The sequence below is a fragment of the Aricia agestis genome, chromosome 17 (assembly GCF_905147365.1).
Source record: "Aricia agestis chromosome 17, ilAriAges1.1, whole genome shotgun sequence".
In the NCBI taxonomy this organism is placed as follows: Eukaryota; Metazoa; Arthropoda; class Insecta; order Lepidoptera; family Lycaenidae; genus Aricia; species Aricia agestis.
In genome coordinates this window covers 10,220,291-10,363,643 of record NC_056422.1, presented here as the reverse complement: position 1 = coordinate 10,363,643, position 143,353 = coordinate 10,220,291, and the positions used below count along the sequence as shown (strand labels likewise).

The window sequence follows — 143,353 nt, the reverse complement described above, 5'->3', positions numbered from 1 at the left end:
CTATTTTGATAACGGTTCTGCGTATTAGCTCAACTCAACTTCAACAGTATAAAGATTATTAATTAAAAATCTTATTTTGTTGAAAGTCTTTTTTTTTAAGATTGGGGGAATGTAGGGAACGTGTGCAACAAAGGCGCCGCCGCCAACTAGTGTCGCCATTTTGACACTTTGGTGAATTTACTTAAGATTGAAAGGAGTATGTTTTAATATGTATGGAGTCTGGTCCAAATTTCCACCACTAACGAGGCCAATATGGTAAAATTGTCAACTAAATACTGAATCATTATGACCAGACCGCAATCGAAAATACCCTGTCAGAAAAAAGTTATGGCTGAATGAAAATTCGTGTTTTTTTACCATTTTGTATGAAAAATATTGTAGATGTAATAAAAATGTATTGAGTGCATTGAGTGCAATTATTGTCCACAACCAATATCACTTACGTAATGGTCTGCTAAATACGGAATCATTATAACTGGACCGCCACCAAAAATATCCTGGAAGTAAAAAGTTATGACGGAATGAAAAATAGTATTAAGGTGACGCCGAGTTAAAGTAAAAAAAAACCGCCGGCCTCTCATAGAAAACAAGCAATCTAAAACATATCCAATTACGTCAACAGGATCCAGGGGGCAGACGATCCCCCCCCCAGGGGGCAGACGATCCCCCCCCCAGGGGGCAGACGCCCCCCAGGGGGCAGACGCCCCCCCCCCCCCCCCTCGGTACGCCCATGAACGCAGCGTCAGTAGCCCTAGGCGACGCGTAGATGCATTTCTAAATTTGTATGGATTTGTCAGATTTTTTTGTCAGAACGCGTCGCGTTGCGGTCTGAATCAACCCTTTTTTTATGTTGTTTTGTAGGCCGGCGTGTTTGGGAAGTTCTACTTACGCTATACTTACTTTTTATTTTCTTCTATTTTCTGAACACGGATAATCCTTCTAAACCACGGACTGCAACTGCCAACCAAATATTAAACAATACAACCAATTATTACATCAACAGTGTAGCATGACGTCTGCCAGTTGTTTGCCGTGGAATCTTCCCCATGATAACCTCTTATCTAGACGCCCAGCCCAGCTCGAGACGCCTTCTATTTATAATCAATAAGCGATATCTATTGACACAGGCTATCTTGGGCTGTCAAAACACGTGCTCGCTCTGCAATTATCACTTCGGAATTCTCCATTCAAACCCCGAATAGCAATTAACTATTTCGATAAGCGCCTGCGCGATTCCTATAGCAATATTGACCCGGCTGATGAAATAAAACCTTTGGTCCGTTTTATTTCCTTGATGTTATCGGTGCACTCGTTCTCTTATTGCTTTTTGTAAACAGGCACATAAGCTGTGATGTTAATTATTATGATAATAAAATACGCACTAACACGTCAGCGTCTTACTGTAGGAAAATGTAACAATTTATTTTCTGCAATAAACCGCGGGGTACTGCTCGTATTAAAAAATAAATGTCGAATGATATAAAAGGACAAACTCTTTTGAACTATAATAATCAGTATAAGATTATAACACTATAATTAGTTAAGGTGCCTCTAGTCTTCACATTGGACCATGCTGGCCCACTACATACCTTCGCCACTGTGTACCTATAATGCCACGGCCGCACATGCGTCTATTGCACGAAGCTTCGTGCTAACTGCTATGACCGTGAGACGATACCATTGGACGATACACGCAGATCGTCCAGGTGCGGCCCGGGCATTAGACGAGGTAATTTTTATATATATAAAACTCAAAGGTGACTGACTGACATGGTGATCTATCAACGCACAGCCCAAACCACTGGACCGATTGGGCTGAAATTTGGCATGCAGGTAGATATTATGACGTAGGCATCCGCTAAAAAAGGATTTTGATCAATTCCACCTCCAAGGGGTTAAAATAGGGGATGAAAGTTTGTATACCATAATACTTCTTAACGCGAGCGAAGCCGCGGGCAAAAGCTCGTGGTATAATAATATTGATGGCGGACGATTTCCAGGCGTGGCGACTGGCGCGCAATCATTGACTTATATAGATATGCACTGACAGCGGATAAATCTGTTCAAGCATTAGTAAAACACCATTTCAGAAGTAAAGCTGTCCAAACTAAAATACAAGCAGAAATCACCTTTGAGACCATCACAAATATCTGTCTCCACATCCCCATTCAATCAAAAGAATTCTTTATATGCGCCATCTCCATCTAACACCAGTTCTTCACCTGTGCAATCCTTTAGACCGCGTTCAAATGACACGCGTCGACCACGCGCAGGACCCGCACACGCGTTGTGCCCGCATTACACCCGCGCTCGCCACGCGCTCGCCACGCGCACGCCTCGCGCACGTCCCGCGCACGCTTATACTACTTACTAGTGTCTGGACTATTTCGTTCAGTAGACGTAGTGGCTTCCAGGTTGTCACAATGTGAGAACGTTTGAAATAAAATGGATTTGACTAAGTTAAACAAAGTTCTAATTACATACTATACGAAGGAAGGAAGAAAAAGACAGTAAGATTAATTCCACACGAAGATATTGGGTTCACCCTATATTAACTCGCAGAGAAAAGCATGGCGAATTTCATGTCCTTTTTCCGGAATTACGCAATTATGATGACGAATTTTATGGCTATCTTCGAATGACTAAAAGGACTTTTGATAAATTACTGTCCGTTTTAAATATTAAACTGGAGCATCAGCACACAGTTATGCGAGATAGTATTTCTTCTGCCGAAAGACTGGTTGTAACTTTGAGGTAAGTACTAAGTAGTAAGGGAGCCCTAAAACAATTATTTTTTTTTTGATTAGTAACAAGCTAATTTTTTGTGAGTAGCTTCATTTTGATAAGACGAACAACATTTTTATTTGCGAAAAATCTCGAAAGTGGTAGCTAACAGAGATAGAAAGGATTTCATACTTTGACTATCAAGTCAAAGTATGAAATCCTTTCTTTAAAGTATGAAAGTTCCCCATACAAAAGTGAAAAAAAAATTGGTCTTTCAGCGCTGCTACTTTCACAGTAAACTCTCTACGAGGAACACGTACACACCCTTAAGTATTATCACTTAGTTTAGTTTTTATTATTCGTAGGTTTTGTTACACTCCGTATATATTAATACTATAAAACATATTTTTGTTTGAAATCATCTTTTTTTTGAATTTCAGAAAATTTTAGGTAAAGTAATTACACTAATCAAATACTATAATTATCTTGAATCATAGCGGTAGATGTGTGTAGATGTCGCAGTAGAAAATTAATTATTCAGCGTCGCAAAGTCGAAGTCGTCACCCATACTGGATCGCACACTACGAGTAGGTTGACTTTGTCCAACTCGAGTGTAAGAGCCAAATTCTAGTTCGGAACTACAAGTAAGTCTAGTAAGTCTAGATTGGCTTCTCACGTTAGAAGGTCCAGGTGCAGTAGAATATCCATAAGCTTCAGTATCATAGATTGGCTGAGGTTGGATGGATTCTTGCTGCAGTGTGTACCTATATTTTAAGATTCTGATGTGTGGCCATTTATATTTCTTTGTTTAAAATTCCGTAATATTGAAATAACTTGATATTGAAATTCGACAACTTCGTCGTCACTGAACTTCTCTATTGTTGGAGCAATACTCTTGAAGAATGACATAATTCGGCTGTCAGCGGTTTTCTTTTCTTCTTTTTGCATAGAATCGATAAATTGAATCATTTTTCTATCTACTGCACTCAAATCTATTTCTTTATGAACTTGTTCTTTCTTCCTTTTTTTTATCATTGTATCATGGCTGTCGTCACTTTCAGAGGAGGGTGGTTGCATATTTGACTCAGTATCCCTATGTGGAGCTATTTTTGTCAAAAATTTCATGTTGTCATAGTATGTGTACTTATGAATTATATTAGCTCCCGATCTCGATCTGCTCTCGCTTAATTTTCTATGACATTTCATCCATTCGTCTCTCATCGATTTCCACTTTTGCACAACCAGTTTTCCTGTAAATAAGTAAAACAGATCTTATTTACATAAATATTTTATTTAAATTAAGTTTTCGGACATACTTTGCTTTACACCCTGTATAGCTTGATTATTTTTTTATTTTTCAGGTAAGTATACCTATCAGCGAAAGTGTGTTCTGTTACTAAAACAGAACACACTTTTTGATATAAAAACAATTAGGTATGTGATAATAAATGAAACAATTTTTTTTGACAATATCACTTGGATTTCTAGTTTTTTGTTCAAGTTAAAAAATTCTTATATAAACAAAGTATTACATTTTTTTTAACTTTTATGACGTGATCTTGTTAAGTATGTTTATATCAAGGGCTCCACGAAGTGAAAAATTTTTACGAAAATTATTTAAACATTTTTTTATGTACAATAAGGACGGAAGTTCGAAAAAATTCGTTAGTTATTAACATTTGTCTAATTTGTTGAAAAATTAACTTTAAGTTAAATTTCCAACGGGAGCAAATTCTTTGAAGTGTTCGATTGTTCGTAATACCACAGAATAGACAATAGCACAAGGTAATACTCACATTTCCTCCTCTTTAAGAATCTTTTTTTTTTAATTTCTTAAATGTTAATAGCTTCGTAGTTTTTAACAAAAAACGTAATACCTTTTTTTGCAGCCTAATTTGCTTATAACTCTTAAATTTTTTGTGTGCTAATACACGCTTCCGATACCTTTTTCTAGAAGTCTTCCCGAATCTAATAAGCTATCGCACGTATTTTTAAGACCCTTATCCAATGATATTCTACTTATACAGATCTGTTACGTTCATACTATTTTCCGGTTTAAATCTCTTCCGAACAACATTGACAAATTTGACAGATAAGTGAAACGAAAGATACGCAATGCCATTTACATAAAAGAGGTAGACTAAATAAAAGACGACCCAATTGGTTCGTATTTGAAGCTTCACAACGTGCGCGGTAGTAACATATCTGCTTTGAGTTTTTTATATAATATATCGTTGCCCTTATCTCTATATCTCGCCATTCTCAACTTATCGCTCAGACTATTTATGTCTGAACAGGGAAGAGTACCATGGCAAAATAAATATTGCTAGTTTAACTTAATTTAATTAGTTGAACCTTCTAAAGTGTAATTTGAGGGAGATACAATCGTTTTTTAAATGACACGGCTCACGTGTCATACGCCACACGTTAAAAACATATAAGACACGGCTGCCGTGTCATCCGCACTGAATCGGTTAATAGATACACGTGTAAAAACCAAGAAAAACAATAAACCTTTTTGCAGCCGTGTCATCTACTTCTAGGGCGTATGACACGGCTAACGTGTCACGAGAAAATTGTACGACGCGCCGCCACTACCTACTGAAAGTTTAAAAAAATGTGCGCCGCATTGAATCGGATGATAAAATACAATTTAATAAAAATATGCTAACATTCATACCGTATTTATTTTTTTCCACATCCGACAGCTTTTCAAAATTCTCATTGATGATCTTACATATGTCACGCCATGCCTGTAGAGTTTTTCTTTTATCTTTATAAGTTTCGAGGGTTTTATCCCACAGCACATCCCTTTCCTCCACCAATGAAATGAATATTTCTTTGTCTATAATATTATTCATTTTAAAAAACACGCCACGCGACTGCACTTATTCACAGTCGATTCAACACTAGCCATAGCGCGGGCGCAAGGCATGTGCAGCGCGTATGCGGGGTTAGCACTGATCTCCATTATACAAGTGGAGGTCAGTGGAGGTGAGCGCGAGGAGGGCGCGAGGCGGGCGCGAGGCGGGCGCGTGGCGTGTGCGTGGCGTGTGCGTGGCGTGTGCGTGGCGTGCGCGGCTGGAATTCGATAAATGCAATTTCAGATCTATTGATGTGCCTTTAAGACTCAAATAAAATCAACAAATTTCAAAGCGAGTTTGAAGCGGGTGCAGAAGCGCGTGGCGTGGGCGGGGCGGGCGCGTGTCGTCTGAACACGGCCTGAAAGTTGAATCCTCTTCTGACTGTAGTGAATTTATCAAAGAGGACAAAAAGCTAGAAGCAAAAGAGACCATATTGAATACAATTGTCAATTAAAACAAATTGAGAAGTGTTACTGTTTGATGGATATAATAACGGACAAACTAAGATATATCCCCAAACATCATTTATTATTTTGCTTAAATAAAATAAGATTAACCCTTAATTAGGCGCATCAAGAAAATCACACAAGTAGTCGCATGGGGTCTCAAGTATCAATTATGCAAATTGTTAGAGGGCTTTACTGTAATTAGGTAATAGATATTTATTAATTAACAAAAAAAACCTTTCTTTGTCTCTTTACAACAAAAAAATCAACCACTTTCTTTTCTGTTTCGAATTCTCCAAAATATCACTAAAGCTGAGATCGAGATGAAAAAATATATTTTTCACTCTTATATCCAGATTTTTTTTGCAGCACCGAAGGAATTAGATCTTGAGATAATATTGACAAACATATTTTCCTCACTTTTATGATTTTTACGCACTTTTGGTCATCACCCCCTGATCATCATCATCGTCATCACCATGCAGTGGTCAGAGATAATTTTAATCATTACTGGACATCTTGCTTTCCGATTCATGGCCATCACAAATCTGTGTATAGTATCGAAGTTCGGAGGCTAGCCTCACAAAATATCTTTGATCTTCAGAAACCGTCCAGCCGCTATCGTACTACACTGTCTTGACTCTTATTGACATTCTTACAAAGAAATTATATAAGAAAATGCTGTTAACAGAATGATATACACCTATTTTTATGAAACATCCTAAATTATAACCAAAATAATCAAACAATTAAGGGCGCGTATTATACCTATCAGATTGCTTTACATGATCGTCTGTAATATCATTATTAATGAAAAACTGAATGTTAAATTGCCCCCCACTAACTACAGTGTAAAAATTCACTCATGCAATCGTAATGATCCTGTATGCCCCTGTCCTGAAATCGATAAAGTTAAGACAACCAAGTACTTGGGCATAATGATTGATCAGCCCCTGTCATGGCATGCACAAATAGAACCGCTGGCGGGTAGAGTTAGGAAACTTACCTGGATATTTAAAGGTTTGAGACATTCCGCTACGAAACCTCTACTAAACCAAATTTATACTTCCCTAGCAGAATCAGTTATAAGCTACTGTATAACTGATTGGGGGGGAGCCATAAAAAGTAAATTAATAGAAGTGGAAAGAGCACAAAGGTCTCTCATTAAAGTAATGTACTGTTACGGTACATGGTATACGGACACGTGGTGCGCAAGTACATACTCGAACCTTCTAAAAAGGTCCAATGTTTGTTTACGTGTTTACCCTTTATTTGTTAGCGTGTTTGAATTTAGACCTTATGACTGAGTCCATAAGGTCTAAATTAAGTTCAACTTACTGCACTTATCGCAAGGACGGCAGTTTTATTGTGGCACATGCCCGAGCCTACTAGAAATTTCCCACGGTTGTTTACTTATTTACGTGAAATCGGGAAATTTCTGGAATTCGTCTCGCCATATAAAAAGAGCCGCAGGCAGGCCCGGCAAGTCAGTTCAATCTGAGCGATCATCAAGGCGATTTCGGAGTGATCAATAGTGAGTGAACCAGTGAAACCTGCGACTTGGCTACGACCTAGGACAGTGATAGTGCTTAGTGATTGGACCTAGTGATTTGTGTTTGGACTTAGTGCTAAGTGTTGTGACCTAGTGTTTAGTGCAGTGTTAATAAAGTCTTCAAGAGAGTCACCAGGTCTTTCTCTCCAAATCCTCGAACCCTAGCACGTAACAACTGGTGTCGGAAGTGAGATTTGGAGATGCCATTGACTCCGAGAGAGGACTTCAAGGGGAGTGTCAGGACAAGGGCGCAGCGAGCTGCTGCCATTGACTCCGAGAGAGGAGTTGCGGAGGCCACACCCACTGGGGACCAAGCTCCGCCCACTGAGGGACAGGCCCCACCTACTGGCCCCGCCCACCAGGCTCCGCCCACTGGCTCCGCCCACCAGGCCACGCCCACTCAGACCACGCCCACTGACCCCGCCCACCAGGCTCCACCTACTCAAGTCCTGCCTGCTCAGGCCCCGTCGACCAGCTCCATCCATCCAGCCACACCCGTTTTTTCTACGGCCCCTCAAATGGCTCCCCAATTAGAAAGCATAATTGAGTTAATTCAGGCTTTGCAAGATGCCCAAGACCGCAAACTCAGCGCTTTGCAAGATTCTCAAAGGGCAATGATGGAGTCACAAGACCGCAAGCTCGGCGCTTTGCAAGAATTTCAGAAGGCTGAAATCAGAGCGATTCGAGAATCACAAGAGCAGCAAAAAGACCTCCAAGAAAAAGCACTTGGAGCTATAAAGGATGTTAGTGAAACGGTGACTAAGCTTCGTAAAGATGTCGACGTAATGAAAGAACGAGTTACTGGGTTAGAAACGGTTGTGGAAAATTTGAAAACCGGATTCACAGAACTACAGAAGAGAGTAGTGCGCCTAGAAACTACGGGAGTTGCGGTGTCTAGTGGAGTCACTGGTGTGGCGCAAGGACCAAGAGTTAAGGTGCCACCGTACGACGGCACTACTTCTTGGAATGCTTATCGTCGGCAATTTCAGACTGTTGCTACCGCAAACGGATGGACGGAGGAGCAATGCTTGACCGCTCTCACTGTTGCACTCAGAGGGCAAGCTGTGTCGGTTCTGGAGGCACTGCCACATACGGGAAATGGTTTCCAAGACCTGATGGAGGCACTGGAATCCAGATACGGGGAGCGACACCTGGAGCACGTGTTCCGTGCCCAACTGCGTGACAGAGTCCAACGTTCAGGAGAAGGACTTCAACAATGGGCGTTGGAAATTGAAAAACTCGTCAGGAAGGCATATCCAGGAGCCGAAACCAAGATGGTCGACACAAATATTGTTCAAGGATTTGTCGACGGAATCAAAGACTTGGAGGTCAGGGCTGCAGTAAGACTTGGTCACCATACCTCGCTAAAGGAAGCATTAGCGCATGCTTTGGAAGTCGAGGCTGTGCGCCATGACATACGGCAGACCCATAAGATCCACAAGGTCTCTGAAGAAGTCAAGGAAGTTAAGGCTCCTACGAGGAAAAGATTTGAAGCCATGTGTTATAGGTGTGGTGAGAGGGGACATCTTCAGCTAAACTGCCCGCAAAAGAAGACCCAGATGGCAAGGATGAAAAGGATTGAGGAACAAATGGAGGAGTTAAAGAAGCAAGCAGTTTCGTCACCTACCCGGGATCATGGGAAACAAATAGAATCCAGAACTAAGTGGCGAGTACTGGATGACGCGGAGAAAGCCCCGGTAACTGTTACCTCCCAGGCACGGAGCGGAACAAAGAGAACAAGTAATTTGGGGCCCTTAGAGAATGATGCTATGAGAAAGACTCAAGAAAGAGATGACGACCTTCGGCACATCATCAGATGGAAGAAACGGGGTGACGTAAAACCAATCTGGAGTGAGGTTGCACCCACTGGCGCTGTCACTAAGGCGTACTGGGAGCAATGGGACAGTCTGATACTTCAGGACGGACTACTCTACCGGAAATGGCAGAAGGCTAACGGCAGAGAGTTCTATTTTCAGATAATTGTCCCAAGGGCAAGAGTACCAGATGTTCTCCGCGAGATACATGAGGGCGTATCAGGGAGTCATCTAGGTGTCAAGAGGATGCTAAGGAAAGTGCGAGAACGATTCTTCTGGTTGCATTGGAGAGATGATGTGCAGGATTGGTGCCACAGATGTATTACTTGCGCTGCTGTAAAGGGGACCACAGACCAGGAGTAGTCGTAGAAACAGCGTGGCGCGTTACCATGGCAGTAACAATGATGCTCGGGACGAGCATCTCTAAGAGGGGAGTAGTGTTACGGTACATGGTATACGGACACGTGGTGCGCAAGTACATACTCGAACCTTCTAAAAAGGTCCAATGTTTGTTTACGTGTTTACCCTTTATTTGTTAGCGTGTTTGAATTTAGACCTTATGACTGAGTCCATAAGGTCTAAATTAAATTCAACTTACTGCACTTATCGCAAGGACGGCAGTTTTATTGTGGCACATGCCCGAGCCTACTAGAAATTTCCCACGGTTGTTTACTTGTTTACGTGAAATCGGGAAATTTCTGGAATTCGTCTCGCCATATAAAAAGAGCCGCAGGCAGGCCCGGCAAGTCAGTTCAATCTGAGCGATCATCAAGGCGATTTCGGAGTGATCAATAGTGAGTGAACCAGTGAAACCTGCGACTTGGCTACGACCTAGGACAGTGATAGTGCTTAGTGATTGGACCTAGTGATTTGTGTTTGGACTTAGTGCTAAGTGTTGTGACCTAGTGTTTAGTGCAGTGTTAATAAAGTCTTCAAGAGAGTCACCAGGTCTTTCTCTCCAAATCCTCGAACCCTAGCACGTAACAGTACTCTAAACCATACAGATATCCAACTCACCTGCTTTATACTGAATCAAAATTGCTTACGATCAGAAAATTATATACTTTACACACAGTCTTAAAAGTCCATAAACATTTAAAATATAATAATAGCAAAACAACACAGCAAAGAAATAAAAAAACTATCGATAAAGTCACAGTAAGATCTAACTTTGCTGCAAGACAATATGCATCTCAATCCACCTACATTTACAACCTAATTAATAAAAAACAGAACATTTATGGTTTAAGCAAATATAAATTGAAACAGACACTAAATAAATGGCTACTACACTTAAGCTACGACGAAACGGAAGCACTGTTTGATAGGTTATGTTAGGTTTTCCTTATCCAAAATGAAATTGTTGAAATTACCCAGCATGAATTTGGCTTATTTATTTACATCCACATATTATACCGAACATCGTCACACAGTCAGTCAGACACACGCACAAATTATAGTGTTCTGGAACGGGAGTTCCAAAAAAAACTGATTTAATTTAAAACATTTATTAAAATAAAATTACAATTACATTAAATTTAATCACTTTTTGAAACAGAACTATTCTGTATAAAAAGACTATATCCTAAATAACAAGTACCGACCCCGATCGATGTAAGATCTAAAGTGAGCTAACTAACTACCAAAATCAGGTCCCACGGAGTTGGGACCACCACGATGATGCGGCGGCAGCATTTCCAGTATTCCGTCGTCTTTCGCAATTTTATTAAGAAACTGCTTGAGTGGTCTTATCTGTATAGTCTGAGAGGCGGCACCACTTTATGTATGCTTCAAGTTTATTATAGTCCAAGAGATGTTTTGACTGCAGCTGACTGATGATGATGATGTCCTTATACTGGTGTTCGGCAAATCTGTGCTAAGTCCGGTTTTCATAGAGGGTGCATATGTAACACACATCACCTACACTCACAACATACATACACACAAAACACACACCCATAACACACATACACACAACACTCACACCCACATTTCACCAACAGAAGTACATACGCGCTCGCTTTCCGAATAGCTTTTAAGATATTAGTAATTATAATAAATAAATAAATAAAAAATTAAATAGTAAACTTTTATACATCCATGAGTAAACTCTATATTATTTCTCTTTGTAATAATTACTAGCCTCACTTAATATACGGTACTTACTTCCCAAATTTATTGTTTTCAGCAGAGCGAGATTCCCCTAACACAGATAACTTTTAAAAAGGGGGTCTCAAACACTGTTATTATATTGTATTATATTTATAACTTATTATATATAAGTTATTATATTGTATTATATTTATAATTGTTATAGTTATAACAAAACTATAACAATTATTGTAATTCATATTAAGATAGTAAAGTTCGTGAATAAAGATTTTTGTATTTTTTTTTTTGTATAAATTAAGATGCAGCAAACTTCAGGACTAGATTTAGATGATAAATAGGATACACCTAAGTTTAACCATCGGTGTGTGGCTGCACCTAGTTTTAGCCGCTATAATGAAGGCTAAACCTAGTTGTAACCGAATATAAGTAGAATATACCTAAGTTCAACCGCATGTGGCCGGCTGCACCTAGTTGTAGCCGGGTAAAACTAGGTGTAGCCGCACTTCGGCTATTAGCCGTAACATATAAATTACCTGATTCACAAGAATTGAAACAAAATATTGGGGGTGGTCACAACAAAAATCTTAGAATTGGTGGGTAGGTCGAAAAACTTGAACGCAAACACCTCTTTATACGTTATGCGCCCCTATCTTCAATACTAAATAACAATAACAAATGAAAATTATAAACTTATGTTATATATAAAATTCTCGTGTCACAATGTTAGGCCGCGTACTCCTCCGAAACGGCTTTACTGATTTTAACCTTTTATATGCATATTCAGTGGCTCTGATAATCGGCTTTGTTGCGGTAGGTTCTATCGTACCCGCAACTCTGCCTTAAGGTGACGCCGCATTAAAGTAAAAAACCGTATTGGATTGTTTTAGATTGCTTGTATAGCAATGGAACAGCAAAAAATGGAAAGGGCGTAGCGACAAAATGGTTTTTGTCGCGTAATTTAGAAACCATAAATACATTTCATATAAGCTATGGGCTAATTAAAGTGTATGCTTGAACCAATCTATGTAAGTACAAATTTTGGAAGCTTAAATCACTCTCCTCTGTTGGCAAAATAGGAATCCCTTTTTTTAAAGAGGTCTTTTTGATTGATTATTCTGTGTTATAAAAGTTGACCAATCGTGTTATGCTATGGGTCAAATACAAAGACATGATGAATACTGACAATGAACTTTAATTTCTCAGCTTTAGTCATTGCTGAGAAAAATCGATATCGCTATAGCCAAATTATCAAGGCGTCGCCTTAAGCGAAGAGTCCATGTCCAAGAGACCATGGGGTTTTAGTGGGTAAACAACGCAGGAGTCCCACATACCCTGCCGATATCCTAAATTTGCCGGGGATGCGTAAAGCTTTTCCCCATGTAAAAAAAGGTCTAAGAATCGGCTACAGGCTACTCTTTATATTGATAAGTGCATTTGTTGAATAAATAATAGTAAATTATTACAACTCGAGACTGACGGCGACCATTGTTTGTGCGACGGAATAGCGATGGACGTTGCCATGGTGCCATACTTATTAAGTCACTTCAAAATAATACGGACGAAATACTTTATATGGCAAAACAACGTTTGCCGGGACAGCTAGTAATTAAATAAAATTCTCGTGTCACAGTGTTTGTGCGCTAACTCCTCCAAAACGGCTCAACCGATTTTAATGAAATTTTGTAAGTACTTTTAATATTGATACTAGAAATAATAATTTATATCGCCGCCGGGTCAGCTAACTTTTTTATACTTAAAAAACTCGGTTAAAAATAAAACACCAGCTATGTTCAAACTATATTCCCTTATAGGACCTTATATCTAGCTTTGTTGATCATGTGGTGGGCGGACGACTGTAGTTTCAGCAGTTCCTCCTTGATCAGCCTCGTGATCTCGGACTTGGCCTTCGCCACAGCCAGCTCCTGGGAGCTCTCGATCGCCAGGTAGAGCTTCCTCTCCCCCTCGGGGGGTGTTTTGCCGGGGGGTACGTAGGTTCCTCGCACCGTGATGCCCGCCTCCGAGTACTCACTGATCAAAGCTAGGGCCTCCTGGAATTAAAATGGTGGATGTTAGTAAAAGGCTGATTTTTTTTATCTTTTTTTTTTTGGGCTTTTACACTAATTGCCTTTTCGGGGCAGGGTAGGCATGGCAGGCCGAATGAATACGGAAATAGCCGGTGATCCACGAAGCACTTAGATTTAGTAGTACTAGTAATTAGGTACGTAGTTTACGTAGTAATTTAAACTTCGGCAATTTTCGTATCCATTCAACCCACCCTGCCCCGGGGCAGTTTTAGATGCCGAATACGCTATAAGTGTTAATGTCAGCCTCATGGAAAAGGCTAATTATATATTCTAGTTATTTTGATTAACTTACAAATAAATTTCTATGGTGATAACAACGTTTTGTTATTCTTAGTATAGATGGCGGCGCTTAGGCCTTGTTTTTAGAAAATACATAAATAGATCAACCTTTTTATGAATAAGTGTTATAAATATGTATAAATAAATATTCATTTATACTTTATAGGCTAACGACGCGACCAGGGCCCCCGTAAGGTCTACTGGCGCCTGTGTGCAAAAAAAAGATTTTGGCGCCTCTTTAGGCAAATTTTTTGGGTCCTTGGTTTTGGCGCCCCTAAAGATGACGATTGGGCGCCCTTAGAAGATGGCGCTCGTGTGCATTGCACACATTGCACATAATATGGTAGCGGGTGCCCTGGACACGACTGTTTTGCAAAGTTATCAATGGTTGGTGTGTGAGAAAGTTGTGTTATCCTCATGACAGAGGGCGCTTAACATCTTAACAGGGTAATATTCTAGAAAAAAGAATACTTATTGTAATTCATATTAAAATAGTAAAATTATGATTATTAATAACTTAAATGCCACTTGTTTTTGTCAGTTAAAAATTAAATGTTACAAACCACAAATTACAATTTAGAACTTTTTCTAATTCCATAGAAAGCTAACATAATGCTAAGTAGTACATACGGTTTTGCTATTCAAAACTATACCTTATTCTAGTTACAGTAGAAGCACCTGCGACGCTTGAGCATTTTGACGAAGAGGAATACAAGTCCGCCGAGGATGAGCAGTTTGAGCAACATGTCTACTTCATACGGAGATTGTGCACACACTGGTGCGTGATACCTACAGGGGTTATCGATATGCACCTTAAGGGTGTGATGCATGAGCTAGTGCATTTTCTTTAGAAATGGCCAAGATAAAAACTAATTAAAATTTAATAACAAAGAGAAAGAAATATTTTCCTCTGCTGTATGGTAGTAGCCAACTGTGACATAACAAATTGTTTGGCAAGGAAAGAGATGGATCACGTTATATGCTTGTTGTTCTTAATCAGTGTCAAATGAGATTACAAGGTAGAACAAAACTATAACAATAACTAGCTTAGATAGGTTCTTTACAATCTATTTAATGTCTGGTGGTTAATTAGTCCTTTTGAAATTGACAGCCAGAAAAAGAGAAAGCGAAAAATATCAGGTGTAGGAAACGGTCAAAATTATTGAGCAACTTTAAAATACAAGCTTGATCTTTAATTTTGGTGATAAAAATATCTTATTCATTACCCACACACAAATAAAATAACAATTAAGTATTATGAAAGCAGTGAATCTATAACGAAACTAAGCTTCCTTATTTCAATACTGGTTTATATAAATAAATATCTAATCGTCTATGTATCACAGGCATTACCCAAGGGTATAGGGTAACAAGATCTATCTAGCCAGGTTAGTGCGGTTACTTTCGATAAATATTCCACTGACAAACACTAATAATCTAGTAATTAGATAAAACTGTTTGTTTGGGTGACTGTTTACATTTCACATAAATTATATTATCATATTTTGTAAATATAGAAAGTTTATCTCGATCTAAATTTGCGGACAAAACAAAGATATTGCGCAATTTCTTTATTTTATCTCCATTATTGTTGTTTCTGAGTATCATATTTACCCAAGTGACCCGTGCTCACATCTGGAAAACATGTTTTTTACTTGTAATTTTTATAATAGCGTAAATCAGTCCAGTAGTTTTTGCGCTATGCTGGAAGAAACATAATAAATAATAATCCATATATCCATATTTATATCAGCGAAAGTGTGTCTGTCTGTCACCTCTACACGCCCAAATCGCTGAACCAAATTTGCTAAACTTAGTAAGGTAAACTTTGAGACCCGGGAAAGAACATAGGATACTTTTATCCTGGAAAAATATACGGTTACCGCGCGATAAACGAATTACGAATGTATTTTTGTGTATAGTTCGGCTACTAAATGTTTTGTAATATATTGTAAATAAAAAGAATGTAAGTTCTATTATATTGCATGTCATAAACTTCTTTTTGAAGTCTTGACCTTAGATCAGAACACATTTGACTTTATAATCCGCGCGCGGGATCAGAATGGGCTGCGACCTTTTGGAACTGAAACGCGCGTTGACGGCTAGCCAACCGTAGCTTCGGAAAACGTCAAAAAAAGTACTGCAATCTGCAAACTATCACTTTCTCATTATGTCGACAAGGTTCCATTCCATCCCATTCGGATCGCGCGCGGATTATAATATTATGACTCTGTTTTTGTGTAAGTAACTGTACAATGTACATCTTTAACCCTTAGTTGGTAAACAAGTGTAGTATTGACCCAAATGATCAATGCCCTACGGGTTTGACAATGTAATTGTTTATAAATAAATGGAATTTTTTATGCGTATGACGCATATAGCGACCGAGTTAACTATTAATGTCCAATGATTAATAAACAACATGATACAAATAATAAAGCCTGTCTATCAATTCATCCGTTTATCTGTATACTAGCGATCCGGCGTCGCACGGGTATAAATTAATATATAGCCACTGAAAAAAATTATTAAAATCGATAGCCTATGATCCTTCACGTGGTCTACTTCTCATCTGTGCCAAATAACATAAAAATTGCTCCAGTAGTTCGCGAGATTGGCCCTTTCAAATAATTTCCCCCGTTTTTCCACATTCTCCTATTAGTCTTAGCGTGATAAAATATAGCCCGTAGCCTTCCTCAATAAATAGGCTATCTAACACCGAAATAATTTTTCAAATCGAACCAGTAGTTCCTGAGATTAGGGCGTTCAAGTTAGCCCTTTCAAATAATTTCCCCCGTTTTTTCCACATTTTCCTCTATTTCTTCGCTCCTATTAGTATTATAGCGTGATAAAATATAACCTATAGCCTTCCTCGATAAATGGGCTATCTAACACTGAAAGAATCATCAAAATCCGTTGCGTAGTTTTAAAGATTAAGCCCCAATTTCACCAACGACTGTTAAAGTTAACGCCGGAATTAGTATGACGTTACCTCTTTCGATTTTCATATGAATGAAAGAGAAGACATTTTAACAAGCTGTTAACACTAACAGACGTTGGTGAAATTGGGGCTTAAGGGAACAAAGGGACATGAGGCAAAAAAGCGACTTTGGTTTATAATATTGTATAGATTATATTAGGGCATAATGTACAGAAGTTAAAATTATTTGGGGTATGTGTCACGTGTATAGTTTACTGTAAAAGAAGCAGTGCTAAAGAGTTACTTTTGACATAACAAATGCCGCAACGGCATTTGTACAAAAATTTAAAAAACCTTAGTCATGGCATGGGTCATCTTACTTGTCAGACAATCAGACTGTAGGTGATCAGCCCGCATTGTCCTTACCAAACTTGGAAATAACATGTTTCCAACGCGGGACCCGGATGTCGTGGATTCGATACCCACGAGTGACGGCCTCCGGGTCAAGAGCCACGCTCTAAATCACTGGACCACGGAGGCGTTATATATCAAGGTGTAATATAACTAAGTTATAATACTTTTATAACTTAGTTATATTACAGTAATATAACTAAGTTAAAATTTCAGCAAAATCGGTTCAGCGGTTTGGGCGTGAAGAGGTAACAGACAGACAGACAGCCAAACAGACAGACACACTTTCACATTTATAATATTAGTTTTGGGCGTATTTACGCCCAAACCGCTGAACCGATTTTGCTGAATTTTTGCTATAGAGACACTTTGAGTCCCGGGAAAGGACATAGGATACTTTTTATCCCGGAAAAATACAGTTTTCCGATTTTCGGTTCCAGGTTCCCGCGCTATAAACGAGTTTTGGCGCAACGGAGTTGCGGGCGTCATCTTATTAGCAGATATTCTCACCTTGCTGGTGACCCGCCAGCGCGCCTGCTGCGGGAAGTCGTTGATCTCGAGCTCGGTCTCGTACTTGCGGAAAACCTCCTCCGCCGCCTCCCCGCCCTCCTCGCGCGGCTGGTAGTTGAGCCGCGTGTTCAGTTTAGCGGCTAACTGTTCCGCTACTGTCTTCGCCTGGGGAATAAAATTGAGGGTTTATACTTTACATCTTTGTAGTATATTTGAAGCTTGGGATATTTAACACGGGATGCCTAAGAGGTATTTTACAACCTCTCTAAGGCCTTTGACTGTGTTGATCATGCTACATTAATCAGGAAATTGCACGACCATATCATAAGGGACTCAGCACTCAACCTTTTGAAATCTTATTTGAGGAACAGGACTCAAAGGGTTGATATAATATAAATATTAAATAGTAAAAGGGCCACTGGGACCAAAAGAAGAATTGGGTGTTCCACAGGGATCCATTTTGGCTCTATTTCTTTTTCTCATCTACATAAATGACTTACCTTATTTAGTTAAGGATAAAGGCGCGCCCTTCAGTATCGCCTCGGCGGCCTGCTGCGTGGCGCCCTTGTGCTCGCCCAGCCCCTTCGCCAGGTTAATGCGCGACGCCAGCCGCCGCGCCAGCTCCAGCTTGCCGTCCGCGCTGGCGGCCGCTAGTGTAACAGTATACATACCGTGATGAGCGTGTGTGCGGAGGGCGCGCCCTTCAGTATCGCCTCGGCGGCCTGCTGCGTGGCGCCCTTGTGCTCGCCCAACCCCTTCGCCAGGTTGATGCGCGACGCCAGCCGCCGCGCCAGCTCCAGCTTGCCGTCGGCGCTGGCCGCCGCCGCTGGCGCTCCGACTACGCCCGGCTGTAACATTATTTATTAGCATTTATACTAATTTATATAATTTACTAGTAATGTAGATGCCAGCAACTGCGTTGCGCAGAAATTCGTTTATATTGCGCAAGAACCGTACAACTTTGGAAGACAAAAACTATCTTTTCCCATCATTTATATCACTTGTATCTTGATCTTTCTTCATCTTGATCTTTTTTAACCCCCGACAAAACACCCCTCGTGTTATAAGTTTGACGTGTCTGTCTGTCTGTCTGTCTGTGGCATCGTAGCATCCAAACGGGTGGACCGATTTTGATCTAGTTTTTTTTGTTTGAAAGCTGACTTAATCGAGAGTGTTCTTAGCTATAGGTCATCATTATCAGCCTGCTCCGTGCTGAAAAATCGCGGTTTATCTGGTTCGTGAAGGGCCGATTAGCAACTTGTAGTCGTTTGGTGGGCTTTATATTTTGCATTCTAGTTTGTGACATTTATGAATATTTGCACATTAATGGAAAGTTGACCTGGTGCTGCAGCATCACCTGGTAATCATTAGGATACCCAACTACTCACCAACTTAGAGCAATGGTTTCGTGTTTGGGCTCATTTTAATTGCGACAACTAGTAAAACGTAGATAAACAGTAAATTTTTGCATGCTGCTGCTGCAGCATCACCTGGATTCTATAGGAGCCGAGCTCCATATGAACCCAAAGTGGAGGTTTCATGTTTGGACTCATATATTGACGGACTCATCCAAAAGGACATTCCTAGGTGATATTTATTGGAATATAATAATATGATCCTGTTGATAGGAATTATTCTGCACTATAACGAACACAAGTTTAAAAAGCATGAATATTATATTAAATTAAGAAATTTAAAAAAAACCCCGCCAAACAACTTTAAAAAGTAATGAAATAATATATTTTACTGACTTTAAGTTAAAATAATTCCTAAGTGTAAAGTGATATTTTAGTCCATAATTGTTGTCAAAGTGTGTCGGGGGACCGCTAATGTATATGTTTGATTTCACATAACATTATAGTTTAAGGGTCAGTTCGCAGCGAACCGAATCGAGACAATCAGTGACATGGCGATACAAAATGCAAAAGACACTGTTGGCGGTCCCCCGACACACCGTGACAACAATTATGGACTAAAATATCACTTTACACTTAGGAATTATTTAAACTTAAAGTCAGTAAAATAAATTATTTCATTACTTTTTAAAGTTGTTTGGCGGGGTTTTTTTTAAATTTCTTAATTTAATTTTTCAACTGAGAGTTTTCGATGTTTCGAATAACTGTCATAACTCATCTGTTAGGAATTCGATACTTTCGTGACATATTGTGTTGCAGGCTACGAATAATAAAAACTAAGGAAACGTAACTCCCATACTTCAACCGTTTTTAAGTTTGGCTCCTTCTTCTTCTTTTAAAAATGGCCGCCTCGGTGAGTTGCCAATGTCAGAGTGGCTTAAAGGACTTTGCTCTATGTTTTCGAACACTAAAATATGACAATTCAGATTTTCGTCAAGGTCGTATCCCGGGTAACGTATCATAATATTGCGCGCCGGACGACAGCCTGCGCGGTTATTGTTATTGTCATAGTTATGAAACAAAGCTTTTGATAATAATTGTCAAAAGTGGATAGTATTATGCAGTATACACCAAGCACATCTACTATCATGAAGAAACGAGCACATAATTATTATTTTAAAATCAAACATTTTCCTCTGATACTTAAGACATTGATAATAATTATAACATACAATATGTAATAATTATGAACAAACCTTGTACGACTCGGGCGAATCTAAAACTGTCCGAGCACCTAGAGAAGACGTTTTCAGATTACAAAAATCTATGTGCTAAATTATTACAGAATTGAAATTAAAAACTTACGCAAAATTTGTACTTATAACTCACAATTAATATAATATTTTAATAACAGTTAGCTGTTTTTTATTTTTGTTCATTTACAATATTAAAGGAAATACTTTGTTTTTGTCGATTGAACGTAATTTATTAGTTACATCATGTAGCAAGAAATATGAGAATACCCATATTATCTTATAATGCATTTAGTATAATGTCAGCCAGACCCTAAAATTTTTATGATTAAATTGTTACATCTTGCATAACACTGTCCATGGCGACTTTGTAAAAATTTTGTAATTATATTATTTTTTGATTATTGCACTTTTAGAATAACATGTAAATTTAATAAGACAAACACAAAGAGACCAGCTTAATTTTATGCAAATACCCTAGTATCCAACTTAAATAAACCATCTTTTTTTGGTTGACAAAAATACAAGAAATTTAAGCATAGTTTTAAACAATTCACTTACAGACATGGGCGTACCGAGGGGGGGGCAGTGAGGGGCAGCTGCCCCCCCCTGGATCATGTTGACGTCCCTACTAAGTATATTATCTAGTACTTTTACCTATAAAAATAACGATTGTTTGCCATTTGTTTGCAATACAACTAAAAATTATTAATTTTTTATTCTTTATAAACACCTAGCTTATAAAAAATCTGATTTGCCCCCCCCCCCCTGGCCCAGAATCTGCGTAATTTCCCCCCCCCCTGGCCCAGAACCTGGGTAATTTGCCCTCCCCTGGCCCAGAACCTGGGTACGCCCATGCTTACAGATGAAAGGTTATTCCTGTATTAAAAGTCGTATCTGTATGACTTCTACACCACTTCACAGGGCATTTAGGCATTTTAACAACAAAAATATTGTAAAAAGCTACGTAAAAAGTAAGTAAACAAACCTATGTAACCAAATTGTAAAATGAGTTTGACAAAATTGTCATGTCAACCTGGTTGAATGTCACTCGAGTGTACATACACGAAAAATGTGTACCGAACACATGCATAAATATGCATGTATTCGGGTCACATTTTGTAGCCTTTTGGTGCACTTTTTTTGACGGAGTTACTCTTCCTTAGTTTTTATTATTCGTAGGTTGCAGGTGTTTGCCACGATAATTCACAAGAAACATCTTACGGCTACACTGCTCCAACAGGTGAAAAATGAAAAATCTAAAACCCTCAGCGAGACAGCCGATCAAAAGAACATTCAAAGTATGAGCATCGGGCTCTTTTTCACCTTAATCTCCTTAACGATCTTCTTGGCAGCGAGCATGGTCTCAATCTGCTGGTCGAGGTCTCCCTCCACGTCCTCGTCGTCGGAGTCCTGCAGCCCTAAAGCCGCCTTTTGATACTTCTTCCGCTCTGATGCCGCCTGCGCTTCGGATTCATCAAACTTGAAGCCTGTGGGTAAATGCGGGGTATGATTGGATGAAGGAATTTGAGGTTAGGTTTGACGTAAGCTACGTAGCTCCATGGCGTTACGTCGTTGAAACGTAATAACATATGCCATGTTGCTATATATGACAATAGACAAATGGCGTTAGGCCTTGTCCAAAGCTTCTGTCAGTCAACAGGAAGAAAAAAAACATGCTTAATACTTCAATAATCCTCTTAAGACATCCGTCGGTAATTTTCTAAAAAGATGATTTGAAATCAAATTAGAATTATTACTTTCAGCTTATAATCGAAAAAGGCTCAAATAAGGAAGAAATCTAGTCCCTCCGGTTTTCGTACGATAACAATATATTATGCGGGTACAATCGTTACAATTAATCTGAGATTCTTAAAAGAAACTCAAACTCGAGCCCCTAGCTCTATTATACCCGTCTCACTCACCCTTGCCTCCTTCCCAGTCCTTGTAGGAGTCGCACAGGGCTCTCAATTCCGGCGGCGCCACCGCCTAATTCCATAACCCGTAACCCAGCTCCGCGACATATATCTATCTCACTCTTGCCGCTTACTTAATATATCTATTTCACTCACCCTTGCCACTAAACCCGCCGCCAGTATGCACCTTCTTGCCGTCCTTCTCTTGCGCGTCCTTATAGGAGTCCCACAGGGCTCTCAACTCGGGCGGCGCCACCGCCCCAGCTAACTCCATAGCTCGGAGTACGTCACCCGCGTACCGACCCTGCTCGGGCGTGAGGAACGTCCAAGCGTAGCCCTTGTTGCCCGCTCGACCGGTGCGACCGCATCTAAAAATATTACCAATATAAAAATTTGTAATTTACGTAGTGCAAAATTTATACAACGCTCAGCGTCATGTTGTATGCATATCACTTAGTATGTGAATTAGCGATGCCGTAAGCATGCCCTAAATCTAACAGCAGATTGTCCATTAATCCAAGATCGAATCGTGGAAAAACGAGACACAATAGAATTTCTATTGTGTCTCGGTCACCGGTGACCGTATGGGGCTTGATGAATTAATCCATACTAATATTATAAATGCAAAAGTGGGTGTCTGTCTGTCTGTCTCTTACCTCTTCACGCCCAAACTGCTAAAGCAATTTTATTTAAATTTGGTACGGATATACTTTGAATCCCAGGAAAGGACATAGGATACTTTTTATTCCGGAAAAATGTACTGTTCCGCGCAAATGTACTGTAAGGCGCAACGGAGTTACGGTCTCCATCTAGTAAATAAAATATAAATTAAACAAATACCACTAACCTATGCACATAATCCTCATAATGATTGGGACAGTCGTAATTAACCACCAACACCAGCTGTTTAACGTCCAGCCCTCGCGCAGCCACGCTAGTAGCAACCAGCAGCTTCACTTTCCCCGACTTGAAGTCCACGATAGTTGAGTCCCTGTCGAATTGATCAATGCCTGTAACAAAACTAATCAATATAACGAGCACTTTATACTGGAAAAGTTACGATGGAAATATTCAACAGTTGTGGGGTTTATACGTGGGAGATCCATGCTTCGGCACGAATGGGCCGGCTCGACCCATTCGTACCGAAAGTTCTCACAGAAAACCGGCGTGAAACAGCGCTTGCGCTGTGTTTCGCCGAGTGAGTGAGTTTACCGGAGGCCCAATCCCCTACCCTATTCCCTTCCCTACCCTCCCCTATTCCCTTCTCTTCCCTTATCCATCCCTACCCTCCCCTATTACCCTATTCCCTCTTAAAAGGCCGGCAACGCACCTGCAGCTCTTCTGATGCTGCGAGTGTCCATGGGCGACGGAAGTTGCTTTCCATCAGGTGACCCGTTTGCTCGTTTGCCCCCTTATTTCATAAAAAAAATATATACGCGACAGCTGAAATCAAACACTTGGCCGAAGCCCACGTGTTTGATTTCAGCTGTCGCGTATAGAAAACTTCGATAGCGCGATGCAGGAATGTGGCGCAGTAATCAGTATGCTAAGATTTTGAGTGGCATTAAAATATTGTTCAATATTTTTACTGTGTTCGGTATTGTTATAATAAAAACAAAATACAATGTACCATCGAGGAAGTTGATTCCTATGCAATTGACAGACCAACGTTATTTGGTCGAATATGTCAATTCAATGTTAATTGTGATCTGTCAGCTGGGTTTGACGTAACGCAACCAAACTACTTAGGTCCCCGATTTGTATAAGAATCAACTTCTCTGATAGTACTTAATAATATGAAAATTGAAAGGCATGAACAATTTATTGCATGGGTTTTGTATGTAAGTTTGTATGAGCTTTTTGTGTGTGATTTTGGTCGACTCTTAAATGTTATTTCCACAATGAAACAAACAATAAAGCTATTAAACACATAAGAAACATTTGTACGATACGCGGGCTTTGAGCGCGGCGACCGAATCATGAAATTCCGTAGCGAAAAACACCTAACACCTAATAGTCGTTTCAGTTCGGCTGACTTCGGCTCAGGGTGTGGTGCGCCGCACCAGCCGAAAAAACGGTGCGGCTTTGCGGGTCGGTGCGACGTTGCCAGACTTCGGCACGGTGTTTGTGCGCGAGCGACTAGACGTGTGCACATTATAATTGCATAAGTTAATAAAAATGCTATGCAATAACTTTACCGCGTCCGTAGTCACAGTGCCACACGTATTTTTTATTTTAATTGTTTGGGGTTATAAGAATCAAATAGTAATAAATAATACAAGGTATATCACTAATTAAATAATTACTAAGTTTAAGTACTATATTAATAATAAAATAAAATAAAATAAAATAAATATATACGCGACAGCTGATATCAAACACTTGGCCGAAGTCCACGTGTTTGATTTCAGCTATCGCGTATGGAAAACTTCGATAGCGCGATAATAATATTATTTGTAAAACATTTAAAATTAATAAAAAATCTCACCTCCGTGCAAGCTCATGCAGGAATATGACGCCTTCATCAAGTCTTTAAGCAGGCTATCAGCATTCTCCTGCTTGTCCACGAAGACTATTATGCTGCCCATCTGACTGTATAGCCCGAGGAGTTCTAATAGCTTAAAGAACTTGGCGTCTTCTTCCAACACGGCTACATGCTGCTCCACGTCTTTACACACTATGCTGCGACCACCGACCTGGTAATTTCGTTTCAAATTTAGTGTTTCCATTTTTTTTTTATATGAAATAAGGGGGCAAACGAGCAAACGGGTCACCTGATGGAAAGCAACTTCCGTCGCCCATGGACACTCGCAGCATCAGAAGAGCTGCAGGTGCGTTGCCGGCCTTTTAAGAGGGAATAAAATAGGGGAGGGGAGTAGGGGATTGGGTCTCCGGTAAACTCACTCACTCGGCGAAACACAGCGCAAGCGCTGTTTCACGCCGGTTTTCTGTGAGAACGTGGTATTTCTCCGGTCGAGCCGGCCCATTCGTGCCGAAGCATGGCTCTCCCACGTATCAAGTTAATACAGTTTCGATTTTATTCCTTGGTTAGCATCAGTTAAATTGGTACATCGAAAAGAATACCATAATAAAAAACATTTTCTCTATGATCATGTTACTTTTTCCAATGGATCAGACAAAAACAGCGACATGGATAAACATAATATTATTGTAGAGCAAATATTTTTTATTATTACTGGTAAATCAGTTATGTGAACATTGGTAAATTGCTAGCCAAAACATAACCATGTATTTACTACATACATAATTCCATAAAGACAGGTAAGTCATTTTACTGAATATCTACTAAAGTCAGCCCGAAATAAAATATGTTACAATTCGGCATTTACCTGCACTTCAATAGGTTTCTGTAATATCCGTCGAGCGAGCGCCTCCATCTGTCGCGGAAAAGTCGCACTGAACATCACCGTCTGACGGTCAGGACGCACATTGTCTATTATTTTCATCACCTGGAAATAAGGAAACTATGTATGTACTATGTACTATGTATAATTATTAATTAGTAAAATGAAAACGAATGTGAAGTATAAGTGTTGGATGAGATATATAAAAAAGGAGAGATATATAAAAAATATCAGTCCGGTGACTTATCAGGATGACCATTTCTATAAGCCGCGATATGTTATTTATACCGAGTCTCGAAGCTGCGTCCAGTTTGACCCACGTATACACTATCGCATTCAGGACAATCGATCTTATAGACACCGGACTGATATTTTTTATCAATCCGGTCTTTATTATGACACATATGATGTTTTAAAGTAGGTATTATTTGTCCGGATGCTCCGGTGTTGGGGCGAAACGCGCGTCGAGGTTTTCAACCTGCATGGTGGTGAGGGGCCTTGCACGGATTTGCCAACATTATTGCTTGTGTGGTGGTGGTGTTTGCAGGTTCTTGCATGCGAGTGTACGCATAGGCAGTGTGGGAGGAGGGAGGTGCTGTACGCATGCCTATGCGTACACTTACTCATTTACTTAAAGGTGGAAGTTTATTTCGCGGAATATTGCTAAAAATAATAACAAATTAAATTTTAAGCTATGGATTTCCGCAAAGTAACGCCTGATTCCATTAACTATATTGACGGGCGCCAGCTAGCAACGTTGCGTGCTGCACTACAACTTTGCCGAAAAATAGCGCGGAGTCTCTACTGTTGTACATAGTTAATTTAGTATTGTTGTTCCTCTCATACAGTCACATAGTCGACCAATATACAGTCTATCAAGTAAGAGGAGGCTCTGAAATAAATTTTCCAAACATAATCACGATCCAATGATAGTTTTTGAGCCTTGTATTTATTACACAGAACTACTGTAATTATCACAGAGAATGTTTGTTCACTTTAAATATTAACATTTTTATTTGCAATAACAAGGTTTTTGTACTTTATTGTGATTTAAAAATAATGTTCGGCGTCTACTCTTTTATGACCGTATACCTGCGGCTCGAAGCCCATGTCGAACATGCGGTCGGCCTCGTCGAGCACGATGTAGGTGACGCGGCGCAGGTTGGTGACGCGGCCGGAGTTGGCGGCCAGCATGTCGATCATGCGCCCCGGCGTGCACACTATCATCTCCGCGCCGCGTTTCAGCTCCGCTATCTGTAATTCAATACATATTCTTTATTCATCAGTAATCACACAATCTATTTATTTATATAAATAAAATCGAATTTCAATTTTGTTGATCTAGAACAGGGGTCACCAAATGGCGAACCGCGGTCCGCATTTGGACCGCCGACCCGTTGTTTGCGGACCAGCGGTCATTCCATTCCCTAAAATGGACCCCGAGCGAAACTAATTATAGGTGACCACTGATTTAGAACTTGAGAACAGCTAAACCAGTGTGCCATTTTTTCAATTTTAGAGTAAATTGATTCGAAGGGTCATCTGGTCAATCAACGCGACTCATCAAGAAAATTAAAGTTTAAAAGTATTTCTTATATAAATTTCTATGAAAAATGTTTTTGAACATAATATTTTGTACTTAACAAAATATTATGTTAAAAAATTATAACATTTTTCATGTCAAGTTTTGATGCTTTTTATTCTTAGAATTTAGTGAATTTTACACGTATATACACATAGATACCTGTTCAGATATACCAGTTCCACCATACACACAGACCACCCTCAATCCCAGAGACTTGGCGAATTTCTTTATATCCTTTCCGATCTGCATGCATAGTTCTCTTGTCGGAGTCATGATGAGTGAAATTGGACCATCCGTGTCTTCTAAAGGTGGCTGGTCCAAAACGTGTCTAAACATAGGCAGTATGAATGCAAGAGTCTTTCCAGAACCAGTTTTTGCTATACCAATGAGATCCCTGAAAAAAAGTATTGTACTTTGGTATTGTAATATCTTATTTTAACTGATTTTAAACAAATTTTATATGCATATTCAGTGGGTTTGAGAATCGGCTACTGGGTACTTTTATATTGATAAGTGCATTTGTCGAATAAATAATAGTAAATTATTACAACTCGAGACTGACTGCGACCATTGTTTGTGCGACGGGATAGCGATGGACGTTGCCATGGTGCCATACTTATTTAGTCACTTCAATAAAATAATATGGGCGAAATACTTTATATGGCAAAGAAACGTTTGCCGGGACAGCTAGTAATATTATAAGTGACATTTTTAAAAATACGTGTGGCACTCGGGGACTGCTGGCAAAGCTATTGCATAGCATTTTTTATCAACTTATGTAATTATAATTCGCATAAGTCTAGTCGCACGCAAACAAACACCGTGCCGAATCCTGCCAAACTGAAACGCCGTTAGACAATGCACAGCAAGCAGTCATAATATAAATTTTCATATGTTCTACTTTTTAACCTGCTTATTAAGAAAAAGATTATGTTGTAATTTGTAGAACATTATAAAATTTACCTTCCAGACATAATAGCAGGTATAGCTTGTGCTTGAATGGGCGTCGGTTTTTCGAATCCAAGCTTCTTCAGTATATCCATCTCCTTTTTACTAATACCACAGTGGGCCCAAGATCTGATGGGTTTTGGACACCCTTTGCCTTTCACTCTGATACCCTCTAACTCAGTACGGTAAGCCTCTACCTCTTCGGGAGTCATTCTTGCTAGTTCAGTGACCTAAAACAATTTAAGGATGGAAATGAGCACATTCTCATTTGGAATTACTTATCTGTGTTAAAACATCAAGCTTTCTCTTTCATAAATATGAAGAAAAAGAGAGATAACAAACAATATGTAACTCCAACTAACTTTAAGTCAGAATGTTGCAAGAATAATAAGCCTAAGAATGAGATTAAATCTACATGAATATACTGGCAAGTTTTTCCTTTTTTTTTGGTATTTGTTTTGAATAATTCAAGGATCATACCTCAGTATAAAAAGCTTTTCTGAAGGGCATATAGTCCAAACTTGCATGGTCAACTTTGGCCAATTCCTTCCTCTGTTTTGAAGCCAAATTGGCCGCTTGGTCTTGTATATTCTCTGTCTCCTCTTCTGATGAGTATTCGAGGCCATCTTGATTCTGCTCAATAAGCTCACCTAAAAGAATTTTATATAATTTGGCTTATCACAAAAGTAATACTGTATTTATCCAGATAAATATTGATTCTTACTAATTAAAACGCCCAAATAATAGTGTACACAGGTGTTATCTTATATATAAAATTCTAGTGTCATAATGTTAGTCACCATATTCCTCCAAAACGGCTTTACTCATTTTTACCTAATTTTATATGCATATTCAGTAGGTCTGAGAATCGGCTACTGGGTACTTTTTATATTGATAAGTGCATTTGTTCAATAAATAATAGCAAAATATTATTACAACTCGTGACTGACGGCGACCATTGTTTGTGCGACGGAATAGCCGCGATGGTCGTTGCCATGGTGACATACTTATTTAGTCACTTCAATAAAATATTATGGGCGAAATACTTTATACAAAACTTTGTATAGCAAAACAACTTTTGCCGGGACAGCTAGTATTTTATACAATGTTTCGTCCTTATTAGTAAAGGCACCTTTCTAACAGACAAACAAAAAGACAAGAACAAAAATATTGTCTAAGTATAATGTATGTGCACCTGTACATCTCTTATTAGCAAGGAATAAACCAGATGTATTGTACACTTAAAGTGTTTATCTCAATATATCACCTCTTCAAGCTCCAAACATTGACCAGATTTTGATGAAAATTTTGGTGCAATAAAAAAATTCCGAGTAAATGAAGTTACAGAAAATAGCTTATTAATATGTATTACATTGTATACATTAAAAATTTTGATTTTCTCAATTACCTTTATTTTTCTCTTCAGTGACCTTCTTCTTAGCAGTTCCTGTTAGTATCACCACACCTGTACCACCAGCAGACGGCACACTTATTATGCCCCTGGACTGGTCCAACTCGTTGACTTTACGTACCTCCTGTTGAAATTAAGAAGATTAACACCTCCATCGTGGGTATCGCAGACACAATAGCTGATTTTAAATTGTTATTTGTTATGCGGCCGCCAGCTGCCGTTTAGGGGTTGATGGGTTAAGGGTGCAAATAAAGCGAAAAATAAAACATTGTCTTTACCTGCTGTACTTCTTGCATGTAAGCATCTAAAGGATCAATTTCATCTTCTTCCTCTTTTTTCTCTTCTGCTGCTTGTTTCTCTTTGGATTCACCATCTTCACCTGTAAATATTTAATGCATTCATCATTTCATGCTTTTCATTTCACTTTCTGTTGTAAGGTAAAAAAAGTTATGTGTCTATGTTCTTAATACCTTGATTGTGGGAATCGCAGACACAATAGATATTCAATTGTTATGCGACACCTGGGTTCCACTTGGGAGTTGATGGGTTAAAATCATGGTTATTTTTTAAATTGCAATGAAAAAAGATATTAGTCACTTTATAGACTTAAGAATATAATTTAAGTATTTTAAGAACAATATTTTTTATTCTATTAACTTACCTTCATCCCCAGAGTCATCTTCCAATGACCATTTCTTAGAAGTGGGTGTTTGGATGTTTGTTACTATGCTTCCCTTCTGCACCTCCTTTTTAGCCGACTCCAGTTCCTTGCGTTTCCTCTCGGCTCTCCATCTTTCAATTCGGTCCCTACGTTTCTGCATCTCAGCTTCCAAACGACTTTGCTCTTCTTCCTAAAAAAAATAATTAGGAATATAATTAGAACTAGATTTGCTAAATATTGTGTAGGAGTTTTAAAGAACACATAACCCTCCTGGCAGTCGGGTAAAAATAGAACTAGCTTGGTTGCAGCTATGAGGATGCGATCAGGACATGTTCCACTCAACAAGTTTATTTATATGATAGGCAAATTAATGTTATTTTGGCGTCGATTCTTTTGCAAGAGGCCAGTACTTTAATCAGGTCTATCTATTGTCAATGAAGGGTCGCATTACAGTTTAATTTATTAATTTTTAAACAATTTTGAATAATACTATAATGAGGCTGGCATAGATGCCAAGTACATTTTAAGCCTCGTCAAAAATTTTTAATAAAAAATAAATAAAAATAGACATTCACTCATTCAAACACAATCACAAAACACTGAACCAATTTATGTATGGTATGATAAGTCACCGAAAAAACATAATAATTATAGTTTTTATTTAGGAACACTACATGTTTCAAGATTTCTGTACAAATATAAGTGCAGACAACATCTTAAAAGTTCTAAATATTTCAAGTGCCTGTCTATTACAGTTTATGGATTAGCCGAATATACTGGAAAGTTGGTCTTGGAAATCAATACAAAACTCATAAAAGGTTACCTTGTCAGCAGAACCAATATTGTAGTCCCCAGCTTCTGCCTTTGTTGATTTCTCTTTAGACTTTGATCTATCCCTCTCCTTATCAGGAGATTTCTTCCTGGATTTACTACTACTGGATCCATTCCTTTTGTCATCTCGTTTGTCACTGCAGCATTTGCAATCGTATAGAAAACAAATATAAGATTAGCAATTTATGTTCACTAAATAATAGAGCCCTATCCCAGAAAGCAAACTTTGGTAGTCACATCCCTCAGGCATGAGGATATGACGAGGAAGAAGAAGAAATTATAGAGTACCTTTTTCTGTCCCTCTCTCTATCTCTGCTACGATCTCGTTTTGACTCTCTCTCCCTGCTACGGCTTCGCTTCCTTTTCGAAGTTTTAGAAGTTCTGTCTCTACTCCTTGAACGCGAGCGTCTTCTCTTTCGATCTGGACTTACGGATCGACTGTGTGACCGTCTGCGATCTCGATCCCTATCCCGGTCACGACTAGAATAAACAATGATTTTATTGTAATTTGTAAGCAGTGATTTGCTTGCAGGTAATGACAGTAAAACATTGAACATAACCATTTAGTAACATAGAATATCATTGATAACCATTGTAAACTTACCCACTCCTAACCATTGCAAAAACTTATTCAAAATTTAGCACAAGTAAAGTTTATAAAATATGATTGGCTCAATTGATCATCTCATCATTTTAAATTTAATTAAAGCCTTTTTATCAGCATTTTACTAAACTCTAAACTGGTATAAACACGACACAAATTCACAATTTTATTGACATTTTTGACATTAGCAAAAATGGCAGCCAGTAACACGAGTTGTCCTTCTTCTCTGTCTTTTTGTTTATTTATTTACAAAAAAAAACTGCCACTTCTACTGTTTCAAACATTGAGGTACTAATAATTACTGCTCTCTATAGACTGGAGAGAGCCAGAAGCGCTTATTCCACTTGTCCTATTTAGGAAGTCCTAGCTAGGATCCTAAAATATTTAGTCAAGTGGAATAACATTTAGAAAGCTAGGATCCTAGCTAGGATCCTAAATCGGAAAAAATGTGGCTCCCATAGACATAATATATACTGTCGTAAAGACCACCTGACAACTCGAAAATGCGTGACCATTTTTGATCTGTCAATGTGTGCGTGTGCTAGTGATGTATATTTTACTATCGATAGTATAGTATTTTGCTATCGATAGTTTAGTCCGTTCGAGTTATTTTACCTGAGTTTCTATAAGAAATAAATAATATGCAACTTTGATAGATTTGTATTTCAAATTAGGTATCATAAATTTTAATTGGCAAAAAAAGGTGACGATTGAAAAGTAGATACACATTTTCTTTTGGAATGATTTTTCAATCGTCGGATATGTTATAGGGGTAAATAATTTACTTATTATAGGGGTAAATAATTTACACTTAACACATTATAAAGTTACTTATTTATTACTCAGGTAAAATCTATCTGGTAAATCAGTCCTTACATTGAAAGTAAACGTTGAAAGTAAACAACACACATAGTATATTATATTTTATTCTTAAATTAAATACATATTATAAAATATCATAATATTTTATTACAATTATTTTGAACCGACTTCCAAACAGGAGGAGTCTAGACGTTCGCCTGTAAATATATTTTTATGTATGTTCAACGATTACTCCGCCGTTTATGAACCGATTTTCAAATTTTTTCTTTTGCTGTACATTGTATTGTTCCAAGTAGGTATCATGTTCACAAAAGTGGTGGTCTGGTGATGGAAACAATGAGAAATCGAAGTGACTCCTTGATATTCAAATGGGAACATATGGTCCCAGAAAACGTTCAAAATCTTTCGATTAATAAATTTAAAAAAGTAGTCAAAGAACGTTTTGTGCCAAAGCCAAAATGATTTCATAATTGATGGCACATCTTGGGAGTAGAATGCTGAATGACTGCTTGCAAGGCTACTTCTACATGACTTACAATTATTAATATGTATCTATCTATGTTTACATTGTATAATTTTTAGTTACAGCATTGTAAATTTTGTTTTAAAAGATAATTTTTTTCTCACTTTTTTGGTAAAAAGTGGTCGTGCGAGTTTCTTACGCCGGTTCTTCTCGTCGGCTTAGTTACCGAACCGGTGGTAGGCACCATGTATTCTGAAAATATATTTTATTTTAGATTTGTTCAGAAATAAAGCAATTTTGATTTTTTAAAACACCAACTGTAAGTATAGAAAACGTTAAGGACAGCTAAAATGAGTAAAATTATTATTTTTAAACAAAAAATTAAAACCGACTTCCAAGGCAATGACAATAGTAATATTATACTTAAATGAACTAAAAAGTATTAAATAATTCTTATTCTGTACTCAGTATAATTCTGTTCTCAATCTTCATTATTTTGCAATCGGTACCAGCTAACCTAATCACCAGTTCTCTGACAGAATAGGTATAACAGCAACTTATATACTTAGGACTGGTACCGACTTCAAAATTATGAAGATTGAGTACAGAATAAGGATTATTTAATACTTTTTAGTTCATATAAGTATAATCTTAAATGAACTAAAAAGCATTAATTGCTTATAATTGCTTATTTTTAACAATTGCTTCAGTAACAAGTGCAACAGTATGTCAAACTTACTGGCACAAATAAAGTTGGGATAGCTCCTTTAACCAAAATAGTATTTATTCTAATTTTTCTTTAAAAATTTTCAATGAAATGTTTGCTACATATTGTTGAATTTTTCTTGGGATTCCAACCAACACGCCCAATTAATTTCAGCCATTTTCCTCTTATTAGAGGATCTTGAGGGAATCTGTAAAACAAATGATTATGATATATAAATATAAACCTTCCTCTAGTTTTAGAGTCACTCTATATTATAGTAGTTATATTATATTAGCTATATTATAATATACTATTAGTTAGAATAAGATAATATGTCCTTTTAGTCCGGCCGCACATTATCCGAATTTGTGATCACTAAAATTCGGACGCCCCGACCCGCTCATACATTTTGACACGTCAGAAATTCTTTTAGTATGATGGGTCTACAACAAAATGTATGAACAGAGTGCGTTCCGCCGGGCGTCCGAATTTTTCTGATCAGAAATTTCGGATAATGTGCGGCCGGGCTTAAGGTGATAAATATAAAGGTAAATGATTAATATTTTAGATTTATGTTATTGTAAAATATCGATAAGCATATCGATAAATTTGATTCAAGCACTAGCGTATATGTAAGAAATTTTGATGAAAAATTTTTCTTCAAAATTTGTGTAATATAGGAACAATAGTACCTTTAGTTACGCAAAATATGAAAGTAAAAGGGAGGATTCACAATATTTTATTTGAAATAGAGAACTAAAGACCAGAATATAGCAAAAATAAACACATCGTAGCAATTAGGACATGAAGATTAATTACGGGTGAAATGTATATTTTTCAGGATTATTCCTATGATTTACACTGCAATCACTCACACCACAAGTTATTATTGTTATATATAATAGTATTTGTTGAAAATTACATACGATTTAAATAATAAATTGCAAATACCGAAAGGGCATAAAAACGATTGACGACTTTTGACGACCTGTCAAATAAAAGTTGTTACAATTTTCATTAGACTGCCTCTCTCTTTTCATCTTGTTATAATTCCATAAAGGATTTTCTTCTCTTTCGCACTCTTTGTTGGTCTTTAGGTATATATTATGTCTATGGTGGCTCCTGAATGACTAAATCAGTGTTGCCAGATGGTTTCGACCATAGACTTAAATAGGACAAGTGGAATAACCGCTTTATATCGGTGTATAAGCGTCAAAAGCGTGTAATTTTATGTCCTACTTAGTAGGACATAACAAAGGAGTCGGTCTGCATATTTCATGTAATAAAAGTGTTAATAAAGGTTTTTAGTGAACATTTAATGCTAGATATTGTTGAGGTCTGTGGTTCCGCTAAATAATAAACCATAAGAATGGTCAAAGAATGCCTCAAACACGAGGATTTAACATTAAATACGTAAGTTTTTAACAACGTTTGTAAGCTAAAAAGATAACTTATAAGTTTATTAATCCCTTATTCGTGCTATATAAGGCATTAGTGCTAAAAATGTCAAATCAATTAATAATTTGGCTATAAAAATTGCATAGCTTTTTACGTGTGTTTCCGGATTGTCATCATTTGAACTATAGTTAATCGATATCATGAACTAATTGACTTTCTTTCCTGTATCTTAATATGCTTCGAAATAATCGACAAATAGAAATATTCAAGAAAATAAACGCACACTACTTGTATGAAAAAAAGGCCAAAATGGCCACGCGATAACGGGCTAAGACTACATCTATACTATAATACTTTATCTATGGTTTCAAAGATTGCGCACGTTTCTTTCAACAAATTACATTTTTAATTTGTTGTTAATTATGTTTTTAACGCCCTACGTCTACGGTGACTGTTAAAAGTCAAAAGATAAGATTAAATAAGATTTTTAAGAACTGTTCACAGAGTTTTTAGAGCATACGTCTTGTTAAAAGGAAGTAAAAAAAAGTAAATGTCAAATAAAAAAATTGCGGCGGCATCGTACATGTCAAAATATAACCTAAAATTATATTAGATTTAAAATCGTAATTTATTTATGATAATTAATCTCGTATATATAAGAAATTTTGGTGTCCTCAAAATTGTTTGTATTCTTTGATTTGAAACGATGGCAGATGATGGTGAAAACGTATGTATTTCGCAAGAATTCTATGAATACCGATGATCAAAATATAGTAAATTGCTTAGATGAATGATTGGTCTCGCGCTCGCGCTACGACTAGATACCGTCGGAATACTTGAAAAATGCGGCAACAAATCATACGCCTGATAAGGCGTAAGCGCGCCAGTCGCGCCGCAAGCTTCGGGTAAGGTAGATGTGTCGATAATTTGCGAAATTTTAAGTTACGTCCGTAGCAAAATGCCAGTTTGCGTAGTGAGACTATGCAATAATAACACTACAAGAAACAAGAAAGGTACTGGCATCACATACCATCAGTAAATATTATATAAATCGTCATAAACACAGAAAATAATATAAACCTGAAAATTCGGATCGGAGTACCGCTTGATGTTCAGTGTTGCCAATTACCATAAACTAAAAATTCCCAAATTTTTCTGAGATTGTGATTTTTATTTATTTATTATATCTTATTTTTTTATATATACATAGTGGCTGAGTGGATGAGTGCATTAAAATCTCTAGCTAGGGTAGCTGGTTCGAATCCCGCCAACGGAACAAAAAGTTTTCAAAGTTCCTGGATCATGAATGTGTATTAATAAAAATGAATTATGAGTATCATATTATAATAAAAATCTTAAATACTGCCACAAGTTTATATTTTATGTAAGTACACAATACAGTAACAAATGAGAAAACAAATTTAACATTTGCTTTTTTATGACTCATTCTTTAAACTTCCTACCATTGTTTTTGTATTGTTTTCTCATCAATATTGTACCCATTATATTTCGTTGACCTAAACAACGTTGTTATTTTATCGCATTCTTTTCGAATGGACTTTATTCCAATGGTAAAGTTTATCAGGTGATTGAAAAATCAGCACTTACTATACAATAATAATAAATTACAAGACCACAGCAACTAATTTTTCCCCATTGATTGGGCACCAGTCACGTATCTGGCAACCCGATTATCTACGCACACACAACAATATTTGTGCATTGTTTTACACACACTACGATATGGAGGTGCCGCATTCGGGAATCTGTGTTTTCTAAACAGCGCGGTATGTAGTTGAGCGCGCGCACGAGACCAATCATTTATCTAAGGTAAATTGTTTACACTTTTCTTTAACAGATTTTTTTATTTTAGGTAGCTGGAATGACTGTAAAAGAGCCACTTGACCTAATACGCCTAAGTTTGGATGAAAGAATCTATGTAAAAATGAGAAATGAGCGTGAACTACGCGGCAAACTACATGTAAGTATTTACATACCCACTTTGCAGCCTTTCCAGACACTTTACCGACTTGTCGTTAAAGAAGGCGTTTGCATATTTTGTTTATTTTACTTCTATACTTAGTAGTAACTTTAAATATAGGCTCATCTATGGACAACCTCGCCCAGCGCCCTGAAGGTGGGTAGGGTGAATATTTATTCCATTTCGAGATTTCTGAAAATAAATACACTTATAGTATAATATGTTTAATCGTTCTGTTACAGCAACATCGCTATCTAAGGAAGTTGCTTAAATTAAGTAGCGTCTGTTCTGTAAATTCTCAAAATGGAATAAATAATCACTGTGTATAAAATGTATAATCTCCATAGTTACTACAGAAGTAATTTTTTGTATCATAGATTTAATAAAATAAATTAAAATCTGATATTGTTATTACCTAACCAATTACATTATCATATAATTTTGTATTCAGGCTTATGACCAGCATTTGAACATGGTTCTTGGTGATGCAGAGGAAACTATTACAACAGTAGAAATTGACGAAGAAACATATGAAGAAGTGTACAGGACAACCAAAAGAACAATTCCCATGTTATTTGTCAGAGGTGATGGTGTGATACTTGTGTCTCCACCAGTACGTGTTGGAGTGTAAGTTTAAATTTAAGCTAATTAAAATCTAAATTAAGTAAGAGAATCTTTTATTTCTTTCCCAACATTTTCATAACGCGGTCATTGTTATATGTTTTTTTACTGTGTACAAGAAGTTCCTCTTCATCCATCGGTTCAATAACAGTACCTGCCTTTGTTATTAAGCTAGGTCTGATGAGTTTTCTGTGTGCTTGTTCTGGTATAAATGTGTTTCCTATTGGTGCTCTAATAGAAGCTTCGTAATCTTTCACACTAGTGAATGGGAAAGGCAGATCGGCCACTCTATGTGCAGCTAATTTAGGATCTTTATACTCATGTATTATAACATCGCCCTTGTTTTCATCACGCCTTGGGAATTTGGGAGCAGGCTTGGCAATAAATCTGTTCTTTTTCCTTTTAGGAGCCTTGACACCTGCACCACCCCATGATCCCCAACCAGGCATAGTGAGATCAATATCTTCAGGTTTATCTTTATTTTTCTCTTCTTCTTTCTCTTGTCGAAAACTTGCAACCACATCATCTTCTTCAAATACCTCTTCAATATCTACTTTTGGTACAACTTGTTCATCATCATCTAAATCATCGAGCTCATTTTCACCACTTGGTATACTCGTATTTAAATATTTTGGTTTAACTTCAATAAATTTAGTAGGATCTATGTCAACTTTAGCCTTTTCTGCAGCTGGCTCAGTTTCTTCAAGTATTCTAGATAGTTTAGATGTTGATGTGTTTTCTACAGTATCATCAATTTCTTTAGTATTAGTCTCTATTAAGCTCTCATCTATTATCGCTTTTGCCTTTTGATTTAATTTTAAATACTCTAAATCATCTTCTTTTTTCATATTTTTTTGTTTCTTTGTTTTGGTTGGTTTTTCTAATTTACTTAATTCTTTTTTAATTTTCTTCATGTTGCTCTGTATTTTGTTAGCTATCTTGGTTTCGAATGTTTCAAAAGCTGAAGATATTTCTTCAGAGGTGATTTGTTTGGTATTCGTATTAAAAGATACAGAATCAACGGGCTCTACTATCCATGATGATGTAGATGTAACTTTCATATTTTTCTTTGTCTTTTTTTCTTTCACTGTCTTCTGGGTTACTTTTGTATTTTCTTCCTGAAATTCCTGTGTTTCAGCGTCAGATTTATTATCACTCAATTTTTTAATGCTCTCCTTAAGAGATGTTATTGATTTGTTAATATCTTGATTCTCACTATTAATTTGTTCTTCTTCAGAGTCTGAGTCACTTTCTGCCTTTTGTTTGTACATTTTATCTTTTAGATACTTTTTGTACCCAAAGTCAAATTCTGCATCAACATTAGGTTTGTTGGATTTTTTTAACATCCATGGATTCATAGGATCCTGATCAAGAGACATATCTGGAATATTCTCATCATTATCAGCATCATCATCTGAACTCTCAGCTTTTTGAGTTTTATGAGTTAAGCCTCTACTCACAGATAATTGTTCTGCCAGCTGCTGTCTCACCTGCAAAATAAATTATAATAATCTGCTAAATGACAGTTTCAAAAAGAACCAAGGCTAAAATTATATCAGCATAGTATCTGTGTAATAAGTTAACCCTTTGATTGTGGAAAAACAAGACTCATTAGAATTTCTATTGTCTTGGTCACCGGTGACCGTATGGGGCTTGATGAATTAATCTTTAGATTGAAACCAAAATATTGTTAATTTTTTATGTTTGATAAAAAAATATATAAATTCAAAGTAATAAACTATGCTCATAATTGAATCATACCTCTTTATCATATTTTGCTCTGACAAGTTTACTTTTTGCCCATTTGCCAGTATTTTTGTGACGTAAAGTGTGACGTTCCAAAGCTCTAGCTTTTTCTAATTCTTCAAGTTTTTTCAAAGCTTCCTCTGGGTTTTTAGTTTGCAAATCTTCAAATTCTTTAAGTTGCTGCTTTAGTTTTTCTTTTTTCAATATCCTGAGGAAATAATGTTACAATATAAATTTTTCATAATAATATTATGTGAGTTCAGAGTAAGTACAGTATGTGAAGCATGCAACACTGCCCAAATACAGTATCCCATTGGCACAAAAAATATATCTTTGTTTGTTATAAATCTGTTAATTTTAGTATGATTGAGTAATAAATAACAGTTTAATAATATGCTTATAAAAACATGAGCAGCACACACAAACTAGTTTATAAAAATAGTAATAACTAGCTGTTGCCCGCGACTTCGTCCGCGTGGACTTTAGTTTATAGCGCGGGGTGTCAACAAAATTTGTGTCAAATTTAAAAACTTTTAAAAACCCTGGTAAGTGGTACCCCTCTTAGGGCCGCGCTACACCGGAATGGCAGCGCTGAAAGTGCTCGCCTCGCCGCTTCCATTCCAGTGTAGCGCGGCCCTTTATTAATCAAAATACCCAAAAACAACTGTGCAGTGTGCACATAATCTATACTAATATTATAAATGCGAAAGTATCTCTGTCTGTCTGTCGCTTTCACGCCAAACGCCAAAACTACCGAACCGATTGTAATGAAATTTTGTATACAGATAGTCTAAAGCCTGAGAAAGGACATAGGCTACTTTTTTACTGGAAAAAAGGGTTGTCAGGGGGTGAAAATGCGTAAATTTGTTCAAATTAAGTTAGTTCCAAAAATTCATAAAAGATGGCGCCGTGTGTCTTCTACATCGCTGACGCTTGCTCAAAAGTCTTTCTATAACAGGTGGTATCATCTTACATTTAATTCTATGGTATTAAATAACTCAGTACTTTATCTGTGCAGTGACGTAACCTTAAACCTATCAATGATAAATAGTTTATGGGTAAAGTTGTGTAATTAGGGGGCTAAATAACTTTAAAATTTGGCATAAAATATAAAGTTTAATATAAAAAAATGAAATACTTATTGTGGGCACACTGCACAGCTGTATTGATTTAACTGTATTGATTTAATTTAGCTGTATTGATTTTTTATAAAAAAAACCCTGGTACCCCACCAGGGTTTTTTTTATAAAAGCTTTTGACACCAATTTTGTTGACATCGCGCCATAAACTGAAGTCCACGCGGACGAAGTCGCGGGCAACAGCTAGTAACTAATAAGTATGATTAGTTCTATGTTACAATGAAGTAAAAAATAAAACGCCATCTGTTGAATGATTCAACAGATGGCGTTTTATTTTTTACTATATTAGAACTAAAATGTTCATTGCATCGATATATTTCTGGATTTTTTATAATATTATACATAAAATATATTTAAGTAAAACATAAAACGCCATCTGTTTTCATATATTAGAATTAAAATGTTGATTGCATTGATATATTTTCTGGATGGAATGTAGGCCAACACGGTACACTTGAACTCCTTTATTTTAGAGCGCCTTCTGTTGTCAACTTGTCATATATATTAGAAATGCAGTAGGAGTTCTCTAAGATAAGATAGATTGATTATTATTATACCAAGTGATAATATTATTAAACATAATATTCTAACGTATTAAAAACTATAAACAAAAACATAACAACTAATAAGTATGATTAGTTCTAATTTACAATGAAGTAAAAAATAAAACACCATCTGTTGAATCGTATTAGAACTAAAATGTTCATTGCATTGATACATTTCTGGATTTTTTATAATAATATACATAAAATATATTTAAGATTTTTGAAATTTTATTTTAATACACATTCAAGACCCAGGAACATTGAAAACTTTTTGTTCCACCTGCGGGACTCGAACCCAGGACCCCCGGGATGAGCGCTGGCCACGCGCAATGCGAATTAATTTTCATCGATATTTTCATGGAAATAAGATATTTTCCCACATCAAAATGTAGCCAATGTCCTTTCTCAGACTCTAGATATAACTGTGTACAAAATTTCATTGCAATCGGTTCAGTAGTTTTGGCGTGAAACAGACAGACAGACAGAGATACTTTCGCATTTACAAATATTAGTATGGATTTGTACAAACCTGTGATATTTTTTACTTTTAATTTTACTTTGTCTTTTTGCTTTTGCTGCATGATATGATTGTTGTGCTCTCAGCTTGGCCATATTTTGTCTCTGTTCGAGCATTTCTTCATAAGACATTGGATATTTCTCTTCTTCCTCCTCTTGCTCCATGGGTGGAGGTGGATCAACCTCCTCCAGTTCTAGTTCTAATGGCGATTTAAGTTTCATTTTTGACAGAAAGTCTTTAGTTGGCTCAAGTTTTGATGGAAATTTCTTCAATGGGAATGAAACGAAGTCCACAGTTCGATTTCTAGCTACAACTGGATCCCACCTTCCCAATTTAGTCTTTGCTTGCTGGTAACCAGTAGCTCTCTTAACTCGCTCAGCTTGAGGCTTTTCCAGCGGCTTGGATAGGATTTTTGATGTCTTTTGAATGCTCTTTAACCGCTTTCCAATTTTAACATGGTGGGCAGTGTCTTCTAAAACTCTCGCAACCTGACTCAACCTTAATTTGTTGGAGTTCTTCACCAAATTAAACTCGGAGTTTACATTTGTGGGTTCGTTTCGCGTTGGCTTTGTTATATGTTGTGTTTTGTCTAGTTTTGTTATAGCATTCACTAAGCGGTCATGTTCTGACGCAACAAAATCAGTGTCGTCGTTTTCCTCCATTTTAAATAAACTTTAGTAATGTATTACTTTTATTCACAATATTATTAGATTTTTATACAAGTTCTAACCTATTTGCACCACAATTTGCACACATGAAAGCCCAAAAGTGACAAAATATGTGAAGTGACATTTGACAAACAGATGTATTTGACATTGACAGTGGCAGATACGCACCAAAGAGTAATTTTATTTTTTAAGATAGATTAATGTAGCACTTAGCGAGTTTTTAGCGAGTTGAGAGTTATGCGATACGATTATTGATATCGCTACGATAAAATGCCAATTAATGCCAAAACACATGACTGTCGATTGTGCAATCGACAGTTATGTGTTTTGGCATTAGAAAAGAAATGTATATTGCACCTAGAAATACCCTATACATCTATGTATAGATATTTGTTGCTCGCACTTAAATGGGTCGGGACTTGGGACTCGGGTCAAATGAAATTATTGTGCACGGTCTTGTTGAGCTTTAAAATACTTTATTTTAATCAACTACATAGTCAGAATCGTCATCGTTGCTAGTAACATCCACGGGATCTGAAACCTGTAAAATAATATTTCCACATTTATAACAAATGTTAAATATACGTAATATTTAGTTAAAGGCGTTATAGCACGGTTAAAGCTTATTTTAATTTTTTTATCAAAAATTGTTTCATCATCCACTTACCATTTCGTCACTGCTTACGTATTTTTCTTTTTTCTCTTTATATAAATTTGCTACAGGGTATGATTCTAATTCACTGAATATATTTAGCACCTTTAAAATGTTTTGTCGCACTCTTTCAGCATTTTCTACTATGACTTTTTTATGTGCGCTCGAATTATCGGAAGAATCTGGTGAGTTCTTTTTAGAATTTGTAATTCTTTTTCGCATTTGACGTATTTCTGGGCTGGAATTCGGGCTCTGTTGAAAAAAAGGCATACTTGAAACATCTTATATTTCTGTCTTACAATCATTTACAGCAAAAATAATTACTGAAACATCAAACACGAACAAACGTACCCCAGGAAAATTCTTATGCTCTTCAAACATTTTTAAAACTGCTATCATCTCTTCTTGAACTTGCTGTCCATTGGTCACTATTTCTTCTAGCATCTTGGTCATTCGATCTGGTCTTGTTTGGACCTCTCGGTCAGTGCATTCTACTTGGGAGACAGTAGAAGTACTTGTATTTATACCTGGGTAGGGAGTACTAGTAGATTTGATACTAGGGCTTCCAGAAAACTCCATACAGCTGTCTGAGCCGGACTGAGCCTCGTGTATTGGTGAACAATTAATTGAATTTGTTATTTCGTTCTGAAAATGAATACCCATAAAATATAGATTGTACGCGTCAAAGACGTTTTTAGATTTTGAAACACAATTTTCGTACACAATTTGATTTTGTACACCTCGCGTAAAAATACAAATATGTAATTCTTAAGATTAAATATAAAATATACCTTCACTTCTATACTGTTTGTTTTTCTGCCTTTGCTGGATACTACAATCTCACTATCCGTATCGCTGTCTGTGCTACTGTAACACACACGACTGCTACTTATTTTGGTAATCTGTAAAAAATATGTTTTTGTATAATGTAGCTGACCCGGTAAAAGTTGTTTTTCCGCATAAATTATTTTAGTACCAATATAAAGTAGATAAAAACCTATTCTCAGGCCTTACAAATGTACGTAAGTATACATATATACAAAATTTCATTCAAATCGGTTGAGCCGTTTTGGCGGAGTACGCGCACAGACATTATGACACGCGAATTTTATACAGGGTGTAACAAAAATAAGTGATAATACTTTAGGGTGTGTACGTGTTCCTTGTAGAGAGTTCACTGTGAAAGTAGCAGCGCTGAAAGACCAAAAAATTTTTTCACTTTTGTATGGGCAAGGGTCCGAGCCTCACGAGTTTCCCCATACAAAAGTGAAAACATTTTTTGGTCTTTCAGCGCTGCTACTTTCACAGTGAACTGTCTACAAGGAACACGTACACACCCTAAAGTATTATCACTTATTTTTGTTACACCCTGTATACATTTTAGAAAGATAATATATTTCTGTTAATTATAACGTAACTTGCTCAACTCAAATAGGTTAATATAAAGGCGAAATTAAATATAAGTAGGTAATATTGACAACGATTCGCGTGTCGTAGATGAAGTCAAGCTAAAAGTAAAAGAAAAGGTACAAACCGCAGCTCCTTCGGCTTTCTTCCTCCATTCCATTTTCGGCACACGTTTAGCTCTGTGTTGTTTTAAAAGCATATCCTTAACAACTTTTAGTCGAAATTCATGTTCTGAAAAAAAAAATAGTTTAAAATAAATAATTAACTCTCAAATAGTTTACTGAATATCTTGTAATATTCATTAAATATCACACGGGAACATTGACCTTTTTCAGGCTAAAGAGAGTAAATATTCTACTATTTTTATACAAAAGTATCTACCTAGGTATATAACTTACTAAAGGTCAAATCCGTTCAGTTATTTTTTGCGAAAAGATAATCATTTAAGTGTGATTTTTTTTATTTAAATTGTCATTATAATTATTGTTTATAACATAATTAATAACAAACCAGATTCTTGTATAACAATCGCACGGTGAACACTTTGATCACTTTCGGAACGCACCAATTTAATATTTTTCTTATCATGTTTAATTTTTAATAAACGTGACTTATTAACGATATCATAGTCGGGAAATTCACTATCAATGTATTGCACTAGTAGCAACATATTGCTCCTCCGAAGTCTTAACTTAGAATGTTGCAGTGCAACGGTACCCCAAGCAAACGTGATTTTTTGCCAAATGCTATTCAGTGCATTGTGCGTTTTTCTATTGAAGTCCCTAATTGTTTCCAAGTGCAAGACCAACGAATACTCTGCTCACAGGGAGTGTACGTTTAAAATACGTTTGTCCCTTTCTAAAAGTAATAGCTGGAATTGAGATTTTATAAAAATAAATTCTTATTCAATTTTTATTTCACATTAACTAAATTAATTTTGCAAGAAATGCTAATAGTTTCATTTTTACATAAAATAAACCTTTTCGTACGAATTTTTGGTTGCTCATAATAATATTATCTAGGTATGTCGTAAGTATTAAAAACAACTTCTTCATAATTTTACAAACTAGCATCATAAAGACAAAGCTCAGGTAAAATTAGAGAGGTTTTCTATTTTCATTGGGCTTATTTGAAACAATTGCCTTTAGATACTTGCAACTTTACGCTTCTAAAATATTTACAGCACTATTGTTTATTGTTCAACTTTAATCTTTAGCAATGCATAATTATCTAGCTGTAACAATTAACAGCTGTTATAAGTTTTCCGCCACGTTGAGAAGGAATTAAATTAATCATCAGTGTAAAGTACGGTACACTGTGATTTGTGAATCTTATGACTAGCTCCGAGATCTTGACCTGAGAGGTAGAAGTTTCTTGCCTCAGAGCAATTAAAAAAGTTGACATAATAATTTGACAACTATGTACAGTAAATTTAAAAACTACCTTCATTTATGTGAATTTGAAAGTGAATTTGTAAATTAATTTGCTGTAAAGTAGTAAACTTTAAGTATTTCGGAAGAATAATTACATTTTTCAACATAAAGGTACTAATAATTTTAGACCTGTTCTTTCTTTACGTGGTATCGGGCATTTTAATTTCTAGTTAGGCTTATAGCAATTGTTAATTGTTTTGAGGTAGAATAAAGAAAAGTTGTCAGATTAGATTCTTGGCATTTTTTGTATGGCCATTGTTAAGGCTTTAGGGGGTGGTCTGCAAATGGTGGTAGTTATTTTCATATTGTGTCAAAAGTAGATTCTATTCATTTTAGTATACGTCAGACTATCTTAGGTAACGGGCTTGCTTTCGGTTAATCAGTTAAAGGTTCTAATTAGTTAATTTCAAATAAAATGGAAACATTTAGCGAGCTAGAAAAGATAGCAATAAGTGTTTTAGGAAGGTGGTACGAGGAAACACAAATGAGAAAAGGTATTTCTTATATGAATATAATCATTTAGTTTAACGTGACATAATCTACATCGATCCTATATAATCCCACACTGTTTTGTATTCTTCCGTATTATATATAATTGATTGTACTGCCGGTTCTTGGTGGAAATTCATGTTGAATACTAATAAAACACAATTTTTCGTGCACTTTTTCCACGATATTAAGATATTATTATAACTTTTAACAAATTACCTACACGACTGATTTCGAAATAAATTATCATCTTACGTATTAGGTACATTAAAATATGAAATTGAATAAGTACTTACCTATTTTATATTTTTTAGCCCAAGAGTCGAAATTGAAGTTTGTTCAGGATTTAATAATAAAGGAGCATCGAGATAGATGTGCTATAGAAGATGAGTGGAGGAAAAGAGCTCAACGCGTATCGGTATGTAACTTCTTTTTTAATAAGTATGAATAATTTTATTAATTGGAGTGCCTATATAATGACTTTTTATCAATTTTATTAGAGTTTATCTGTTAAATCAGGTTTACTAATGTTTTATTATTATTATACTGTAATATGCTTGTATGCGTCAATTGTCAACCCTATTAGTACCGTACTAGAACGTACTAAATCTACAACTTTTCCAAAATTAAGGCGATGGGACGCAGCAGTACAGATAGTGAAACAGAAATTGAAAGAAGTGGAAATAACTTCAATCAGGTATACCGTTTAGCCTTTTTTATCCTCTTATCTTTGTCTCTCAAGTGGTATTTCCAACATATCAGACAAGGACAGCAATCATAAAATAAATATGCAATTGCGCACTAAAATTTAAATATTTTTCCATAGAATATTGTCTGTTCTCCGAAGATATGCACACCTCAGTCAAGCTCTGAGAGTAACAAATTCCACTGGACCCACGATGTGAAACCTGATGACGCGAGATTCCACGAGAAACTTCGTATTTCAGACTTCGAAGTACACGCAGGAAACGTACGATCTCCAGCAGTAAGTAAATACTAAATTGCTACTAACATTTTAGACATTTTAGTTTCCTTTTTTTTTTTACAAAAAAAGGGATAAAAATTGGTTGGGCATGTTTAGTTATAAAATAATAAGCAATATTATATTTTATTTATTCTAACAAAAATATTCATTTCCAATAATATTTTTATAGTCTATTGAAATTCTCAAATCACCACCATACAAGCGGACACCACAAAAATCAAGAAAAGTGCTTACGCCTGTAAACAAGATCATAAAGACGGTAAGTTTAAGAGCCCCCACAGACTGCAGACTTTTAGTCAACTGATAGTTTGATCAAACGCTTAAGAGGCCGGGTGCCATCGAAATTCTCATACCTACATACGTAATACCAAAATCTTTTTCTCATACGAAAATATTTAACATGTTTGGGTTATTTTTCAGCTTAAAATAGATATTTTTTAGCATTTAAATATTTTGTAGTAAATTTTTGTGCAGGAATCTAGGTAATTACTATTTTAAGCTGAAAAATAACTCAAACATGTTTAATATTTTCGTATGAGAAAATTATTTTGGTATTACGTATGTATGAGAATTTCGATGGCACCCGGCCCCTTCATCAGAACGAATATGTTATATGTATGAAGGTGCGCACAATAAACGATAATAATGTACATACTGAAACCCCAATTTAGTCAAACTATCGGCCGACTAAAAGTCTGTTGTCTCATGTCTGCGGGGGCTCTTACGCAGACAAAAACTTTTTATATAGACCTATTTTTTATTAATTAGGGTAAAAAAATTATATGATTTAAATTTGCAGGAAGTTACAAGTTGTTACAAAACCAGTAAAGTTACGCCTGTTACTCCCGCCAAAAATAAAGAAAACATGGTAAGAACGACTGAAAGTAGATATTTATCGCAAATAATATCTTGTATACTTTTCGTAACCACTAGGTAGCTTAATAATTTTTTAAAATTAAATTTTTTTTTTGTATACAGGTTGCCATTGGGAGCGGCAGAACCCTGATTCCTAAACATGTGTATGATAGTCTGGACTGGAATTCATACACCAGTGTTACTCGCAAGCTATTGCAAGCGACTTTTACAAGAGAGTGAGTATTCTACATCTAAATTATAAATTACAGCCAAGCTTTGAGTTTTTTATTATTTTAATATTTTTTTTTATTACAGAACTTTGTCTACGCACAGTCTCAGTGGCAGACCTTCGCCGGCATTTGCTCATAAGCCAGTAAAAAAGCAGTTGAACAGAGTTATAATAGAAGATATTGTGGCGACTGTATCCAAAAATTGTCGGATTCAAGAAAAATTTGTACGGTGAGATTTAAAATTAATTTTGTATTTTTTTAGTACATTGGTGTATAGTAGCACCTGACTAACTATCTTCCTAAACGTTCTAGTTTTAGTTTCTTTTTAAGGCTCAAAAATATAAAGAAACAGACCATAAATATTTTAGTTACTAAAAAAAATATTTATTTAGGACATGCATCACCGTCAAATGTGCCGATGAAGCCAAAATGCTCCGACTCCGAAGAGGTCATCGTGGTGCTGACTGCTAGGAGGAAAACATTTGTCAAAAATGAGATAGATTACCTATACATTCCTGGCATCAAATTCTATCAAAACCGTTTATGATCTCCATTCTGCAAGATCGATTTCATAGAAATAAAAAATATAAATAAAAAACAAATACGATAGAGATCATTAACTTTGTTGATAGAATATTGTGTGAAGTTAAATAGGAAATCTGTAAAGTAGTTTTTAATATTTTCATAAAGTGGTTATACAACACAGTAGATTTATAGAAGGCTTCAGGGCGAAAGTGTAATATTAATCACTGTATGGATATGATGGGTTGCTAGTAGGTATGCGATGAGGTCCGTATATAATGAAAATCTAGACTTACTGATACAGCAGGTTATATTGTCCAAGCACAAACACTAGGTTCATATCTATAGTTCGAAAGAAGGTGCAGAACAGGGAATGAAAAAGCACAGTATGATATAGCACGAAATGATATTATAAAGAGTTCAAGCACAGGATAGTGATTTAGCGAAATATTTAAGCTGCGGCGAACAAGCGAGTGACATGCGCTCCGCGTCAGTATCGGGGAGTGACTGGGGAGGTTCTAGAAAACATGCGCGCGCGCCGCTCCGGCGGGACCGGTTATATCGATAGTGCGAGGCACTGCTCGATAAACCGCTATCGATAATTTGTCGTATCGATATCGACCATCTGGTATACATTTAGTTTAATTAATAAATAAAATATATAGTTGTAAATATGTAAAATATGTATACGTAAAATTGTAAATATAGATAAGAAAGTGTATATTATGTGCTTGTAAATATTGTAAATATAAAATCTAAAAATGTAAATAAAGAAATATAAAATGAATAAAAGTAGGCCACACCACCCCCCACCAGAGTCCCTCAGGGACGATAATAGTCAGGGAACTTAATGACTCGCCCTGAACGAGTTGTTTTAGGCAGTGGAGGACTTTCAGGTGCGAGAGTGTCTTTGACGTTGTCCAGTGTGAAAGCTGGTTTAAGCCGGTCAATAGACACTGACACCTCCTTATTGTTGAGGAGAATTTTAAAAACTTTGTCCCCTCTGGAAAGCACTTTGTGTGGACCGGAGTAAGCAGGAGTAAGTGAACCACGAGTAGTGTCATCGCGAAGGAAGACTTGACTACAGGTGTCCAATTCCTTATAAATAAATACTCTCGGGCTACAATGGCGTGAAGCAGGGATGGGCCGTAGCTTATTAATGACGCCCTTAAGTCTTGCGGAGAAATCTGAGATATCAGACGTTGTGGTTGTACTGGACTCCCAAAACTCACCAGGAAGTCTCAGTGGCTCTCCGTAGACAAGCTCGGCTGACGAGCTTTCTAAGTCCTCTTTAAATGAGCTGCGTATTGCCAACAGGACCAACGGCAACGACTCAGTCCATCTGTCATTTGCATGACAGACGATAGCCGCTTTTAGTTGACGATGAAACCGTTCAACTAATCCGTTGCAGGCCGGATGGTATGCTGTCGTCCTCTTATGCTCAAATCCTGCTATCCTAGATAAGCACTGAAATAGGGCCGACTCAAACTGACGGCCCCGGTCAGTAGTAATGCTTGTAGGACAGCCGAACCGAGCAATCCAGGTAGACAGCAGGGCTTTTGCAACGGTTTCTGCCGTGATGTCTTCTATCGGTACTGCTTCTGGCCAGCGAGTAAAGCGATCTACTGCGGTGAGGCAATACCGATAGCTGTTGGAAACAGGCAGAGGACCAATCAGATCTATATGGATCTGTTTAAATCTTGCTCGCGGTAAGCTAAATGTGCCCAACGATGAAGTCACGTGTCGGTTGACTTTAGATCGTTGGCACGACAAACATGTACGAGCCCACGCCATGCAATCTTTTTTAATGCCCGGCCAGACGAACCGGTCTGAAACAAGTTTTGCAGAGGCTTTGCAACCTGGGTGGCTTAAAGAATGCAAACTATCAAAAATCTGCTTACGCAGAAGCTTGGGTACGAAAGGCCTGGCAGCCAGTGTACTGACATCGCAGTACAAAAGGTCTTGGCTTCTAGGGACATGTAGTTTCTGCAGTTTTAAGGAGGTACTGCCATTTAACAGCTGTTGAAGCTCCTGGTCGGAGGCTTGATGCTGAGCTATAGTCTCGAGGCTGACTGGTGCTTCTAGTTCCTCAATTCGCGACAATGTATCCGCCACAACATTGTCCTTGCCACTAATATGCCGGATATCTGTCGTGAATTGAGAAATAAAGTCCAGGTGCCTATACTGACGGGGCGAACAGTTAGTCTTCCTTTCATGAAAGGCAAAACTTATCGGTTTGTGGTCAGTATAGACAGTAAAGTGACGGGCCTCGAGCATATGACGGAAGTACTTAATAGCCTCGTATATGGCCAACAACTCCCTATCATAAGGAGAGTACTTGGCTTGAGAGGGGTTAAGCTTCCGAGAAAAGAAAGCCAGGGGCTCCCAGTTATCATTACAAAACTGCTGGAGCACTGCCCCGATTGCTTTGTCTGACGCATCCGTGACGACTGCCAGTTTTGCAGAGCAATCCGGATGAGCCAGCATGGTTGCGTTAGACAAGCTCTCCTTACAAGCCTGGAAGGCAATTAAAGCGTCACCAGTAAGGTGAATTGTCTGCGATCCTTTCACAGCTCCTGTCAATAAAGCATGCAGAGGCGCTTGAATTTGGGCTGCTCGGGGAATAAACCTCCTATAGAAATTGAGCATGCCCAAAAATCCTCGCAGTTGCTTGACAGTTGTCGGTGGCGGGAAGTCGATGATTGCCTGCACCTTAGATTCCAGGGGTCTGCATCCATCAGCTGAAATTTGGTGCCCTAGAAACGTTACCTTTGAAGCGCCCAAGACACACTTGGCCGTGTTGACAAGCATGCCGTACTGCTTAAGCCTGGTGAAGACTGCTCGTAGGTGCTCCTCGTGCTCTGCTTCACTCTTGGAGTAGATAATGAAGTCATCTAAGTATGCGTAAACAAAGTCGAGTCCTCTGGTGAGTTCGTCTACAAACCTTTGAAACGTTTGGCCTGCATTACGTAGACCAAACGTCATGTAGGGAAACTCAAAAAGACCGAAAGGGGTAGTGATGGCGGTCTTGGGAATGTCGTCGGGACTGACAGGTATCTGATTATAAGCTTTTTCAAGGTCAAGAGTGCTAAACACCTTACATCCGGCAATATCATAAGCAAAATCTTGAATATGCTTAATCGGATACCTGTCAGGCACTGTACGGGCATTCAGGCTGCGATAGTCCCCGCAGGGACGCCATCCATTGCCCTTTTTCGGTGCCAAATGAAGTGGTGAAGACCACGGACTCTCCGACGGTCTAGCTGTACCATTTGCTACCATGATCCGGAACTCTTCCTGGGCTATTTTTAATTTATCCGGCGCTAAACGACGGGGCGGTAGAGATACTGGAGGGCCTGGTGTCGTTCTAATATGGTGGACAGTGTTATGTTGTGTAATATTGTGCCTACCAGCTGGTCGAGTAATTTCGGGAAATTCATTGAGGATCCTATGATACCGAGACTCACCAGTTACTACCTTTACGGAGTGCACGTCATTACAAACAGCTACAGCAGCTAATGAAGCAATAGAAGTTAAATTATCAATTAAGCGTCTATTACGACAATCAACAACAAGGTTATAAAAATTTAAAAAATCTACACCAATAATTGGTTTAGTTACATCGGCAACTACAAAACGCCATACAAAAGATCTACGTAAACCAAAATCTAAATTTAAATTTACAAAACCATATGTAGCTATATTGGTACCGTTTGCAGCACATAAACTATATCTAGTCCGAGAACGACGATCGCAAAGCTTCGACCGTGGGTAAACGCAGAGGTCGCTTCCAGTATCGACCAGAAACTGCGTCTTCGTAGCGCGGTCGGTTACGAACAGGCGACCAGTGGACGTTGATGGGCAATCGTCAGTCGCCATTATCGACTGCCCATCGCGTTTTCCGCCGACTTGTAGTCACATGGCCGGATACACCTACTGGCCTTGTCTCCAAACTTGCCATGGTACCAGCAGAGGGGGTATTTCCGGTAGTTCGACTGGGATCGTTGCCTCGAAGAGCTTCTCTGCCTGCCTTGACGTCCACGCGTTCTGGATCTGCTCCTACCAGAAGACGCCTGGAACTGCTGGAACTGCTTCCGGAGTTCTGCGATTTCCCTCGCAAGATCGCTGAGGACTGAACCCGGGGCTTCTCGACTCACTGCAGCTACACTTGGCGAAGAACAGGCCAAGTCGTTGACGCGGTCAGCTAAGTCGCAGAGGTCTTCGAGTGAAGTCGATGCTGGCTGACCAGCGAGCACCATCTGCACGCCGCGAGGAAGGCGGCTGGTCCAAATGGACTTGATGAACTTATCTGGTACTCCGTGGCCTGCCAAATCCTTGAGGTGCCGAAAGAAATGAGACGGCTTGCGGTCACCGAGCTCTTCATGCATCAGCAGCTTCTTAATTTTCGTCTCGTTGGAAATGCCCAATCTACTAATAAGTTCCGATTTTAGCTTTTCGTACTTCTTAGTTGCAGGTGGGTTAATTATGATGTCCTTAACCTCTCGCGAATATTGGTTGTCGAGCTGGGCGATGACATAATGGAATTTCGTGGAGTCGTTCGTAATTCCAGAAATATTAAATTGTCCCTCGACTTGAGCGAACCAAATTTCCGGTTCGTCAGCCCAGAATGGTGGCACTCTTACGCCGACCTTAAAAACATTTGTCGATAATGTTGGTTCTATCGACACTGTCCCCGCACTATTCTCTAATGACGCGCCTGCGCTAGGCTCGAGTGCATCTTCAAACTCCGATGTCTTGCTCATGTTTAGAGGTCACCAGTATGGATATGATGGGTTGCTAGTAGGTATGCGATGAGGTCCGTATATAATGAAAATCTAGACTTACTGATACAGCAGGTTATATTGTCCAAGCACAAACACTAGGTTCATATCTATAGTTCGAAAGAAGGTGCAGAACAGGGAATGAAAAAGCACAGTATGATATAGCACGAAATGATATTATAAAGAGTTCAAGCACAGGATAGTGATTTAGCGAAATATTTAAGCTGCGGCGAACAAGCGAGTGACATGCGCTCCGCGTCAGTATCGGGGAGTGACTGGGGAGGTTCTAGAAAACATGCGCGCGCGCCGCTCCGGCGGGACCGGTTATATCGATAGTGCGAGGCACTGCTCGATAAACCGCTATCGATAATTTGTCGTATCGATATCGACCATCTGGTATACATTTAGTTTAATTAATAAATAAAATATATAGTTGTAAATATGTAAAATATGTATACGTAAAATTGTAAATATAGATAAGAAAGTGTATATTATGTGCTTGTAAATATTGTAAATATAAAATCTAAAAATGTAAATAAAGAAATATAAAATGAATAAAAGTAGGCCACAACTGTAATATTTTAGTACATAAGTAAAAGTTTTTATACCAGTGACTTTAATTATAAATATTGTAATTATGATAATGCAATAAAATTTGAATCAATTCATGATTTTTAAATTATTATTTAAGTACTTAAAAATTAAACCAATTTAACACTTATAACTATCCTATTAAATTTTGGTAATTAATATCAAATGCTAATATGCGGCTCTGTTTGAAATAAAACTTGGATGGTTTTATTACGAGACAGCGGGTGCAGGGGTCTCAAAATAGAATAAAAATAGACAACGATTGAAATAATCACCCTAGCTTTATCACATTGGTGCCCTTATGAATTTGGGGATTGGTGAATCTTATAAGACACAAAGGGTGAATACCGTTATGACTTGAGCATCTGCTTGGTTTAATGTTTGTTAGTTTCTATTGAATGAAACAGGAGACATGTGTGTACTCCCACGTATTCTTTCTGTATGTAGTCGACAGAGACGAGAAATTGAAAAAATAAAATTAAAATAGCGTAATAAACTAAGAAAAAGAGTTTATATGCCCCTTTCAATATTTTAGTATGTTGTTGATTTAAAAATGTAAATAATAATAATTAGTGGCATCTCAAGAGTGATATAGCGTTAAGAGCACTGGTGAGCAATTACTGCTAAATATGGTTTACGAAAGAATGATAAAAATAAGTTTAAAACTTATGCCCTTGGAAAAAATCTGATGGTAACGCTTCCAATAATGGGGATTGTCCATTTTTTTTAATTTTGCTCATTACAAAAACATTTCGAGGAATAAGGTCAGTGATCGTTTTTCTGTATATAAACGAAAAAAATACCTATTGGTTACTTATATTTTTGAACAAATATGTTTAACCTTTGTTTGACCTAAATTAGCAATAAAATCGACCAACATTACGTTTCGAACTTTTGGTAAGCTTCTCGTATCAGCTTTCACATATGAGAACTTGCATTTGACGAACCAGCCATCATAAATAAGATTGAAAGGAAATTTAAAACATACTACAGAGGTCAGTTGGCCGCCGATGATGACGTCAGAGCGAAACTTTAAAAATTTATTGAGAAAAAACTAGCCAATCAATTTCAAAATTATTTTATTTATGTTCTTAAAATACCCTATTTTAACGAAAAAAAATTATAAAAAGTACATGTGATTTTTTTTTGGGCAATGCCCATTGTTTTAGCAAAGTCAAAATATATTAGTTCGCAGAATTTTTGCAGAGCTAACAATAGCAATTAGCAATACATGGATAAGTACATTAATATTGATGTTCCCCGCTTTATCAGCTAGTCTACATCTATAATATAAAAATGAGTCGCTGAATGTGTTGCTAAGCGCAAAACTCGAGAACGGCTGAACGGAATGGGCTAATTTTAGTCTTAAAATATTCATAGAAGTCCAGGGAAGGTTTTTAAGTGACACGAAGTTCACCGGGACAGCTAGTTATAAATAAAGTTGAATTTCAAATTTTGTTAGTCTCACTAAAACACGAGAAGCGATTTTTGAAGTGCTGAAAACATTTTGGTAAAGTAATTATACATATTTTCGAGAAACAGCAAGATTAAAATAACATCGACAAAAGTGCAATTTCGAGAATTGTGAATGAAAACAATGCAACTTTTTGTTAGAAACAATAAAAGGTGCAATAAAATGTTGGCGATTTACTTGCATTTGGTAATCAACTAATCAGAGACAATACAGGAGGGTAACATCTTACAAAGCGGAACTACAAACCCCAGTAGGTAACTATCCCTACAATGGTATGGTTGCAAAAAATATTACCTGCAAAAGTGATCGTTGCAACTTCGTCTAGTTATTTTAGTTTGGAACGCCTTTCTGTGAATACGTGCCATGGAGAAGTCTTGGTTACTAGTGGAGTGGATTCAAAAAGACATTTTGAGTGCCAGTTTTGATGTTGTAAATGCTAAGTGTTTGGAGGGAAACAAGCAAGATGTGTGTGTTGGAAAACTGTCGATTTTGCGCGAAAAGTACAGCAACAACACAAGACCGGGAAAGGTGCTCTACATTTCAGGTATGGATATTATAATTATATATACTTAATCGTTTTTTAATTTTTATTTCGTATTTAAATTGAAAATCTCCTAATTATTTTATGCTAGCTGTTGCCCGCGACTTCGTCCGCGTGGACTTTAGTTTATAGTTGTTCCCGTACATCGCTTGAATCGTTTAGCGCAAATCAGAAAAGTATATTGTGTGGGAACCGCACATTTTTCCGGGACAAAGACATTCCTTGTCCCAGATTCAAATTAGTATCTCTAATCTCCACCACATACCCCGGTAGCCCTCCCCAGACTGCCGGGGATGCGTAAACGCATTTCCCCAAAGAAAAAAAAAAAAAAAGGCCAGGGCTTCCCTAACTGTTCAACATTGTCCCAAGGGCGTCGCATGTCAACACAACCAAATCGAATAAACGCCTCGCCCATTATGTCTTTCATACATCCCGGGCAGTCTATATCCCCGGTTTCAGAAGCTATGCTCAGAAAAGCAAGCGCATCCTTCACTTTAGCCAGCCTTGCTGGCTTATGCTTGTGTTTTGATTTGGTCATTATTTCCTAATAAAAATATAAATATCCAAATAGTGTTTTATGATTACCTATGTTGGGTAGGCTAGTTCTAAAATTATAAAGTATTCTTGGGGTCTGGGTTGAGAGGCGTCGTAAAGAAATGGCAAAGTCCCAAGGGCGTCACAGTACAAATCAGTTTGGGAAGCCCTGGTTTGGGTGATTTATGCTAGCTGTTGCCCGCGACTTCGTCCGCGTGGACTTTAGTTTATAGTTGTTCCCGTACATCGCTTGAATCGTTTAGCGCAAATCATAAAAGTTTATTGTACGGGAACCGTACATTTTCCGGGACAAAATTAGTATTCCTTGTCCTTTCCCGAGACTCAAAGTATCTTCATACCAAATTCCATCATAATAGATTCAATAATTTACGCGCAAGTATATTGTGCAGTAACCGTACATTTTTCCGGGACAAAATGTATCCTTATACCAAATTTCAGCAAAATGGGTCCAGCCGTTTACGCGTGATGTCGTGACCACGCGAAATATAACGTTCCGCGCGGCTCCACCCGCGTAAATGAGATATTTCACAGACAAAATAGTCCACAAAAAATAGCCTATGATTCTTCACGTGGTCTACTTCTTATCTGTGCCAAATAACAGAAACATTGCTCTAGTAGTTCGTGAGATAAGCCCTTTCAAATAATTTCCCCGTTTTTTCCACACTTTTCTCTATTTCTTCGCTCTTATTAGTTTTGGCCTTCCTCAATAAATGGGCTATCTAACAATGAAATAATTTTTTAAATTAGGCCAGTAGTTCCTGAGATTAGCGCGTTCAAATAAGCACTTTCAAATAAATTCCCCCCGTTTTTTCCATACTTTCCTCTATTTCTTCGCTCTTATTAGTCTTAGCGTGATAAAATATAGCCTATAACCTTCCTCGATAAATTGACTATCTAACACTTAAAGAATTTTTCAAATCGGACCAGTAGTTCCTGAGATACTAACAAACTCTTCCGCTTTATAATATTAGTATAGATTGCTTATTGTTTTAATACCATATAACTTTTTAGAGTTGTATTAGTTATTCTAGTTTAAGTATTGGTAATCTCTATTTGTTTTTAATTGTTATAGACGATAAGCAGTTCCTCAAGGGAATAAAAAGTATGCTTATGAGAATGACGGAACAGATGAAGACAACGGTTGAAATGTTTAACAACACTATCAACCAAATGAAAACTGAATTAATGGTAAGTACCTACTACCTAAAAATTAATCACAAACTAATGCATGCATTTTTAGATAACCTAATATTTCTGCACTTATCAAATTTTAAAATCGATAGGAACGATATTTTCGCGCCTAAAATAATATCTTAACTCTACTTGTGCCTTAAGTACTTTTCCCTTTACTAATTTAAAAATCCAAACTGCCTTAATATATTAATTATGATACGATAGAAAAAGTTTACAGACAAGGACAAAATTTTTCGTAACAGCTGTAAGATCTGTTAAATATTTTTATTTGTAAGAGGGTAAGTCGTTAAGTTAGTAAAATCATAAATAATTAATGGTTTGATTTTTAGAGTGACTGTGATAGAGTCAGAGCAAAAGGAAAAGTTAATATCACAAATAGAGACTATGATTTGAATTCAAAGAAAAGAAAAGTTAAATCAACTATCGATAACGACACGCAAACTGAACAACGATATTCACCTGAATTTATAAATGATCTACGAACTTCATTAAAAACTGGATACGAAGAACTGACGACTATAGTATTTTCTATGAAAGAAGGCAATTTGAATGAAACAAATGAAAACCTTATAACAAATAAATCTGAATTAATGAAGAAAAGTAAACGGGTAAGAACAAAGACCAGTAAACATGAATAAAGACACCAAATGGATAAAATATTTAAATGAGTTTTTTGCATTCATTATCCAAATTATTTTAGGTTTCAGACGATGATGTGTCTGCCAACGCTGGGCCGATAAAGAAAAAACTCAGAGCTTGGAATGAGTTGCATATAGATACAAAAAAAGAAAAAATGGTAAGTATTTCCTCATTATAAATAGGAATTAGGAAATATTTTACGTACCTACAATCTACATATTTTTTTTTTCTTCTTTTTGTAGAAGACATTAAAATCACCTTATACTTGCACCTCCATGCGTCAGTACGTCAACAGGAAGGTTCTTTCTCCAATACAACATAATGAAATGGTAAGATTTTGCTAAAATTAGTTTCATAAAATATGATTTTTTAAACTTTAAATGTACTTATGTATTACCAATATTTGTTTAGGTGATGAAAGACAACGATACGAATATAAACGATAACAACATTAAGAATATGCCAGTGCCGGAAAATAAAGAGAACGAAGAAATAATGGTAAGGAATTTGAAAATGATAGTTGATCTGCTTTTATTTTTTGTACTAACAGCACAAATCTAGAAGATATGAACTTGCTACTGTCTTTTTTACAGCAACCTGAAAATAACAACATATATAATTTTACGGACAGCCACGAATCAAATCTAGGATCGACAGCATCTCAATCTAAAGGAGACATGGTAAGATATTACCTACTTACTTACTAATATAATATTATACTTGTTAATACAAGTTAGTAAATAATGCTGTTTACTAATTAATTTGTCTTTTTAAGGTTCCAATTGGAAGTGGTAACACGCTTATACCTAAAACTTTATACGAAAGTTTAAACTGGAACTCGTACACGAATGTTACAAGGAAATTGTTGCAGATACTGTTTTCGCGAGAGTAAGTGTCACAGATAAATCCAGACTTGGCGAAATAACTACCATCTATGGTTTTTTTTTTATGAAATAAGGGAGCAAACGAGCTAACGGGTCACCTGATGGAAAGCAACTTCCGTCACCCATGGACACTCGCAGCATCAGAAGCGCTGCAAGTGCGTTGCCGGCCTTTTAAGACGGAACAGGGTAATAGGGGAGGGTAAGGATGGGAAGGGAAGGGAATAGGGTAGGGGATTGGGCCTCCGGTAAACTCACTCACTCGGCGAAACACAGCGTAAGCGCTGTTTCACGCCGGTTTTCTGTGAGAACGTGGTATTTATCCGGTCGAGCCGGCCCATTCGTGCCGAAGCATGGCTCTCCCACGTATAGGTACCAGCCATTATAGCCTAATATCATGTACCTAGTGCAACAAAATTATACGGGAAATATATTTAATCCCTCGATCGTGGAAAAACCAGACACAATAGCTTATCTTTTATTATCGCGGCCGCATGTGGCCGCTTGGGATTTAAAACATACGACCGATTCGATATGGCGATTTTATAAAATTTTCCTCTTTTGTTTATTTTCCAGAGTGTTATCGACTCATAGCCTAAGTGGAAAACGATCCCCGGCGTTTTCGAACAAACCTGCCAAAAAACAACTAAACCCGATTACAGTCGACGATATCGTTGCTACAGTCGCAAAGAAATGTGATATCAAAGAAAGTTTCGTAAGGTACCTAAACTAATAGTTATTTTAATTTCATTTCATTAAGACCTTATAAATAATTGCCACTTACTAATAGAAATACTAACGCAGCGAATAACTATTTAAGGTTTATCTACTAATTAATGATAAGGTACTTGTGAAAACATTTTATTAGAAAGCAATTAAAAATATTATGTTATTTTATATTTAATGATTGTTTAATATTTAATCTTTCGATCGTGGATTCTTGGAAATCAATTATTATTCTATTGTGTCTCGCTCAGCAAGCAACTCAAAGTGGATCTTGCCCTCCGACACCAGTTTGCGCCACTTGTAAGCTGTTGTCGCGGTCTTTTTTTGCCACTTTATGAGATCTGTGTCGATCCAAAGCCTTTAACTCCGGCGTTCGTTTGGATTGTAATTTGTAGTATATTCTTTCTATGTAATATATAATATTTTTTTTATTACCTTAATATATTTTGAAAAAGAGTTAATATTTAAATTTATAATAACTACTTATTTGTGCTTTCAGAACTTGCATTACGGTGAAATGTGCAGATGAAGCCAAAATGTTACGACAGCGAAATAGTCGAACTAGTATTAAAAGTGAGCAAAATGATTCCTCTGTAAAGGAATCATCTATCCAAATAGACGAGAGCTTGCAGTGTTGAAAAAAATATAGCAGTGTTGTTTTTTCGAAATTTGAATTACGCGTCACAACTCACAAACCTACTAAATTTTTAATTTGTGTGTGTATTGTAATTTGTAAAAGTATAGTATGTACAATTTTACACTGATAAATCCATTGACATAAGAAACTTTAAATTATTACAATTAATTATTATATAGTTTTATACAAATGCTTTTGTTTTTATTCACACATTGACACACAATTAATGTTATTGATATTCCACGTTGTATGCGATAGGAGTTCGAGTAAAATAGCAATTGTGATTTGTGAATGAATGGATCTCTGTGTGTTTGTTAATGAAGCAATTTTAATATCTAATTTTTTTTTGGAAAATCTTGGGAAAATTCCTCGCCCCTCGATATCGTAAGCTAAAAAGATTTTAAACCATAGACTCCATTTCGTCATGACTCGAATCTCGATAGCTCTATTGTCATAATTTATCTGTGCATATTTTGTTGTTCTGACCATAGACTTAATATTATATACCTACTGTTGGTATTTTGATTTAGTATAAACCTTAGAGTATACATTAGCAAGCGCGCATCGCTCGTTCCCCGTTGTGCCGATCGTAAGCAGAAGTTCTATAGATACTTGTCAAACGTATAACGCAAGTCTAGTGATGTTCCATGCGCCATCGTTTGACGCTTATAGGAAAATATGTTCACACTCGTGCTTACAGTTCATACCTTGTTAGAAGCACTCTATAGCTTGCTATAATGTATACTCTATGGTATAAACCATTATGCCGAGTCCACTCTATAATGTCGGCTGTACACTCTCGCCGAGAGCTCTCGGGCGAGAGTCTCGTGCGAGAGCCCCTTGCCCGAGTGCGATCATGTACATTCTCGCTTAGTTCAATGTTCAATTGCAGTTATGAACTCAGAGAAGATGGACCATTATTTTTCTCTATGCATCGAAAGATATCAATGTAATCCAAAGATCTATAATCATATTTAATTTTATTTCTCACAGATAATGACTGATAATGACGTTTATTATTGTTATTTTTCTGTTCTGCACTGTCTAGCGGCGCGACTAGTAGTGAAAAAACGCGAGAGTGTACAGTAATGCGCTCACTTTCCTCGCGAGACCCTTTGTCTCGGGCGCAAAATACCGACACCGGACCGAGAGGGTCCGAGACAGGCGAGACGAGGAGAGCGCACCCATTTACACTCTCGCACTCGGGCCGCCTCGCTGTGTCTCGGCGAGAGTGTACAGCCGACATAAAAGTCAATGGTTCTGACTTCTGTCGAAGTGACAATGACATTCATCGAGTTTGATGGCTGAAGTGATGTCGTGATAAAAGTGAGAATTTTAGATTAAAAAGTTTTCAATGAGAAGTAATTAGTGGACGTCACCAACACGAACCGATTAAGTACTGTGTGAAAATTGAGATTGTTAATTTATCTTTACGATGTTTTGAAACAAATTATGCTATATATGTGCCAAAACAGTGTGCTGTTTCCGTGTAAGGAATTTCCTAAATAATGTCAAACGATACGGATTTGTTGATATCTATTCCACGCTCCTGTTTGAATGAGTTTTATGCGAAATATCTTAACTTGGTTGAGACGTTTTACTATGTCACACTCTCGGAAAATAAGACAATACGATTCAAAGATGATAATGTGTACTTCAATGTTACGTTGAATTTGAACACTGCTGATGCTTCCAATCCACGGGATACCGTTGAGAGAATTCAGGTAAGAAAAAGACATTTATGTTGCATTCTTTTCATCATTAATATACAAACAGGTTCTTACTTATTTTGCTAGTAATAGTAATATGAAGATGTTTTTAAGGAAGGTATAACTTATTTAGAAGTTCATGATGACTGATCTTTATTATTATATCTGTGATGAAGTTTAATCCTTCAATATTCTTTTGTACACCTTCTCAGTTTTATAAACTTTTCAAAAGTTTAAATTATCCAGCTGTATATTATCATACTGGTCAAATTAAGAAATTAAAGATAAATTCAGTGATTAATCTTTACTTAATAACTACAGTGTAAACTCTATATAACGACACTGAAGGGACTGTGCATTTTATGACGTTATATAGAGTTGTCGTTAAATGGAGAGAAGAAAAATCGAAACTTTTTCGTCAATATATTATAGTGATTTTCTTTTACTAACCATAATTTACAGTTTGAAAGTTTATGTTCAACTGAGAATATGATAATGGATAGATAATAAGCCATGACTCCTTCTCCTAATAGTTATGGTCAAAAACAGCCTACACGTGCAAGAAATCCCAATTTGTAAACAAAAGAATGAATTTCTTAGAAAGTTCAGAATGCATGATGCCGAAAGTCGAGTTTATTGCGGGCTAGGATAACAATGCGACAAAAAAAACGTGCATAGCTGCGCATTTTTAACTAATTTTAGTAACTTTAAAGGTACTTTTTATTAATCAATCGTTGTGATTTTGTCGCTATTGAGAGTGGGTGTGATGTTATGTAGAGTGTATCATTGTATGGTAGAACAGCTAAACCAACCAAAGTCAATTGATTTCGACGTTTTAGACAGTTTGTCGTTAAATAGAGTGACGTTACATGGAGTTTACACTGTATTGTTTAAATCATGGGACAAATGCATTTTTATAGAGATTTTGACATAAACTCTATACTACATTTTCTGTCCAACCTAAAAAAAAGTTAAGCAATCAATAATTAATTTTTGTCTAATCAACTGTTCAACGGGTGTTTAAATATTTTGAAGTAAGGCCGTAAATGTCTCGGACTGCCGCACCCAGAGAAATAAAATAATGATTAAAATTCAATTTAATGAAGAGTTTGACAGATTACGTATGGGGGCATTTTCAAAAAAATGTGTACCCCTGGTTTTTACCTTGTCCCTTGACTTCGCTACAGATTATTTGTAAAAAATTACATACTAACATTTTGTAATTTTAATGTAGGGGCATAAACAAGTTTTCTTTTATTAAAATACATTCACGTTTGTATAAAATTTTATTTAGTATGAGATTTATAAGGGTTTTTAAGTACCGAAACCTATTAAATTCACCTGTCCCCTTCCCAGAAGTTGTAACAAAATCTTTAATAACTATTTTTTTTCTTAAAGTAAGTTACTTAAAAAACATATGTTAGATTCCTAAATACTTAATGTATCAATTGAATGTCTTGTTATTGAAGAATCTAACATAATTTAACTACAAATTAATTAAAATTATAATCATGAAAAAGCAACCCGACCTGAATGTTCGGTTTAGTGACCGTTTTTTTTAGTTTTATAAACATACTACAAAAATATTTTCGGCACTAAATGATAGCACTATATTTCATTGTACATCGAGAAACTTCAATTTAAATTTAGTAGTTAAAAATCTGCTACAAGACGCGGACGCAGGTTGGATGGTTCTTCAGGAACGGTTTATTTGTTCAGATAAGTGACCATATTTTGTAAGCATTATTATACTTTCTCCAACTGTTTCTACTGTTGACACGTTGCAAATTTAGCTTAGTATTTAGTATAAAAAATGAAATTGTGATAACTATTATCGGTTATTTACAAACACTTTAAAAGTAAAAGAAAGTAATATTACGTGACTTCCGACTTGTGACTTTTCGTGTGGTCACATATAATGGAACGGACAAGTCACAACAGGCGGAAAGCATAAGGCTTAGTTCACATTTTAAATAAATTATTTTTTTATTCACAGATTTTATTAAGAAAATTGGAGATTTTTAAACTGGTACGATTAACGTACAAATATATATTTTTATTACTTATGTGTTAAGGTGACGCCGCGTTAAAGTAAAAAACCGTTTTGGATATGTTTTAGATTGCTAGTTTTCTATGAAAGCCCGGCCCGGCCTTTCACAGAAAACAAGCAATGGAACAGCAAAAAATGGAAAGGGCGTAAGCGACAAAATAGTTTTGTCGCGTAATTTAAAAACCATAAATACATTTCATATAAGCTATGGGCAAATTAAAGTGTATGCTTGAACCAAGCCATGTACAAATTTGGAAGCTTAAATCACTCTCCTCTGTTGGAAAAATAGGAATCCTTTTTTTTTTTTTACACAGGTCTATTTGATTGATTATTCTGTGTTATAAAAGTTGACCAATCGTGTTATGCTATGGGTAAATCAAAGACAAAGACATGATAAATACTGACAATGAACTTTAATTTCTTAGCTTTAGTCATTGAAAAATTGATATCGCTACAGACAAATTATCAAGGCGTCGCCTTTACTTAACAATAACAAATATTTAAAATTTAAGTACCTAAAAGTTTTTTTTTTTTAATTTTGATTTTATTTCCACTACTTTTCTATCAGTAAAGTTGAAAATCATTTTGTGTCGTTGATATTTGCAGATTTATAATAACTAGACATCAGATTATATGCATTTGCATACTTGCATATGCAAATGCATATAATGTCACTTTTTAGGCGATAGTGCATATTTTGGCAATTTTTCGTTGATAGTGCATATTTCGGTAGTTTAACTTCCATGGGCATTAAGATTGCAATCGGAAAATGTTGGTAGAAAATTATTATTGGCGTTACATAATAAATAAATAAAAAGTATTTATTTCAAGAAATTAAAAATCCTGGATTTTATGAAATTATAAAAATTGGCGCTTTTATTAATGTCACTACCGGAAAAGTCTTCAAAAAAATAATAAATTTTAATATTAAGTGACTTTTGACTGTGCATATTTTGTGCATATTTCTACCATTTTTCATGCATATTTGCATGGATATTTCGGCACTTTGATCGTGCATATAATCCGATGTCATTAATAACTTAGGAATTCGTAGACATGTGAACACATCTTTATGATTATGAGATGTTCGTCCCTCTAATTATTGAAGTTAAATCTATGAAATCAAAGAATTTTTTACTTTTATAAGTAGTGCAACAATAAAAATGTTTAAATAAAAGGTTTTTGTGTTATAAAAACTCCTTTAAATATGTTAAATATTACTTACTCATGTAAAAAAATGAAAAATAACCTAGTGGTTGGGTCACATAGTCACACTATGGATTAAAAATAATTGCTACTCTTGTTGATCCTTGAAATTATCTAAATTTTTTTTAATAAATAATTAAATATGCATTTCACTAGATTAAATTAACGAAGAAATCCATTTATTGCTGTATTTTTTTGTATTAAATTATATTTTACATTTAGTCGCACAACGGAATCTGTTTCGTCGAAAATTCGATTTTGTTTCAATAATATCAGAATAATATAACGTTTTCAGCGTTCTTTTTAACTTATTCCATTAGTTCAATATTTTTCCTTGTATATGACATTAAAAAAAAGGTAAATAAATGACCTTAAAAAATATAGACATATTTTTGCAAGGGTACACGTTTTTTTGAAAATGCCCATGGGGCTTATGTCCAAATCTTTATTTAATTACAGATAAGTAATTAATTAATACTTGTCTCTGGATGCGGCAGTGAGTGTGGAAATTTGAGTTGGATTAACTTAAATTTCCACACTCACTGCCGCTGTATTAACAATCGGCCAAGTGCGAGTCGGACTCGCGCACAAAGGGTTCCATACCATAATAGGCCATAAATTGTGTTTTTTCTTCATTTTTTATTTTATTTTAATATTATTATTAGTTATTAATGTATATGTATAATTAAGACCTTTGTGAAAATATCAAGTGCCTACCAGTTGCCATTATTGATATCGAGCAACAGGCCAAAAAAATCATGTTTGTTGTATGGGAGCCCCTCTTAAAAATTAGTTTTATTATGTTTTTAGTATTTGTTCTTATAGCGGCAACAGATACACACAATCTGTGAAAATTTCAGAAGTCTAGCTATAGCGGTTCTTGAGATACAGCCTAGTCTTTCTCTGACAGACAGACAATGAAGTCTTAGTAATAAGGTCCCTTTTTACCCTTTGGGTACGGAACCCTAAAAACAAAAACCTTTTACTGGCTGTCATTCTCATTTAAACTAGGGTGGACATCATGAACTCTTCAGCCCAATGTGACTTAAGCTGTTTAGAGTCTAGACTCAACTTGAGTCGTACAGAATAAATTGAAAGACTACTGTCTTTATTAAGAGTAAGAAAAAAAATTCAAATAGGTGGGAGACCACACAGAACATCCAATGAAGGCTATTTCTCTCACCCATAGACAACCAGAGTAATTATTATTGATATTAAGTTTAAAAAATAAATGTTGTGTCTGAAAGCTTTATCTGAATTAAGATTCAGATTAAGCTTAATTAAGATTAGTTTGTTTGCGTCACAGCTGTATTTAATATTTAAAATTATAATTAATCAGCATATTATACTTATAACCTGTTAATCAATGGTTACATAATACATTATGTTTCATATAAGGAAGACTAGACAGACTCATAATATCAAATCAAGGTTACATAGGTTATTAAAATAATTTGACAGATAACGTCTTAGCTCCTAGAAAACAAATTTGAATGTCTAAAGTTACCAATAAAAATAAAGATTTAAAAAGTGTTCATAATATGTGATAGACTAAATTATGTAAAGCTTGCTGAAAATAAGACAAAAGTGTTAAAATATTATAATACAAAAGTAATGTTATATAATTCAAGTTTATTTTTAGAACATCTTTATTATTTTAATGCCTCACTTTAAATACAAAAATAGTTATTTCTATGTTATGAAACTATCTAATGAAACAGTCATATTATCTCAGTCAATTGTTAGCATCGAGAAGCATAAAATAAGTAAGGGTGACAATGTTTCAGAGTACTTTTAGGGAATTTCCATTTTTTTTTTTCAAAAAATCTTTTATGGAAACGTGCTTAATTCATGACTTATTGGAACGAAGTTCCTTATCGCGCGTGGCGAAAGGGGACTAGACGGAAAAAGTTGTAACAACACTTTTTGACCGACACATATTTTAGTACCTGCGAAGTAGGTGCAGAGGGCGTTGATGTGGTGATGACGTCAACTGGCGGGAAATTTAAAATTCTACCATTCATCTATGGCGGGAAATTTGAACTTTTTTAGCTGGGTGGGGTGGCGGACTGGCGGTACTCTTAATTTTTTTTTTATTATTTTATTTTATAATTTCGTTCCATCCAGGGTGTCCCTTGACACCTCTCAAGTTTTTTTTATAAGTATTTTTTGTTTCTTTTGAACTTAAATGGAAAAAAGCAAACCAAAACATTTAAGTCATGAAGAATAATGCTAAAGCAACTGCTGTTTTCGATCAGTCTATGTAAAGATTCCCTAGTATTTAAAATAGTGTTGTCTATCGCCTTTTGGGTCGAAGAGGACTTTTCAGTTGAATGCGATCCTCTCGGCCCCTGTTGTGATAAGATCTGTAAGAGGATGACAACCGACAAATCATACTTCTGTTATAAGCTAGGGCTGACTATGGTAAACCAAGTTAGGGCTGAGCATTTGGTCCAAAGAAAAGTGTGTTCCAAGCTTAAACCGTGGTCGTTGGGGGCCGGCGGCTGCAGTGGGTGCGCAACCCGGATCTCGCTGCCCCGCTCCCCTTCACTCGGGCCCGTGCGTGTGCGTACGCGCACGCCTCCGCGACTAGTCTCCTCGCGTACCACGCCGCACGCGCGCGTCATGTCCGTCCCGCGCACACTAGCACGCATTTATTATGTTCGCGATTGACAACCAGGTGAGCGCGTTATCCCATAACACGGATGTGAGTTTCACCGCCGCTATGTCTCGCGGCTCGTCCCGGAAGTAGCTTATCTAATATAGGTATGCTGGTATCGAAATTGAACCTTGAGTGCCCAATATAATTAAGTTAGGTAAGATTTTAGTGATGTTTACGATGTCGATTCAGTGAAGTGACATAATACTGTAGATTAATAAATCGAGAAAATGTTCCAAAGGTAATGAATTAAGTATTATTTTTTCCGGATGCCGTACTATTAATATGTATATTTACAGTACCACAATAAAATAACACGGCGGTGTAAATAGAAGGCCCTATTTCGAAGTATGCAGATTTTTTTAATTTATGTCTTAGATAATATATACAGAATTGTATAATATAGTTAACAAGTAAGGCGTTCACAAAAAGGGGATTGAGTTAAATCTCTTCTAATCTTACGTTGTAACTTGTAGAGTGGGGGGTCTCGGCAAATCTCATGTAATTTTTTTCTCATTGTTACCACAGAATAGATAATAGTTGTTACTAAAAAAATCATGAAGCTAAAACAAAGAAAAAATATACTATTTTGTTCCATTTCATCCAGATTGTACGTATATGCTTAAGATTTAATTGTAATCGTAATACGATTAAGATCATTTACTAATTCGTTCTAAAGAAAATAATTTCATTCATACTTTAACGTTGTACATATATACATCTACTGACTGTCGAACAATCCAACGCTTTTTCGTAAGAAACCCACATTATGAAAAATCTCACGTGAGATTTGGGGGTGGGGAGGGGGTTGAATAAAATCTCACGAAATCTCACTAGGAGGGAAGTGAGGGTCAGAAAATAAAAACACCTCACGTAATTTGTGGACGCCCCTAATGACTAATAAGTAATAATGAAACTACAGAAGTGAGAAGACTAAGGTTGCTAATTGAAAATTAAAAACATGGGAATATTATGATGCAGAAACTCTGCAGATTTGGTTGTTATGACTTATGACCACAAAGTTTACTTTTCAAGGACATTTTTGTTAGTGGCTGCTAATTACGTCTACACTTGCCTATTACGAATCTAAGATTCTAGAATTTCTTGTTATCTTTAAATAAAAAAGATATTGCAATAAAAATCACTACTTAAAACGTGTAATAATTTTAATTGTATGGTCTATGTAAATCTGCAATGTTCTAATTTCGAAACCGGCAAAAGTTTTCAAATCTTTATTGTAGGTAATTAATTACATACCTATTAGAATATTATCAAAAATAGCAGTAATTAAGTGTCTTATCAGTTTTAAATAACATCATTGATATGATATCTCAAAAAAAGAGCAAATCTCTTTTGTCTATACGATTGTATTTGTTATCAAATCGAATAGACAATAGAGCAAATCATACAAAATCATTATACAAAATATTCTTCAAACGAAATAATTAAAAAGTCCACACGAGTCAAATAAAAAATATAATTATGACGTCTACGGCGGCGCGTGCTCGCTTTGTCAAAAATTGCACGTGTGCGGCAAATTTGCTGGGCACATGACCAGGAAACCAAATAGGCAAAATGATTTCGGACAGCGAATTATGTGCCGACTGCCGAGCCGGAGTTTATGATGGAAAAATTGTTATTTATTACATATTGTATTATACCTATATATTTCCTTAGTTTTATTAACCCTAACAAAATGTAGAGGTAAATAATGCTATATTTACAGCTTAATACTTGAACTAAATAAAAGCCATACAGAAGCTCTACCAAGTCGCCATATTATATGCTGTTAGCATTCTGCAAAGTACAGATAGTGACATAATATTATGATTTAGGAGGCCCACAAGTATAAATATTAGATATAAATAGGTTGGGGAAAAAGTCTTTTCGCATTATAGTATGTATGAACTTGTCATAAAAACTCTTGGGCTATACCAATTGTTTCTGGCTGATTTGAGTATCATTAAAAAGTTTTTATTTTACAGAAGACAATTCCAAACTCTTTTATTTGTTTTTCTTATTTTTAAAATGAGTGTTTCTAACGAAGAAATTCGATACATTTTAAAATTTTACTAAAAAAAAAGGTAAAAATGCAACACAAGCCGCGAAAAAAATTTGTGGTATGTTTGTGGAATGTGGACCTAATGCAGTATCTGTAAGAGTAGCGCAAAGCGTTTTCAATCCGGAAATTTTGATATCAAAGATGTACGCCGCTCTGGTCGCCCTGTTACGGACAAAACTGATGCCATTTTTGAAAAAGGTGAGCAAGATCGGCATATTAGTAGTTACGATATAGCTGAAGAACTGGGTATTGACCACAAAACGGTTTTGGCGCATTAGAAAAAAGCTGGGTACACAAAAAAGCTCGATATTTGGGTGTGCCTTATGCGCTCACTGAAAGAAACCTAATGAACCGTGTACTCATTTGTGATTCTTTAGTAATAAACCGAACCATTTTTTAAGAAGCTGATAACTGGTGATGAAAAGTGGATCACATACGCCAAGAACGTGCGAAAAAGATAATGGTCAAAGGCCGGTCAGGCTTCACAGACTGTGGCGAAACCCGGTTTAACTCGCAACACGGTGATGCTGTGTGTGTGGTGGGATTGGAAGGGCATTATTCATACAGACCGCCAGACAGGACCATCGATTCTGAACTGTACTACGAACAACTGATTAAATTAAAGCAAGAAGATGAGAGAAGAAAATTAATAAACAGAAGGGGTCTGGTTTTTCACCATGATAACGCTAGACCTCACGTCTTTAGCCACTCAGCAAAAATTACGGGAGTTTGGCTAGGAGGTGTTTTATTCATCCGCCGTATAGTCCTGACCTTGCAACTTCAGATATCCACCTATTTCGGTCGCTGCAGAATTCCTTAGGCAGTGTCAGGTTGACATCACAAGAGGACTGCCAAAACCACTTGTCGCAGTTTTTTCATCAGGAGCCCCAAAATTTTTATAGCAATGGGATCATGTCCTTACCAACAAGATGGCAAAAAGTTATCGAACAAAATGGCACCTATATACTTTAGTCAATTGTAACTAAATAAACTTTATAAAAAAACCTTTTGAATTTTTATACAAAATGCGAAGAAACTTTTCCCCAACCTAATATAATATTAACCAATGTACCTATCATAGAATATTATGGTATCATACCATTTACCAATATTTAGACTTGCGGGCCCCCTAAATCACATGCTGCCACCTGCTGCCACCTGCTGCCACTATTACTTTTCAGAATGCTATGATGCAAATATTTTCTACGTGGATGATATTTAAATTTTAAGCACAAAGGTTTCACATTGTGATTTATGCGAATAAGTGACGACTAGTCGTCGGAAAAATGTAGTAATTTTTTAATCACGGCATATTATTATTATTGTTTAGTGTGAAAGTAATAAGAATGCACTGCTCTGTTGCACTGTCGCAGACTGACTATCGGACTTTCACTCGCCTATTTGTATTCAACCGTTATACATCCGATCGCGGATATAAATCTACAACGGGATAGAGACAGAATAAGACCTGATAATCTGAAACAGCAAGAGGTTATCTTATATCTTTAAACGAGCAATTCTTGTATATATATATAATTATATATCAAACTCGGTCAAACAGCTAGTGAGAAATAAAACGCAGTTCCGAATAAGAAACAGTTTTGATTATATGTAGTACGTAAAATCGTAGGGTTAAGTTGTTTATTTCGTAGTAATTATTAACTTTGGTAAAATCAATTCTGTCAATAATGATATTATAATCTACTAAGACGATCGGCCAAAAAATTAAATATTATACTCAAAAAAGTTATATGGATAAAAATCAAGTCCGCTTAAATGCCTCCCTACATAAGCATCCAAACGTTCTTAATTTTAGAAAACCTTAACGGTAACAATTATTTAAAATTTGGATTTGCTAAGAGTTCTAGAATGTAAAATAATATTGTTTCGATAGAACCAAATAAGCCATCCGTACAACTGACAAGCGTTAGGATCCCCTAACGCTTGTAATATTATGATTAAACGTATTTTTCTTGTAAGAGTTATCTTCTTACAAACGAATAATGAATTCAAAACAATATATTTTTATCTTCATAATATTTCGACAGTTTGAAGAACTTGCAACATAACTTAAAAATAATTATTAGACGTCATCAAGCAGCTAGTAGCTTTTAATTAAATTAGGTTACCATTAGGAAAATCGTTAAAACTGTGTTAATGTCGAGATTAGTAAGTTATTTGAAATATCTTATTGATCTTGTAGTGAAATAAGTTGTCTGCGGACTGCGGTTAGCCCATTCGTTATGTATGTCGATGTACGATGACCATGAGGTCTCATTTTGGTGGATATTATAAGATTTGAGGTAAAGGTTTTTTAAAGAAAAAAAAAAAAAACAAAGATTTATAACGACTAATTGAAATAATAATTGTATCTTTAAATAACTGGAATAATTTTAAATGCTTGAGTCGGATTCACGTTAAATTCCAAAGGGCAATTAGGATTAAATTTTTTTATAAGTTAGCAAAGAAGTCCAACACTTACCAGTCACTTTAAAATTCAAGCGATTTTAGTTCACAGATTTGTACAAAAATAGTACAAATCTAAATACAAGAGCCTTTAAAATAAATAAAGATACAAATTGTATATAAATATTCATTACTGAATTTATTGTAATGAAATCGTGTATTATAATGTCTAGCAACTTAAGATAAGATTGTATCGGTAATTAAATTATTCCTAAATTTGAACAACGATTCAGATGATCTAAATAAATATATTAATTCGCTATTTCAAACATTATATTTCCTAGAATTCTATTTGGAGCAACATAAAACAATGTTTTTGCCAATGATTCGAATTTTAAATAATCTTTCTGTTTCGAAAATGTTCCTGTTGTCCTTAAATAGCCAAAATTTTTGGAGTACGACTAAAACAAAAAGGCGTTTGTACTTTGTTTGGTCACCTTTGAGCTCGCATCCTGTTGCGTGCTGACGAAACATCGCACGAGCCGACGTCGCGACTATACTCCACCACTATTGGACGCTCTTATCACCCGGCAGACGCGCGATAAAATTTCTCCAGTAGTAGTAGTATCTAGTACCATTGCGGCCTACCTTTGTAACGAACGTTAGCGGGTCAAGTGCACATCCCTTTGGCGAAGTTGGGACAAACGAAGACCTTTTTCTCCTTCGAATCAACCAAAAATGTCCTCGTCATCAAATGGATGTGGTTGGTTACTGCTGTTCTGTGATTTACAGGACACGCAAGAAAAAATTGTGGGTCCACAAAGCTCGTTTAAAACAGACGCCTAGAAGCATCAAGTTCTACTGAATGCACTCAATAATTAGTTACAAAAAAAATCACCACAGCCGAACATATAACCTCCTCCTTTTTGGAAGTCGGTTAAAAAGACATGTTATCTAATAAGACTTTATTACTATATGTTTCTCTGAGAGTAATCCTTATGTTACATATCGTTGGAAGGAAGACCCTGTTAGAGAGTAAATTCAATGTTGAACGTCACCAGGTCAAGTGCACATCCTGCTGGCGAAGTGAGGACAAAATATGAGGACATTTTTTCCTCGCACTAATAACCTTGTATCCGATTAAGCCGCAGTATTACTTTTTTATTAGAAATGCTACTGATAATGTAATTGTTATTACTTATAAGTAACGAGGTAAATTATTTCAATCTACATTTATTAATAGACTAGCTGTTGCCCGCGACTTCGTCCGCGTGGTCTTTAGTTTATAGTTGTTCCCGTACATCGATTGAGTCGTTTACGCGCAAATCAGAAAAGTATATTGTGTGGGAACCGCACAATTTTCCGGGACAAAAGCATTCCTTGTCCCAGATTCAAATTATCTCCAATCTCCATGCCAAATTTCATCAAAATAGATTAAATAGTTTAGGCGAGAATCATAAAAGTTTATTGTGCGGGAACCGTATATTTTCCGGGATAAAAAGTATCCCTTGTCCTTTCCCGAGTCACTCGACTCGAATCGACTCAAAGTATCTCCATACCAAATTCCATCAAAATAGATTAGTCCACAAAAAATAGCCTATGATCCTTCACGTGGTCTACTTCTTATCTGTGCCAAATAACAAAAAAATTGCTCCAGTAGTTCGTGAAATAAGCCCTTTCAAATAATTTCCCCCGTTTTTTCCCACATTTACCTCTATTCCTTCGCTCCCATTAATCTTAGCCTGATAAAATATAGCCTACTAGCTGTTGCCCGCGACTTCGTCCGCGTGGACTTCAGTTTATAGCGCGCGATGTCAACAAAATTGGTGTCAAAAGCTTTAATAAAAAAAACCTGGTACCCCTTAAATCAAAACAACTGTGCAGTGTCAGTAGGGTTGCTGTGGATTACTCTCAGAGAAACATATAGTAATAAGACTTTATTACTATATGTTTCTCTGAGAGTAATCCTTATGTTACATATCGTTGGAAGGAAGACCCTGTTAGAGAGTAAATTCAATGTTGAACGTCACCAGGTCAAGTGCACATCCTGCTGGCGAAGTGAGGACAAAATATGAGGACATTTTTTCCTCGCACTAATAACCTTGTATCCGATTAAGCCGCAGTATTACTTTTTTATTAGAAATGCTACTGATAATGTAATTGTTATTACTTATAAGTAACGAGGTAAATTATTTCAATCTACATTTATTAATAGACTAGCTGTTGCCCGCGACTTCGTCCGCGTGGTCTTTAGTTTATAGTTGTTCCCGTACATCGATTGAGTCGTTTACGCGCAAATCAGAAAAGTATATTGTGTGGGAACCGCACAATTTTCCGGGACAAAAGCATTCCTTGTCCCAGATTCAAATTATCTCCAATCTCCATGCCAAATTTCATCAAAATAGATTAAATAGTTTAGGCGAGAATCATAAAAGTTTATTGTGCGGGAACCGTATATTTTCCGGGATAAAAAGTATCCCTTGTCCTTTCCCGAGTCACTCGACTCGAATCGACTCAAAGTATCTCCATACCAAATTCCATCAAAATAGATTAGTCCACAAAAAATAGCCTATGATCCTTCACGTGGTCTACTTCTTATCTGTGCCAAATAACAAAAAAATTGCTCCAGTAGTTCGTGAAATAAGCCCTTTCAAATAATTTCCCCCGTTTTTTCCCACATTTACCTCTATTCCTTCGCTCCCATTAATCTTAGCCTGATGAAATATAGCCTACTAGCTGTTGCCCGCGACTTCGTCCGCGTGGACTTCAGTTTATAGCGCGCGATGTCAACAAAATTGGTGTCAAAAGCTTTAATAAAAAAAAACCTGGTACCCCTTAAATCAAAACAACTGTGCAGTGTCAGTAGGGTTGCTGTGGATTCCTCTTCCGCTTCCTCATAATGAGGAAGTTCCGCAATATTTTGGGTTCCTCAACCGTTACCACATCTTCATAAATAAAAAAATCCTCTTCCGCTATCGCTTCCTCAAAATTTAAGAGCAATTTATGAGGAATTTCACTGCGCATGCGCGTCGCGTATCCATCTTTTTTGTGTGTTGTGTGTTGTGTATGTTACTGAACTCCTCCTTAATTGCTGGACCGATTTTGATGATTCTTTATTGTGTGTGTTTTGAGAATGGTTTAGATTCATAGTTTGATCCACTGGAAAATGCCCTTTTAATTATTTTTTGTATGTACCTACTTATGGATAGACAGGACAAAGACTTTTGGGTTGAGTCCGCTAGTATTTATAATTTCCTATCATCCTCTTCCTCATCTGCTTCCTCATCCGCATCCTCTTCCTCAAAAAATATCCTCTTCCTCATCCGCATCCTCTAAATTTACGCGTGAAAATTCCTCTTCCTCCTCTTCCTCATAATCACTTCCTCAACAACCCTATTAGTGTGCAATGTGCATATAATATTTCAATTCTTTAAATTAATCTTTATATTTTATGCCAAATTTTTAAGCTTATTTAGCCCCCCAATTACACAACTTTACCCATAAACTATTTATCATTGATAGGTTTAAGGTTACGTCACTGCATAGATAAAGTACTGATTTAATAAGTAACGTAAAAAATAAGTAACGTATAAAAGAAATAACATCAAGAAAAATCAACTAAACGATAATACCACCACTTATAGAACGACTTCTGGGCAAGCGTTAGCGCGATGTAGGAGACGCACTATTTTGAATTTTTGGAACTAACTTAATTTGAACAAATTTACGCAATTTCACCCCCTTACAACGCTTTTTTTCCAGTAAAAAAGTAGCCTATGTCCTTTCTCAGGCTTTAGACTATCTGTATACAAAATTTCATTACAATCGCTTCGGTAGTTTTGGCGTGAAAGCGAGACAGACAGACAGACAGACAGACAGAGATACTTTCGCATTTATAATATTAGTATACTAGCTGTTGCCCGCGACTTCGTCCGCGTGGACTTCAGTTTATAGCGCGCGATGTCAACAAAATTGGTGTCAAAAGCTTTTATAAAAAAACCCTGGTACCCCTTAAATCAATAGAGCTGTGCAGTGTGCACACAATAAGTATTTCATTTTTTTATATTAAACTTTATATTTTATGCCAAATTTTAAAGCTTATTTAGCCCTCCAATTACACAACTTTACCCATAAACTATTTATCATTGATAGATTTAAGGTTACGTCACACACAGATAAAGTACTGAGTTATTTAATACCGTAGAATAGATATAACAATCGAAAAAAATCGAAACTTAAATGTAAGATGATACCACGTCTTATAGAAAGACTTTTGAGCAAGCGTCAGCGCGATGTAGAAGACTCACGGCGCCATCTATTATGAATTGTTGGAACTAACTTAATTTGAACAAATTTACGCATTTTCACCCCCTTACAACCCTTTTTTCTTAATCTCTCTTCTTCTCTCTCTCTTCTTGGCTATTTTGATTAATTAAGGGCCGCGCTACACCGGAATAGCAGCGGCGAGGCGAGCACTTTCAGCGCTGCCATTCCGGTGTAGCGCGGCCCTAAGAGGGGTACCACTTGCCAGGGTTTTAAAAAGTTTTTAAATTTGACAAATTTTGTTGACACCGCGCGCTATAAACTAAAGTCCACGCAGACGAAGTCGCGGGCAACAGCTAGTGTTACAATAAAGTAAAAAATAAAACGCCATCTGTTGAATAGTATTAGAACTAAAATGTTCATTGCGTCGATATATTTCTAGATTTTTTATAATATTATACATAAAATATGTTTAAGATTTTTGAAATTTTATTTTAATACACATCCAAGACCCAGGAACATTGAAAACTTTTTGTTCCGCCTGCGGGACTCGAACCCAGGACCCCCGGGATGAGCGCTGGCCACGCGCAATGCGAATTCATTTTCATCGATATTTTCATGGAAATAAGATATTTTCCCACATCAAAATGTAGCCTATGTCCTTTCTCAGACTCTAGAATAACTGTGTACAAAATTTCATTGCAATCGGTTCAGTAGTTTTGGCGTGAAAGCAAGACAGACAGACAGACAGAGATACTTTCGCATTTATAATATTAGTATGGATAGTATTGATTAGAAATGCAGTAGGAGTTCTATAAGATAAGATAGATTGATTATTATTATACCAAGTGATTATATTATTAAACATAATATTCTAACGTATTAAAAACTATAAACAAAAACATACTAACTAATAAGTATGATTAGTTCTATGTTACAATAAAGTAAAAAATAAAACGCCATCTGTTGAATAGTATTAGAACTAAAATGTTCATTGCGTCGATATATTTCTAGATTTTTTATAATATTAATTATTATACATAAAATATGTTTAAGATTTTTGAAATTTTATTTTAATACACATCCAAGACCCAGGAACATTGAAAACTTTTTGTTCCGCCTGCGGGACTCGAACCCAGGACCCCCGGGATGAGCGCTGGCCACGCGCAATGCGAATTCATTTTTATCGATATTTTCATGGAAATAAGATATTTTCCCACATCAAAATGTAGCCTATGTCCTTTCTCAGACTCTAGAATAACTGTGTACAAAATTTCATTGCAATCGGTTCAGTAGTTTTGGCGTGAAAGCAAGACAGACAGACAGACAGACAGACAGAGATACTTTCGCATTTATAATATTAGTATGGATTATAAATGCGAAAGTATCAACGCCTCCGTGGTCTAGTGGTTAGAGCGTCGCTCTCGACTCCGGAGGTCGTGGGTTCGAATCCCGCGTTGGAAACATGTTATTTCCAAGTTTGGTTAGGACAATGCAGGCTGATCACCTGATTGTCTGACAAGTAAGATGATCCATGCGTCGGATGGGCATGTAAAAAGTCGGTCCTGCGCCTGATCTCTCGCCAGTCGTGTCGGTCTTCCGTCCCACTGGGTTATGAGAGTAAAGGAATAGAAAGTGCTCTGGTGTACTGCGCACACACTTGGGCACTATAAAATTACTCCTGCGTACCTGGTCTGGTTTCAATGAAACCGGCCACCGTCACCGAAACCGGTGTGGGGAGTATTATTATTATTAGTATAGATAGCCTTTCTCGATAAATGGGCTATCTAACACTGAAATAATTTTTCAAATCGGACCAGTAGTTCCTGAGATTTGCGCGTTCAAATAAGCCATTTCAAACAATTTCTCCCGTTTTTTTCCATATTTTCCTCTATTTCTTCGCTCCTATTAGTCTTAGCTTAATAAAATATAACCTATAGCCTTCCTCGATAAATAGGCTATATAACACTGAAAGAATTTTTTAAATCGGACCAGTAGTTCCTGAGATTAGCGCGTTCAAATAAGCCCTTTTAAATAATTTCCCGCCGTTTTTTCCACACTTTCCACTATTTCTTCGCTCCTGTTAGTATAAGCGTGATAAAATATAGCCTGTAGCCTTCCTCGATAAATGGGCTTCTGCTATACGAATTGAGGTCAAATATAATCATCGTAAAACACAAAACATTAACCAAGTGGGAGCCGGATGTGAATTTTTTAAACCGTACATTTTAAATTTGTGAATTTTTTGTGCCATATTTAAAATACATCGCCACCAAGTGTGGCCAAATTGTTTCCTTAAAATATTTGCAGAATACATTTGATGATGTGTTGCTAAGTGACGTTTAGTGTACAGTTACTAGGATGATGTCTACGATTGGGCCCTCTGGGCATATAACCTGTTAATCTTAGAATTAAGAAGGATCAAAAACTTTCTTCTATTGGTAGGAAATTAGTATCACTTTTAGCTAGCATTGGTGAACTTATCATATTATCTGTGTCTTTTTAAAACATTTGTTAGTAAATTATTGATAGCTCTGATTACAAAAATATTTATATCTCACCTATAAAATCATTTACAAAGTAATAACTAATTATTTATCTTTCATACTAGGTCATAGTACATTTCTATTTACAACTGCAGTAGTTTGCAGAACAAACTCAAATACGTGTAACAATTAAATAATAATGTTCGTCAGTTGTCTATCGTATGCGAATGACGCATATGATAACCTTACTTTTACTAAATATCATGTAAGCATTATATAATAATATGTAAACAACACTGCTGTTTACATGATGGGAGTTGTTATGATCTCAAATCTATATAATCAATATAATATTATGAGTTATGCTGATTTTATAACCAATTTACCATCATTGACTGATACAGTTCACTTACCTAGCAGTGATAGTAGTAAAGCCTGTATCTTATTCTTTATTTAATTTCCTTCTTCAAGCCAATCACAATTTGTGTTACAAGAACAGAGCACAATATAATATCTTCCGAGAGTAAAAAAAAACAAAATCAGTGTTGCTTTAAGACGCCTTTAAGAATCCTCTGGCAAAAGTAATGAAGGGCCTTAAATAATAATTATAATTGTCATTACCGATTAAACTACGGTAAAGCCTAACTTGAAGATTTAGGTCTATGTTATATGGAAAAAGTACAATGCACATTGCACAATGCAGAGAGCATTGTAGCATCCCGAGTAACTTGTAAGTTTTCCAATTTGCGAAATTGAGCTATAGTTAAGTATTAACATTTAATTATGAAAACTAGAGATCGCCCAATGGTCGAAATTCGACCTTAGTTTCAACGACATTAGGACTACTACCTATATTTTGTAAAAAATATTGACTTTATCATTTTTTTTCAACTCTTGTCTCTGGGACTTAGCTGATCTCAGACTGGCCGTGTAAGCATTGTCTAATAGTGTCTTAGATTCAATAAAAAAACTATAATCAATTTTCAATTTGTCAACTTGTTGTCAAAAGACTGCAACCATAAATAAAAGAGTATAATTCGTATGTATAGGCTTGTCACTCAAAAACCTGTCATTTCTCTTGTGTGTGTGTTGTAGTGTGTGTAATGTTTTATTTGTTAAAAAAATGTATGATAAAAGCATAATTTCAAAATAATATTAGTTCGATGCACTCCTTCACCATATAAACTATAACTGTGCAAAATTTCATGCACCTACGTTTCCTCATTTTTTGTAAAAAGGGTTACAAAGTTTTTCGTTCGCGTATTAATATTATGATGATAGTAAACGAGTGGTGCCTAGTGCATGAGTAGGTCGTCCATGTTACCACGTTTATTTTATTAACCGAAGTAAGAAGTTAATAAAGAAAACAAACATAATGTAGCGAAACTTCACACCATCCCACGTTCACAGCTGATGCATCATGCAATGTTTAACCTTCTAAATTGTTACGATTGTAGTAGGGTTGACGAGTTTTTTTTTGTATATAAAATATCATGATCGCGATTTCGCGATAAGAATGAGCGTTGTCGACGGTTGTGACTTTATAATATTATATTCTTTCTGGTTTCAAAGTTCAATATCTAGGTTTATTGATTTACTAGTCTAGTTTTGCACCTGCTTTTTGACGTGTGTGACGTCAGCGGAACATAACATTATAGGTACAGGAAAATTTTGTCATTTTCAATTTTGGAGGATCTTCGCTGGCACTTTTCTTATTTCCCTATTCTTTTCACATTTACGAGATTCTAGTTATACCGCATCTAAGAGAACTTATGTTACTCTTAGTCAATGTAGCCGAATTAGTTATATCCCATCTGGAGATTAATTCACCAGTGGGTGCAATGACAAGATTTCCATCAATGCAATTATGTATGCAGTTTACGAGACACAACTATGTCACAATTGTTATGGTCTATTATTTTCCACTAACCGTTGAACTTGGCCTTGCCGATTCTCAGATCTATGCACTGCTCCCATTAGTTACGTTCAGACAAGCAGGAAAAAACGTAAACAAAGTCGTACGTATTCTAGCGTGGCAGAAGTGGGAGAATCCGGTGGGTTTTTGTTTCACTCTAAACATGGAGGTTAGACGAGGAAAACGCTACGTTATCATTGTTTCGATGGGAATCTTTAAGCAGTTGATTGATGTCACAATCAGTTCCTAATTAAAACGACGAATTTCCAACGTGAGCTTTGCGGAAATTTTTTTTAAGACTTTAGATCATTTAAAAAGATCTCGTTTATCCTTGTTTGTTAATTTTTTTATTGATAAGTCCATAAATCATAGCCTGAAGGTTGCTGTAAATTGAAAGTGTACAGATTAACACGCCAATTGATTCTGGGTTTTTCATACAATAGAATGTCGTTTAGAACACAAGATACATGGTCATTTGATCAAGAAACACTTAATAACTTACTGGAGGCCTACTACAACCTCTTATAGCAGTATTATTTTAATCTTACTTTATGATTTCGTACCATCACCTCTTAAAAGTAAGATTACTTTATGATTGTTCCGTCAAGACGTTTTGTGACGTCATGTCCCAATATCATTCGCTCTCAGCGTACCATGAGCTCCATTTTAACACCGTTTGACAGATGAGCAAGATTACTTTAACGTCAAACTAGCGATCTTAAATCCGCTGTGAAATATCAACTTTTTTAAGATTGTTTTGCATTTTTTACTGTTTTTTAGTAAAATTATATTTGAAAATTGAGTACGGTACGACTTTAAATTACGCATATTATGTATTAACAAGAAAAGTCTTAACTTTATTTGTATTTAAAGTTAACCATGTACATAAAAAACGGCTTTTGTTTTGAGATAACCAATGAATTAAATATTTACGTACCTTCTATTTACCTTATAATAGAAAATATCGAAACAGTCTTCAAAGTCACGCAACTCACACACCACTTAAAACTTTTTTGTTTTAGCGTACCACACCAACACTTCAAGTCTTAATTGGGTTTCAGCATTGGTTTTTCAACAATTTCACTGTTTGATTTAATTCCTATTGTTAACAATTTAGCGCTGAATCGGTTTAATTTATTGAAATATTTATGTTTAGTACCATTCAAATTCTCTACAGTCACTAATAAGTTTTTCTACATTTGTTTAGACTAATTAGACACTTCATTTGTTTACACAATCGTGTGAGAGTGACAAAACGCTTTATAGCTGCTATTTCGCTTCCACCTATGACAATTCATTTGTTTACACAATCGTGTGAGAGGAACAAAGCGCTTCATAGTTGCTTATCTCGCTTCCACCCATTGATAAATGTAAACAAATAATTTGATATCGTTCGTTCTTTCCCATCACTTAGCAGGAATAAAACAAGATTGTTTTCATACACCTTAAAAAGTTCATGGTACGAATCAAAGTAAGGTTATTGTAATCTTACAACAAAGTGTTCTGGAAACATGATAGTTTTAGGAAAGGTTGTGGTAGGCCGCCTGTTCTCTTTTATTTGAGAATGTAAACAATCGTAAATCGCTGTATCGGAAGAGGAGACATAATCTTATCTTATATATTTAAACGAGCAATTCTTGTATATATATATATATATATATATATATATATATATATATATATATATATATATATATATATATTTACAATCTTATTAATGGAATCTCGGAATCGGCTCCAACGATTTTCATGAAATTTAGTATATAGGGGGTTTCAGGGGCGATAAATCGATCTAGCTAGGAATTATTTTTAGAAAATGTCATTTTTTCCGAATACCGAGCAAAGCTCGGTCAAATAGCTAGTATTATCTAAAATGTTACATATGTAATTGATTGTACTGTCGGTTCTTGGTGGAAATTCATGTTGTACACTAATAAAACACACTTTTCTTGCACTTTTTCCACTATATTAAGATATTATTATAACTTTTAACAAATAACACGACCGGTTTCGAAATTATTCATCATCAGGTGTAAGTTTAACGTCGGTACTTTTAAAAATTAAATATTATCAAAACAAACATTAGGGTTGTCAGCATCGTGGTACTTTTTACAATTTGGTAGAATTTTTATTCCAAATAAGACTATTTTCTACTAATGTTAAATTAATATTTAGTTGGATTTACCCATTTTTTATATTGATAAATTAATAATGTTGTGCTGGTAATGTCACATATACAGATTTCAGAGCCTAAAATTAAGTAATAATTGTTACATTTCTAAAATTATTATAATTAAAATAATTATGTCACAAAATTTCTCTAAAAATTATTAAATGTCAAATAAATTAATATAAACAATGTCAAACTAACAATAATAAAACTTAATAAGACGATACAATTGTCTAATTACATCACCAATAATTTAATTGAATTGTCCATAATATTAAAATTATAAAAATTAATATCTATATGAATGTCAAATAAATTAAACTAAATTAAATCATGTCAATAAATAAAATATAATGTCCATAAAATTATATAAAAATAAATATCATGTCAATAAATTAAATTAGCGGTGAAATGTAAATTGAAATTAATGTATAAGTAATAATAGTTTAAATATCCTGTAATAAAATTGAATTTGAAAGGCATGTTTGGTCGTTTAACAAGTTCCCATATTTTTTGTGTCTGTTGACTTCGAGTGCTTCCAGTGCGTCCATTTTCTTGCTTTTGGGTAAAACATGTAGGTATTTAATGTTCTTGTCAGGTTCAAAATTATGGTCATTATTATTTAAATGCTCAGCAAATGTAGATCTTTCTGTTTTCCTTTTCCAAGCTGTGATATGTTCTTTTATCCTGGTTTTAAATTTCCGCCCTGTCTGACCTATATATATACCTCCACATGTTTCACAAGAAAGGCTGTATATTCCGCTATTGTCCGTGACGTTAAACTTGTCCTTGTTATTACACAACAGACTTTTTAGGGAACCCGTAGTGTAGAATGCTACCCTGGTCTCCCCGTTTTGTAAGATCCTTTGAAACCTATACGATAGAGGGCCAATATAAGGTATTTTAACCCAAGTTCTATTTACTTTCTCCTTAAGTCCTGAATGATCGTATAGGAGTCTTTCCGCCATCCTTCTCCTAGCTTTTTTAAGGATTGTGTCAATAAGTTCACTTTTGTACCCATTACTTACAGCGATATGTCTTATCGTGTCTAGTTCTGTCCTAAAATCATTTCTTTCTAGGGGTACATTTAACAAACGGTGAACAAAAGCGTGAAAAGCGGCGTGTTTGTGTTGGCGCGGATGAGAGGAGTTAGCATGAAGGACATTTTCACTATATGTAGGTTTTCTAAATATTTTAAACATATGATGACCTCGATTAATATCTATAGATAAGTCCAGGAAGTTTAATACTTTATTGCCTATTTCTAATGTCATTTGTATATTATTATTAATTGTATTCAAATAATTAAAAAATTCATTTAAAATTTCAACTTTACCATTCCATAAACATATTATATCATCTACGTATCTGTACCAATAAATAATATATTCTTTATATGAGGTTTCCAATATCCTTGATTCAAAATTATCCATGAAAATGTCTGCACAGAGAGGAGACAAGGGGCTACCCATCGCCAATCCATCCTTCTGTTTATAAGTTTTACCATTATAAATAAAATAATTTTGATCTAGGCAAACCTTCAATATGGCCTTTAAGTCTATTACTTCTTGTGCGTCTAAATTTGAAGTGCATAAAATTTCGTCGATAATATTTAAACATTCTTTGATGGGTATGTTAGAAAATAGGTTTTTTACATCAAAGGAAACCAGGATCGCATTTTTTGGAACAGGAGAATCTTGAATTTTATTTATTAATTCCAGACTATTACTTATTGTATATTTGGGCTTAAATTTTGTTAAATTTTTAAAAATAGTATTTGCCTTCTTAGCGAGTTTGTAAGCTGGTGCTGTTGTGTATGAAACCACTGGTCTTATAGGTTCCCCTTGCTTGTGTAGTTTGTAAAATCCGTACAATCGCGGTGGCAAGGGGTTCATGGATAAAATCGATGCTAGGTTAATATTTTTAAGTACACTGTCCGTAGAGCGAATTATGTCTTTGACCTCGTTATTATATGTTTCAGTTGGATCTTTTTTTAAAATTTCAAAATCATTGTTTTGTAGGAAATCCATTATTTTATTGTCATAATCTGTTTTTGTAACAATTACTACTGTGTTGCCTTTGTCTGCTTTTGTGATTACTAAGTCATTTTTGTTAATCTTCTCCTTAAGACCTTTTATCAAACCAGACTCATCAGGGATGGTTGTGAATGCTCGATCATTTTTGATTTTATGTAAGGTAAGAGCGCAGGACTGTTTTACAATTTTATTATCCTTTGATGCTATTTCAAGATCAGCTGCGAGATTGGCTATTTGTTTGTTCGTGATTTCGGTATTGGGGCAATGCTTGAGGCCTTTTTCTAATAAATTTATTTCTCTTTTGGAAAAAGTTATAGAAGTTTTATTTACTAGTTTTGGGTAGAATGTTGTTTTCGTATTTATATGTTTTGAGTTTTTTAATTTTTGATAATCCACTAGGTTATTAAGTTTTTTACATTGTACCATGAATTGCTCTTGAATTTTTTCTTTTATGTACTCATGTGTTTCTTTCTGGAGCCAGTCTAGTTCAATAGGGTGTAGTCTTAAAGCTAGTTCCATGTGCAATACTTTTAAATGGCATCCGATATTATCTCTTTGCTTGTATAAGTGATGAATTTCTGCTTCCAGACATTCATACTTCATTCGTGTCATTAATTTATCAATATATGGTTTTGACATCCGGCATCTAATCTGAATGTAGTTTGGAATCAATCTCAGTTTCTTACATTGTGAATTAAACCATATATGTTGTGATTTTTTCTTCAACTTAAATTTTAAACTTTTGTACAGTACCAGTAATTCAGCCGTGCTTGCCGATTTAACATATGTAATTGATTGTACTGTCGGTTCTTGGTGGAAATTCATGTTGTACACTAATAAAACACACTTTTCTTGCACTTTTTCCACTATATTAAGATATTATTATAACTTTTAACAAATAACACGACCGGTTTCGAAATTATTCATCATCAGGTGTAAGTTTAACGTCGGTACTTTTAAAAATTAAATATTATCAAAACAAACATTAGGGTTGTCAGCATCGTGGTACTTTTTACAATTTGGTAGAATTTTTATTCCAAATAAGACTATTTTCTACTAATGTTAAATTAATATTTAGTTGGATTTACCCATTTTTTATATTGATAAATTAATAATGTTGTGCTGGTAATGTCACATATACAGATTTCAGAGCCTAAAATTAAGTAATAATTGTTACATTTCTAAAATTATTATAATTAAAATAATTATGTCACAAAATTTCTCTAAAAATTATTAAATGTCAAATAAATTAATATAAACAATGTCAAACTAACAATAATAAAACTTAATAAGACGATACAATTGTCTAATTACATCACCAATAATTTAATTGAATTGTCCATAATATTAAAATTATAAAAATTAATATCTATATGAATGTCAAATAAATTAAACTAAATTAAATCATGTCAATAAATAAAATATAATGTCCATAAAATTATATAAAAATAAATATCATGTCAATAAATTAAATTAGCGGTGAAATGTAAATTGAAATTAATGTATAAGTAATAATAGTTTAAATATCCTGTAATAAAATTGAATTTGAAAGGCATGTTTGGTCGTTTAACAAGTTCCCATATTTTTTGTGTCTGTTGACTTCGAGTGCTTCCAGTGCGTCCATTTTCTTGCTTTTGGGTAAAACATGTAGGTATTTAATGTTCTTGTCAGGTTCAAAATTATGGTCATTATTATTTAAATGCTCAGCAAATGTAGATCTTTCTGTTTTCCTTTTCCAAGCTGTGATATGTTCTTTTATCCTGGTTTTAAATTTCCGCCCTGTCTGACCTATATATATACCTCCACATGTTTCACAAGAAAGGCTGTATATTCCGCTATTGTCCGTGACGTTAAACTTGTCCTTGTTATTACACAACAGACTTTTTAGGGAACCCGTAGTGTAGAATGCTACCCTGGTCTCCCCGTTTTGTAAGATCCTTTGAAACCTATACGATAGAGGGCCAATATAAGGTATTTTAACCCAAGTTCTATTTACTTTCTCCTTAAGTCCTGAATGATCGTATAGGAGTCTTTCCGCCATCCTTCTCCTAGCTTTTTTAAGGATTGTGTCAATAAGTTCACTTTTGTACCCATTACTTACAGCGATATGTCTTATCGTGTCTAGTTCTGTCCTAAAATCATTTCTTTCTAGGGGTACATTTAACAAACGGTGAACAAAAGCGTGAAAAGCGGCGTGTTTGTGTTGGCGCGGATGAGAGGAGTTAGCATGAAGGACATTTTCACTATATGTAGGTTTTCTAAATATTTTAAACATATGATGACCTCGATTAATATCTATAGATAAGTCCAGGAAGTTTAATACTTTATTGCCTATTTCTAATGTCATTTGTATATTATTATTAATTGTATTCAAATAATTAAAAAATTCATTTAAAATTTCAACTTTACCATTCCATAAACATATTATATCATCTACGTATCTGTACCAATAAATAATATATTCTTTATATGAGGTTTCCAATATCCTTGATTCAAAATTATCCATGAAAATGTCTGCACAGAGAGGAGACAAGGGGCTACCCATCGCCAATCCATCCTTCTGTTTATAAGTTTTACCATTATAAATAAAATAATTTTGATCTAGGCAAACCTTCAATATGGCCTTTAAGTCTATTACTTCTTGTGCGTCTAAATTTGAAGTGCATAAAATTTCGTCGATAATATTTAAACATTCTTTGATGGGTATGTTAGAAAATAGGTTTTTTACATCAAAGGAAACCAGGATCGCATTTTTTGGAACAGGAGAATCTTGAATTTTATTTATTAATTCCAGACTATTACTTATTGTATATTTGGGCTTAAATTTTGTTAAATTTTTAAAAATAGTATTTGCCTTCTTAGCGAGTTTGTAAGCTGGTGCTGTTGTGTATGAAACCACTGGTCTTATAGGTTCCCCTTGCTTGTGTAGTTTGTAAAATCCGTACAATCGCGGTGGCAAGGGGTTCATGGATAAAATCGATGCTAGGTTAATATTTTTAAGTACACTGTCCGTAGAGCGAATTATGTCTTTGACCTCGTTATTATATGTTTCAGTTGGATCTTTTTTTAAAATTTCAAAATCATTGTTTTGTAGGAAATCCATTATTTTATTGTCATAATCTGTTTTTGTAACAATTACTACTGTGTTGCCTTTGTCTGCTTTTGTGATTACTAAGTCATTTTTGTTAATCTTCTCCTTAAGACCTTTTATCAAACCAGACTCATCAGGGATGGTTGTGAATGCTCGATCATTTTTGATTTTATGTAAGGTAAGAGCGCAGGACTGTTTTACAATTTTATTATCCTTTGATGCTATTTCAAGATCAGCTGCGAGATTGGCTATTTGTTTGTTCGTGATTTCGGTATTGGGGCAATGCTTGAGGCCTTTTTCTAATAAATTTATTTCTCTTTTGGAAAAAGTTATAGAAGTTTTATTTACTAGTTTTGGGTAGAATGTTGTTTTCGTATTTATATGTTTTGAGTTTTTTAATTTTTGATAATCCACTAGGTTATTAAGTTTTTTACATTGTACCATGAATTGCTCTTGAATTTTTTCTTTTATGTACTCATGTGTTTCTTTCTGGAGCCAGTCTAGTTCAATAGGGTGTAGTCTTAAAGCTAGTTCCATGTGCAATACTTTTAAATGGCATCCGATATTATCTCTTTGCTTGTATAAGTGATGAATTTCTGCTTCCAGACATTCATACTTCATTCGTGTCATTAATTTATCAATATATGGTTTTGACATCCGGCATCTAATCTGAATGTAGTTTGGAATCAATCTCAGTTTCTTACATTGTGAATTAAACCATATATGTTGTGATTTTTTCTTCAACTTAAATTTTAAACTTTTGTACAGTACCAGTAATTCAGCCGTGCTTGCCGATTTAACATATGTAATTGATTGTACTGTCGGTTCTTGGTGGAAATTCATGTTGTACACTAATAAAACACACTTTTCTTGCACTTTTTCCACTATATTAAGATATTATTATAACTTTTAACAAATAACACGACCGGTTTCGAAATTATTCATCATCAGGTGTAAGTTTAACGTCGGTACTTTTAAAAATTAAATATTATCAAAACAAACATTAGGGTTGTCAGCATCGTGGTACTTTTTACAATTTGGTAGAATTTTTATTCCAAATAAGACTATTTTCTACTAATGTTAAATTAATATTTAGTTGGATTTACCCATTTTTTATATTGATAAATTAATAATGTTGTGCTGGTAATGTCACATATACAGATTTCAGAGCCTAAAATTAAGTAATAATTGTTACATTTCTAAAATTATTATAATTAAAATAATTATGTCACAAAATTTCTCTAAAAATTATTAAATGTCAAATAAATTAATATAAACAATGTCAAACTAACAATAATAAAACTTAATAAGACGATACAATTGTCTAATTACATCACCAATAATTTAATTGAATTGTCCATAATATTAAAATTATAAAAATTAATATCTATATGAATGTCAAATAAATTAAACTAAATTAAATCATGTCAATAAATAAAATATAATGTCCATAAAATTATATAAAAATAAATATCATGTCAATAAATTAAATTAGCGGTGAAATGTAAATTGAAATTAATGTATAAGTAATAATAGTTTAAATATCCTGTAATAAAATTGAATTTGAAAGGCATGTTTGGTCGTTTAACAAGTTCCCATATTTTTTGTGTCTGTTGACTTCGAGTGCTTCCAGTGCGTCCATTTTCTTGCTTTTGGGTAAAACATGTAGGTATTTAATGTTCTTGTCAGGTTCAAAATTATGGTCATTATTATTTAAATGCTCAGCAAATGTAGATCTTTCTGTTTTCCTTTTCCAAGCTGTGATATGTTCTTTTATCCTGGTTTTAAATTTCCGCCCTGTCTGACCTATATATATACCTCCACATGTTTCACAAGAAAGGCTGTATATTCCGCTATTGTCCGTGACGTTAAACTTGTCCTTGTTATTACACAACAGACTTTTTAGGGAACCCGTAGTGTAGAATGCTACCCTGGTCTCCCCGTTTTGTAAGATCCTTTGAAACCTATACGATAGATACATTTGCTGAGCATTTAAATAATAATGACCATAATTTTGAACCTGACAAGAACATTAAATACCTACATGTTTTACCCAAAAGCAAGAAAATGGACGCACTGGAAGCACTCGAAGTCAACAGACACAAAAAATATGGGAACTTGTTAAACGACCAAACATGCCTTTCAAATTCAATTTTATTACAGGATATTTAAACTATTATTACTTATACATTAATTTCAATTTACATTTCACCGCTAATTTAATTTATTGACATGATATTTATTTTTATATAATTTTATGGACATTATATTTTATTTATTGACATGATTTAATTTAGTTTAATTTATTTGACATTCATATAGATATTAATTTTTATAATTTTAATATTATGGACAATTCAATTAAATTATTGGTGATGTAATTAGACAATTGTATCGTCTTATTAAGTTTTATTATTGTTAGTTTGACATTGTTTATATTAATTTATTTGACATTTAATAATTTTTAGAGAAATTTTGTGACATAATTATTTTAATTATAATAATTTTAGAAATGTAACAATTATTACTTAATTTTAGGCTCTGAAATCTGTATATGTGACATTACCAGCACAACATTATTAATTTATCAATATAAAAAATGGGTAAATCCAACTAAATATTAATTTAACATTAGTAGAAAATAGTCTTATTTGGAATAAAAATTCTACCAAATTGTAAAAAGTACCACGATGCTGACAACCCTAATGTTTGTTTTGATAATATTTAATTTTTAAAAGTACCGACGTTAAACTTACACCTGATGATGAATAATTTCGAAACCGGTCGTGTTATTTGTTAAAAGTTATAATAATATCTTAATATAGTGGAAAAAGTGCAAGAAAAGTGTGTTTTATTAGTGTACAACATGAATTTCCACCAAGAACCGACAGTACAATCAATTACATATGTTAAATCGGCAAGCACGGCTGAATTACTGGTACTGTACAAAAGTTTAAAATTTAAGTTGAAGAAAAAATCACAACATATATGGTTTAATTCACAATGTAAGAAACTGAGATTGATTCCAAACTACATTCAGATTAGATGCCGGATGTCAAAACCATATATTGATAAATTAATGACACGAATGAAGTATGAATGTCTGGAAGCAGAAATTCATCACTTATACAAGCAAAGAGATAATATCGGATGCCATTTAAAAGTATTGCACATGGAACTAGCTTTAAGACTACACCCTATTGAACTAGACTGGCTCCAGAAAGAAACACATGAGTACATAAAAGAAAAAATTCAAGAGCAATTCATGGTACAATGTAAAAAACTTAATAACCTAGTGGATTATCAAAAATTAAAAAACTCAAAACATATAAATACGAAAACAACATTCTACCCAAAACTAGTAAATAAAACTTCTATAACTTTTTCCAAAAGAGAAATAAATTTATTAGAAAAAGGCCTCAAGCATTGCCCCAATACCGAAATCACGAACAAACAAATAGCCAATCTCGCAGCTGATCTTGAAATAGCATCAAAGGATAATAAAATTGTAAAACAGTCCTGCGCTCTTACCTTACATAAAATCAAAAATGATCGAGCATTCACAACCATCCCTGATGAGTCTGGTTTGATAAAAGGTCTTAAGGAGAAGATTAACAAAAATGACTTAGTAATCACAAAAGCAGACAAAGGCAACACAGTAGTAATTGTTACAAAAACAGATTATGACAATAAAATAATGGATTTCCTACAAAACAATGATTTTGAAATTTTAAAAAAAGATCCAACTGAAACATATAATAACGAGGTCAAAGACATAATTCGCTCTACGGACAGTGTACTTAAAAATATTAACCTAGCATCGATTTTATCCATGAACCCCTTGCCACCGCGATTGTACGGATTTTACAAACTACACAAGCAAGGGGAACCTATAAGACCAGTGGTTTCATACACAACAGCACCAGCTTACAAACTCGCTAAGAAGGCAAATACTATTTTTAAAAATTTAACAAAATTTAAGCCCAAATATACAATAAGTAATAGTCTGGAATTAATAAATAAAATTCAAGATTCTCCTGTTCCAAAAAATGCGATCCTGGTTTCCTTTGATGTAAAAAACCTATTTTCTAACATACCCATCAAAGAATGTTTAAATATTATCGACGAAATTTTATGCACTTCAAATTTAGACGCACAAGAAGTAATAGACTTAAAGGCCATATTGAAGGTTTGCCTAGATCAAAATTATTTTATTTATAATGGTAAAACTTATAAACAGAAGGATGGATTGGCGATGGGTAGCCCCTTGTCTCCTCTCTGTGCAGACATTTTCATGGATAATTTTGAATCAAGGATATTGGAAACCTCATATAAAGAATATATTATTTATTGGTACAGATACGTAGATGATATAATATGTTTATGGAATGGTAAAGTTGAAATTTTAAATGAATTTTTTAATTATTTGAATACAATTAATAATAATATACAAATGACATTAGAAATAGGCAATAAAGTATTAAACTTCCTGGACTTATCTATAGATATTAATCGAGGTCATCATATGTTTAAAATATTTAGAAAACCTACATATAGTGAAAATGTCCTTCATGCTAACTCCTCTCATCCGCGCCAACACAAACACGCCGCTTTTCACGCTTTTGTTCACCGTTTGTTAAATGTACCCCTAGAAAGAAATGATTTTAGGACAGAACTAGACACGATAAGACATATCGCTGTAAGTAATGGGTACAAAAGTGAACTTATTGACACAATCCTTAAAAAAGCTAGGAGAAGGATGGCGGAAAGACTCCTATACGATCATTCAGGACTTAAGGAGAAAGTAAATAGAACTTGGGTTAAAATACCTTATATTGGCCCTCTATCGTATAGGTTTCAAAGGATCTTACAAAACGGGGAGACCAGGGTAGCATTCTACACTACGGGTTCCCTAAAAAGTCTGTTGTGTAATAACAAGGACAAGTTTAACGTCACGGACAATAGCGGAATATACAGCCTTTCTTGTGAAACATGTGGAGGTATATATATAGGTCAGACAGGGCGGAAATTTAAAACCAGGATAAAAGAACATATCACAGCTTGGAAAAGGAAAACAGAAAGATCTACATTTGCTGAGCATTTAAATAATAATGACCATAATTTTGAACCTGACAAGAACATTAAATACCTACATGTTTTACCCAAAAGCAAGAAAATGGACGCACTGGAAGCACTCGAAGTCAACAGACACAAAAAATATGGGAACTTGTTAAACGACCAAACATGCCTTTCAAATTCAATTTTATTACAGGATATTTAAACTATTATTACTTATACATTAATTTCAATTTACATTTCACCGCTAATTTAATTTATTGACATGATATTTATTTTTATATAATTTTATGGACATTATATTTTATTTATTGACATGATTTAATTTAGTTTAATTTATTTGACATTCATATAGATATTAATTTTTATAATTTTAATATTATGGACAATTCAATTAAATTATTGGTGATGTAATTAGACAATTGTATCGTCTTATTAAGTTTTATTATTGTTAGTTTGACATTGTTTATATTAATTTATTTGACATTTAATAATTTTTAGAGAAATTTTGTGACATAATTATTTTAATTATAATAATTTTAGAAATGTAACAATTATTACTTAATTTTAGGCTCTGAAATCTGTATATGTGACATTACCAGCACAACATTATTAATTTATCAATATAAAAAATGGGTAAATCCAACTAAATATTAATTTAACATTAGTAGAAAATAGTCTTATTTGGAATAAAAATTCTACCAAATTGTAAAAAGTACCACGATGCTGACAACCCTAATGTTTGTTTTGATAATATTTAATTTTTAAAAGTACCGACGTTAAACTTACACCTGATGATGAATAATTTCGAAACCGGTCGTGTTATTTGTTAAAAGTTATAATAATATCTTAATATAGTGGAAAAAGTGCAAGAAAAGTGTGTTTTATTAGTGTACTAAAATGTTACGATTTGCCTGTTGTAATATTAATTAAGGGATTTTGGCAACAGGCGGCCTACCACAACCTTTCCTAAAACTATCATGTTTCCAGAACACTTTGTTGTAAGATTACAATAACCTTACTTTGATTCGTACCATGAACTTTTTAAGGTGTATGAAAACAATATTGTTTTATTCCTGCTAAGTGATGGGAAAGAACGAACGATATCAAATTATTTGTTTACATTTATCAATGGGTGGAAGCGAGATAAGCAACTATGAAGCGCTTTGTTCCTCTCACACGATTGTGTAAACAAATGAATTGTCATAGGTGGAAGCGAAATAGCAGCTATAAAGCGTTTTGTCACTCTCACACGATTGTGTAAACAAATGAAGTGTCTAATTAGTCTAAACAAATGTAGAAAAACTTATTAGTGACTGTAGAGAATTTGAATGGTACTAAACATAAATATTTCAATAAATTAAACCGATTCAGCGCTAAATTGTTAACAATAGGAATTAAATCAAACAGTGAAATTGTTGAAAAACCAATGCTGAAACCCAATTAAGACTTGAAGTGTTGGTGTGGTACGCTAAAACAAAAAAGTTTTAAGTGGTGTGTGAGTTGCGTGACTTTGAAGACTGTTTCGATATTTTCTATTATAAGGTAAATAGAAGGTACGTAAATATTTAATTCATTGGTTATCTCAAAACAAAAGCCGTTTTTTATGTACATGGTTAACTTTAAATACAAATAAAGTTAAGACTTTTCTTGTTAATACATAATATGCGTAATTTAAAGTCGTACCGTACTCAATTTTCAAATATAATTTTACTAAAAAACAGTAAAAAATGCAAAACAATCTTAAAAAAGTTGATATTTCACAGCGGATTTAAGATCGCTAGTTTGACGTTAAAGTAATCTTGCTCATCTGTAAAACGGTGTTAAAATGGAGCTCATGGTACGCTGAGAGCGAATGATATTGGGACATGACGTCACAAAACGTCTTGACGGAACAATCATAAAGTAATCTTACTTTTAAGAGGTGATGGTACGAAATCATAAAGTAAGATTAAAATAATACTGCTATAAGAGGTTGTAGTAGGCCTCCAGTTCTTAGTCACATATTATAATATATCCACCTTCCTGCAACTTCAAATAACAATTTCATTACGTGTACTTCATATTTTGTTTTGTAAGTTTTCGAAGTGACAACAAAGGTGGACGCGCCGCTTCGCGCACTATATTTTTTAGAAAGTGGCATCCGGCACCGCTTCCGCGTTGGATGTAGGCTCGAGCACACAGTGCTGTTTTCGGATGAGCTCAAACGGGTTATGTAAAGCTAAGTCAGGTTGGAACCTTATCTTGGCCGTAAATGTGGCGCTAAAGCCGTTAAAAGGTAGTGATTTAGAGCACTCATATCTTATTCAGTTTGAATGATGTTAGCTATAAAACATTTACTTAAGTGCTACTTAAAATAATTGAAATTAACTATTTAAACGTCAATGTCTTAATTCGAATCTTGTCTAGTTTATACCATGTGTATTTTAATGCCGGGTTGCTTTTTGTACCTACTTGTAGTTTTACCTTCACTAGCATTTATTATCTATGTCATCTTAGCCAGTTTCTAAGCTAAACAACTGTTTTTTTTTTATGAAATAAGGGGGCAAACGAGCAAACGGGTCACCTGATGGAAAGCAACTACCGTCGCCCATGGACACTCGCAACATCAGAAGAGCTGCAGGTGCGTTGCCAGCCTTTTAAGAGGGTATACGCTCTCTTCTTAAAGGTTTGCAGGTCGTATAGGTCCGGAAATACTGCTGGTGACAGTTCGTTCCAGAGTTTTACAGTGCGCGGCAGAAATTTACGCGAGAAACGCACGGTGGAAGACTGCCACTCATCAAGGTGATGAGGATGGTATATTTTTCGCTTGGGACGATGGCGAAAAGTTGCAGGTGGTATGATTCCGAACAATTCCTCAGAGCACTCCCCGTGATACAACCGATAGAGGATGCAGAGTGAAGCTACATCTCGGCGTAATTCCAGGGGGTCCAAGCTGTTATATGAAACACTATGGCAGTCAACAATTCGAGCAGCCCTTCGTTGGATACGATCCAGAGGGAGCAGTTGGTATTTTGGCGCCCCTGCCCAGAGATGAGAACAATATTCCATATATGTGGCCGAACCTGCGCCTTGTAGAGTTGTAGGCGTTGGTACGGACTGAAGTACTGTCTCGCTCTGTTCAGAACACCAAGCTTCTTCGAGGCTAACTTGGCCTTACCCTCTAGATGATATCGAAACTGGACTTCGCTTGATATGTTTACGCCAAGTATTTCAATGTTATGGGAGATGGATATGTTTAGTGCAGGGGTTCCCAAATTGTGCGCCGCAGTGCCCTGGTGCGCCGTGGTAAGGCAAGAGGGGCGCCGTGATCCTCAATCATTATCCGAAACCACAAATGTTATAAGATAAAATTATAAAATGAATTAGACAAAGCAGGCAGATGATTAAATATTTGTATATTATGATTTACCTGCTTATTTTTATTTATTTAGGAAAACTTACAGCTAGAATAACAAGTAGTTTTAAAATAACACAGGAAGGCCAATTACAAGTTTTCACACACAACCTTAACCTAACTATAATCATTAAAGTTGTTTATTTATGTATCTTTTTCTAATATCTACATAGCTACTTCACTTTAGTAGGGCGCCGCGCCGTGACAAAATATTGAGACGAGCTGAAAAAGATTGGGAACCCCTGGTTGTTTAGCTTAGGCCTTAAAAGGTAGCTAAGATGACATCAAAGTTCACCTTTATTATGTTAAAACCATTAATAAGGACAATGATTAAGATTAAACGATTAAAAATTAAAATCTGTGAAACCCCAACTTCAATCTAACACTGATGTAGTAAACAATTTGTAAAACGAAGTATCAATGCCCACCTTAAGGAACAAAAAGCATGACCAATAGTATAAACTTATGAATTGCGAATCAGCGAATCGAAAGATCTCATAATAGTTTGTAAGATAATACCACAATGTCATTAGTGGAGGCCGGTTGTGAAAAAATATAGGTATTGCATTTAGAAAGCAGGTTCTTGCGACTGGTTGGATTTACATAAGTTGAACGAGTCGGCGCTACCGTGTACAGATTATACGTTTACCGTTTTATTTATATATAAATTCATCTTTTACATACTTCAACATAATATAAAGTCTGAATATTATGTCATTGATGCAGAACTACGCTATCCTTTACCTAGCTGCCCAAAACGAAGTGACAGATGTGTGCCCAACTCATCTTAAAGAAATTGAGCACTGTCTCCTTAAACCTTCTTGATTATAGAAAGAGAAATCGCTAGAAAAATATAGAAGATTCTACCATCCTCCATCCATTCTACCATCAGCAATCTTGTATGTTAGAAATTAGAATGTACACACATGCAAAAAACAATATGTATTTGGATCAGTCCATACAATACGGAAATAAAAATTTTCTTCCTTATTACTTCGTCAATAAAAATATGGGGCGAAGAGGTAATTAAAAACTTGCTCTACATTAATCAATTGTTAATATTAAATATCGATATTAACATTTGTATGTTTCATTCATGCAATATTCATACTATTAAGTAGGTATACAGGTTTTTGTATAACGAAGAATAGGCAATAAGACTTTATTGTCAATCAGTATCGGAAGTTGGAACACGTGTTCTGGCTTGTAAGAACTTAAAATCATCATTTTTTTTTATGAGACCTATTGACTCTATAAAATTTTATTTAACTCTTATAGTATAATTTATTGGTTTCGACTTTGTTGCAAAGTCGTTATTAATTAATAATTATGATCATAATACTATATTATGCTTATTACTTTTGAACAATTGGGTCTAAAGGCATTTTATTTTAACGGTGTAAAGCCCAATCTCCGGATTATTGACAGTACTTTATCTATTTAACAGCCTTGTTGATTGGTTAATGTTTTGACGTTGGCCAATCAAAAGCGTGAATATAAAGACCTGTCAAAAAACTTCTAAAACCTGACATAATATGACGGCAGTTTGCAAGGCGCCAATAGATTTAACACTTTTACCCCTAAAGGCCCAAATAACTATTCTACGAAGCCTTGAACGGCAGCTTAATAAGCAGACCTTCCTCTCCTACCATTCATTTGCGAAAAAGATCCAAATTCGCAAATGACTTTTTCAGGTCATCTAACGTTGTATTTTGTTCGTGACAAATATCTTTGGATAAGTTTTACTGATTAGCCAAGTAAACATCGAGTGTTTGCAGAAGCAAAATATTATGTTAAAGTTTACCCGGATCTTTCGGTTGATTTAAACTCTAAAATCCGTGATATACGTGTTAGTTAGGACTTGCAGCGCCATAGCTTGCTTGCCATAGCTCATGGCACTATATAAAACCTAGACAGTTCTTGATTTTATGTTGAGGTTCCCTGAATAAAAAAAATCTGCAAGTTTAGCAGGAACATAAAATGTTCCAGCTAAAATTATGATGCTTAATTATTTTGCTGTTCATTATTGCACCTTTTCTGGAAGTTACTTAATTTTTTTATTTTACTACAAGTCTTCGGCATCGCAGCTTTTACTTGGCAAGCTCTACCTTAAGACTAGTTTAACTGTACAAGTGTACACTGCAGAAAATTTGCGCTGCGTCCACAGATTATGAGTTCATTTACATAATCACAGAACTAGGTGTTAAGATTTAACATAAACAGTTCAATTCGGTATTCAAACTATGTCCCACACACTGGTTCCCAGGCATGTCGTTAAAATTATTCGCAAATGATTTAAAAGGTCGATATGCCGAATCAGATAAGCGACATTAACGGACTGATCAATTATAGCTCATATCGCGAAATCTCGGCCAACCTCCGCTCCAACACGGATGCTGCTAGCGACTGTGACTAAGTAAATTTAGCTTAGTTCAAATAAAATAACTGGTTTAGCATTAAGATTGGAAAAGTGAAACGGGCATGCCCTCTGTCAGTTAGATCCGTGTTTTGGTATTTGAAAGTCTATTTTAAAATTCCGCGCGAATTCTAACGGAATATCCGCTAGAGTTATCCGTTTTAGATTTGAAGATTTGTTGAAGGTTCTGAAACGCTTGTGGTCTCCATGATTTTAAATGAATGGGAACTTTCTTGTTACTTCATAATTTTGAATTCGTATTATCAATATCAGATACCATTTGCATTATACACATTTTCAGGTATCTAGTATTCAGGACTAACCTTCGACGATAATAATAGTGTTATTTCATAGTGGTCTTTTTGGAGCTTTCCGTTTTTGGCTGTAAATAAGGTGCCTCGTCACATCAGTACCTGCTAACATGTAAATTACGTTTTTTTGTTACCGATATTAAAATTGATTTGAATAAATTATTGACACATAAAGTCAATTAACTTTGCACTAATTTCTCGAACATAATCGTATTATAAATTGATATTTTATTATTGTTCAGGTTTTCAGTATAAATTCGACTTAATATTTTGATTCCAAAAGTCTCAGTGCACGGACACACCTTGCGATTGTTCAATAGAAATCATTATGACCTCAAATTCCTTATTTCTTCCAAACAGTTAGGAATGCATTTTTAGGTAAGTAATAGTTTTATCACGTTATTTTCATTAGCACTAGTAAAACTATCAAGTTATCGCCCAATCGGAACAGTTTAACAGTATGATCGAAGTCACCGGGTCCGCAAGCGTTAATATCACGATAATGATTAATAGATATTATAGCAATAATGTCGTCGGAATGTTATTTTACCAATTTTTATATGCAATGAGATATAACCGGTATTGCGCGTAAAGGTCAATGATCATCCGTAGATCCGCTTCGATGACCTCATGACCCTGTCCTGGCGGCGCCCGCGCTACAGCGGTTATTGATTGCTGAACAAATATTAGGCCCTCGACGGAGGAGCTACTTTCATTGAGAATTGAGTGGTATCCTGGGCTATATTCGTTTTGTTGTCGTCTTTGTTTGTGGAGGGAAGGCAAGAGAGCCTGGCTCTGATTTGGAGGGAAACTCCCTGATAATTGATGCATAAAAAGCAAAAATAGAAATTGGCTAGTTCCAAAAATGAAAAAGGAATGGAAAACGTAGATAGGAAATAGGAATAAAGTATTAAAACAAACAACTACGTGGGAGAGCCATGCTTCGGCACGAATGGGCCGGCTCGACCGGAGAAATACCACGTTCTCACAGAAAACCGGCGTGAAACAGCGCTTGCGCTGTGTTTCGCCGAGTGAGTGAGTTTACCGGAGGCCCAATCCCCTACCCTATTCCCTTCCCTACTATCCCCTATTCCCTTCCCTACCCTCCCCTATTACCCTATTCCCTCTTAAAAGGCCGGCAACGCACTTGTGGCTCTACTGATGCTGCGAGTGTCCATGGGCGACGGAAGTTGCTTTCCATCAGGTGACCTTATTTCATAAAAAAAAAAAAACTACTGGAGAAGAGTGGCTCGAGAAGTCAGAGAAGTAGCCTTTTCAAAAAGGCTCACTGAAATTCAGGTATTTTTTATAAAACTCCCAAATACTTACACAGATAGTATCTTAGTAAGCAATAAAATTTAAAAAATAAATGTCTTATAATTTTTACGCTTTAGTTTGACATCGCGTGAAGGAGGTCGAGGTCTGAATTCTGAGTGGGTTAGGTTTGGGAAAGGCCTCTCTAAACGGATAGGTCCGGGTAGAAACCATCGCCCCAATTTCCTCTCGCTCATAAACTAGCTCTATTGGGTTGGCGATTTCGTTCACAGATGAACTCTCTTGTGGGTCGATATTTATTGACTTGTTATCATACAATTTTACTTTATAAATGCAATATTTTTTTAATTAAATTAAATACGTTAATTTTTTTAATTTAATTTGATAGGTATGTAATTGTATGTTAATTTGTTTTAAATACCACATCCGCGTACTCGTAAAAGTCAACATTAGCTTCAGCTAATTGATCCAATAAATCAATCGGATTAGTCAACCAAAGCGCAATTCTTCTTTAGCCCGGCCGCACATTGTCCGAAATTTCTGATCAGAAACAGTTGAACGTCCGTGCTGTCTCTTACATTTTGTACTGAGCCGAGTGAGCTCGAACTCGCCGGAAGGATATTTCGGATAGTGTGCGGGGTGGCGGTCCGGCGAAATTCAACTCTTTCTGATCAGAATTCGGACAATGTGCGGCCGGCCTTATTAATGGCGGCCTCAATGCGTTGCCAATGTCAGAGCCTCTAAAGAGCAAAGAGGATTTTTGATATTTTATTTGCAGCTAGGAGGCGGATTCGACACCCACAAAACTTCTCCTTGTGGACTCGTGTTTCCACTGTCAATTAGAATTTTGATAAACTTTCTTACCTGTCACCAGGCGGAGCTATGTAGCAATAGAGTACTTCTTCTTCTTTAATTATGGCCGCTGCCTCAGTTAGTTGCCAATGTCAGAGTGGCTATGAAAATAAAGTATTTTGTCTTAGAATAGATACAGCCCGACAAGGCTTTTTATGAACGTGGGTGACATTGACGGGAGCTCTGCTGGTAAAGGAGAACTGTCAAACAGATGTCAAAAAATGACGTTAAGTTCCTTTTGTCGCCACGTTCATAAAGCCTTGTCGAACAGTATCATATTATGTTATGAACAAAAAAAAAACTCAAATTTACCGCCAACCGAACCAAATTCAAATGATTGTTCTAATTGACAGGTTTTTTTTTCAGAAATATGTGGAGTCATCGCTTGGCTGGGCCGGGGAGCGGGGTGAGGACTCGAGCTACGACTCGGAGTGCGACGAGGAGGGCAGCCACCGCACCGCCTCCCGCACCCCCTCTGACACCCTCGCCGCGGAGTTCGCGGAGTACGTCACACTCACACCACAGCTCAATCAGGTAGGACTTAACTTTTTCTGTTAGCCATAACTTCCAAGAAAACTTTCCTAATAAAAAAATACTCGGGGACTGCTGCGGTTAAGCTAGTGCATTTTTTATCAACATATAGTAATTATAATTCGCATACGTCTAGGCGCACGCACACAAACACTGTGCCGATTGCTGAAGTCTGCTGAACTGAAACGACTTAGCACCGCTGTGCTGGTCCGAGTGGGGGTTGTTAGGTTTGTAATTTGTTGCATACGAATTACAATTATACGAAATTTCTTGATTCAGTCGCCGCGCTCAAAGCCCGCGAATCGCGAAACTATGCAATACCTTTTTTTAAGTCAGTGCTATCAGCTATGGCCTATGACTTTTAAGGCCCCACTCACCTCTGTGAGTGCGGCCTAATAATGATTGTACCTACTTTGATTTCATGGGGATTCGGGAAGAGACTCATGAATCCAATGATATTCTATGTTACTAACGTAACTAGATTGGAAGTTTACGGTAGCAACGCGTTGCCACTTCGAAGATGCCTGCAGGCATATCTCACATACATAATGACATAACGAATATATGACTTGACATTGTCTTTTGAACAAAAAAGTGGTTACGCATTTCTGAGAATCTTTTGTAAGACATTGCTACTCTAGTATTTTAGAAACTCATTGCATGAATCAGAGAAGTTCATACATTTTCTGTCGAATAAAAATTATTCATAAAACGTCTTCGAGTTCTGCCATAGTACTGTGATTTGAGGAAATCACACGTCTCATTGAAAAACCGCTTTAATAATAAAAGTTATAAAACGAAATTATTATTAGGTACCTACATCAAATAGCGTAACAACTTCTATACATGACAATTTGAAAGAAATCGTAATTTCAAAGTAGGAAAAGACATGATTGATGTATCTAGCCTTTGCTGCTTCTCGAGTAGCGAAATCTACTCGGTTTCTAAAAGATTTAGCGACAAAACACTCACAAAGTGGGTGTGAATTGAGGAAAAAGATCCGATATATAAACAACTGAGTTAAATATAGTCAATGAAAAATTTTGGTTATAAATTATAAGTTATATTAATATAACCAAAATTTTGCATTGACTAATAATAATATATTCTATATAGACTAATACTAATAATATATTACAAACAATATTTACTGTATGAAATATATAATCGCAGTTAGAAATAGTAATGTCAGAGGTCGTTACTTGCGTCAAAGAGTAGAAATCGCGCGATTATTTATGATACAATTATTAATTATTATCAAAATGGTTATATTCGCTACTGTGGCAACTTGTAGAACATCTAAACTTCTTGTGGTCCAGCGTATTAAGAGAACTTTCATAAAAAATAGAAAGTTATGTAAAAATCTAACCTAGATAAACTGTAAGCTAGCATGAGATAGTAATAAGTCTAATAACTAATAGATTTTATTTTTAGACGAACGTTGATGAATAATGTATAATTTTCGACATTGGCTACGATCCCAGCCCAGCTCGAAGGACCAAAGAACGGAAATGACGCTCGAAGGACCAAAGGAAATTTATTTATTTACAGTTAATAAGGGTGACCTCAATTGCATTAATTAACCAAAATAACATAAACGCTTTGTTCTGCCTGCTCTCTTTAAGCTTAAACAGTACTAAATTGATCTGTTGACGTTTAGAATGGATTATTTGGTGCCGGGAAAGTACATAGGATAGTTTTCATTTTTTAAATTTGCTTCACAACGAAGTCGCGAGCAAATAAAATAATATTATCATATTTTATGCTAATTATGAGTATAGCCTAGATGACTTGGGAATTGGGCTTCGTAAACGTATTCTACGTATAAATGTCAAGTGTGACTTGACATTTATACGTAGAATACGTAGAGGAAAGTGTCGAAATTGTCACGGGCCACGGTAACATTAATGAAGCATGCATGTCAAGTTTACAATTACGTAAATGTATTCGGTAATACGTCTACACCTCGGAATTTTTGTAAAGTAAACCTTTGGTCGTTGGCTTAACGGTTCTCTCAGAGGTAAATTAACTCTGAATGGTTGGAGGAGTGAGGCCTCAGGAGTTCAGAACGCTGATTAGTCAAAAATTAGGGGTTAACAGATAGACAATAGATTTATTAAAATGTGTTGTCGCTAAAGGCGTCATTAATGTATATGTAGTTTCAAATGTAAGTATAGCTATTGAAACACCAAAAATATAAATTATTTAAAACTGGAATAATAGGATCTTTTAATGATTAAGAGAAATTCATAATTCGGACACTTCTGATTGCTGTTAATTAAGAATTCAAATTGGTGTTAAAATTTTGATTTGAGCTCACTTGACACAGATAATAAACTGAAAGATATTTTATTGAATGAGAGGCATAAATCATTATGAAAATTATATTCAGAAAACAACAAATACGTAGAATTTTATTTTTGTAAGACATACCTACCCATATTAAGTATATATATATATATATATATATATATATATATATATATATATATATATATATATATATATATATATATATATATATATATATATATATATTTATAAGCATGGGCGTACCCAGGTTCTGGGCCAGGGGGGGGGGCAAATTACCCAGGTTCTGGTGCCAGGGGGGGGCAAATCACCCAGGTTCTGGGCCAGGGGGGGGCAAATCAGATTTTTCATAAGCTAGGTGTTTATAAAGAATAAAAAATTAATAATTTTTAGTTGTAAAAATATTGTATTGCAAACAAATGACAAAAATTCGTTCTTCATTTTTTATTTTTATAGATAAAAGTACTAGATAATATACTTAGTAGGGACGTCAACATGATCCAGGGGGGGGGCAGCCCCCCCCCTGCCCCCTCGGTACGCCCATGTATATAAGCACAAAACAATTGAAACAATCGAAAATATGATCCACAGCCACGAAAACACTTTAAATGTGACGTCGTATTTATGAATAATTTATAAAAATTTAGATCCGGATTCGTAATGAGTGGTTCGTTGGCGTCAGCGGGTCTATATTATATAATTGTACACTAGCTATTTGACCGAGCTTTGCTCGGTATTCGATAAAACACGAATTAAATGACATTTTCTAAAAATGATTCCTAGCTAGATCGATTTTTCGCCCCCGAAACCCCCTATATACTAAATTTCATGAAAATCGTTGGAGCCGATTCCGAGATTAAAGATATAAGATAATGACCAGACACCCAGTCTCACTATAACTATTAACTATATACGTATACTTTCGTCATGCGCATGCGCATACGTCACTTTAGAAATTCTATAACGCGCTAATTTCATTCCTACAATGCCATGTATTTCATGTATCTGTTGAAGTACGATTGCAATCCATGCTATTTTCCATTTATTATAATATTAATTGTATAAGCGAAAGTTTGTCGGTCTGTCTTTAGTCTTTACTTATTCACTCGTAACTGTAACGCAGGTTTGATGTTTGGATCAAGTTGTGGGTAACAACTAGTGTAAATCTTTTTATACGTGGGAGAGCCATGCTTCGGCACGAATGGGCCGGCTCGACCGGATAAATACCACGTTCTCACAGAAAAGCGGCGTGAAACAGCCCTTGCGCTGTGTTTCGCCGAGTGAGTGAGTTTACCGGAGGCCCAATCCCCTAACCCCTACCCTATTCCCTTCCCTACCCTCCCCTATTACCCTATTCCCTCTTAAAAGGCCGGCGACGCACCTGCAGCTCTTCTGATGCTGCGAGTGTCCATGGGCGACGGAAGTTGCTTTCCATCAGGTGACCCGTTTGCTCGTTTGCCCGCTTATTTCATTAAAAAAAAAAAAAAAAACGTAAAATCTAGCCTGCTTTTTTTCTTTATTGTTATTATATTATGTTATTTTTCTGTAAGTATAATATTTTATAATGGTAGTGTTTTCTGTCACTTAAAATGAATAAAATGATTCTTATTCTTGTATTTAGACTGTTATACTAAATCAGCCTTTCCCAAAGTGGGCGTTGAAGGCTAAGTGTGATTTGTATTTTGAAATTTCATTTCATCTGCATTGCATGATGCATTTTAAATTAAATGCGTCTATTCACTCACATTATTTTTAATTTTTGGCTTGCAACTTTTGGAGGCGACTTCTTACTTAGAATATAATTAGATATTTGTTTAAACAAAAATCCCGGATTTCCGGTATTGGACAAAAAAAAATAAAGTAAAAATATGGTTTGAAACGACTATAATATACTAAGTAACATTTTGAATTTATTTTTATGAAATTTGCAAAAGGGGTTAAGTACCTAATTTAAATAAGGATAAGAAAGTAGGTGAAAGAAAAGGGGGCGCTTAAACTAATTTGTTCTCAAAGGGGGCATTAAACAGTAAACTAAATCGACAGCATTCAGCAGTTAAAGAGCTTTAAGTTATAAAATCTTATGTTATGGCGCCCATAACACGCTACAGTTATTATTTGTTAAAGGTTGAATTGAATCTTACTTTAAAACTCCATAATTAACTCAACCACTTTGTATTTGCAGGCCAAGATAGAGTTTGCAGTCAAACTGGGGTATTCAGAGAGACTAGCGCGGACCGCCTTACAGAGACTGGGTCCGGACCCGCCACAGAATGAACTGCTGGCCGAGCTGATCAAGTTGGCTGCGAAGAGACCCCCTAGAGCACCTTCCCCGCAGCAGCATGTGGAGCCCGAGCTGCCCACAGACCGAGCACCGTTACGGCATATAGTCATTGATGGCAGCAATGTTGCTATGAGGTTGGTTTTAACTTTTTTTCCGTTTGAAACAGTCATGTTCTGGAGATTGATGGATTGATTCCAAAGACACTTTCTGTACATTACACCAAAAATAAAACGTTAAAGGCAGTATTGTTAGGAAAAGTTTGTAGAAACTTTGCAGTTTTTCTGGAAAACTGCAAAGTTTCTACAAAGATCCCGTTAAACTAAAGTAAAATCTTAATATCAATTTGCGATTACAGCTGATTAGAAAGCAAATTATAAAATTTTAACTTTCATTTATTTTCAGTCATGGCAACAAGCAAACGTTCTCGTGCAGAGGTATCGAGATATGCGTCGACTGGTTCCGCGCTCGAGGACACAAGGACATCATAGTGTTTATTCCAAAATGGCGGAAGGAAGCCACGAGGCCGGATAACCCAGTAGCTGACCGAGACGTATTAGAACGGCTGGAGCGAGACAGAATACTCGTGTACACACCGAGTAGATTGTTTGGCGGGAAAAGACTAATATGCTACGACGACAGATACATACTCCGCCTAGCGGCAGACACAGATGGCATCGTCGTGTCTAACGACAACTACAGAGACCTCGTCACGGAGAATCCCGAGTTCCGGAAAGTCGTCGAAGAACGCCTCCTCATGTACTCCTTCGTAAACGACAGGTTCATGCCCCCCGATGACCCACTTGGACGATCCGGGCCTACTTTGGACGCGTTTCTTCGAGCTCCTCCCTCAAAAACCGACCCTCCGCCCGCCTGCCCGTACGGCCGCAAGTGCACGTACGGCAACAAGTGTAAATTCCACCACCCGGAGCGCGCGGGCAGACCGCACAAGTCCGTAGCCGAGAAGCTGTCTGAGCGCGCAGCGAGAAAGGCCCATCTGCACACCCTCAGCTTACCGCCCGGGGGACGACCGACAGATAACAAGAAGCCGCTAGCCCGAGCGCACTCAGCCACACCCCGACTCGCCGATCCGACGCTAACCACGCACTTCGACCGAGCGCAGGTCCACCCTAATCCAGGGCCGTCCCAAATCCCCCCGGATCCGAACCCGCATCGGAAACTCGCTCGGCAACTGACTTTGAACCCGGCGTGCGATCCGCGCCTGCACGCGGCGGCCGCTCGGGTGTCGTCGGCCCCGGTCGGCGCTGCGGCCGCTTTGAACCCGAATCCAGGGATGCCCATCTCCCCGTGCGCGTCCGACAGTGCTCTCCAGCACTGGGAAGCGAGACACCGCATGCACTTCCATTTAACCGGCATCTTCCCCGAGGCTCAAGTCACCGAGGCCATGATGAAATACCCGGACGAAACAGACGCTCAAAAGATGTGTGCGATCATACTGGACCGCTACAGACCTAGCGAGGCGCCGCTGAATCGTCCGCCGCATTGATTCCAGCAGTTATTTAGTCAGAACTTGACTTGATCTGTAAAGTGATGGCGTGATCTGCGAATTATGCTCGGTTTCTCGCAGAAATCGAGGTATTATATTCCCATGGTCAAGGAGGGGAAAACGCACACGGGCTGGTCTTTGTGATCCAATGTTCATCAAACATTTTCTGATGCAAACTACGAGTATATTGGACGCTGAGATGAACTTAACACTATTATAGTAATGCTAATAATTTTGTTGTTTCTCAGGATACTGGTAGTTTTGACGCAACTTGGCTAAGTCATTGATGACGTGGTAACAGATTAGAAAAATAGTTTCGACGACTCTTCTAGGCCGTAATTTATTATTAGAGGAAATCATGAATATTCCTAACCACTAGAGTTCTTTACATTCTCTAGAGCTAGACTACTTAAAAAAAAATTAGTTCCTCGAGTTTTAAATATCAGGCTGGTCATTCATACATGTTCCAATGTCCACTTCTAAGAAGTGCGACATTGATAATTTTGTAATTATAACGACTTAGATTTAAGGATGTACAAAATGTAATCATTATTGTAAGTTGATTATTATTTAACACTCATATTTTTTGTTCCTTTATCAACTTATATTTTTTATATTGTCTTATGCTGGCACTTCACATGGCTATTTGTATTTGCTATTGGCTATTTGTTTGACGTATACACAAACATGAAAATAAAGGCAAATACGGCCTTTCACATGTGGTCGTCAAATACCAAACTTTTACTTGATTTTGTTTACTTGCCTATTTGACTCTTTTGATGTGCGTCAAAAACCGACAAAGGTTACATGTATTTGGTATTGGTCATATTTGTCAAATAGGCAAAAAAGGCCAATACTTTGTCAAACATACATTGTTTGGCGAATACATCAAATACGCAAATACAAATAGCCATGTGAAGTGCCAGCTTAAGATATTGTATGAAACCCTTAAAAAACGTAACAGATTGTAAAAACACAAGTTGTAAAATTTGGTATTTTTATTTGTAACAGTTTTAGACTTAGTGGAAAATAATTACCATCAATTGAACATAATGTTAAATCTAGTTTAGTGTTTCAAATAGTTGAATCTCTTTCACATAACATCATCAAAAAGTCATCATTCAAAAGGAATTGATTTTCCAAACTTAGTTTATTTACATTTTGGATACAATATATTTTTGACATAGTGCCAATTTTGGGACCATAAAAGTAATATGGTCAAAATTATCTTATTTACTTTAGGCTTCCTAAAAATATTTGAACAGACAGAATTTTGTATCTCCTTCACACTTTCGGTATTTATTATGTATCTAGTTAATTTTTTGCTAAGATTAGTATTATATTTGGTGCGGATATTAATTGAGTTAACATCGAACATGTTAGTTATAAGTTATGCTCGTTCAGATTATTATATAATCTGAAGTAGAATTAGTTGCAGTTCGTATATCAGCTAGAAGAATGCCTTTTGTATACTACGAATTTTAGTCTTAATCTATTAGCAATAACATCATTGTGATGGTTTCTTCTTGGTACTATGTACCAAGTAAAATGTTGTTTATATTGTAATAGTTTATTTTTAATTTTTTAACATCAATGTTATATGGCTAAGACATCAATTCGAACAAGTATTTATTTAGAATTATTTACGAATAATTAATTACAACATCACTTAAAATTTGGCATTGTGTTCTTTGCCGTATGACAGTTCATAAAAATATAATTTAATGTATTGAATATAAGAATTGTAATGACAAATATTGTTTTGTATTGTAAAAGTTAAAGAATCCATCAGCATAAATTACAAATCTTGTTTTACGAAAGCCTATGTGACAAATACTTTATTCTGAAGTTTTGTTGGCTGCTTAGTCGGTAAAACTTGCCCTCAATCAATGATTGTCATGCAATTTAGTGTGTTTATGATGATAGGCCAGAGGTTACGACATAGTCATTAAATTAGTCATAAAATATAATATTCTTGTTTGATTTTTATTAAATTGAACTATTAAAAACTTTAAATGCAATGCATCCAATGAAATTGTAAGATAAATTTTATCTACATTAATACTGTACTTTATTTAATATTTTTGTAAATAGAGTACAGCATTTTAAGTTAATTTTAAAAGTTTAATTTTGCCGTTTCACTGATGTGGATGGTAAAGTTTGTATTATACAATAAACCGTCTTGCTAATGACTTTTGGCAATTTCAGTTTTTCTATACGAGTCTATGTAGAAAATCAATGAAATTGCCAAAAGTCATTAAGATCATGGTTGTACGCTGCAATTGCATCTAACCCCTTAGCTTATAATTTACTAACAAACTGAATTTTATGAGCTATAAAAATTCCAATAATGTATTAGCAATAGATTATAATAATATAATAAAGATATTATTCAGAAAATTATTGTTTGTTTTCTTTCTCTGTAAATGGGTAATTATTTATTTCAGTTAATTAATGCATTTTTTAAATATATCTATCTAATAATAGTAATAAATTATACTACTTAATTTAATAATAATACATGAAATTAAAATACCTGTTTTTTAGTCATTATTTAATTTTCTCTTATTTGGATTATTTGATATCCTTTTTAATAACATTCCCATATATTTCTTCCTATCCAACTTTTCATTTCCATCATCTTTGTTTGAGAACTGAATATATTGCTGTCCGGCAAACTCTGCAACACTAACTTTATTACTCGGTATAAACATTCTGGATTTCTTACTTGTCCTATATAAGTAGGAAAATGTTGGAACAGTTTCTAATGTCTCAACCTCCATTTCGTCATTATTATTTTCTTTTTCCTCTTTTATTTCTTTCTTTACATCTGGTACACTTTTGGGTTGCTTTTTTGAGAATAATTCCATGGTTTTGTTTATGATTTCATCCAAAGGTGTCTGAACACCAAGGCAAGTTGTAGGTATACCAAAGTTTTGAGCACATGCTGTTCTCAGACCTTGAAGACAGAGGACTGGAATGTTCAACTGTAAGCAATGACTAATGACAGGCTGAACTATTGTTCTAGGATTAACAGATGCTTCAATTAACAATGCGGAGCATTCCTTTTTTTCTATTAATTGTCTACATTCCGAAATTCCGAAAGTAAGTCCTGATACTCTCCTAAAATAAAAATAAAAACATGGGAAGGTTTCAATTAAAACAAGAAAAATAATTGAAAAAGTAATTAGACAGAGACTTACTCAATGGGCGGTTGTTTCGGCCTTTTATCTTTAGGTATTAGTTTCAACTCTTTCCATGGCAATTTCTTGAATTCTGGTATGTGCACAGAGTGTTTTTTCAACAGGGAAGTTATTTGAGTAGTTTCTTCTTCATCTGCTAGTGGCCTATATCCAAAGAAGTACTTGTTAACATTAAGGTACCATGTTAATTATAGTAATGACTATAATCTAATTTTATTTAAATACATACTAACCAAAATACTGGGTCCGGACGACATATAACATTTTTGATCGTTTTCTTAATTTTTCCTTTGCTTATACTAGGTTTCTTTTGTTTTAATTTTTGCGCTTCCATTCTGTAATCTGTGATGATATTCAATATTACACTTTTAAAATGTAATTCAATTAAATGTAATAAAACTCAAATATGCTTTAAAAGTTTTAGGTTATGTTTTTATTTAGAATTCAGATTTCAGATCGTTCTCCTCCTTTTTTATGCACAGAATATGTCAAAATGTCAAAAGATTAGACTAGGTTTTTTGCCATATTTTTTTTTGTAAATATAAGTAGGCAAAAGTATCAACAAATACAAATTACAATGCGCCTTTAGGGGGATATTAGATTATCATATATATTGGATCCGAGATCATTGAGTCAATGATATTGGATAATGTAATATAGACATAATATGATTCATTTCATTTGCTGAGAGATTGGATCCGAAATAGGTGTTGCCAGTTATTTAATATAAAAAAGAGTTTTTAATTTCTTGTTCGTTAACACTAGAAAAACCAAGAGCGGTCAAATGACCCACCGTATGTTTTTACATTTTTTTGTGTCTTACTATCTTGCTTTTGCATTTTATTGATCATGTAATTATTTATAAATGAAACTAAATTAAACTATAGAAAAAATATTCAATAAAATTATTTAAAAAAGCATTTTATAGACCTGCTACTGATATAATGACATTATAATGACTCCACAAGATTTATTCGTTTTGTTCCTGTATTTGAGCAAAAAACACCGTTTTTTTCAGATTTTATATTTTCTAATTTTAGCAATAGAATGGTAAAGTTACTCTTATGTATTCAAGTAAGTTGTAGAAGCCAAGAACATCTTGATGAAAATACCCTATTGGATGACAAAACTATTATTTTTTCGTGTCGTATTTTTGGTCACAATATAAAAATCTTTTCTCACTAAAGCTAAAAAAGTACAAAAAATATGCTTTAGAAATGAAATACATACATTAGCATAAATATAACAATTTTTATCATATTATCATAGAACTACAATTCGCAACCTTTAGTTTGTTATTTTCTTCGTTTGTGTAGGTAAAACAAAAAATAAAATTAACTCAGCATAAATATTTTATTGAAATTCTAACTACTTATAAACCCTGGCTGTGTTAGGTCAACTCAGGCAACAATACTATGAAAATTGACAGAGATATTTGTGGTAACGTTGATAATTTTCAAAAAACAGGGTTTCATTAGGCAAAAAACTTGAATTAAGTTACAATATCAAAACAGGCAAGGCAAAAAAAATTATTTGTGCACATACTATATTTGTAAATATATTACCATTATTTTTACATATAAAAATGTAAAATTTTAGACCATTTATGTAAATAAAAGTATTTATCCCACTTTTTCCTACGAGTCATTGACAAATCTATTTCAGTCGAGTTTTTTTATAAATTTTAAATCAAATTTCAAATACAATACACAAACAAAACATAATAATAATAAAAAATTTGAAAGAAAAATAAAACTTGCGAGAAAAACCCAATTTCTCGCAACGGTAACAAAAATATGGCAAATTAAAAACGAAAATGCGGTCATTTGACCGCTCCGGTCTTTCTAGTGTTAATATGTTTCAAATAATGTAATGTAATTATTTTTCTAAATAAATACTTGGATAATCTTGCTGAAATAACAAAAAACAAGCCATATTAAAAATGACGATGTCTTTTGACAAATCGAATTCTCTGAGATCTAGTAACCCTGACGTCAGCGTTAGCGTTGTCTTACTCATAGACTTAACTTAATATATACGTCTTACTCATAGACTTAATATATACTGTCGTAGGTTTATGGTCTTACTTGTTGGTAGCATTTGCATATATACTAGTAATTTGTGGCATATGCTTAGAATACTTCTCACGAAACCGAAGTCACCACATGTTTCCATATAAATTTTGAGGAGTTCCCTCGATTACTTATGCATCCTTCATCAGATCACCACTTTTGTGAATATAATACCAAATTGAGATGATACCCTATATACCAAAAGAAAAATTTTGAAAATCGGTAACAAACGGCGGAGTAATCGTTGAACATAAGAAAACGAACATAACACCTCCCCCATTTTGAAAGTCGGTTAAAAATTCTGATGTATAAGCTATATTATTGTAAAGTTTAATTAAAATCCGTTCAGTAGTTTTTGCGTGAAAGAGTAACAAACATCCATACATCCACACATCCATACATCCAAACAAACTTTCGCCTTTATAATATTAGTAAGATATTAGTAGGATAACTTGTTGACCTTGAACTTAGACAAGACTAATATATAGCCTATAGGTACACTTCTCATTACTCTCTAATGCCCGGCTACCCCAGGACTTCAGTATCATAGCTCATTCCTGTGATAGAGACAACTGTAATTTAAATACTATAATGAAATTGATTTTTAAATGTACTTGATAAAGTTGTATAGTTTTACAAAACTATACAACTTTATCATTTATGTTATGTAGAATTTGATGGATTCTACTTGAAACCTTAAAATCTTATGGTACAGCTAATTTAATGCATGATAACAACTTTAATGGAATCGTATTATTTAAAGATAAATATTGTACTTATTTACTGCATGAAATATTTGACTACTGTCTTTAGTTATTTTAATATTTATTTTGTTACTATTTGCAAGCGGTTATACTGTACTTACTCTTTGTGTGGTTACTACAAATTGAGATACCTTGAGCTGTAAACAAAGGCAGCTGTGAGTTGTGACACAGTTCATAGTTCATACTAGTACTTACCACAGTGTAAATAGACTGTGCTAGTACGCCTGCCAATGTTTTCCTTATCAGTGTACTTTGTATAAATCTATACTAATATTATAAATGCGAAAGTATCTCTGTCTGTCTGTCTGTCTGTCTGTCTGTCTGTCTGTCTGTCTGTCTGTCTGTCTGTCTGTCTGTCTCGCTTTCACGCCAAAACTACTGAACCGATTGCAATGAAATTTTGTACACAGTTATTCTAGAGTCTGAGAAAGGACATAGGCTACATTTTGATGTGGGAAAATATCTTATTTCCATGAAAATATCGATGAAAATTTATTCGCATTGCGCAGGCCAGCGCTCATCCCGGGGGTCCTGGGTTCGAGTCCCGCAGGCGGAACAAGTTTTCAATGTTCCTGGGTCTTGGATGTGTATTAAAATAATATTTCAAAAATCTTAAATATATTTTATGTATAATATTATAAAAAATCCAGAAATATATCGATGCAATTTAGTTCTAATACGATTCAACAGATGGCGTTTTATTTTATTTTAGTTCTAATACGATTCAACAGATGGCGTTTTATTTTTTACTTAAATATATTTTATGTATCTTTACTTCTATACTAATCCATACTAATATTATAAATGCGAAAGTATCTCTGTCTGTCTGTCTGTCTCACTTTCACGCCAAAAACTAATATTATAAATGCGAAAGTATCTCTGTCTGTCTGTCTGTCTGTCTGTCTCGCTTTCACGCCAAAACTACTGAACCGATTGCAATGAAATTTTGTACACAGTTATTCTAGAGTCTGAGAAAGGACATAGGCTACATTTTGATGTGGGAAAATATCTTATTTCCATGAAAATATCGATGAAAATTACTTCGCATTGCGCGTGGCCAGCGCTCATCCCGGGGGTCCTGGGTTCGAGTCCCGCAGGCGGAACAAAAAGTTTTCAATGTTCCTGGGTCTTGGATGTGTATTAAAATAATATTTCAAAAATCTTAAATATATTTTATGTATAATATTATAAAAAATCCAGAAATATATCGACGCGATGCAATGAACATTTTAGTTCTAATACGATACGATTCAAAAGATGGCGCTTTTTTTTTTACTTCGTTGGAACATAGAACTAATCATACTTATTAGTTATTATGTTTTTGTTTATAGTTTTTAATACGTTAGAATATTATGTTTAATAATATTATCACTTGCTATAATAATAATCAATCTATCTTATCTTATAGAACTCCTACTGCATTTCTAAGGAGTTCGAGTGTGTTGTGTTGGCCTATATTCCATCCAGAAAAAATATCAATGCAATCAACATTTTAATTCTAATATATGAAAACAGATGGCGCTTTATTTTTTACTTCATTATTATAACAGAACTAATCATACCTACTTTATTATATATTATTGTTTTTATTCATAACTAGCTGTTGCCCGCGACTTCGTCCGCGTGGACTTTAGTTTATAGCGCGCGGTGTCAACAAAATGTGTGTCAAATTTAAAAACTTTTTAAAACCCTGGTAAGTGGTACCCCTCTTAGGGCCGCGCTACACCGGAATGGCAGCGCTGAAAGTGCTCGCCTCGCCGCTGCCATTCCGGTGTAGCGCGGCCCTTAATTAATCAAAATACCCAAAAACAGCTGTGCAGTGTGCACATAATCTGTACTAATATTATGAATGCGAAAGTATCTCTGTCTGTCTGTCTGTCTGTCAGTCTCGCTTTCACGCCAAACGCCAAAACTACCGAACCGATTGTAATGAAATTTTGTATACTGATAGTCTAAAGCCTGAGAAAGGACATAGGCTACTTTTTTACTGGAAAAAAGGGTTGTAAGGGTCGTAAATTTGTTCAAAAAATTCATAATAGATGGCGCCGTGCGTCTTCTACATCGCGCTGACGCTTGCTCAAAAGTCTTTCTATAAGAGGTGGTATCATCTTACATTTAAGTCTCGATTTTTTTCGATTGTTATATCTATTCTACGGTATTAAATAACTCAGTACTTTATCTGTGCAGGCAGTGACGTAACCTTAAGACCAAATTTCACCAACGACTGTTAAAGTTAATGCTCGAATTAGTATCACGTTAGCTGTTTTGTTTTTCATATGAATGAAAGAGAAGACAGGATATTTTAACAAGCTGTTAACACTAACAGACGTTGGTGAAATTGGGGCTAAACCTATCAATGATAAATAGTTTATGGGTAAAGTTGTGTAATTGGGGGGCTAAATAAGCTTTAAAATTTGGCATAATATATAAAGTTTAACATACAAAAATGAAGTACTTATTGTTTGCACACTGCACAGCTGTATTGATTTAAGGGGTACCAGGGTTTTTTTATAAAAGCTTTTGACACCAATTTTGTTGACATCGCGCGCTATAAACTGAAGTCCACGCGGACGAAGTCGCGGGCAACAGCTAGTACATAATAAATGTCCCTCTCATTATGAAAAATTGTAACGAAATTGTATAATAAAAATTGATTTAGGTATTTATTTATTATAGTACTCGGCAATTGTCGCAAATACTGGATTATAGTATATTTTGCAACAATCCCTACTTCAATATTCGTTTCAATTATTAACTTTAATAACATTTCTTTAATTTACAGAAAGTACCTGAGTAACCTAAATTACAAAAATTAAGTAGGTACTTACTTACCTACTCGCAAATTGGAGAACAATTGCCGAAGGTAACAATGAAATTAGAGAGAGATAGAGCATTTTTTGTTTAGAGCTTCTCGCTCTTTCTGTTTAGTATCCAGGACTATGGTGGGGTAAAGATTGCGCCCAGGTAAAGCGATAATATTTTTGCTAAGGTCACCAGTTACAATCAGAACGTCATTTGAGTTAAACGTGAGTTATCTTATATCTAAGCCTTAGTTAGCTAAACGAGTCGTGTTAACGCTAAGTATATCTATAAGAATATAAGTGTATTTTTATATAAAGTGTTATATTGGGTGTTATATTTTGAGTTAAATAGTTTATAGTAATATCTTAATTTATTTTCAAAGAAAATGGCTGATTTCAGGGTAAATAATATTTTAATTTTATTATCTTTTAAATATAAAAAAAATATATATATATTGTACCACAAACAAATTATAACACAAGTATTGTGCAAAGGTGACTTTTTTGGCAAGTACCGTAACTAATCTTTATCCTCTTCCTAGGAGCTACACCATCACGAAATTAGCGCCATTCGCAGAAAGCGTGGTAGACCATCAGGCCATAACAGACTGCCGTTGGGTTTGGTAAGCATTTTTTTTAATTAGGTACCAATCATTATAATTATTATATTTTTTTATATTTTTAAAGGAAAGTGTGGTTTAATCAAATAATGTTTAGGAGCAGCGCCGAGCCCAAAACGCTCAATACGAACGGGAAAGAAGAGAAGAAGAAAGAGCTGGTTTTGCTGAACTAGCTGAAGCTCTTTCTGGTGATCCTTCTGTGAGTAAATCATTATCAGATTAGCCTAACAACCATTGGTTCTAATGTTAGACTATTTTATAGTCTTGAGCTATTGCTATAGTCGTTAATAGCAAAAGGGGCCAAGGTGGCGCCGCCAACATCTTACGCACCTTACAAACTCCACTATATTCATTAAGATGGGAAAAGAGAGAGAGGGTTTACTTATATTGTTTTTTTTTTATTGGCAGTGGTCAAAAATTCAAATACTTGGTGAGGCGATAGACTACATTCAACATGCAGTCAATGTTAAAGCAAGAAGACGGACAGTCAAAGACTTAAGGCGCCAAAATGAAATTTTAGAAGAGCAGAGTAAGCAATCCGATTATATCATTAAGAATATTACATTCCTAAATAATTTGGCTAGGTAAGTAATTGAAAAAACATTGCGATATTTTTTTCCTAAAGGACTAAACTGATTTGCGAAATGGCTCACAATATTGATTTACCTAATATTTAGAAAAAATATTTTTTTATTAATTTTAACCTTTTATTTTCCAGTTAAAATGTTAGAAGAACAGTTGGAAAAAAGCTGATGACGTGAGTCGGTAACTTTGTTGCCAATAAAGGGGATTAGCGACATTTCTCCATCGTAAGTATCTATTGTTCTCACTTCTCAGTAAGGATAATTAATATTTGAAACATTTTTAAGATTTTTTTCATAAGTTTGGGGCATTCCATTTATGAATAATTTTATTAATTTCTATGAAGTAAGAACTATTTACCTACCTGTGCCTATATTATAGCTTTGAATATTTTTATAACGAGTGGATCGAATACTTCATGTAGGCATTTTCAAGATGGTGAAATCTTTGAGTATTAATAATTGTTGTCTATAATTTATTTTCATTTTGAATTATAAATTTTAATTTTTCTTAACTCTCTATAGGTTTTGGGGCTCGACGTAAGACAGCACGGAGATTCTGGTGATTTTAATAATGAAATTACAAAATAAACGATTATATTTCCTCATAATATTGTATTTAAATTAAATAATTTCTTAATTTCTTGTACACAAATAAATTACTAATTAATCAATTCAAACGAGTACTTTTTACACCTCTGCCTAGTGCCTACTAATCCGATCAATAAAAAAATATAAAAAATGCATTCTGTATTCAAAAACTTAAATTTAAATAAAGAATTTACGTTCCCTGCTGGAAGATGCCTAGCGGTGACAGCACGAGGTCTGTATTGGTGCTAGCGATGATCGCTCGCATGAGCATCATGTCATCTGGAGTGAACCTCCATCCACTCAGCTGACCCAGGCTTTGGAGTTTTGGACAGCAGTCCATGAGCAGTTCCACGGTATCTCGGCTCAACCGAGGTGCGTTGGGAAACCAGATACCTTCTAAATTCTCGAATCTGTACCGACGGAGCATCCTGAAAACAGCAAAAATATTATATAATATTTGAGTGTAAACTGTAAAGTCATAAGGTACCTAAAAACAAAAATCTCGAAGATGATTAAAAAAACCGAATATTGGTAACTGGTAAAACAATGGAATGGAATGGAATGCTTTAGGTGCTTAAATAAACAATCTGCTCCTTAAGAGGACTAAACAGCCCCTTTAACAACTATTATGAATAAAACAATGGTCATTGATAACAATAATTAGGGTACCAACTACCAGTAAGTCTTACTACCTGAGTTAGGTCCAATCCCGAAGTTTTTGCATTAATTTTGATTATGTACGCATATTTAATATGTAATAATAATAATAATAATAATAATATCTATGGACGCCACGTCAGTCTGGCCCCATGCTAAGTACCTGAAGGACTTGTGTTACAGGTACCAGACAACGGAAATATTATATTTAATTTCTACAGTTTTATTATATGTATAGATACTTTTATACTATACATATGTATATTTAAGATTTTTATTATATGATACACATATTTAATACACATCCATGACCCAGGAACTTTTTGAAAACTTTTTGTTACGTCGGCGGTATTCGAACCCGCGACCCCCAGCTTGAGCTACCAACAGCCTACCAACTGAGGTCGTTTGTACGCTGTCGTGTACAAACCTACTAACGCAGTACGCAGTGCTCAGAAAATAATACAAAAGGCAATTTTATTTGAACTAGGTACTGCATTCAGACCTAACAAATGCGTCGCATATTATAAACACCATTTTATCTACTTTGCGTTTCAGTTCTATTATTAAACCTATGGGCTTTGTGTCAAGCGTAACAAAGAAATTAGTTATAAAACTGTAAACTGAACGTAACAAATGAAGAATTATTTTGATCAGAGTAAGGATTAACATTGCTACATCTAACAAATGTTCTAAATATACTTTTTTGTATTATTTTTTTGGCTGTTTGAACTAACGCCGCGATCTACGAAAACCGGGGTGCAAAAGCATAGATCTATCAATATTTTTCGCGGTTCGCGGCGTCTACTGCATATAATATGATACATCCCTAGCTATAATAAGATAGTCAAACATAAACTTACCGTGCCATATCCTGGTCGTCCAATTTCACTTCGTCTCCTATAATGATCTTCTTGAGTTTTGGACTTCCAGTCATCAGATACCTTAGACAGGAAGCGGATAGGTTTCCTTGAATAATTTCGATATGCTCTAACTTATTAAACGGAATTTCTTCCTCGTGCGTCGCAGTTTGTATCTGATAGAACTCCAGGCTCTCCAAATTTTGACACGTCTCTGCGATCCTGGTAAAGTTGAAGGAACCCTGAGACCCGGAGAGCATAAGCGTCACTATCTTATAACCTATTTTGTCCAGCAGCTGGTGGAGTTCGTGACACTGGAATTTGTTCAGCTTAATCTTATTTATGGTACCTAAATCTTTCACTAACTGGAGCACACCCTGGTCGGGTTCCTCCAAGTAAATCGTCTCCATCATTGGACATAATGCTACTATCGCCTTCATCGTCCTCATATTCGTCCCAATATCGTGAACATACTGGAGCTTCGTCTTAAAATTAGGCGGGCAGTCGTTATTGTACACGGAGTATAACGCTTTCCCGACGAACGAGTAGCTGCCCAGGTTGGTTAGATTCGGTAGTTTTCTTATAAGTAGTGCTACGTCCGTATGATCTATGTTCTCCTCGCCATACATTCCTATATTAACAACGGAGAGACTCTGCGCTAGTTGCGGGTTGCCGGACAGCATGGCATCTATTCCGATCTCCGTGATATCGGTTTCGCCGGATACGTCCAGCAGTTTTAGGACGCTGTTGTGTTCGCCTATAAACTTCAGCACTTCATCGTTGGCCATATACGGTATATTCAACGCTGTTAAATGCTTTAGGTTCTTGATTATCTGATACATTAGCGATAACTGCTCGTCCTTAACCCATACTCCTTTGAGGTTGAGTGCAGTCAAATGTCGGCCCTGTTGTTCGATGACTTCAAGGACTTTTCTATAATAAGGACAAGGGAACATTCCTGTCGTCAAATTCTTTACGTTTTCTTTGAGGAGCAAACGCATCGTATAGTATCTTATTGAGGGATCCAAGTAATCTGCATTGAGGATCAAATTCATGAGATCTTGGAATATGTCACTGGTCGCTCCCATGTTCTCGTAGTAAGAGGACACCATAGCGAAAGATAGTGCCACATCTTCTTCGGAAGTGACTTGGGACAGCGTATGAATGAGCTGCCTAGCGACTAAAGACAAGGTTATCTCTTGAAGCGGAGGTACTGGACACTTTGGGGACATTTTCACTACACTAATAGACTTATCTTGTAAAACATCACTGAAACACTGCTCGAGCGGCGAAAGAAATGTAAATGTGTAGAATTTAGTGCACGTATCTTGGCAGAGCGCCAACTTTCGTTTATTATTCAAACACTCGCGTCATATTAATAGAAGTTTTATTTTTAAAATGTTTACACCTTACGCATTCAATGGGACTATTGTATGACATGGAATTTATGTGGTGGATCTTAAGAGCTTTTTTATAATGATTTAATTTCTTTAAAATATAACCGTTGCGATGTTATTGTGTAAATATAATATAATGATATATTTTTTAAAAGGATTTTGATATACAAATTATGTACATTAGTGGTAAATAATTCATAGAAATACAAAGGAATAATTTTAAATATTTTCTATATTGTTAAAATAATTAAGGCGCAGACAGCTGCCAATTTGACATCTTTGTGCAGTTTTCTAGACGTATGTATTTCATTGATTGCCACAAAAAAAATATATGTGATTTTTGATTATATTTGGAAAAGCTTGTCCGATTTAAATAATAAAATAATGTACTCCTACTGGATGAAAAAAAATACCAAAGTCACATCTTTCGGGAACTTTAAACAGTTCTAACTAAAGTAATAATACAATCTATGCTTTAAAAATTTGTTTATTTGATACCTTTTACAAAAATCCAAAGATTGGCCGATTTAATTTTCGGTTCTGACATCTAGATTTCCCACAATATTTATTTTTCCTCTAACAAACGAAAAATGTATCCACGCTTCTGAGTGAACATTTCACATCTCTCTCTCTCGCATGAAAACCGACAGTGTTCGCTGAGGCGCGGTGCTATGTGGACGTGTGACGGATTTCGCTCTGCCGATATTGTGATTTTAGTGTAATTGAAGCGTTTAGTTCTTAAAATTTGTATATAGGTATTTCTCATTGTTTTATAGTGTATTAAGTTTATTCTGTAAATATTTTTCTGTAAATATTTGAAATTATATTGCGCGTCTGTAAAAATGGGTGACAAGAAAAAGAAAAGACGTCCAGCAAAAAAGCGACAGCTTCGTGAAAGCCACAAACACATGATGGAAGTAAAAGTAAGTTCAATTTTATCTACTTTCTAGTTGCGTACGTCTTTATTAAAAAAAAACGAACAATTACGACCCCGAATCAAAATATTTCGTCACTCTCAATATGTTTTAGGATAGCCAGGATCGTTGTGTCAAATAAAACATAAAAAAACTGTATTACGATTGATTACGATTTACGAAAATCCTCTAAGATTCGAACCATAGACCTTGGAAATTGACATAATAATGTTATCACAATCGTTGTGATAACATTATAATATCAATTTCCAATCGGCCTATGGTTCGAATCTTAGAGGGTTTTCGTAAATGTGAATACAGTTTTTTATGTTTTATTTTATCACTGATAATAATTTTGCTTTATATCTGAACATTTATGTTGGAGTTTTGCACTCCAAAATAAATGTTCAAAAAGTTAAAAAATCACCACTCATAAAGTTGATTATTTCGTTAGCCTAAATAAGTTTTAGCGTCGCGCGTCGGGGATCGTTCTGATAAATCAATATTCAATCGGTCTATGGATCGAGTTTCAGAGAATTTTCGTAATACTTTTTATGTTTTTTTTTATCACTATTAGCACAGAATAAATAATAGTACAAGTACTATAATTACGTACTATAAGTTCATTTTGCTTTGAATCTGAAGTTTTATTTAGGCCTTTATTATTTAAATTTTTATTTCAGGCGGCGGAAAACCATGGATAGTGCAATTATTGATAACCCAAACGAATCACCAAATGCCAATTCAGATCCAGCGGCAGGTAGTATGTTGGAAAGGTAATATAAGTTTATTTATCTACTTATTATAAGTTGTAACCAAACGTCCTTCACGACTACGAAACACAGCGCAAGGGCTGTTTCACGCCGGTTTTCCTGTGAGTCCGTGGTATTTCTCTGGTCGAGTCGGCCCATTCGTGCCAAAGCATGGCTCATTCATTGTATTTTTTATGATCCAGTTTATCTATTACAAGCTATTTTAGCCTTTTTATGATATTATTATGATTTAATTTTTTTCCAGTCTACCGAAAACGATGGAATTAGATAATAAGTAATAACACAGTGGAAAATGTAGCAAATGCCGATCGCAATATAGCGACGGGTAGTATTTTAAAAAGGCAAGTATATTTTTACAATTACGATAGGCTAGGTAAATATAGATATAATAAGTTTATTACTATTAGAGCGCGATGCGATTGCGCGATTCTTTCAGCTCTATTCAAGGACATGCTCCGTAAGGGCCGGGACACAAAATCACGGCACGACGACGCGACGTCGTACGGCGCCGGACCGTGTTTTTGTGTCCCGGCCCTAATAGGGTGCGGCTTCACTGCGGAGTAGGGGTGAGCGTTATTTCACGTCACTATAGTTACAATAACTAGCTACATACAGTAACCGAATAACTAGTTTCGAGTCGTATTTATATAGTAGAGTAGTGATTTTTGTAACGTTTTTATTGCATTGGGTGGTATGAAGTACCGTCGAGCGATCGTCGCGTTGTTTCGTTTGGAGTCGCAGCTAGCGCCCGCCGCCCACTGCACCGGTCGACCTAGCGAGTTTGCTTTAGTCCGCGCGGAACTAGTTCGCCGCGCCGCCGGTATGTGCGGCCAACTAGTTCCGCGCAGATTACCTAGCAAAAATATTAATTAGTTTATATCAATACTAATATTATAATTGGGAAGAGTTTGTTTGTTTGTTTGAACTACTGGTCCGATTTGAAAAAAGGCTATAGGCTATAGGCACGCGCGCGCGCCTCATCCCGGCGTCACCCCCTTTCATTCCCCCGCGCCGCGAGTGACCTTTCTGCAACGATTTTAAATGGGATAAAATATTGTCATTAAAAAAAAAATAACACCCATTTTTTGGTTAAATGGGCTCTCCTAATGATACCTAAGCCCTGCGGGGCTAAAATGGTAATATTTAGCAATTCCTCTCTATCAATTCAGCAAATGAATTGTCAAAACTGACAAATGTCAAATCAGTGCAAAAATACAAAAATGAATTGCAAGCAGAGTTGCATTTTGCGATATTAGAGAAATGAATCATATTATGATTCGTCTCATGATTCAACAAAGCGACCATTTTAGCCCCGCTGGAATAATTGGGCAGGAAGGTTTAATTGAGAATGTTACTAGGTATGCCAAATTGCTTGAAATTTTGTCACAGTAAAGCCTGTATGTATACAAATACACTAGTTTTTGTTGCAGTCAAAAATACCTTGTAGTTTTGATTTTATACGCATTCAAAGTTTCGAAAAATATCGATTCGCGCTAACAGTCCCGCGACCGCTTGTGACGTCATATCACAATTTTTCCGCGCGGGTCCTATACAATAAACGTGATTTTTTGCTCTATCTCAATAACGGCAACAGGTAGGCACTTGAAATTTTCACCGAGGCCTTAATTATATGTGTACTTTAATAATTAATAATAATATTATATAATGTTACTAATCGGACTCACTTATGAATACACATACCGTTATAGTGCAAAATAGGCCAACATTTGTGATTTTTGTATAGGAGCCCCCCTTAATTTTTTATTTTATTATAATATTATTATTGAAAGGACATATATAATTAAGGCCTTGATGAAAATTTCAAGTGCCTACCTGTTGCAGTTATTGAGATAGAGAAAAAAATCACGTTTATTGTATGGGGCCCGCGCGGCGAAATTGTGATATGACGTCACACCGTTACCGGGCGCCCGCGTCGTACAGTTACAACTTGTTTCGTCGGTTAAAAATCACATAACGACCCACCCCTACTGCGGAGTGCAGCGTATTAGCCTAATAAATTTTTTAGTATACCTTTTTAATGAAATTAGAAGGCAAACGAGCAAAGGGCTTTTTTAAATATTGAGTTCTGTATAATTTTATCCTAATTCCCATTTCCCAATAATCGAAAAGTTTAGTAACATAATATAATATTACTATTAATTATTAAAGTACATATTATATAATTAAGGCCTTGATGAAAATTTCAAGTGCCTACCTGTTGCAGTTATTGAGATAGAGCAAAAAATCACGTTTATTGTATGGGGCCCGCGCGGCGAAATTGTGATATGACGTCACACCGTTACCGGGCGCCCGCGTCGTACAGTTACAACTTGTTTCGTCGGTTAAAAATCACATAACGACCCACCCCTACTGCGGAGTGCAGCAAACGAGCAAAAGGCTTTTTTAAATATTGAGTTCTGTATAATTTTATCCTAATTCCTATTTCCCAATAATCGAAAAGTTAATCATTTTAATTTATGAAATTTTGTGGTGATCCAGTTTTTAAACTGTTGTTAAATGTCGATGTCTCAAAGTATAAACTTACTTACAGGCTGGAAGAAAAAAGTACCCATGACACTGGACTATGTAGTTTGGAGGCCTAATGTGATGCTGAAAAGCTTATTGTTGAAACTGCACTTCCTCAGAAGAAACCTGATGTCGGAAGAAGAATTATAAGTGTTTCATATTTTTATAAGAGGTTGCAAGAAATTTCTCAATATGGTCCTCTTGGATGTGCTTTAACTGACATAGAACTAGTAGGTGAAAAGCAAGATGGCCTCAATTCAAAATTCACATTTCTATGCATACTTTGCAATCTAATATTGATAATTGATAGTGACTCAATTGAAGACCATTACATGCCTATCAATAATAATAAGGCAATATTCGTAACCTGAAATATGGAGCTGCCCTTGCACCTTATAAAACCAGGAGTGATTTTTGTCTATATTTAATTTGCCCTGTTTATCTATTTTCCAAAATGTAACTTTTTGTTGTGTTATAGCAGCGTCTACTCCAATGTTATATGCTGTGATGGGACATTTAATTTCTAAAATAGTTTTTTCATCGCAAATTCCATCGGGCGTTGCTCCTAAAAATGGCAAGTCTGTATCTATAAATAGCCCGCAAGGCTTTACTTTAATTCCTTCTTGTAATTCTAAATCTCTTATTGCTTGTTTTTAATTTTCTTGGCCATGTTTGATAGAAGAAACGAAGCTTATTTTTTTTTTAATATAAAATGTCTTTTACTAGGTTAGCACTTGCAGTGTTGGGTCTTCTTTTTATCACCCGGCCAAAGTTTTCTAATAATTTTCTAATAACTTCATCATGATCACGCTTTGGGTCAAATTTGTGTTTTTGATGGGATATTTCGTATCAGTTTGTAAATTTTTAGCCTATTACAGAAGTTCCGAAGTAGGTGATTTCGGCATTCAATTTTCTCGACACAGGATTTGTACGTGTTCCTTGTTGAGAGTTCACTGTAAAAGTAGCAGGGCTGAAAGACCTAATTTTTTTTTCTTTTGTATGGGGAAACTCGTGACACTTGCCCTTGCTCATACAAAAGAAAAAAAAATCGTCTTTCAGAGCTGCTACTTTCACAGTGAACTCTCTACAAGGAACACGTACACAACCTAAAGTATTATCACTTGTTTTTGTTACACACTGTATATATTATATATATATATATATATATATATATATATATATATATATAGCTGGGCATCAACTCGTTAAACCGTTAATCGTTAATTAACGAAGTTAACATTTTGATTAACGGTTTAACTTTTAAGTTAACTTTTAAAAATATTAACGGACTGGTTAACTTCCGTTAATATGCAGAAGTCCGTTAATCGTTAATCCAATGCCTACTATTTACCGCACGGCACCGCGGCGCCGCGCGAAAACAGGTTCAGACGAAACAAAAATAATACTAGATATACATTTTCAGGCGCACGCGAGTGAGAAGATATTTGTTTCGTTTTATCATTTCATTACTCAGCGCCGATGCTTATAGAAAGAGTGATTTGTTTATTGTTATTATAAATCATATTTTGCATGTTGATAAAGAAGAGTGCAGTATAATTTAGTTACCTAACTAAATTATACTGCACTCTTCTTTATCAACATGCAAATGATTTATAATAACAATAAACTATATCTATAATAATTATTGTATTGTAATTTCTACCTAGAATACAATAATTATAGAAGTATTTTGTTTTGTCCCTAACCTGTTAACTTCCAAAACCTTAAACCAACAGGTTTTGTATGTACACTAACGCAGTGATATAAGTTACAACAAGGCCATATTACACATATTAACGGATTAACGATTAACGTTAACTTGCGCTAATACGTCCGCAGTGTAACGCTTTAACGTTTAACGAAGCTAACATTTTTTTAACGGATTAACGATTAACGAAGTTAACTATTTGATTAACGGTGCCCAGCTATGTATATATATATATATATATATATATATATATATATATATATATATATATATATATATATATTATGCATAATATTCAGTAGGTTTGAGAATCGGCTACTGGGTACTTTATATATTGATAAGTGCATTTGTTGAATAAATAATAGTAAATTATTATAACCTGAGACTGACGGCGACCATTCAGTTTGTGCGACGGGATAGCGATCAACGTTGCCATGGTGACATACTTACCTATTTACGGCCGTTCCCAATATTTGATCTATCTCTGGTTTTGCCCTACTAGAGATAGGAATAGCTCACAATTGACATAAAATATATGTCTCTAATGTCTAGTGTGAGCTATTCATATCTCTAGTAGGGCAAAACCAGAGATAGATCATATATTGGGAACGGCCGTTAGTCACTTAATTAAAATAATAATATTATCGTAAATATAATATTATGGCAAAGCAACGTTTGCCGGGACAGTAAAAAACGATTCCTGAATTTTGTTTTATTTCTTGCTGTACTTATGTAATTGTAATTTTAATGTAAATTGTAATGTAACAGAAAAAATGTTTATGAAAAAAATTGAATGTTTTTACGCAGTTGGGTTTTGTCATTATTTTATAATATAATAGGTATATTATAAAAGAATAACTGTGTTTTATTTACCATAAGTAAGCCTTACACGCTACGGTCTACCGGGGACGGGAGAGATCCACCTGTACAGCACGCAGGTATGCCTGCACAGGTATACCGGTATGTGTGTGGGACCTGGTCGCCTGCGCAGGTCCAAAAAACTGCACAGGTATATTCCGGTCTACCTGCGTAACGTGTATGGTTTACATTACTACCACAATAGACATAACGAATCAGTATAGTATCGACTTCAAACTTTTAAAGATTCCCGCGTATCCTCGAGGACAAACGTGCATTTTTTGTAAGGTTCAAGCATTTATGCACTTTAGTTTAATGATTATAAAGCTTATTTTCAAGTGCGTTAATATTACCTCTCCGCTGTGCTCCGTTCTATCTGCATTCTGCACTAATCTTCCGCACTCTTATAGTTCGCTCACGGAAGTATAGTACATAGTATTTATTTATTACGCGCCATCTATTGAAATCTCTATGCGACAGCTCAATATTAATCAAACCTATCTTTTAGAAGTTCCCGGTTTAGCCGCTAGCAAAGCTGGCACTGTCTTATCGGACAATTAGGGGGCGTGGCTTAGAAATGCGAATCCTCAAGGTCATTGGCAGTTGTCAGCGTCTTAAAATATTTTACAGGTTACTTACGCTACATAATATTAAATAACAAAAAAGTCAGAAGAAATTTCATCAAACACTTATTACTTTACAAAAGTAATTATCATAAAACACTATAAAACATGTTTTAGGTATACTTACATAAGTATAACGCTTTTTTGCTCGACTTGGAGGGGGCACTACCGTGCCCCCAGATAATCGATATTTTCTATTTCCGATGTTCACACATAGAAGTAGCTTAAAGAGAAAAAGGTTCTGTGTTGCTTTTTATATGGATAGCAGTCAATAGTTATGTCCACACTTTCATCTTCAATTTTCGTCATCAACTTTCATATTGGCGCAATCAATAATTGAATGCATCAAGGAACGCAACGCCAATATTGTCATTTTTGAAGTTTTGGATACGGTCAGAGGGCATGAGTCGCGGGCATGCCTCACGTTCACCGTTGACTGCGCTATAACGCATGCCCTTGACGAACGGCAAAAGGCACAGTGTGGACAAAGCTAATGATACAACTTTGGTTTGTCGCTTTGTGCAGACCGGCAAGGCTGTTTTGGCATGTGGCCAAAATCAGTATCGCCATGTTGTCAAGTGGCACTTGAAACAGCTGTTTCTCTATGTAAATGACATCCAAGTATAATTTTGCATGAAACAAAATTTTATTAATGCTGGCTGGCTAAAAATGTATTCTTTCTCTCCCTAGAATATGTATGGGTTTATGTTGTTGCTAGTTCTGACGTCAGCAGTATTTAAGGAAAGTAAACCTTATTAATAGACAACTAACGTCCATTTTTAAGTGGGCACCGGTAGACTCTTAGCCACCAGTTTTTTTTTTGGCCCACCACTCTTTCCCACCACTGTATCTCCTGTGTCTCTTAGCCACCAGTTGCAACAGCTGATCAACTGTATAATGGCGTACTTGCGTACTTGTATAATGGAGGTCAGTGAGACTGTATAACTATGTCACTATGGTCCATTTTTAAGTGGGCACCGGTAGGCTTTTAGCCACCAGTCGCAACAGCTGGTCAGTGGCTGCGCACCAGTGGTTTATATCCTTGGATACTTTACATCAGTTCTCATTGTTCTTATATCTGGGTATAGTTGAAGTAAAATAAACTCTATTAATATGTCACTACGGTCTATTTTTTAAGTGGGCACCGGTAGGCTCTTAGCCACCAGTCGCAACAGCTGGTCAGTGGCTGCACACCAGTGGTTTATGTCCTTGGACACTTTACACCAGTTCTCTCCGTGATGCGGCTCCGCGGCCACGCAGCGGCCTTTAACGTCCTCCTGTTGGGCTTCAGTTCCGTGGAGAAGCTCGAACTTGTAGAAATAGCCCCACGCGTCGCCGAGATCCGGGTCTATTTTAACCTGTGTGAAACAAATATGTATGAGTTAAATTATAAATACACGAGTTATATGAAGAAATATAAGGATGAACCTCAATAAAATTAAATAAGGATGGTGATAATACATCTACCAATGATCTATGTTGTCCCATGTATGGACAAAAGCACATTCTTTCAAATTAGACCTTATTTAAAACAATGAATAACCCAGAAAAAATACATCTACAAACTTAAAGCCTAAGGATAAAAAAAATTCTGATTAAAGAAAAAATACTTATTAACACAAATATTAGTTTATTACTTTTTAGATCCTTTATTTTATAACTCACAACGTGAACCGGTATTTATACCAGCCTTAGTACTGCTCAACTAAGGCCGGTATAAATAGTACTCAAGATGCATCTCGGTCTCAAGACACGGTTCAGGCTCTGTGATTGGTTGGCTGTCAAAATCTGGACCAATCACAGAGCCGAACCGCGTCTTGAGACCGAGTCGCATCTTAAGTACTTACTATTTATACGGGCCTAAGTTTACGTTGTGAGTAAGTACCCTTTATCTTATGACGTCAAACTCACCGTTCTGTTGAACCACTCCCGGCACTTGTTCAGTTTCCGCTCCGTCCAGAAAAGCTGTGAAACGGCCAATAGGACGTGTGCGTCGTGCTCGCATTTCTTTAGCGCGTCAACCTGCACAACATAAAACCAGTTAGTTGTCTCATGTATAAATAGATAATTGTCATGGCTAAATTTTGTAGTTATGACGTTGTCTAGACGAAGTAAACAAAAACTTCAGAATTATAATGCGATCAAAGGACCAAGATCGGTGAACTTACTTAAGTTAATCTTGGTAGAAAGTTCCCTTTAGCAAACTAAGGTTAAAACACTCGAAAAGGGGTTTTTAAACACACTTAATCACGATCTGGCTCGAAGGACCAAATCCCATACCTTCAACCTACTTTCAAAATTACTATAGGAATACTCGATACTCACACTCTTTGTCTTCCTTTGCGGTCGTGGCTCCATGAATATCGCTTCAGCCCAAAGCCTGCCAGCCGTAGGACATTCTTGTAACGCCTTCGCCATGACCGCGTTGGCGATCTCCGCGCTGCCGTTACGACGCTCAAGGCGGACGCTCTCCAACCTTGTAACGTTAATTTGTTTATTACTACGAATACTTAATAAAGACTACGGACGGGTAACTGAGTCATGAAATGCGTACCTAGGCTTGCATTTCGTAGAACATTTCGAATGTTCCACATTCACGCTCACACTTTCAGTTGGTTGTCAAACTCGGGTCGGTCAAACAATTTTCGTATTATAATAATACGCAGGAGCGATTTTATAGTGCTCAAGTATATGCGCAGTACACAAAAGTACTATTATTATTACTGAGTTACGACGATAAAAGAAGAGTCGTTTTATTCTCGTTAGGTCGTAACTGAGTGGCACGGATGACCGACGTGGGGCATGCACGTCGGTCATCCGTCACGGTAGCCCCACTTGGGTTTTTAATTATTTTTTGGCCTATTAGTCATACTAAGCTATTATTTCTACACACTTTTGAAAACTTACCATAATTCCGCATCTTTGGGATTCCGCAACCTTGCTTTCTCCAGAACGGATCTTGCCTTGGTTATGTGTTTCAGCTTTTCTTCTAGTCTCGACAACAGTATCCACATGGGTACTGACGTAGCACATTTCTTAAGCTGCAATAAATGTAATACATTAAAATGGCCACTCAAAGTTTTGAGTTATGTATGGCAAACTTTAAAAAATGGCAACAAAACCCAAAACTAATAAATAATTAAAGTTTCAACTAACTTTAGGACCTCATAATAGGAATAATAAATAGGAATAGTTTTTGTTCTATCCTGTCGACTATGATTCTATTTAAAATAGCCACCATCATTACTCAGCTATCAACCGACTTTTCCATTCTAAAAATAATTACCCCTTGTGTATAAGTGTTATGTGCATCCTCGTCTTTGTTCATCTGCTCCTCAATCTGTCCCTTCATCATGTACAGTTTGGGGTAATCGCTGAACACCTTGATCGCTTCGTCTAGTAAACTTAGTGCTTCACTCAGATTATTGAGTGCCCATTCCAGTTTAGCAGATTTAATCATCACCTGAAGCCAGAAAATATTTTTATTTTATTAATTGGTACTCGATTTAAAAACTGCCATGTTGTGCCTAGTTTGCCCCAAAACGGTCATACATACCTAATGTGGAGTTCCTAATGTTTTTAACATAATATAAATCTAGTAAATTATTGATGCAGATGAAATAATTTATTTATCTACTGCTACGAGTATGTTATATCACATATGAAATATAAGTCGCGTACAACTTGAATATTGCTTGGCCAAAATAGAACGATTTTTAGGACTATTTAGTGGGGGCGAGGAGTGAATGGGGCGGTTACGCGGGCACGGAGTCACGCTATTGGTACTTGGTAAAGCTGTGATCCGACAAGTTGCTATTGGTAGACGACGCACATTATTATTGGTAGATATGGTACTTTAGCGATATGCGTAGCCGCCACAAATATATCTTGCCGTGCTGTGAAACTTTGATAGCGCGATGCAGGATTATGGCGCTAGTTGTGGGTACTGGGTACCGCCACAACACACATGCTTACACAATAATCACTTACCCTCGGCGTAGGCGCACTAGCCCTCGCCTTAGCAAGCAGCCGTCTCGCTCTATCGTACTCTTTGTTCTCGCTCTCAAGTTTAACGGCGGCCAACCAGATCTCTTCTGAGTTGGGATTGGCCTGGAAAGCCAGGGAGAGAATACCACGGGCCGCGGGAACATCACCTGATGAAGAAATAATTAACAAGTCTTGATTTAGCACTAAATAAAAAAAAACCTTATCGGGTAACTGAAATAAAATGATACATTATAGTAATAAATATATGTATGTTTAGTGAGGGAGAGACATGGTTTCGGCTCGACCGAAGAAATACCACGTTCTCACAGAAAACCGGAGTGAAACAGCGCTTGCGCTGTGTTTCACCGAGTGAGTGAGTTCACCGGAGGCCCAATCCCCTACCCAATTTCCTTCCCTACCCTCCCCTATTCCCTTCCCTTCCCATCCCTACCCTCCCCTATTCCCTCTTAAAAGGCCGTAACGCACCTGCAACTCTTCTGATGCTGCGAGTGTCCATGGGCGACGGAAGTTGCTTTCCATCAGGTGACCCGTTTGCTCGTTTGCCCCCTTATTTCATTTTAAAAAATATGTTTTTTTTAATAAAATAAGGGCGCAAATGAGCAAACGAGTGACCTGATGGAAAGCAACTATAGTTGCTTCATGAACACTCACAACATTAAAAGAGCTGCATGTGCGCCAATCTTGCAATTTCATTCCTTATGTTACCAAGGAAAACTCAAGGAAACAAACAACTGATACTTATATTATGATGCCCCCACACTGATTTCGGCGATGGTGGCCAATTTTATTAAAACTAAGGCTACTACGTACAATTAGATAGTGATTCAACTTTATACGTGCCCATCGGACATATGTATCATCTTATTTTGTCAAGACAGTCAGGTGATCTTGGAAACATCATTCTTAGGAACGCGGGCCTACAACTTCAAATCAAGTGCCAATCTCTACGTTTTGTTGTTTGTAACAGTAAAATTTAACAGTCCAAATAAAGAAACAAACATACCAGCCAACCACTTAGACTTAGCTCCCATGAGCCATAGCACCTCGCTCTTCGGACAATGAGCCACGGCCCTCTGTAGTAGTGCCTCCAAGCTAGCTCGGGTCCCGTGAGTCTTCTCCAAATAAGCAGCTCTCAACCATATGGACTTCTTGGACGGGAAAACTGAGAGCGCATAGCCGTAGACGGCTCGCGCGCATTCGTAAGCACCGTCGTTTGCGCACTGGATTAAAAAAAAATGTAGTAGAATATGTAGAAACGATAGATATAGCTTACTAATAAACGCTGTATAAGCTTTGAATAGTTATACAGTGTTTTGTCTTCTTCAATCCAATTAAAAATGTCACTTGTGTGACAGGAACAAAACACTGTATAACTATTCAAAGCTTACAACGTTTATTAGTAAGGGGGACAAAGTTTATTAGTTCCTTTATTATATTTTATATTGTTGTAAATAAAAATAACAGCTACAAAAAAGAAATAGCTATTACAGTAAGAAATAAGTGATATGTGAGAGTAAAATTTACTTACAGCCTCAGCATCCTCCATCCACGTGTGTTTTTGATCTTCCGGTTCTATACCGTGACCGATAACAGACCTGATTATCGCCTGAAAAAAATATATAAATAAGCCACTAGCCGATATAACAAAGCTGTGGTTATAGGTTTCCGTTTTTTGTTAACAACAATATTAGATATATATAATATTATATTATGCTCTTTTACTTGACTCTTAGTTATGCTAGCTTAGCGTAACTTAGGGCCTGTTTCACTACTGTCTGATAAGGTTTTTTTTTTTTTGCTGAAGGCAGGTCAAGTAGCCCTGATGTCACTGCGACACTTGAGGATCTATTGTGACTCCTTCGCATTAGAGTACCGTCCCCAATCCAATGCTGCTCATAAATTGAACGATGTGGTTGGGGTTGGTGCCACGAATTTCCTCGGTGGATGTGTATTCGTAGCAACCAAGGTGTCTGTTCCTGCTCTGTAGTAGAGCAGGGCAGTCAAGGAGAAGGTGTATAGGTGTTTCATCCTCCTCCTCGCAGAATCTGCAAGTCATTGAGCTACTAACACCTATTCTGTTAAGGTGCTTATTGAGCTTGCAGTGCCCAGTTAGGCTTCTGGTAAGGATTCTTAATTGATTCCTACCCATGGTGAGCACTATTCCTGACAGTTTCTTGTTGAAGCCAGAAATTAGTGCCTTAGAGTGTTCAAGGCCAGGGGTCTCAACCCATTGCTTCCTGCTCAGTTTGCGAACCCATTCCTCGAGCACTTGCTTTGTGGTACTGGGAGATATTCCACAGACTGGTTCTGGGCCATATATGAGACTCTCAGCCCCAAGCCTAGCCAGTTCGTCCGCGGTTTCGTTACCGGGGACGTTACTGTGGCCCGGGACCTATACTAGGCGTATTTTGTTGTCCTTTCCTAGCATGTTCAACGTCTCAATGCATTCCAGAACCAATTTTGACGAAACTTCTGCAGCAGTCAGTGCTTTAAGTGCAGCTTGACTATCAGAGAAGATAAAAATATTTTTGTTAACTAGTGCCATCTCTAGGCTTTCTAGTAAGCAACCGATGATTGCGAAGACCTCAGCCTGAAACACGGTCGCAAACTCCCCCAAACTGGCATGTTTGCCTCTTGGGGGCCTGCCTCCGTAGAATCCGGCTCCCGCACGGTTGTCTTTCCTTGATCCATCCGTGAACCAAACTATATCGCTAGGGCGAACATCAATTGGGATTTTTCCTTCCCAGTCCTCCCTGGCAGGTATAAGAACCTGATATTGCTTCGAAAAACTATGCACCTTGATCATGGCATCTGATGGCATGCCCATGATAGGTGATTCACGAAGAGACTGTTCTAGCTGTCTAAATGGAGCCGCTTTTCTGGCCTCCATCTGAACAAGCAGAGGAAGCGGAGTTAGGTTGATCAGGGCCTCGAGGGAAGCGGTGGGTGTTGACGAGAGCCCACCCGTGATTATTAGGCATGCCAGTCTCTGAACGCTGTTCAGATTTTTACGACAGTTTACTTGTTCAGCCTTTTTTTGCCACACTACGCAGCCATATGTGGTAATATCCATATATATCCATAGCATTGCCTTGGGCCGAATACCCCATTTAGAGCTGACAAGCTTCCAACAGGAACCCAGAGCACATCTAGCTTTTTTCGTAATATACTCGATGTGCTTATTCCAAGTGAGTCCTTTGTCTAATATTACTCCTAAATATTTGACTTCACTTTTCACTCACTTGCATTTTTTGACTTCACTTTTCACTCACTTGCATTCACTCGCAAACTTAACAGTTTTCCCGAAGAGTGTTGGGGGTCTTAGTCCCTCCAACTTCCTCTTTTTGGTGAAAGGTATCAAGACCGTCTTGTCAGCGTTTACTGTTAGCTTGACCCTTCGGCACCAATCCTCGACGACTCTTAGTGCTGACTGCATTAACCCAGCGAACACTGATGCGCATTTGCCCACCACTAGAATCGCCAGGTCGTCAGCGTACCCTTGAGCGTAATATCTTCTGAGGTTCAGTTCCCTTAGTAGGTCGTCCACTACCACTACCATTCCAAGGTGACAACACACCTCCTTGAGGGCAGCCTTGCGTCAGCCTGATTAAGAGTGTCAGGTCCATGATGGTCGATGAGGCTACCCTATTGTCGAGCGTGGCTTTGATCCATTGTACAGTAGTTGGATCCATGTCCCTCAAAGCCAGGCTATTTGTGATAGAGCTGGTTGAAGTGTTGTCGAATGCACCTTCAATGTCTAGAAAGACACAGAGCGCAATCCCTTTATATTCAATTGCTCTATCAATGCGATCTACTAGGTCCATTAGAGCCGTTTCAGTAGATTTGCCTTTTTGGTAGGCATGTTGTCTTTCATCAGATAAGGTTAGTAATGGAGGATAAGTTGTAAATAGCCTATTAGGCGGCTATTCACTTTTTTGACAGATTCTCCATACTTGATCTGTCAAGTTAATTGTTGGATAGCCTAGGAAACAGGCCCTTTCAAGTTAATGCGTCGTTATTGATATTTCACATTAGTAATGATTCAGAAAGGCGCAAGTTTAATTCCCATACATTTTCAGTCTCAGTCCGAATCATCGCACTTCACAAATAAAATATATACTTGTCAATCGCATACGGATAAGGCCTCTTTACTGATAGATTGTAGTTGGGATAAATAAATAAAATGTTAAATTATTACCTGGCAAGTATGCACGGCTCCAGATTTCTCAGCCTCCATGGCCTCTTTGAACCAGTGTTCGCGGTTGATCTCAACACCGTTGGCGCTAAGTGAAGTGATGGCACGGTCTATGATCTTCTCTACCATGTGAGTGTTGCCTAGAATATAATGATTATAATTGACAAATAAAGTAAGAAAAGAGGGTTGCTTGAATTTAGTATTACGAGGGCTGCTATTTATGTATCCGGAACTGGCCACTTACAAGAACAATATTTAAAAAGTAATTACAACATTTGAAAATAGAACTCTTTGGTTGAAGAATACATTTTGTTTCATGTGACTGTCAATTATTTTTCCATTGTGGCGTCATTTTGAAAATTGCGTGTCTTCATTTGCCATGGATTTAACGCGTGAACATTTTCGTGCAATGATTTACTACGATTTTCGGCGTGGGCTAAATCAACAACAGTGCTTTATTCAACTCACCGCAACTTTTGGAGATAAAGCACCATCAAAAACCACTGTTTATCACGGTACAGTGAGTTTAATCGTGGGCGGTCTATGCTCACGGATGAAAATAAAGAAGGTCGCCCAAAAACAGCTGTTGTCCAACAAAATATAGATGCTGTGCGGGAACTAATAATGCGTGATCGTCATGTTACATATCGCGAGATAGAGGCGTCCTTAGGCATAAGTATGACGAGCATACGTAAGATATTACACGAACATTTGGCTGTAAAAAAAAATATGTTCGCGTTGGATTCCGCACAACTTGACAATCGATCAAAAACGGGCTCGTGTCGATTGGTGCAAAAAAATGATAAAAAAATACAACCGTGGTACGTCAAAAGCCGTTTATAATATCTACACAGGTGATGAATCTTGGATCTATGCATATGACCCCGAAACTAAACAACAGTCAACGGTGTGGGTGTTCCAAGATGAGCCGAAACCAACAAAAGTTACTCGTGCAAAAAGTACTTTGAAGCAAATGGTCGCCTGTTTTTTTGGAATTAATGGACATGTGGCTACAGTGCCATTAGAGAATCGTAAAACGGTTAATTCTGAATGGTATACGACCATTTGTTTACCAGAAGTCTTTGAAGAAATAAGAAAGGACAACCGACAACGCAGAATCATATTACATCACGACAATGCTAGCTGTCACACCTCAGCTGAAACAACTCAGTTTTTGGAGGGTCAAAAGATCGAATTGACTGGTCATCCGCCGTACAGCCCTGATTTGGCACCTAACGATTTCTTTTTATTTCCATACGCGAAGAACAAATTACGTGGTCAACGTTTTTCGAGCCGCGAAGAGGCTGTTGATGCGTTCAAAATGCACGTTTTGGAGATACCTCAATCAGAATGGAAAAAGTGCTATGAAAATTGGTTCCAGCGTATGCAAAAGTGTGTCGATCATCGCGGCGAATATTTTGAAAAGCAATAAAACCATATTAAATGATATATGTTTGTTTCTTTTTTTAATTCCGGATACATAAATAGCAGCCCTCGTAGTTACAGCTAATATTATAATGTATTTGGTATGTTTTTGTGTTTTGTGTAACTGCAATCAATCTATGAACTATGCGAACACACTATGCGAAAGTGTGTCCCAACCACTGAACCGATTTTGCTGAAATTTGGTATGGAAATACTTTGAGTCCTGGAAAAGGACATACAATACTTTTTATCCCGGAAAAATGCACGGTTCCCGCGCGATAAACGAGTTTTGGCGCAACGGAGTTGCATCATCTAGTTAAAAAATATATTCATAAAGCAAATCAATATAAAAACTTCAAACAATACATACCATGAGCCTCTTCCAGTTTAGCAGCGGTGACCCAGATCTGTCTATCCGTGGGTATGTTCTCTCGGGCCTTATTTAGTACTTTTCTGGCGTTTTCATACGTCTCCAGCCTAGCCAGAGCCAGCCATAGCTCCACACTGGTGGGACAACACTCGACAGCTCTGGATAATAATATGCGGGCATCCTCAGGGTTCTCCAACTCCACAGCGGCTTTCCACAAGCGGACTGAGTTGGGTATGTGTTCGAGAGCTTTGCGGTAGACGCGACGTTTAGCCTGTATATGTTTCGTAGCTAAGCTTTAGTATAAAATGTATATTTTTTTGTTAATAGAATATAACATATAAAAACTAGGCAAAAGAATTTGTCCATTACCAGTAGTTCCATTACTGATTACACTCACACAACGCAGCATTTCTAATGTAACAAAATGAAACTTATATCATCTTTTGTCGCCAATAAAATTCAAATTTAAATAAGTGCGGCATTACATCTAACCACATAATGCAAACGTTTTTACTAAAGTAAAATGACAGCTATACAAACAGAGATGTTAGCACTTGAAGTTTGTGCACAGTTGATTAAAATAGTAAAATAGCATTTCATCTATTCCTAACCTGTGCAAAAACTATGAATAATTTAATTTGTTCATAACTTTTACAAACCTTAGTCTCCTGTTCCAAATCAGCAGCCTTCACCCATATCCGCACACTATGAGGCAGGTTTCTAGCCGCATGCGCTATCACCGCTCTCGCTGTATCAGGGGGCTGCAGTCTCGCCGCTTCCAACCAAAGTTCCTCGCTGCTGGGATTGACTTCGCAGCCCTTCATGATCAAGTTACGTGCGGATTGAATTTTACCTAAAAACCATGAAATGAAGGTGTCAAATCGACTGTATTGGAATAAATTAAAGAAACATAACTGTAACTGTAAAGCTGATAGAACATTTGTCAGCATCGTACGCGTCGAACGTACCACATAGTACCCTAAACGCGGCGCGTACGGCGCCGACGGATGTGTGTGGTTTCACATCATTTCATACAACAAATGTGCTGATAAATGTGCAATCACCTTAAACGGCATCATCTAAAAGGGAATGTAAATATTCACTTATGATATTGCCAATCTTTAATTATATTATTTGTATAAAATAAAATTTTACCTGTGACTTCCTCCAATCTGGCACTAGCAATCCAGGCAGGTGGGTGGTTGGGGTTAGTTTCTCTCACAGACTTCAACAGCAGCCTGGCTTTCTTAATATCATTGATATCACCACCATATGTGGGTATCATTGACTGCAAGTCGGTCAAGTAACCTTTGGGATCCACTACCGTCTGTCCCGTTACAGAGTCAGAAACCTGTGACAGTTTGACCGTCATAAGTGTGTTTCTGGCTTGGCCAATCTTCCTTAGATCAAGGTCACCTGGAATTGTACAAAAGCTATAACAACAATATGAAGAATATAATTTTAAGAAGTAATTTTCCTTATAAATATCTTAAAAAATTGCCTGAATTATTTTAAAATAAAATTGAATAAAAAATATCATATTTAATACTCTTTGGACCTACCTGAGGGTGTCAACATTCCTGGTGTCATAACACCAGGCATCATGGATGCCAGACCGGAACTAGGATCTATCGTAGATGATGATTCCCCACCCAGATTCCTGGATAAGACACTGTCAGGCAGCGGTGTAAACTTCTCTGCTCGGGGATTACGTTGCTTCCTGTTCCTAGCATCACCCACTTCAGGTATTGCTGCCCATTCATCCTCCGATACCATTTTCAACTCCCGCTTCAAGTCGGAAAACTGTTGCTGGATCTTTGGCCTGTAAACGGTTTTTAATACTTAAAACTTACATTTTATATAAAAATTTGATTAAATATCACATTTTTAAGTGTAAGTATTCATAAAATCATAATTTGTAAAATACCTTTCTTGACGATATCTTTCTAAGTCTTCTTTAAGACGTTTCTCTCTGTACTCCTTTCTTTTTTCGTCCATTCTCTTGTCAATAGATTCATAAATAGCATCTGCTTCAGCATCATCTTTGTCATATGGATCCTAAAATAAAAATAAAAAATAAAAACTAGGCCTTTACATCCATTGTGGATGATTTATACAGTATTTTCAGAGCGAAGTAACCACTTCTCAAATAAACCATTGCGAGTCATCATTGTCGGCCTAGTCCAGAGGAAAGAACTAGTAAATACGTCTGGGACCAACTATGAGTGGGTTTCCTCACGATGTTTTCCTTCACTGTACTAGAGATCAGAAAATGTTTCCACCCGGGACCGAACCTGCACCCTCTATGAGTGCGAACCAAAGGTCTATGGTCTACCCATTAGGCAACAGACGCTCTTAAAATAAAATAAAACATAAATATTCTAAATATATGCATATTTTTTAGGTCTCACATGTAAACTCACTACATAGGATTATTAACATTAGTTCTATTTTATCTTTATAATAATTATTAATTTGTATTATATGACTGCTTCTTTGAGGATCATTATTCAGATTATGAACCCCTTCCAATAAGATACTCAAAGACTTTTTAATTACGTCATATTATTATGTCTTCCATTACCTTAGAAAACAAAGAACCACTGTATCCAGAAAACTCATCATAATTAGAATCATTCAGATCTTCGTCATCATCTTCCTCTTCTGTTTTCTTGCGTTTGGCTGCTGGAGGAGCATGTCTATCATCACTACAAATGAATTAAAATTATGTTAAAAATGTTTTGCGCATTAATATTTATTGGAATGAATGTTGATAGGTTTGAACCTAAGTGGTTAAGTAAAATCATTTTCATTCTATTGTAGTTAGTACTTATCTGAATTTCAATAGATAACTTTTGGGTACTTACGACACATCGTTCGCATCTCTCGCAGGACCAATATCAGAACGAGTGGTAAAACCGGTAGCACTAAAACAATAAAAAAATAGTTATTTCTATGATACGATAGACGAATGAGAATAATTTAATGAAGTTTACAAAGCTTACCCTCGACCAACACCAGCCACATAACCTAACGGCGCTGGTATTCCAAGAAAGTGCTTTTTATTTTTGTTCACAAATGCCTGAGGTGGTACCGACATTTTGAGGAGTTTTGGACCAGTAAATACAAATGAAAATTCACTCTATTTCACAATCACAAAAACAAAAATTGTATTTTGATTTTTGGCGACCTGCGACATTTACAAATACTTTGACGTTTACTTCTTCGCCTACTTTGGTTTTTCTTTGGTGTACAATATTTTGCCAACTCTAGTCTAGTCTCCAAGTTCCAACTCTCCAGTCTCCACTGAGCAGTGTTGCCAGAGCTGTATGTTCGAAAGTTACTTATTGTCATGCGAAAAGTAACATTTCGTATTACTTATATAATATTTTAAATGCCCGGGGGGGATCCAGAATGCACGAAAACATACTATACATATAGAGATGAAGTGATTTTTTGGATTCCGTATAATTATTTTATTATTAAAATTATTTATATACCTATTAAAATGAAAATATAATAACGTAAGCTCTTATACAAAAAAACACAATTTTTGGCCTA

At 35.9% G+C, this 143,353-nt stretch overlaps 11 protein-coding genes and 1 long non-coding RNA gene across 17 annotated transcripts; 5 read left to right on the top strand and 7 right to left on the bottom strand.

Moving 5' to 3' along the window:
- Positions 1-3,180: 3,180 nt before the first annotated feature.
- LOC121735248 lies at positions 3,181-5,628 on the bottom strand. The gene is made up of 2 exons (XM_042126001.1): positions 5,405-5,628; positions 3,181-3,974 (listed from the first exon to the last, which is right to left on the bottom strand). Exons 1-2 carry the CDS (start codon positions 5,583-5,585, stop codon positions 3,496-3,498), a joined length of 660 nt encoding a protein of 219 aa, XP_041981935.1. The 5' UTR covers positions 5,586-5,628; the 3' UTR covers positions 3,181-3,495.
- Positions 5,629-13,297: 7,669 nt separating this feature from the next.
- LOC121735246 (probable ATP-dependent RNA helicase DDX46) lies at positions 13,298-31,805 on the bottom strand. Of its 2 annotated transcripts, XM_042126000.1 has the most exons (18): positions 31,646-31,805; positions 31,330-31,521; positions 31,034-31,178; positions 30,211-30,400; positions 29,828-29,928; positions 29,547-29,673; positions 28,619-28,788; positions 28,154-28,368; positions 27,350-27,584; positions 26,698-26,859; positions 25,591-25,710; positions 24,729-24,936; positions 23,088-23,250; positions 22,397-22,608; positions 21,651-21,814; positions 18,388-18,564; positions 17,717-17,881; positions 13,298-13,560 (listed from the first exon to the last, which is right to left on the bottom strand). In XM_042126000.1, the coding sequence occupies exons 1-18, from the start codon at positions 31,657-31,659 to the stop codon at positions 13,318-13,320; spliced, it is 3,003 nt and encodes a 1,000-aa protein (XP_041981934.1). In that variant the 5' UTR covers positions 31,660-31,805; the 3' UTR covers positions 13,298-13,317. The 2 variants fall into 2 exon arrangements, 1 of the variants encoding a protein (XP_041981934.1); XR_006036824.1 differs by lacking the exons at positions 17,717-17,881; positions 18,388-18,564; positions 21,651-21,814; ... (12 more) ...; positions 31,330-31,521; positions 31,646-31,805 and adding an exon at positions 14,529-15,047 and having other exon boundaries at positions 13,424-13,560.
- A 3,817-nt stretch (positions 31,806-35,622) lies between these two features.
- Positions 35,623-37,683, top strand: LOC121735407 (U6 snRNA-associated Sm-like protein LSm3). The gene is made up of 3 exons (XM_042126233.1): positions 35,623-35,761; positions 36,908-37,015; positions 37,467-37,683. Exons 1-3 carry the CDS (start codon positions 35,741-35,743, stop codon positions 37,644-37,646), a joined length of 309 nt encoding a protein of 102 aa, XP_041982167.1. The 5' UTR covers positions 35,623-35,740; the 3' UTR covers positions 37,647-37,683.
- On the bottom strand, positions 37,676-42,363 carry LOC121735406 (U3 small nucleolar RNA-associated protein 14 homolog A). The gene is made up of 3 exons (XM_042126232.1): positions 41,596-42,363; positions 39,398-39,590; positions 37,676-39,126 (listed from the first exon to the last, which is right to left on the bottom strand). Exons 1-3 carry the CDS (start codon positions 42,243-42,245, stop codon positions 37,693-37,695), a joined length of 2,277 nt encoding a protein of 758 aa, XP_041982166.1. The 5' UTR covers positions 42,246-42,363; the 3' UTR covers positions 37,676-37,692.
- A 341-nt stretch (positions 42,364-42,704) lies between these two features.
- Positions 42,705-45,312, bottom strand: LOC121735427. The gene is made up of 7 exons (XM_042126263.1): positions 45,290-45,312; positions 44,821-45,181; positions 44,438-44,541; positions 43,695-43,805; positions 43,255-43,548; positions 42,919-43,155; positions 42,705-42,792 (listed from the first exon to the last, which is right to left on the bottom strand). Exons 2-7 carry the CDS (start codon positions 44,978-44,980, stop codon positions 42,733-42,735), a joined length of 966 nt encoding a protein of 321 aa, XP_041982197.1. The 5' UTR covers positions 44,981-45,181; positions 45,290-45,312; the 3' UTR covers positions 42,705-42,732.
- Positions 45,313-46,028: 716 nt separating this feature from the next.
- Positions 46,029-49,057, top strand: LOC121735428. 2 transcript variants are annotated; one of them, XM_042126264.1, is made up of 9 exons: positions 46,029-46,237; positions 46,547-46,650; positions 46,864-46,929; positions 47,059-47,217; positions 47,387-47,476; positions 48,017-48,085; positions 48,196-48,308; positions 48,388-48,531; positions 48,695-49,057. In XM_042126264.1, exons 1-9 carry the CDS (start codon positions 46,159-46,161, stop codon positions 48,771-48,773), a joined length of 903 nt encoding a protein of 300 aa, XP_041982198.1. In that variant the 5' UTR covers positions 46,029-46,158; the 3' UTR covers positions 48,774-49,057. The 2 variants fall into 2 exon arrangements, with proteins under 2 accessions (XP_041982198.1, XP_041982199.1); XM_042126265.1 differs by lacking the exon at positions 46,864-46,929.
- Positions 49,058-55,743: 6,686 nt separating this feature from the next.
- Positions 55,744-60,854, top strand: LOC121735360. The gene is made up of 10 exons (XM_042126162.1): positions 55,744-56,214; positions 57,839-57,954; positions 58,290-58,568; positions 58,661-58,756; positions 58,842-58,928; positions 59,011-59,097; positions 59,193-59,279; positions 59,375-59,487; positions 60,057-60,200; positions 60,706-60,854. The coding sequence occupies exons 1-10, from the start codon at positions 56,034-56,036 to the stop codon at positions 60,842-60,844; spliced, it is 1,329 nt and encodes a 442-aa protein (XP_041982096.1). The 5' UTR covers positions 55,744-56,033; the 3' UTR covers positions 60,845-60,854.
- Positions 60,855-62,151: 1,297 nt separating this feature from the next.
- Positions 62,152-109,624, top strand: LOC121735303 (probable ribonuclease ZC3H12B). Of its 2 annotated transcripts, none has more exons than XM_042126083.1 (4): positions 62,152-62,567; positions 102,590-102,757; positions 107,247-107,479; positions 107,748-109,624. In XM_042126083.1, the coding sequence occupies exons 1-4, from the start codon at positions 62,352-62,354 to the stop codon at positions 108,847-108,849; spliced, it is 1,719 nt and encodes a 572-aa protein (XP_041982017.1). In that variant the 5' UTR covers positions 62,152-62,351; the 3' UTR covers positions 108,850-109,624. The 2 variants fall into 2 exon arrangements, with proteins under 2 accessions (XP_041982017.1, XP_041982018.1); XM_042126084.1 differs by lacking the exon at positions 62,152-62,567 and adding an exon at positions 68,373-68,488.
- A 1,767-nt stretch (positions 109,625-111,391) lies between these two features.
- LOC121735308 lies at positions 111,392-112,493 on the bottom strand. Its single transcript, XM_042126091.1, has 3 exons — positions 112,286-112,493; positions 112,053-112,196; positions 111,392-111,972 (listed from the first exon to the last, which is right to left on the bottom strand). The coding sequence occupies exons 1-3, from the start codon at positions 112,384-112,386 to the stop codon at positions 111,393-111,395; spliced, it is 825 nt and encodes a 274-aa protein (XP_041982025.1). The 5' UTR covers positions 112,387-112,493; the 3' UTR covers position 111,392.
- A 5,736-nt stretch (positions 112,494-118,229) lies between these two features.
- On the top strand, positions 118,230-118,750 carry LOC121735432. The gene is made up of 3 exons (XR_006036850.1): positions 118,230-118,312; positions 118,407-118,508; positions 118,718-118,750. It is a non-coding gene; the product is annotated as an uncharacterized LOC121735432 (long non-coding RNA).
- Positions 118,751-119,490: 740 nt separating this feature from the next.
- Positions 119,491-122,311, bottom strand: LOC121735431. The gene is made up of 2 exons (XM_042126267.1): positions 120,999-122,311; positions 119,491-119,909 (listed from the first exon to the last, which is right to left on the bottom strand). The coding sequence occupies exons 1-2, from the start codon at positions 122,225-122,227 to the stop codon at positions 119,672-119,674; spliced, it is 1,467 nt and encodes a 488-aa protein (XP_041982201.1). The 5' UTR covers positions 122,228-122,311; the 3' UTR covers positions 119,491-119,671.
- Positions 122,312-122,849: 538 nt separating this feature from the next.
- LOC121735375 (pre-mRNA-processing factor 6) lies at positions 122,850-142,989 on the bottom strand. Of its 3 annotated transcripts, none has more exons than XR_006036844.1 (18): positions 142,798-142,989; positions 142,660-142,719; positions 142,377-142,500; positions 141,720-141,850; positions 141,355-141,614; positions 140,948-141,208; positions 140,452-140,645; positions 139,793-140,063; positions 138,001-138,137; positions 135,331-135,408; positions 134,806-135,022; positions 133,785-133,948; positions 133,081-133,257; positions 132,702-132,835; positions 132,120-132,270; positions 131,706-131,816; positions 130,295-131,152; positions 122,850-122,860 (listed from the first exon to the last, which is right to left on the bottom strand). XR_006036844.1 is itself a non-coding variant. In XM_042126184.1 (17 exons), exons 1-17 carry the CDS (start codon positions 142,890-142,892, stop codon positions 130,928-130,930), a joined length of 2,790 nt encoding a protein of 929 aa, XP_041982118.1. In that variant the 5' UTR covers positions 142,893-142,989; the 3' UTR covers positions 130,241-130,927. The 3 variants fall into 3 exon arrangements, 1 of the variants encoding a protein (XP_041982118.1); XR_006036845.1 differs by lacking the exon at positions 122,850-122,860 and having other exon boundaries at positions 130,241-130,545; positions 130,733-131,152; XM_042126184.1 differs by lacking the exon at positions 122,850-122,860 and having other exon boundaries at positions 130,241-131,152.
- Positions 142,990-143,353: the final 364 nt, after the last annotated feature.

Bases quoted from the DNA above. Each gene is read 5' to 3' on its own strand.
- LOC121735303 (XM_042126083.1), top strand. From the start codon at position 62,352: ATGTCAAACGATACGGATTTGTTGATATCTATTCCACGCTCCTGTTTG. The intron at 62,568-102,589 runs GTAAGAAAAAGA...TTTTTTTTTCAG, and splicing joins ATACCGTTGAGAGAATTCAG to AAATATGTGGAGTCATCGCT. The intron at 102,758-107,246 runs GTAGGACTTAAC...TTGTATTTGCAG, and splicing joins TCACACCACAGCTCAATCAG to GCCAAGATAGAGTTTGCAGT.
- LOC121735246 (XM_042126000.1), bottom strand. The intron at 22,609-23,087 runs GTTAGTGGTATT...TAATATTTTTAG, and splicing joins TATGAGGATTATGTGCATAG to ATGCGGTCGCACCGGTCGAG. The intron at 13,561-17,716 runs GTGAGAATATCT...TTTTAATTCCAG, and splicing joins GCTGGCGGGTCACCAGCAAG to GAGGCCCTAGCTTTGATCAG.
- LOC121735431 (XM_042126267.1), bottom strand. From the start codon at position 122,227: ATGTCCCCAAAGTGTCCAGTACCTCCGCTTCAAGAGATAACCTTGTCT. The intron at 119,910-120,998 runs GTAAGTTTATGT...TGCTGTTTTCAG, and splicing joins GACGACCAGGATATGGCACG to GATGCTCCGTCGGTACAGAT.
- LOC121735427 (XM_042126263.1), bottom strand. From the start codon at position 44,980: ATGTTGCTACTAGTGCAATACATTGATAGTGAATTTCCCGACTATGAT. The intron at 44,542-44,820 runs GTTTGTTATTAA...TTTTTTTTTCAG, and splicing joins GATTGTTATACAAGAATCTG to AACATGAATTTCGACTAAAA. The intron at 43,806-44,437 runs GTTTGTACCTTT...TATTTTTTACAG, and splicing joins AGAAAGCCGAAGGAGCTGCG to ATTACCAAAATAAGTAGCAG.
- LOC121735428 (XM_042126264.1), top strand. From the start codon at position 46,159: ATGGAAACATTTAGCGAGCTAGAAAAGATAGCAATAAGTGTTTTAGGA. The intron at 48,086-48,195 runs GTAAGAACGACT...TTTTGTATACAG, and splicing joins CCAAAAATAAAGAAAACATG to GTTGCCATTGGGAGCGGCAG. The intron at 48,309-48,387 runs GTGAGTATTCTA...TTTTTATTACAG, and splicing joins CAAGCGACTTTTACAAGAGA to AACTTTGTCTACGCACAGTC.
- LOC121735308 (XM_042126091.1), bottom strand. From the start codon at position 112,386: ATGGAAGCGCAAAAATTAAAACAAAAGAAACCTAGTATAAGCAAAGGA. The intron at 112,197-112,285 runs GTTAGTATGTAT...CTTTGGATATAG, and splicing joins CGTCCGGACCCAGTATTTTG to GCCACTAGCAGATGAAGAAG. The intron at 111,973-112,052 runs GTAAGTCTCTGT...TTTTTATTTTAG, and splicing joins CCGAAACAACCGCCCATTGA to GAGAGTATCAGGACTTACTT.
- LOC121735407 (XM_042126233.1), top strand. From the start codon at position 35,741: ATGGCAGATGATGGTGAAAAC. The intron at 35,762-36,907 runs GTATGTATTTCG...TTTTTATTTTAG, and splicing joins TGGCAGATGATGGTGAAAAC to GTAGCTGGAATGACTGTAAA. The intron at 37,016-37,466 runs GTAAGTATTTAC...TTTTGTATTCAG, and splicing joins AACTACGCGGCAAACTACAT to GCTTATGACCAGCATTTGAA.
- LOC121735360 (XM_042126162.1), top strand. From the start codon at position 56,034: ATGGAGAAGTCTTGGTTACTAGTGGAGTGGATTCAAAAAGACATTTTG. The intron at 57,955-58,289 runs GTAAGTACCTAC...TTTGATTTTTAG, and splicing joins AAATGAAAACTGAATTAATG to AGTGACTGTGATAGAGTCAG. The intron at 59,280-59,374 runs GTAAGATATTAC...TGTCTTTTTAAG, and splicing joins CTCAATCTAAAGGAGACATG to GTTCCAATTGGAAGTGGTAA.
- LOC121735406 (XM_042126232.1), bottom strand. From the start codon at position 42,245: ATGGAGGAAAACGACGACACTGATTTTGTTGCGTCAGAACATGACCGC. The intron at 39,591-41,595 runs GTTTGTACAAAT...TTATTTCCTCAG, and splicing joins AAAAGTAAAAAATATCACAG to GATATTGAAAAAAGAAAAAC. The intron at 39,127-39,397 runs GTATGATTCAAT...TTTATTTTGCAG, and splicing joins GAGCAAAATATGATAAAGAG to GTGAGACAGCAGCTGGCAGA.
- LOC121735375 (XM_042126184.1), bottom strand. From the start codon at position 142,892: ATGTCGGTACCACCTCAGGCATTTGTGAACAAAAATAAAAAGCACTTT. The intron at 141,615-141,719 runs GTATTTTACAAA...AACCGTTTACAG, and splicing joins GAAAGATATCGTCAAGAAAG to GCCAAAGATCCAGCAACAGT. The intron at 132,836-133,080 runs GTAATTATTTTT...CATTTATTGCAG, and splicing joins ATAACACTTATACACAAGGG to CTTAAGAAATGTGCTACGTC.
- LOC121735248 (XM_042126001.1), bottom strand. From the start codon at position 5,585: ATGAATAATATTATAGACAAAGAAATATTCATTTCATTGGTGGAGGAA. The intron at 3,975-5,404 runs GTATGAATGTTA...ACTTATTTACAG, and splicing joins TGTGGAAAAAAATAAATACG to GAAAACTGGTTGTGCAAAAG.